This window comes from Bos indicus x Bos taurus, chromosome 2, assembly GCF_003369695.1.
Source record: "Bos indicus x Bos taurus breed Angus x Brahman F1 hybrid chromosome 2, Bos_hybrid_MaternalHap_v2.0, whole genome shotgun sequence".
Taxonomy (NCBI): Eukaryota; Metazoa; Chordata; class Mammalia; order Artiodactyla; family Bovidae; genus Bos; species Bos indicus x Bos taurus.
The window spans coordinates 38869397-39013575 of NC_040077.1; the positions used below are offsets into that span (position 1 = coordinate 38869397).

Below are 144179 nucleotides of genomic sequence, written 5' to 3' on the forward strand. Positions count from 1 at the left end.
TCATATTTCATTAAATATTTCAGAATGGTTACATTTATATGACATCCTTTACTAAGAATAAGTAAAGAAAAAAATACTCCAGTAAATTCTCTTTTAAAAAGTCATGTTTACATATGTTTTCCAGAGTCTCCCTTCTAAGGAAAAAAATACAAATGCAAAAGATAATTTGACCATATTTTTAAACTCAAAATAGGTGATTTTGCACTATGAAGTATACAGAATTGCTTTAGGCTTTGTTCTGACTAACATACTGGAAAAGTATATTTTATACATCTTTTTGGAAAAACCATATAGACTTATTTTTGAAAAGCATTATGGAAAAAAGTGTACGTGGAAAAATCTAACAAATACTTGAAACAAAAATATACTTTTCTGATTATTAGATCAGCTGTCAAATTGGTATACTGATGTTAATTGAGGCTTGACATGTCATACTATATTCTGACTGAAGTGAATTTATTTTTCTTCACTAGTTTGTAGTTATAATCTGTTCAGCTGTGGCCTAGACCAAGCAGATTTTACGTATTACAATATATGCACAAACTAATAAAGCAATGTTGGATATACTAGGCTTAAAGGGGAAAGAGAGGTAAGTCAGTTAAAATACTTGGAAATGACACTAATAAAAACATTTGACTTTTCAAAAAAATTAAAAAGTTATGTTTCATGCAGTGAAGATTATGTAATAGTATTTGAATTGAGAATCCTTAATGCAAATTCTAACACACTTTAAAAATCATAGGTTGTTACAAACAGTGGTGACAGCATGCGTCTTGTATAAAATACTCTATATTTTATTTGGTAGTTAGATTTATCTTGGAGCTAAATGTTTCTTCTGTTGCCATCTTCTTGTAGGAAAACTTACATGTTACCAAACACTTTAGCTTCTGTTTTATAGAGGTGAACACACTGGTTAGCTGAGGCTGATAGAACTCTAGATCTTTTTTTTATATTTATAAATCTAAAATAATTCTAATGCCAGAAGAATTAAACACAAGGTTTAGAAAATACATAATCCTTGGCCCCTAAATTTTAATCCCCATAAAAACTAAGCTATAAGTTGCAAGTTGTTACAAGATCATTGAAGTCTAAGAGTAAGAGAGAGAGAGACCAAAATCTGCTGTGTCCCTGAACTAAAGTGCTTAGCAGTCTAGAACTGACAGACGTTGGAGATAGGACTTTATGGCTAATGTGAGCAATTCTTTATTTCTGTGTTTACTGCTGGGAATTCGGTTGAATTAGTACTGCCCTTCAGGATCTCACAATCTAATATGAACCCGAATATTCCTAGCATTGGTCTTAATCTCTGCATCCCCTCATCTGATTCCTCTAGTATTTTCTTCTTGCCCTAGATCCTGGACTGTTCTAAATTAGTGAGGGTGGACAAACCTGGTCCTGAAGCTCTGGACTCTGATTCTTGAATTAAGAGAATAGCTCTGTCATACCTGGTGGGAGAAAACTCCCTGATCCTCCCAACCCTATCCTTAGCTCCTGGGTGTTTGTCTCAGGAAGATCTTGATACTATTTCAGGTTGTCTGTTGCCCTTTCCAGGCTAGAGCTGCTTCTGCAGCCTTGGCAGTTAATTCATCAGGTTGGTGGAGCTCAGTGGTGGAGCCCTTAGTGGGCCCAAGGAAACATCAGCACCCAGACCAGGGATGGTTCTCAGCTTCATCTAAGTTCCAAACTCTCAACAGTAGGTTTACTTGAGCTGTGTGATCTTGAGCAAGTTTCTTAATCTCTCTGTGCTGAATTTTTCTATTCTGCATAATGAGGCTAATAATAGCACCTTCCTTACAGAGCTGTTTTGAAGATCAAATGTGTTTTTATTTTTGAAGCAGTTGAACAGTGCCCGACATATAATAAATGCTATGTGAAAGTTTGTAAATAAAAATATTAAAAACAAACAAATGAAGAACATTAGAATATGCCATCCCCAAATATGTCTCTTTGACATAAGGATTATTTTGAGCTAATTATTTTTAGGAAGTAGCAGACACTGGAGAAGCTCAGAAAATAAGAATGTTATCTTTTGTAAGGGAAATTGACACTTATAAAGAGGATCTCCCTTTGTAAAGGTGTCTCTATACCAGGAAGAGAAGAATGGCTCTAAATCACAACAGACTCTTTGTCAATGGAGACGGCAGCCACTTAAATCTGCACAACAAACCATATCCCTTTTTACTGTGCCTTTCCTGGAAACCTCAAACTGGGCTCCCTGTTCCACCCCCGGCACACACCTTTCTCTCTTTTGATTTCAGCTGGAGATGGCAATTAAGGAGTGATTTATGTCATCTTAGGGAGTTACTCGGTTTCCCTGGGTCTCCCATGTGTGCTCAGTCATGTCTGACTCTTTGTGACTCCATGGACTCCAGAGGAACCCACCAGGCTTCTCTGTCCATGGGATTCTCCAGGCAAGAATACTGGAGTGGGTTGCCATTTCCTCCTCCAGGAGATCTTCCCAAACCAAGGATCAAACCCATGTCTCCTGTGTCTCTGCATTGGCAGGCAGATTCTTTACCACTGAAGCACCTAGGAAGCCCATATGAGGCATTATTGTTAAAAGGCTTCCCAGGTGGCACAGTGGTAAAGAATCCACAGCCAATGTAGGAGATGCAAGAGACACCAGGTCCTTCCCTGGGTTGGGAAGATGCCCTGGAGTAGGAACTGGTAATCCACTGCAGTATTCTTGCCTGGGAAATCCTCTGGACAGAGGAACCTGGTGAGCTACACACGCAGCACATACATTGTTCAAGTAATTAAACAAGGTGGCCCTTGGCCTAATGTGGGTCTAGTTTCTGGTGGCCTACATAAGCAAACCAAAGGAAAAGCATGTAAATGCTTCAAGCTTACAAGATCAAAATGTTAAGGACAACCAGTCACAAATAGCCAAATAGATTTGAAGCTATGAAAGTGTGAAGGTGTTAGTTGCTCAGTTGTGTCCAACTCTGCGACCCCATGGAATGTAGCCTGCCAGTCTTCTCTGTCCGTGGAATTGCTATATGGCTCAGGAAACTCAAGCAGGGGCTCTGTATCAACCTAGAGGGGTGGAATGGGGAGGGAGTTGGGAGGGAGTTTCAAAAAGAAGGGGATATATGTATACCTATGGCTGATTCATGTTGAGGTTTGGCAGAAAACAGCAAAATTCTGTAAAGCAATTATCCTTCAATTAAAAAAAAAAAAAATACTAGAGTGGATAACCATTCTTTCTCCAAAGGATTGTCCCAAGCCGGGTATTGAACCCAGGTCTCCTGCATTGCAGGCAGATAATTTACTATCTGAGCCACCAATCAGTAATTTCCTTACTTCCCTTCTGCCTTTTCTCTGTAAAAGTCTCAACATGTCCTGCCCTGTGGAGTGCTCCTAGCCACTTCTAGTTCAGCGTTACTCAATTAGAATTGATTTTTGCTCAGAAAAACCTCTTAAAATTTTTTAAATGCCTCAATTTACTTTTTAACAAGATATTTAAACCTCTATTCACTTTTCTTATGAATCTATCTTTTATTACAGATAGATTAATTTGATAAATTACTTGATCTCAGACAAGATTTCAGAAGCAGGTAGAGGGAAATTTATTTTCCACCTGTACAGAAACAAATAATCAGTGTGTTAAACAGAGAGCAGCTGGAAATGTCAAAGGAGAGAATTCTAGAATCTCAGAGATGTCTGCCAAGTATATGGGAGAAAGGGATGAGACCAGAGTGCCTTGTACTTGTCATCACTGATGTAGACCCTAATGGGCTTAGCCCTAGACACAGTTTTAAAGGTGATATATGCACAATTACCCTCTAACCTCTGTTCCTCTTCCCTTTAGAAAAGATCCAAAATGTATCCTCTAGGGAGTAACATTTATTCATTTCCTCAATGGTAATTTTTTTTCTTTGTTGAATACCTACTTATTTCAAGGAAGATGCTACATGTTGGGGACACATGTAAAGAAGTTAACCATGGTCCCTGTCCAGATAAAGCTAGGATTCTACTTGGTGAAAGAGACATTAAGCAGATAATTGTGCAATTACTTATTTAATCACAACTGTGAAGAGCATTCTGAAGGACAAGATAACGTGTAACAGGAGTCCCATTCTAATCCTGTGGGTCAGGAAAAGTGACTTTAAAGAAATAGTATTTCAACTGAGAGTTGAGCACTTAGAATTAGGCTAGAGGTTTGGCCTTGAGGAAGAGAAGGGTATTCCAAGCTGAGGGAGCAGCATGAACAAAGGCTCTGGAATTATTTTGCACTAGATGAAATTCAACAAAGAAGAATTAACATAAAAATGGTGCAAATGAACTTATTTATGAAACAGAAATAGAGTTACAGACGTAGAAAACAAATTTATGGTTACCAGGAGGGAAAGCAGGAAGGGAAAAATTGGGAGATTGGGATTCACATATACACACTGCCATATATAAAATAGGCAACTCTGTTGGCTCAGAAGGTAAAGAATCTGCCTGCAATGCAGGAGATCCAGGTTCGATCCCTGGGTTGGGAAGATCTCTTGGAGGAGGGCATGGCAACCCATTCCAGTATTCTTGCCTGAAGAACTCCATGGACAGAGGAGACTGGCCTGTTATAGTCCCTAAGGTTGCAAAGAGTTGGACAAGACTGAGCAACTGGCTTTTCACATATAAAATAGATAACTAATAAGGACCTACTGTATAGCACCGGAAATTCTATTCAACATCCTGTAATGGCCTATATGGGGAAAGAATCTAAAAAAAGAGTGGATATACTTCTATTGGTTCACTTTGCAGTACAGCAGAAACTAACACAACATTGTAAATCAACTACTCTCCAGTAAAAATTAAAAGATAAAGCACCATGGTGGAATTAAAACAATAATAAAAATAAGAACAGATGATTGTCTACAAGAAATCCACATACAAATAAAGAATTAATATCTTACTTTAAGAAGGAAGGAGTGGTAGGTGACAGATGTTTTATATAATCACCTGTTTCCCCCAAGGGTAGACAGTGTTGGTATCTTATCATTTTACAAGCATCATGCAACATCAGTAGGGGATATTGAAAGTAATTCTGATTGGGGAAAGGGAAAATTTCATGGAGGCAATTATTCTAGGGTTTTACAGGATGAATTGAGCTATTATAGAAGTGAATAAACTAAAATAAGAAGCTATAGACCAAATAAATTACTCTGAAATGTAAAATTTTTGATATTAGCAAAATGGCAGAATTTGTGTTTGTTTTTTCTTAGGTCTATTTCTGTGGGTTCTGAAAGCATACTATCGAATCTGCAGCCAGAGCGATGTACAATAAAGTTGCCTTGTTTACAGGTTTTTGATAAGCTGTTTTTATTCTTTAATAAATAAGAAATGATGCCATTGTCCTTTACAAAATAGCTGAGGTTTTACTTGAGCAAAATCTGTTTGGAAATGTTAAGCTGGTTACACAGAACTAATATGCCTCAAGGTGGTCATTCTCTCTGGATTAAAGCTGTGGAACAATTGTGGCTCCTGTTACAAGGAAAATGACAAAGGACCATTATGAAAAGGGACAAAAATCTCTGTTCCCAGAGGGGGACTGACAAGCTGAAAGTCCCCCTCTACATGCCAACACAAAAGCCTGATTGCCTCGGATTGTTTGCTTATGTAAATCAAAAGACTGCCATTAATTCTGCAAGTGGAACTGCTGAGCAACAAACAAGGTGGTGATTGGCTGGATTCTTGCTCATGGATTGGTGCAAATCTGACAAGTTCTATTACTTTTGTTCTACTCTCTATCTGGATACCTTTAGGAAAAGAAGCTTGTTATTATGCACTAAAGTAAATAATTTGTGTTTTTAGAGTAGGAGTTGGATTTGAAGGCAAGAGAACTTATCAAGGGTCCAGGATCTTCCCCAAAGCTCTCTCCAAGTGGGACTCGACTGTACATTATGACAGACGTACCAGTGACATTCAGTCAGGTGGAGTGTAATGGGGATACACCCCATGAAAACGGTCAACAGAAGATTACTAAAATCACAGAAGGAGCCAGTGACGTGGATGGCACCCCACCACACTGCAGGGTAGAACCTAGACTGGATGTACCCACAGAAAGAAATCAGGAGAAAAGTGAAAAATTGCAAGAGGACATACTGCTCAGCTCGTCCATGGATGAGAAGATTCTGAAAGGTAAAGCATTTTCCTTCTCTCTAATTTGCTTTGATTTGATTTGTGAACTCACTCAGGAGGCTTTGGATAAGCTGTTATGAAGGAGTAAATGGCACATCCTTCCACTCTTGTCCTTGCCCAAATGTGGCCCCTTATCCTGTTGGGGCTTCAGAGCATAAGGACTAAACCTCTGCCTTGGGTCAAATCCAAGCTCATTTATTTGAGAGTTCTGTCATCCTGGACGACTTTCCTGGCTTCCTGAAGCCTTAGTTGTCTCCTTAGAAGAGGTAGATAATAGTACTGATATTTGTAGAGTTATTGTGAAAATTATTGTTTGTTAAATGATAGCTTCTGTTATTTATCATTATATGGGCAGCTCCATTATTATTTGGTTAAAGGGAATTCGTAAATTCAATTTTTCTTTCTAAATCTACCTGAAAGTATCAGAATTCATGGTACTATACCTTATATAGACATTAAAGAAAAGATTAGCATTATGTTTACAAGTAAAGAACTCAGTGAAGAAATGAGTTGGAAGAGTGAAATAGTTATTTTAGTGACCACACAAAAAAATCTACCTCATTAGAGTCTAAATTGGTAATTTATTTATCTTAAACTACTTAAATGTTAAAACATTTATCTTATGGGTTTTTCCCTCCAGAAAAACCAGAAGAGAAGCTCTATGTGGTTCATAAGGCTCTCACAGATCTTTCTCTCCAAGAAGCAGCTGTTGATAAAATGGCATTGAGAGAAGGTAAGAAGAACTTCCATTTTGTACACAGAAATTGTTTGACTGGATATGGAGGACAGTTTTTGCATGGGATGTTGTGTGAGTGTGGTATTAAAAAAGGAATCCAGAAGTCATTTTGAAGTCATGCTGTTTTAGGCAGATAAGGCAGTCTGGACTTATCTGTGGGTTCTACCTTAGAAAGCATTATAGACTCTTTAAGACTGAAACTGCATGGATCTGTATAATTGCTTGGCACACTTTGACTTGATGATATGACATCTGTGTCTTAATAAGTTAGTCAACAGTATCAACCTTTCCTTTTGATTTAGTGTCTTCAAGTCTGTGTCAGCCACCTTGCAAATTGTAGATGTTTCAAAAATGGATTTATCCTAAAAGTTTATCATTGCATACAGTTTAAAATAATCTTATAAATTTATTTGATCTATAGGAAAATTCTAGGCCTCTGATATAAGTACAAAATTGTTACCTAATTCTTGTCAAAGAAATCTTCCGAGTGATGAAGTTAATTCTAATTGTGTCCTTTCAGAAAATGCCTGAGTAAAAAGAACATGGATTTTTAAATGATTATATTATTTTACAAATAAGCTCAAGAGTCTAAGAGACACAAAGCGTTTCAGACTTCTAAGGAAACACATTCAAATAATTTCCAAATAAAGTGCAAGATAAAAATCTATTAATTAATTATTCATATCATCTCTTGCAGGCATAAACATCTTATCTCAAAATTGAAACCAGCTTGGTAGACCTAAGTGACTTAGTTTATTTAGGACCTTAGCAAGCAAAACACTGAAGAATTATTGATTGAAATATTAGAACATCATATAAAATAGTAGATGCCAAGGTTGTTGGCAGTTTCCTGAGTTTGTCCACCTTGTCTGGACACCTCTCAGACTGTCTGCTGACTGCATACAGTGGTCCACTGTATAGTCCCTCAAGGAATAATGTCATAAGCAGCAGTCATTGTCAAGTTCTTACACTATCACAGTTCATTTATTAAGACCTAAACTCTATGAGATGAACTAAATAATCTCTTGCCCTAACCCTTCTGCTGCCAATGAGCAAGCAAACTCTCAAAGACAGAGATCTCAACTTTTATCTAGAGTCCCTTTCAAATTTTTGACCATAAGGTCAGCTGGAGACAATAGTTCTCTAAGATCTTTCATTTTCTTTAAATAAAGAATAAAAGCAGTCTTGATTTTTAAAAGTGGATAGTCTCAGGGTGAATTTTTCCCCGCATGAATCCTTTTGTGTTTGGTGGAACATATGTTTCTGCTGTAGGGTTAGAAGGACACATTTTGGTATCTTTTATTTTCACAGTGGCAAACAGCTAAAAAGTCTCTGGAGCGAATACTCTTGGGTTGAAAAATAGGAAAATGTTAAAAATACTGAGAAAAATACTATACTTTAAAGACATAAGTAATTTCATGCATGACAACTCTATGCCCGAGTCATGAATAAGAGACAAAAGATCAGTTTCTTTGGTTCTTGCGAAAAAAAAGAAAACCAAACAAGATTATAGTAAACATTATAATGTGTATTTATAATGTAAAGAATACTGACTGGATACCAGCGGCCTATAGGAGCTGTGCACAAGGAATGAGGAGTGATGATCCATCTTCACTTCTATCTGTTTGTGTAACTTTACAATTATAGTTGGGAAAATAAAATGAAAAGAGAATGAAAAATCTTTGATGGAAATGGACTTGTTAACATCTTTCAGTGAAAATAGGAAGCTGTGGAGGAGAAAGGCAAAGAGAAACAGTGCCTCTCATTTTATTTAAAGACTCTAGTATTTTGTCTGGGAAATCCCATGGACAGAGGAGCCTGGCAGGCTACAGTCCATGGGGTTGTAAAGGAATCGGACATGACTTAGCAAATAAGCAACAATGGTGTTGAAAGAGAGTAGTGAACACAACCCTGAGTCAGGCACACTGCAGGCTGAAGCTTCTCACTAAAGTCCTTTAGGGGTGAAAGCTCTGAAAACAGTCTCTACTCTCTCCTTATTAATTGGTTTTTGCATGCTCAATAAATGTTATTGAGGATATGCTGATAGGATCTGTTTGAAAAGTGAAATTTGCAGTGAATTAAATGAGCCTTTTTAAAGTCACTACATGGTACCAAACCACTTGAGTTAATTAGTTGTCCACTAAGGACGTGTCTAAAATAGTAGGCTAATCTAGCATTAGCTAGATATGACCTCAATGAGATTTTTAAATCTTGACTCGCTAGCAATCAGTGGCAGATCCTAGACTGCACTGTGTGTCCTTTGGTGGACTTGGTGCCTTGATTAGCTCAGCACCTGTCTCTTGGCCATCTGTGGTTGCCTGTTCCTTCTCTACACCTGCTATTTTAGGACAACTCTGAGAAGCATGGTGGCAAATACTGAATTTGCTACTCTGAGTGAGACCAGTCATTGGCAGTCATTATTTCATTATTTTTACTGTTGGAAGGAAGTCTTTTTTCACTGGGAGATGTTTTTCTAATTTTCTTTGAGGACTATCCATGTGTGTTTAGGAAATAGGTCCTGTGTTGTTTTTTTTTTTTTAACATGTTCATATACCCAGTCATGATAAGCTAGACAGGATTTTTAAAAGTGTGTCTTATGGAATACCAGTCTCACTAGATACAGTTGTTCAGTTGCTAGCTGTTGTTCAGTTGCTAAGTTGTGTCTGACACACCAGGCTCCTCTGTCCTCCATTATCTTCCCGAGTTTGCTCGAATTCATGTCCACTGAGCCAATAATGCTATCTAACCATCTCATCCTCTGCCACTCCATTCTCCTTTTGCCTTCAATCTTTCCCAGCACCGGGGTCTTTTCCAATGAGTTGGTTCTTAGGATCAGGTAGCCAAAGGACTAGAGCTTCAGCTTTAGCAACAGTCCTTCCAAAGAATATACAGGGTTGATTTCCTTTAGGACTGACTGGTTTGACTACCTTGCAACAGTCGTCCATAACAAAAATTTCCATAGTAAAATGAGGTTGGGTTGCTGGATCCTAATATTCATTAGCATTTTAAAGGTTCAGATAAATTCTGAGGAAGCTTATTTGTGTTTAATGCAGTGTTTTCTGAGATAATTTGATAGGGTAGCCTGTTCCATTGTGTAAAACATAATAATAACCCACAGAACAATATCTCATAAAATATATGCTGGAAAATGGTTGTACAGTAATATAATCAGGAGAATATGTGGGTATTTTGAAATCTCTACACATATCAACTACCAATTGATTTTGCTACAGGGCATCAGTGGGAGAAGATTCCTTTGAGCAGCAGCAACCAAGAAATAAGCAGACAAAAGGAAAGGATTTCTGAACAACCTCTAGAGGAGAGAGAAGATGAGGAGCTGGAGAACACAGCTCTTCAGGCAACTGAAATTGAATGGTTAGGATTTCAGAAATCGAGCCAGGTTGACCTGTCACATTCTAAGCAGGATGAGGAGCAAGAGGTTTGGGATGAAGAAATTAATAATGATGATGATGATGATTGCAAAGATGATGAAGATGAAGTTCGCGTGATAGAATTTAAGAAAAAAAATGAAGAGGATACTCAATTAAAAGAGGAAGGTGATGCAAGTGAGGACTCCCCACTGAGCAGCCCCAGTTCCCAACCTGTCACACCTGATGAGCAGCCGACCTTTGGGAAGAAGGGTGATTTCTCCAGAAATGCTTATTCAAGATACAATACGATATCCTACCGGAAAATCAGGAAGGGGAACACCAAGCAAAGAATCGATGAATTCGAGTCTATGATAAACTAACTGGAATTGAGACGTTCTCATGCCCACTAAAGCAAAAACTAATTCGGTTTTCCTGATGTGTATCTTTGTTGCCTTATTTGAGTTGTTGCCTTTGAAGAAGTGGAAGCTGAATCTCTGTTTCACTGTAGAGTAATGTGGAAATAACCCTAGTAAAAATTCAGTGTTGTAATCTCAAATCAAAAAGCTTTAGGCTCGTTCTTGGACATTTGTTTTTTAAAGCTTCACTAATATAGCCTTATGTGCTAAGCACTACTCAGCGAGCACCACTGGGAAATCCAACATTTAAAAGTTTGGCTTTAAAAGTAGCAATGCTGGGAAATGTAGTCATCAAAGGAAAGATACTATTTGAAATGAAATGTAGTTCTTTTTGTGTCTTTCTTCCTGTACCTTGAGGGGAATAGAAAGTCTGGTATCAAATCGCTCTTTATTTAAAATGTGATTTTATAGACTCTGGCAATAAACTTTGCAAAATACTTTGCCTTTCTTATTGCCTTCAGATTTTAAGTTGTTTTGCTTGGCATCTATGGCGTGAAATTCTGTATAGGTCGCCTTCCTAGGTGTTACCATTCACTAAATTTTCTCACTAGAGGGGCTGAGCAATTGTCAGTCAGGAAAATTCTGTTTACTAAATGTTGGCTTTATGCTCTCAAGATGAATTAAACCCATTGTGAGATTGCTAGAAGGAGGGGTTGGAAGATTTGTGGGCAATTGACTAAAGAGTTATATCAGATAGTTTATTTCTGAAACTGAAAACAAAATCTTGTCTAGCACAGTTAAAGTCATTAAACATGAAAATGACAGCTTTAGCACAATTTTAAGAAAATACCCCTCTCTATTACTACACTTTCTCTTATTAACAGAATCTCAGAATAATTTTCTTTCCTTAGAAACCTGAGACAACTCTAGTCATAACTGTACTAGTTACTATGAAAATGGAAATAATTATCTTAGAATATTTTCAAAGTAGAGTGTGAGTGTGTATTTTTAGTGAGAAAGCTTTGATGGTTGTTGGGAATATATAATTTACTGGACCTCAGCCCAAATCAAGATGCTTAAAACTGTGCTCGTGAAGCTTCACTCAAACCAATGTGTCAAATAATGTACTGAATATTTATGAAAAGGGAGAATCTATATTTATATTCTTAGATCCATAATTTTTCATTTCATGCTTCTATATATATTACCCTCAACTTTCTGTCACCACAGATAAAGACATTTTTTTGGCCCTGGGAATAAAAAGACAATTCCTTATTGTCTGACTGTAATACAGTCTTCATTGTACTATTCAACCCTTTGTTTACTTATTTTCATTTTGTGAAAAGCCCTGGGTTAGCCCTTCTCAGATTTTTGCTTCTTTATGTGTAACAAATCCCACACATTCTAAAGGCACTTTCTTTAATTCTCTGTTGCCATATAATATGTTTCCATAGTATCATACACTATTATTAAGTGTTTATGAGACTCAATTTTGAATTTTTCCTTTTGTTTTTTTCAAGCAGATACTTTATAGCCTGACCATATCAAAGTCTGTCATGCTTAGTCTATAGAATCTATACATTTTATTCTTGACAATGTAAGTTTTCAGAATAAAGTCAGGAAGATCAGGTCTTTATTGATAAATTTAAGTAGAAGATTGATGCACTAGGACAGTCATCTGTTAATTTAGTGCCTTTAAATCTTTTTACCTGGACAACCTATTTTCTTTTTTGGATTACTGGTGACCCCTATAATTTTCTACTTAACTTCAAAGCACAGTATTGTATTATCCATCATAGGACAGGACCCATTGTTAACCTACAATCAACAGAGCCTGTATTTTGAATTATTTCAGCAGAGGTGGCAACTTCCAGTGGAACTTGAGTGAGGTGTGTGGTCTGTGATCATTTGATGTGGCCAATCAACTATCTCTGATTGGGCTCCAAAATATAGTAACCCTGGCCCTTTTAGCTTTGTGATATCTTATCAGATGATTAACCAACTATGAAAGATTTCGTCAACAAGACTATTGCAGGGTATGTTCAATGAGTAAATGCTTAATGCTCACAGAGGAGGCAGCATAGTTGCAGAGCATTGAAACTATCATTTGGCATCAGTGCTCATTGCCCTGTGCTGCCATGTTCTGTATCGCCCAGAATGAAGGAACCAGAAGTGCAAAACAGTGATAGGTGGCTCTGTGATTCTTTCTAACTTAGGAAAAGACACAGGTCTGGTTCCAACTGTAGTGGGTGGGTCTTCAACATTTGAAAAGCATATGGGACACATTAAGAATACAAACTGGGAGCTCCATGTGAAGGCTGACTGCCTTTGGGATTCAAGGTTCAGGGATGGAAAAAGGACTCTGGTAGCTGTTAGCAGGGAGAACCGATTTATTATGAAAATGCTGATATTTCTTGCCTGACTTTTTATCTTCCTTAGATGCTGGGTGAACAGGAAGTAATAACAGCTCTATTTCTCAGTCAATATAAAACTTACCCTTCATATAATGCTACCTTTAAAGACACAGCATGTACATCAGACTCTATCGATCTACCTATTAACAGTTTAAACAAAGAATTTTGTGTTTGCTTGTTCTCAATAAAAGTTTGTATCCTTGTTTTTTTTGGTGTCTAGATTTTACTTTCTCTAGTTGCCTTTTAAAATTTAGAAGAACCCTCGCACATCAGCAGCTACTAAGACCATCAGTAAATGCTTTTTCAAAAATCAAGAGAACACCTTATTTTAACTCACTTGCATTATTTATTTCAAAAAGGTCTTAAAATACTTGTATATGAAATTGCAAAAAGAATTTCTGATGGGTAAACATGTAATGCTCATGAAACATTTCTATTATTTTTACAGGAACTGAACTATTGTTTGAGATGCATCTTAATTCCAACAACTCGGAACATATATATATATATATATATATATATATATATATATATATATATCTTTGTAGTCTCTAAGGTAAAACATTGCTGTAAACTATGCTGACGTTTTTATAGTAATCGTTTTATGTATTTACATGGTGTAGTACTTTTGGAACATTTTCAAATGGAGAATGGGCATTTAAGTTTTTCAAAATGATAAGAAAACATTTAAAATAAGTAATAATAGAGAATTATAGAAAAAGAAGAAACATCAGCATATCATAAAGAAGAAATATGTCTGACCATATGAGAAAGGCACTACTTCTTTTAAAGCCTAAACTTTCACTGCTCCATAAAAGTAAGAGGGCTATAAAAAGTAATGTCAAAAGTATAGCAAACATTTGCTAATATTATAAAATATCACACAGTAACATAATAAATATGAATACCAAAATGTGTGAAGAACACAAGGTAAGTAGAACATGCAATCAACATAAACACATGGGTAGTAATGAGTAGTGGAAATCACCCAAGTTTATGCGAAACTATAAAATCAAAGAGCTTTGTAATTAATTACCAATTTGAAAGAGTTTTAGATATGAATTTGAAAGGTAATTGAACATTTACTTAGAAACTTAGGTAATCAATAACAAAATTCACTAATTTAACCTTTGTCTTCTTTTTTTTTTATGCCCACCTCTTATAGCTAATATGTATAAAACTAGGAACATTCCATACAGTAGTCATGTACGGATGTGAGAGTTGGACTATAAAGAAAGCTGAGCACCAAAGAATTGATGCTTTTGAACTGTGGTATTGGAGAAGACTCTTGAGAGTCCCTTGGAATTCAAGGAGATCCAACCTGTCCATCCTAAAGGAAATCAGTCCTGAATATTCATTGGAAGGACTGATGCTGAAATTCTAATACTCTGGCCTCCTGATATGATGAACTGACTTGTAGGAAAAGACCCTGACGCTGGGAAATATTGAATGCAGGAGGAGAAGGGGACACCAGAGGTTGAGAAGGTTAGATGGCATCACTGAATCAATGGACTTGAGCTTGAGCAACTCCGGGAGTTGGTGATGGGCAGAGAAGTTTGGCATGCTGTAGTCCATGGGGTTGCAAAGAGTCACACAGGAATGAGCCACTGAACTGAGCAACATTCAGGCAGTTGTTTGAAGAAGAATTAAGACATATGTATAAACCTAAACTGAATAACAAGGATCCCGATAATTTAGTTTGGTTACTCCTCACATCTGGAAAATAATAGCCAGAGTAAAAGTCCACATGAGAATTTTTTGTACAGAAGGCCAGATGCAGACAAAGCTGTGTACTTAAAAGAGACTTAAAAATATCCCAAACATTTCAAAATTTTTATTTATTTGTAGAAACTCTTGGTTTTACTTTCTGTCAATTGAAAGTATAAAATATAGAAGCATCAGTTCAGTTCAGTTCAGTCACTCCGTCATGTCTGACTCTGCGACCCCGTGAATTGCAGCATGCCAGGCTTCCCTGTCCATCACCAACTCCTGGAGTTACCCAAACTCATGTCCATCGAGTCAGTGATGCCATCCAGCCATCTCATCCTCTGTCGTCCCCTTCTCCTCCTGCCCTCAATCCCTCCCAGCATCAGGATCTTTTCCAATGAATCAACTATTTGCATGAGGTGGCCAAAATATTGGAGTTTCAGCTTCAGCATCAGTCCTTCCAATGAACACCCAGGACTGATCTCCTTTAGGATGGACTGGTTGTATCTCCTTGCAGTCCAAGGGACTCTCAAGAGTCTTCTCCAACACCACAGTTCAAAAGCATCAATTCTTCAGTGTTCAGCTTTCTTCACAGTCCAAATCACACATCCATACATGACCACTGGAAAAACCATAGACATGACTAGATGGACCTTTGTTAGCAAAGTAATGTCTCTGCTTTTTAATATGCTGTCTAGGTTGCTCATAACTTTCCATCCAAGGAGTAAGCGTCTTTTAATTTCATGGCTGCAGTCACCATCTGCAGTGATTTTGGAGCCTCCCAAAAATAAAGTCTGACACTGTTTCCCCATCTATTTCCCATGAAGTGATGGGACCAGATGCCATGATCTTAGTTTTCTGAATGTTGAGCTTTAAGCCAACTTTTTCTCTCTCCTCTTTCACTTTCATCAAGAAGCTTTTTAGTTCCTCTTTCTCTTTCTGCCATAAGGGTGGTGTCATCTGCATATCTGAGGTTATTGATATTTCTCCTGGCAGTCTTGATTCCAGCTTGGGCTTCTTACAGCCCAGCGAATCTCATGATGTACTCTGCATATAAGTTAAATAAGCAGGGTGACAATGTACAGCCTTAATGTACTCCTTTTCCTGTTTGGAACCAGTCTGTTCCATGTCCAGGTCTAACTGTTGCTTCCTGACCTGCGTATAGGTTTCTCAAGAGGCAGATCAGGTGGTCTGGTATTCCCATCTCTTTCAGAATTTTCCACAGTTTATTGTGATCCACACAGTCAAAGGCTTTGGCATAGTCAATAAAGCAGAAGTAGTTGTTTTTCTGGAACTCTTGCTTTTTCAATGATCCAGCAGATGTTGGCAATTTGATCTCTGGTTCCTCTGCCTTTTCTAAAACCAGCTTGAACATCTGAAAGTTCACAGTTCACATATTGCTGAAGCCTGGCTTGGAAAGTTTTGAGTTACTTCACTAGCATGTGAGATGAGTGCAATTGTGTGGTAGTTCGAGCATTCTTTGACATTGCCTTTCTTTGGTATTGGAATGAAAACTGACATTTTCCAGTCCTGTGGTCACTGCTGAGTTTTCCAAATTTGCTGGCATATTGAGTGCAGCACTTTCACAGCATCATCTTTCAGGATTTGAAATAGCTCAACTGTAATTCCATCACCTCCACTAGCTTTGTTCATAGCGATGCTTCCTAAGGCCCACTTGACTTCACATTCCAGGATGTCTGGCTCTAGGTGAGTGATCACACCATCGTGATTATCTGGGTCGTGAAGATCTTTTTTGTATATTTCTTCTGTGTATTCGTGAAGCCATTTATATATGTTTTAGTTTCAATATCTAATATAAAGACTTTATATAGATATTTAGGACCAACATCCTTGACTGGGAAAAATCCATCCATCAATAACAAAATAGGAAAGCCTCGTTTTCAAAGAAATTATTTGTTACTACTTATTCAATGGCAAACGTCATTAGAAACTTAGTGTATTAGAAGTTGCTCTATTTGTTGGAAAATAAGAATTTTGTGTTTTTGGAAAGCAAAGACTCACATAAACTTTCAAAGAGACCCCAATCATAGTGATAGCTACCGGTTGACTCTTTAGGTTGAAAGCAGGGGCATTAAATCTTAGTGTGATGGTATTTTTTCCCCTTTATTTTAGACACAAATACCAGAAACACTTGAAATTCCATCCATTAAACTTCACCAGGACTAGATAATATTTTTGATGTTGTTCAGTTGTTAAGTCATGTTCGATTCTTTAAGACCCCTTGGACTGCAGCATGTCAGGCTCCCCTGTCCTTCACTATCTCCGTAAGTTTACTCAGATTCATGTCCATTGAGTTGATGATGCTATCTAACCATCTCATCCTCTGTCATCCCCTTCTCCTTTTGCCTTCAATCTTTCCTTGCTTCAGGGTCTTTTCCAATGAGTTGACTCTTTGCATCAGGTGGCCAAAGGATTGGAGATACTCTTTTACATGACTTGTTCAAAGCTGTTTTTGGAATGACTATTTGTCCAAAATAAATAAATAAATAAATAAATAAATGTATATATATATATATATATATATAAGCTGTGGTTAGTGTTCCTTTTCTCATGTCAAGGTATCTTGGTTTCTAGCAATTGTTGAATACACTCATGCAAAGGTTTTTGTAAAAGCACTTTGGTGACAATCTACACAGTGAAGTGAAAGTTACAAGACTTGGTTTTTGGACTCTGATTTTCCACTTCCCACCTGCATTCAAATTAAGCAATCTGTCAGCTTTGATTAATGGTTAAGGGAACAAAGAGTTGGTAATATCATTCACAGAGAAGCAATCTCTCTATGTCCACTTCTCTCATACTTCTTCTAGGAAATGGAAAGGAATAAGTTCTGCATGAAGTCAGGAGATAAGACCACTGTGAAGTGTGTGAGTATAATTATCCTTAAGCCTACACTTCAGTTGTTTAACAGTAAGGAGTGAAGCCTCTATTTCCTGTTGGTTCAACATCCAAAAAGATTTGGCCAAAAGGTCACATCAAATCACCAAAAATCACATCTCATCACTAAAAAGATGTGACTCTGTACCAAAGGATTTTAACTGAGCCCACCTGAGTTGCCTGCCCTACTTATAAAAGAAGAAATAGAAAAAAAAGGAGAAGAAAAATAAAAAGGAGAAGAGGTAGAGGAAAAGGAAGAAGAGGAAAAGGAAGAAGAGGAAAAAAAATCATAGAAGCATCATTTAGTGAAAGAGGCTCACTTTTTAATTTTTTTTTTAGCCTAATAGAATGGAATCTGGATTTTAACTCTTTCTAGTGTGATGCCTTTAGACAATCCCTCTCAATCATCTTCGTCTGCATAATGAGGAGAAGGAGACTCACCTCATTGAGTTGTGCACAGACTGAGATGAGGCACAAACAATGCCTAGCACATAGTAGGTACTCAAGGTAATTAGTCCCATCTCCTTTCTCTTTATTTCTTGTAATTTCCTTGTTTTTATTGAAGATCGTGGACTTTCTTTTGAGATGGAATTTGTTTTCTATGTTTGAATGTGAAAGATAAAGATATTAAAACAAAAACGGTACCATCTGGTGTACCTCAACTCCCTTCTCTTGCATGACAGCCTCTTGAAAATCATTCTAAGCCATCCATAAAATCAAGATTGACTGGGAAAATTGAATTCCTACACTATAACTGGTATATTTTCCCCTTTACAATCTTGAAGGTGATTCTAAAGGAAAGATGCTTTAATATTGAAGAAAGTATTACCAAATTAGTTGAAAGCTAATGTGACTGCAGCCATGAAATTAAAAGACGCTTACTCCTTGGAAGAAAAGTTATAACCAACCTAGATAGCATATTGAAAAGCAGAGACATTACTCTGCCAACAAAGGTCTGTTTAGTCAAGGCTATGGTTTTTCCAGTGGTCATGTACGGATGCAAGAGTTGGACTGTGAAGAAAACTGAACGCAGAAGAATTGATGCTTTTGAACTGTGGTGTTGGAGAAGACTCTTGAGAGTCCCTTGGACTGCAAGGAGATCCAACCAGTCCATTCTGAAGGAGATCAGCCCTCGGTGTTCTTTGGAAGGACTGATGCTAAAGCTGAAACTCCAGTACTTTGACCACCTCATGCGATGAGTTGACTCATTGGAAAAGACCCTGATGCTGGGAGGGATTGGGGGCAGGAGGAGAAGGGGACGACAGAGGATGAGATGGCTGGATGGCATCACCGACTCGATGGATGTGAGTCTGAGTGAACTCCGGGAGATGGTGATGGACAGGGAGGCCTGGCGTGCTGTGATTCATGGGGTCGCAAAGAGTCGGACGCAACTGAGCGACTGAACTGACCTGAATGATATATTATGATCATGGTGCATGGTAGTTTTCGCCCTTGTGAAAGACAGTTGATTGAATATCATCAAGCAGAACTGAGCAAATTTGATGCTGGTGATAAAACACAGTTGTACTAACAACAGCTGTGTCATCCTTCAGGAGAGTAGTGGTTGAAAATGAGAAAAGAATTGTGCAAACTGGAAGGCTCAGAAGTACTCAAATGGTTTGGTAAATTAGTTTTTGAGCCAATAAGACCTGTAAAATATTATCAACTATGCTTGTGTTCAAGGTAATAAGATGCAAATATATTTTTCTAGGAAAGGTAATAAATAGCTTAAGCTAATCCAGAGAAAACTCTATAAAGGCCCTAAGAACAGAACCCCTTATTGAAGAACTCAGGGCTGATTAAGACCCTAATGTGTCTCATCCAAGGGTTTATCATTAGAAGTACCAGAATATCTAGAGGCATTTATACCTTTATTACAGTCTTCAGAAAACAAAAATTTAGAGCACATTGCTTAAAAGAATGTTGGTAGTAGATTTCACAATTAGTCCATACTCCTTTAAGGCCCATATGATTTCTAACTACTGATTATTGCCTTGCTTCTTAGAGTAAGCGGGAAAAACACTGTAAAACCTGTTTTAAAAATTCTACCCAAGAACAAACATGTGATGTATGAAAATACTTCTTTGCTATACTGACAATATGGATTCAAATATAGCTTCACATAATAAGTGTGTCAAGGTAAAGCCAGGAGGAGAATACACCGAACAGGTCACAGAGGGTTCTTTTGAGCAAAAACACTTGAATTTCTTCAGCTGGTATGCCCAAAGATAAACCTATCCAAAACATAACTCATCTTTTTCTGAATAGAGTTGACAATTATGGTGGAAACTGTTTTTGAATAAAAAGAGATTCATTAGACTGGCAGAAAACCTTTCAACATTTTTTCACTCACACAAAGAATTGCATAGGGCATCCAGCGCATTGAGTTTGGTCAGCAACTCAATTAGTCCTTTGGCAACTAACTTATGTTTTATCCCCCACATGGCGCTGTTTTGAAAAGAATGGTCTCATTTGCTAGTCATTTTCTCATCTCATCTGCAATATCAATTATTTACATAAATATCTTAAATATGATACAAATGTTCAAAACTGTTTCCCCTTCCAATTCTTAGTTATTGCTGTTTTTGTGTAATTAATTGGGAATTAAAATTTAAGTTTTAATAGGAAATCAGACTAAGGATACCAAGTTTCACCATCAACTCAATTGCACAGGTTTCTTTCTTTCTTTTTTTTACAAATATTAACAAGCATGTAGCATGATTATTCTCCAGACACCCAACCTCAACCAAAAAATTTATGCTTTTTTTTTTTTTAAGAATGTCATGGAGCAATTTTGGTTAGGCTGGTGGCCCCATTTTTGGAGATCCTGATTCCAGATATCTAATTTAATCTAATTCTGATTCTAATTCTAATCCTGATTCTCTTACTAACTGGCCTGGGATTTTTAGATAGGTAATGTGTCTGCTAGACATCAAATTTCTACCAAATGAATGCAAAGGTTATCAGAATTTCTAAGATATCTTTCAGTATGACTAAGTTTAGGCATACCTATGGAGAGGGAAATGGCAACCCACTCCAGTGTTATTGCCTGGAGAATCCCAGGGGCAGGGGAGCCTGGTGGGCTTCCGTCTATGGGGTCACACAGAGTCTGACACGACTGAAGCGACTTAGCAGCAGCAGCAGGCATACCTAAGATTAGGTACTCAATTTGGATCAAAGTAATATTGGGATTTTCTCTAAACTTATCAGTGTTATCTTTAGGTCTGCATCTAGGCATTTATTCTTTTCTCCCCCACAGAGGTGCAAGATCCCCTTCCTTATTTTGGCTAAATCTAGGACAGTTTTCTCTTAACTCTCTTCTTCACTGTGGTTATCATTCTCTTCCCCTTTCTTTACATCTCCTTCACTTTATTTCTACCTTGAAAACTTGTAAAGCCTATTTTAGCATACTTCATCTGTGTGAATGCTACTGAATATAAAGTAGGATTTTCACATAAGAGAACTTTCTTATTTTTAGTGCTCTATTTCTGCTTTATTCATTTTAACTCCTCTTATTTGGTTCTATATTAGAGTAGGTTCAATGATGAAATTTATTTTCAGTTACTACTGTGTGAAGTGATGCAGTCTGTATTTCTTTCCATTTTTTTTCTTGTTTAATATCCACATAAATCTAGAAGCTACTTGTATGGCCATTTTTTAAAGTGCAGTTTAAAAGCACAAAATGAATGGAAACATCCATGTCTAGAATTGAATAAGCATTTGACTTCCTCACTTAGAAATTTTCCACTGACTCAGAGTAAGAAAAACATTATACAGTCATCTAGATCAAAACCCTGCCATCAAGGAGTATTATATTAATATTATTTCTAACATTAGGTGAACATGCATGTGGTAGGGAGAGATTTCATCAAGGTGAAAGCTGTGTGTTTCTGAGTTCTTTTAGTCTAGGAACTCAAGTAATTTTCTTTCCTTCTTCTTTTCTTTCTTTCCTTCTACCTCTTTTATTTTTGATGAAAAACTGGCAAATAAAGGACCAGCTTCTCATTAATTATACCTACTTGTGGGTCAAAAATGCTGGTTATGATCAGCCATCATTGAATATCATTGTACTTTTCCAAGTACTTCTGTCTTCATTTCTGGTTACCTGTTAGATGGAATGGGACAGCTAGCAGGCTTTGTTCCAGCAGAGAGTAGAAAGCAGGCAATTTAAAAGGCCACCTAGTGCTGAAGAAGGACTCCAATCCAATGTTGGATTTTTCTCCCTGAGTTAAATTTTGGTATCTCAAATATTGTGATTTTTAAAAAAATCTTCCATTTAAATGTTATTAATTTTGAAAATTTTAAACTAGCATGGGGAAATATGGTCACCAAATTCACTGTCGAATTCACAGTGTCTAGTGGGTTTCCTAGATCAAAATATCACTTCCTCTTCAGTCTTCATAATAGTTTTCAAATTTCCACTTTTGATCTGGCTTTGCTGGGTCACAAGGTGCAACTTTCAGGGTCTTCTGAGTAAAATCTCCTTCCAAGCATAACAACTGATGATAGTTTCCAAAAACAATGTGGTTCACCTGGAGAGAAAGGGGATCTGATAATGAGCCATAGGCTGAATTTAACAATTGTGATGTAAAGAAATTAAAACCAATTACCAATTTTTAAAAAAGGTGATTTCATTTTGTATTTTTTAGGAATTCCCCTGAAATAGATGAATAACATAAACCAGACTTTAGACAGTATTAAATTTGTCTTTATCTTAAACTAAATTCTCACACTCTCCAAGCTACAACTTTCAGTTCTTCATGAAGTAAAAGATGAATTTTCTGATGATATGGCTGATAACTGTATTATTTAAAGGAAATATCTCCAGATGGTGTTTACTGTATATGGTGACTGGCTCCCTCACGGATGGTAGTAAAGAAAAAAAAAAAAAAACACCATCACAAAAAATGACTTAGTTAATTTCTTAAGTTCATGCCTTAAAATGAAAATTTAGAATAAAATGTGTTAGAAATGATGTATTTTATTTACGAGTTCCTTACCATGTTCTCTGATAGAACATAATGCCCAATGTCCAGAAAGTCCAGATATAACTAGAAGAAGTCACAGGTATTTCAGAGGGTTCTATTATTGATGAATACTTATTATACATCCTAGAAACTGTCAATAACCTACTTACAACTTGCTCATGAGTTTATAATTTTTTCACCTATCAATCCTCTCAAATATCCATAACTGTGACAAAGGTCATTTTAATCCTTCTTGCCTGGAGAATTCTATAGATAGAGGAGCCTGGTAGGCCACAGTCCATGGGGTTGCAAAGAATTGAACATAGCTGAACCACTAACAAACACACAAGTTTTGAAATGCTCTAAAATTTTATCAAATAGAGGTGACTTTATAATAATTTATTTTAAAGATACTCTTACAAAAACATTGTCACCCTTGGGCTCCCCTGGTGGTCCAGAGGCTGAGAATCTGCCTGCCATTGCAAGAGACACAGGTTCCATCCATGATCTGGGAAGATTCCACATTGCCATGGGGCAAATAGGCCCAGGTGCCACTACTGCTGAAGTCTGTATTCCCTCGAGCCTGTGCTCCACAGCGAGAGAAGCCACCTCAATGAGAAGCCCATGCACAGCAACTAGAGAGTGATCCCTGCTTGCTGCAACTAGAGAAAGCCCCTGTAGCAGAGAAGACCCAGCACAGCCAAAAAAAAAATACAAAACAGAATATTGTCACTCTTTTAGAATTTTAGAAATATGATACTTGAATAACCTCAAGGATTTGTAAAAAAGATGACACTGAGAAGATCTGGATTAGCTATAATAATCTGCTGGTGAGTTGTAAAGAGATCCATCAAATATAATAAGGATGAGGTATGGAAAGGAAGATTGGAGAGTGTGATGCTTAGGTCCTAATTTTATCCTGAGCAGGAAAAAAAAAAAAATGTCATGAAGAAAGCAATCACTGGCCGTGACATCAGAAAGAATGGAGACACCCCAAGGAAAAAAGTGTGCATACTTTGGGGTCATCCCTGAGCAAAATGATGGTCTCCACATACTCACTACTCATTCAGTGGGTTTGGTGGCTACCCGCTAGTGAAACAGAAGAAAATTTGAGAAGGCAGGCCTGAAATTATTCCTGCCACTCAAAAATCCTACAGAAAACTTATGACTTTGTATCTTACTAAAATATGATTGGGGAAAGCAGAGTACTTGAACAGCAAATAGGATAGGGCATGGTTGTTCTGGTTAATATCTACAACTTGACCTCTGGAAAACCATCCCTTGATTTCTAGCATGGGGTTTTGTAAATACTCCTGTCATGGTTGGTTTCGAATCACCAATGTGACATCACTGAGTGTGAAGTTGGCAAGAGCTGCACATGGTCAGCACCTGCAAGCTGGTTGGAACTGACTCCAGCACCCAGAGACTCCAGCACCCTTAGACTCTCCAGAGCCTAAGTCTTGAGGAACCAGAGGACATGAGAAAATCTCTCTAAGGAAAGGAGGCAGGAAGTGGAGACAGATTCATACTAAGCACAGGGCTTGGGGAAGCACACTGCTTCTTGCTTTCCCCATCTACTCTCCCTATTAACTTTTCTGGTAATCAATGAGAACCAGTTCTAAGCCATAAGCCTGACTTTTGGCATTGCTAACTGACTTTCAGAAGCAAATGACTTTCAGAAACAAAGATGATGACAGAAATATAACCAAAAGAACTGATTTGAAGTAAATTTTGTTAAAAGAATAAAAAAGGACTCAACAATTTATATATTAAAAAAATCTGTTTATCTCTGCGTAAGAACTTTTACACCGCCTCTGTTGTCCCTTACACATTTAAAGCCTCTGATTGAGGAAGCTGACAAGGAGGGTTTATGTAGCATTTAATGGAAAGTTGGATTTGTGGTAAGGAAGAGGTACAAATATTTTGCTTACCAGTTCTGGACGGAAGACTGATGTTGATTTATGCAGCCATCTTAGCCCTTTGTTTCTGTTATCACAAAGGTGCAGCCTCAGGGCCCCGTTATCAGGCACAGGAGCTAAGCACCATGCTCCGTGTTTAATAAGCCTTAACCAGGTGTAATTAAATTGTTGAAGCTGTGGGGAAAATGTATAAGGAGAAGGTGACTTTCGGCAGCAAACTCTTTGCTAAACATTTTTATTAGTAATGCTTAAGAATATAGGCACTCTAGTCAGATGTTTCATGTTCAAAATCTTGGTATGGCCACTTTCAATTCTGATAGTATGGCTGTATTATTTACCCTGTCTAATCTCATTTTTCTAATTTTTAAGTTGGATAGCAATAGTGAGCACACAGTAAGACATCAATAAGTGTTAGCTGCAATAATAAAACAATATTTAGTACAATTAGTACATGTCTGTGAATGGGTGCCCTTTTAAGTGTTCTGAGTGCCAGGCTAACCTGGTATTTGAAGTAATGGAGCATTCAAACCACCACACGATTCAGGCCCCTAGCCACTGGGGCTACAGGGAGAGCCAAGTCCCAGTCCTAAATGACTTCGATGGGAATTACTATGCTTGTTTTTTTTAATACTAGAAAATTGGACTCCTAGAGGCTGTGTTCTATTATAGGAAAGGTTAAAAATCTTTCTTCACTGATAGCACAAAGATTCACCAGTTTGCACTGTGTTAATATCTCCCAGTTCACAGCAACTCCTCTTGGAGAAGTCCAGTTTGGGGGAGTTGCCAATGTCTAAAATAAATAGTGTTTTAGGTAATGGGACTGTCTTTTTAATTTTTATAAATTTTTTTAAAACTTCGTTCTATCTGCCCAGTCAATATACTCTAAAGCACTGGGTCTGTAGGAAATTTGTTGTTTTCAGTTCAGTTCAGTTCAGTCGCTCAGTTATGTCTGACTCTTTGCGACCCCATGAACTGCAGAACATCAGGCCTCCCTGTCCATCACCAACTTCCGGAGTTTACCCAAACTCATGTCCATTGAGTCGGTGATGCCATCCAATCATCTCATCCTCTGTTGTCCCCTTCTCCTCCTGCCTTCAATCTTTCCCAGCATCAGGGTCTTTTCAAATGAGTCAGCTCTCTGCATGAGGTGGCCAAAGTATTGGAGTTTCAGCTTCAACATCTGTCCTTCCAATGAACACCAAGGACTGATCTCCTTTAGGATGGACTAGTTGGATCTCCTTGCAGTTCAAGGGACTCTCAAGGGTCTTCTCCAACACCACAGTTCAAAAGCATCAATTCTTCTGTGCTCAGCTTTCTTTACAGTCCAACTCTCACATCCATATATGACCACTGGAAAAACCATAGCCTTGACTAGATGGACCTTTGTTGGCAAAGTAATGTCTCTGCTTTTGAATATGTTCTCTAGGTTGCTCATAACTTTACTTCCAAGGAGTAAGCATCTTTTAATTTCATGGCTGCAATCACCATCTGCAGTGATTTTGGAGCCCCCCAAAATAAAGTCAGCCACTGTTTCCACTCTTTCCCCATCTATTTGCCATGAAGTAACGGAACTGGATGCCATGACCTTAGTGTTCTGAATGTTGAGCTTTAAGCCAACTTTTTCACTCTCCTCTTTCACTTTCATCAAGAGGCTCTTTAGTTCTTCACTTTCTGCCTTATGGGTGGTGTCATCTGCATATCTGAGGTTGTTTTAAACCAATGTAAATATAATTAGAAAAATATTATATTATATTCTGTTGCTAAAATCTACCTAATACTTTCATCTAATGCATCATTTGTAATGTGATTGGAATTTAATTTAGATTATCAAGTATGTTATTGTGGTAGAACTTTCCATTCAAACAGTAGTCCCTGGACTAACATTAGCATCTCCTGGGAGCTAGTTAGAAACGCTGAATTTCAGTCCCCACAATGGACCTACTGAATTAGAATCTGCATTGTAAGAAACTTCCCAGATGACCTGAATGCACATTGAATTAGAGAAGCATGGATGTGTGTCATAATACAAGGATTTATTGAAAAGGGACATTTTAACTGACTGAAAACTTAGTAACTAAGGAGACATCTTAAGTAAGATGAAGCTAGGGCTTGATGGTTCAGTCCTAGGGTTTTATTCCTTTTGAACTTTTATGGAGGAATCCTACAGTCAACGGCTTCATATACAGTTCAGTTCAGTCACTCAGTCGTGTCTGACTCTTTGTGACTTCATGAATCGTAGTAAGCCAGACCTCCTTGTCCATCACCAACTCCTGGGGTTTACCCAAACTCATGTCCATCGAGTTGGTGATGCCATCCAGCCATCTCATCCTCTGTTGTTCCCTGCTCCTCCGGCCCCCAATCCCTCCCAGCATCAGGGTCTTTTCCAATGAGTCAACTCTTCGCATGAGGTGGCCAAAGTATTGGAGTTTCAGCTTCAGCATCAGTCCTTCCAATGAACACCAAGGACTGATCTCCTTTAGGATGGACTAGTTGGATCTCCTTGCAGTCCAAGGGACTCTCAAGGGTCTTCTCCAACACCACAGTTCAAAAGCATCAATTCTTTTGTGCTCCGCTTTCTTTACACTCCAACTCTCACATCCATACATGACCACTGGAAAAACCATAGCCTTGACTAGACAGACCTTGTTGGCAAAGTAATGCCTCCGCTTTTCAATATGCTATCTAGGTTGGTCATAACTTTCCTTCCAAGGAGTAAGCGTCTTTTAATGTCATGGCTGCAGTCACCATCTGCAGTGATTTTGGAGCCCCCCCAAAATAAAGTCTGACACTGTTTCCACTGTTTCCCCATCTATTTCCCACGAAGTGATGGGACCAGATGCCATGATCTTAGTTTCCTGAATGTTGAGCCTTAAGCCAACTTTTTCACTCTCCTCTTTCACTTTCATCAAGAGGCTTTTTAGTTCCTCTTCACTTTCTGCCATAAAGGTGGTGTCATCTGCATATCTGAGGTTATTGATATTTCTCCCGGCAATCTTGATTCCAGCTTGTGCTTCTTACAGCCCAGCGTTTCTCATGATGTACTCTGCATATAAGTTAAATAAGCAGGGTGACAATATACAGCCTTGACATACTCCTTTTCCTATTTGGAACCAGTCTGTTGTTCCATGTCCAGTTCTAACTGTTGCTTCCTGACCTGCATATAGGTTTCTCAAGAGGCAGGTCAGGTCGTCTGGTAGTCCCATCTCTTTCAAAATTTTCCACAGTTTATTGTGATCTACACAGTCAAAGCCTCGTTAATTCTGCCAAAAATAAGTTAACTTCCTCCATGCTCCTTTACGTTTAATTATTCAAACCAACCCAATGAAGCAGAATTTAAAAATGAGTGACAAGACAAAAAAAGAAGATGGACGTTTGTGGAAAGCAGGGCAGGGGCTACATGATTTATACTTTTTATCTCCTAGCAGCCCGTTGAGAGACTCAGTGGTTATTGAGAACTTGGGTTTTCAGGTAAAATACTGATTAATCGGACAAAAAGTCACTATAATGATCAGTCTTGAAGGATACATATTATTTAATAGTTTGCTTTCACATAATTTGGACTATTTATGGTTTTGTCTTATACTTTTTGACTTGATTTTCTTTTTGAATTCTTAATGCATGAAAATTATTTCTTTCAATTAATTTTTGACACTTTTCTCTTCCCTTCTGTCTCCTCTTTCTTAATTAAGAAAGAATTCCATTAACTCAAGTTTACAATCCATGGCTGAATTATATCAACAGAGATGACAAAAATATCTTTTTATTTTCCTAGCAGCAGCTTTGAATTAAGAGGTAAACATGGGATATAGTGGAAAATAAAGTAATATCTCTAACACAAAGCAAAGCAAGCCTCGATTCCCATCACAAAATAATTTCTCTGGCAAAGAGTTATCTGCAGTTTTAGGGGGCTGAGTTCGACTCCTGAATCCATGTTCCTGTGAGTCTAATATAGCAGCCAAGTTGATAACTGTCCGAACAGAATGAGAGTGGGCAGGAGCATATGTTGGAGAGGGAGGTGTCATTGCTCAGAGCTCTACAGAGTCAGGGCTCTGTTTTCCCAGGCCCTACTCCCTCCCCTAAATACTGTGCTCAGATTTGTTGAAGTTCGGCCATGGAGTTTTCCACCATGGATCATGAATTGTGCTATTTGCATTACTCCCTTAGGAGTGCCTGGGTAGGGGAGGGGGAAGGACGGGTGACGGGTGCTCCCTTAGATTCATTATTTAAGAATTTGTATGACTTTATTTTTATCATTTTGTCTTTATATGTGATGTGTTACTTTTCTCATTTTTGTCTTTATTACTATAGCAGTGAATATTTATAGAGCACCAAATGTTCGATATTATTTTATAGGCTTCCTGTGTAGTATCTAATTCCATCCTCACAACAGCTTTGGGGCCAGCACTATCATCATTGCCATTCACCTAAGGGTTAAGGAATTTGCAGTTAATGCATTTTTACAAATGGTGGAACCAGAACTGGGTCCATGGCGGGTTGACTACAGTATCCACCTTTATTCCCTTTGTCACTGTCTTTTACATAGAGGTGGACCCTAAATGTCACCAACCTTATGATGATACAAAAATGTGAAAATTAGTTATTGTTTCCATAGGCAAAAAGGACATCTCAAGTGAGTGATACAGGTGTCATACCCTTCACCTATCAACCGCACTAGCACTCACAGCTATACCGACTCTGAGAGAGAAAACCCCAGCTCAGTGTACCTGGCTGCTCCCATCACAGTCTTCCAGAATGGCTGTGGTGTTTCTGATGGAAATGCATTTACCCAAGGCCACATTAATAAGCTAGGAAGCAAAACATAAAATATGCATTAAGAACAAAATATTTTAAAGTAGAACAAGACATTCAGAAAACACAGAATATAAAACAATAATAAGGTTAAAGGTAGTTAAGTTAATAGCTTAGCATTACTTAGCACTATACGATTTTATTGGTTGCTATCTCTAACAGGGACATAATGTAATCTTGCTGAAGTACAGCTTCAATCTGTCAATTTAGGCCTGTGATTCAGCCACAGAGCCAACACACAGAAGCTTTTAATTAACCCTTTCCTGGAATGCTGAACAGGAAAAGAGCAAAAGGTGGCATGAAAAGCAGTTATTTTCTTGTCTTAAGTTTGTCTGATGCATATATTAAAAGTCAGTGCACATACGTGCAATTTAATCAAAGCAGTGGTTATGGGCTCTGTTCCCTGGCTGACCCCTCTAAGCTATCTGACTGCTTAGGCACTGAATCATAGATAAATTGAGTCTTTCAAAAACAGCAGATTCCAGCTGACCCCCGGTAAGAATCTTCCTAATGACTCAGGCAAGCTACAATTCATTAGAGGGAAGTCACGAACGCTAGTATGGAGCCAAGCTTAAAGACACTTTCTGGCAAGCCCCCAGGTTTTTAATGGATTTGCAGGGTCCAACATGGAGGCAGCTGTCTGTAAGTCCCCATTTAATGCAGAGAAATGTTGATTCCCTTGCTCCCTCTGACATTCTGGGCAGGTCTAAAGAGAAGGTGGGTTAACAGTATAACACAATTTGAACTTTTCAGACTTCTGAAGAGCTGTGTAGAGCTCCGTCTACACTCAGGGAAGCGTCCTGTGCTGGCAAGTGGGGTGGTTTCTGTGGCCAGGGGCACCATTTGTGTCCCCTCCTGTTCCAGGGTAACTAAGCAAGAGCTCTAACTAGGAGCATTGTAGGACGCAAGTTGGGGTGCTCACAGAGTTGTCAGATTTCATAATACGGTGCTCAGTGGCTTGGTTTGCACTTTTACATGCTTAATTTTTCCTACAAGAAAGTAGGGGGCACTTCCATAAAGTGAAGAACAAAACCTAAAAACGAGAGGTAAAATGGCAAATACTGATAAGCAGGGGACTGATACTGAATATGAAAAAACCTAGAGTTGAGGTCTTCCACACATGATGGAGAGCTAAAACGTTAGGCCCTGGGTGGAATGGTGTACAGGGAAAAACAACTTATTCATTAGCACTGGAAGACAAAGAGGAAGCTTCTCCCAAGGGAATCTGAAACCGTACATCAACCTTCATTTGAGTTTGAGATGCGCACACCACTTGCATTGACTAGGAACCCTGACAGAACCCTCAAAGCACTGAAAAAAACAAACATACAAACATTAAAATCTACCAGTTTTGTTGTTTCTGGGGTGACCCGCATGCAAAACAATTCTAGAAGAACAGACTCTCCAACAGAAATCCTCAAAGGAAGCTCTATTCACAATTTAAAGTGCCAGATTTGGGAGGAGACAATTGGCTTCCCAGGTGGCACCGTGGTAAAGAATCAGCCTGCCAATGCAGGAGGCACAAGAGATGCAAGTTCAGTCCCTGGGTTGGGAAGATCCCCTGGAGAAGGAAATGGCAATGCACCCTAGTATGCTTGCCTGGAAAAGTACAGGGACAGAGGAGCCTGGTGGGCTACAGTCCATGGGGTTGCAAAGGATCAGACATGAGTGAGTGACTGAGCACATGCACAAATGCACACACACACACACACACACACTCCATCATTAGTGGGAGCAGTCAGAACCCACAGGAGGAATCCACCACCATAACCTTCAGGGAAGAGAGTTAACAGTCGTGTATGGAGGTAGAATAAGCCTGGAGTTGAAAGAAAGGAAATGGTGTCCCAGTTGATCTTAATACAAAACAAACAAAAACTCCTGTACCTGTAGATCATGCAGAAAATATCTTCAAGTGAGTTTGGAAAACTCTGGCTTCAGGACAGCTGACCAGGCTGCCCTACTCAAGAACCTCTCAAAACCTCCGGTCCTGAGTGCAGAGGGAATGCGGTACAAGAGTTTGCCAAATACATGTGACCACAGAATCCTCTTTGACAGCACAACTTTGCCCAGAACAGTGTTTGGGAACCCCTGGTTAATTGATTGCTTTGTATTTATTTCTCACAATCCCTTCTTCCAAGAACTAAATGGCACGAGAAGGAGAGAAATATTTTCTATTCCTTGCCTTCCTCTCCCCCACTTCATTTGAAGATATGTTTCTCTTCCCTCCTTTTGGAAATTATTGGGGAAACTGCTTTCCTTCATGGGAGAAGGCAATGGCACCCCACTCCAGTACTCTTGCCTGGAAAATCCATGGACAGAGGAGCCTGGTAGGCTGTAGTCCATGGGGTCGCTAAGAGTCGGGAACGACTGAGCGACTTCACTTTCCCTTTTCACTTTCATTCATTGGAGAAGGAAATGGCAACCCACTCCAGTGTTCTTGCCTGGAGAATCCCAGGGACAGAGGAGCCTGGTGGGCTGCTGTCTCTGGGGTCGCACAGAGTCGGACACTACTGAAGCGACTTAGCATGCATGCATGCATTGGAGAAGGAAATGGCAACCCACTCCATTATTCTTGCCTGGAGAATCCCATGGACAGAGGAGCCTGGTGGTCTGCCGTCTATGGGGTCATACAGAGTCGGACACGACTGAAGCGACTTAGCAGCAGCAGCAGCTTTCCTTCATTCATATAGAAATGGTCTATGAAGTGCTAAGGAATTGACATTCTTTCTCTCATTAGGAATAGTTTTGAAAACTGGGCTCTCACTTAACACATCTATGCTTTTATTGTAAACCATATCAATCTTATTTTAAAATCAGGAAGTATGTATAAATTTTACATAATCCATTTTGAATTATTTCATTTTCCAATTTAGGAAGTTGGAGTTTTCTACCGTTTATCCCAGAATTGGTAAACACTAGACTAGAAGCTGTTTGCTGAGTTAAATCCAATATAAGTTCAAATTATTGCTGAGGTTCTTTTATTATTTTAAAATATTTTTGGTTCAGTGAGAAAAGATTTATTCCAATTTTTAAAAAGTCAAACTTTCCTAGGTGTGTAGGTTGAAAGAAGGAATGATATGGAGCAAGTAACAAAAAGTTCTGGATTTCAGTTTCTTGGAACTTTACAAGATTATCTATCCAAAACAATGATTTAGTTAACCTTCCTCTGAATTTCCTGGAGAAAGGTCCTTTTTTTAATGGTAATAATGCTCCCTACTTCTTGTTTCGGAGGGAACCAATGTCATTTTTATTAAAATTTGTCTAAGGAAGGCAACAAATAAGGAGGAAAACAGAAAGAAAGAATTTATTAAAATCATTTCTGCATTTTGTTGTACTGTAGCTCAGGCATCAAGAGAAAGCACTTCATTAGAAGAGTTCTTCAAAATTTGAATGGAAACTATTAGACAAGCTAACCTCAAAGAGGAGGCAAAAGACAGTTTTTTAGTTCCCTCTGGTGGTTAAAGTCCAGTAATGCTCTTACTGAGATTCTGTGTTTTTAGGACAGGAAAAAATTACTATGATGAGAATGTCTTTTTCTTTTATCCTGCTTAAGAAATTGGAGAAGGAAATGGCAACCCACTCCAGTGTTCTTGCCTGAAGAATCCCAGGGGTGGGAGAGCCTGGTGGGCTGAATAGAGTTTAAAAAAATGTAAATTTATCTTACAGGCATGTTACTTGAACAGTATATAAACTCAGGGTATTCTTCCTAAAGAATTATCTAAGATAAAATAATCAAGTTGAACCTCTGAAGTAGCAGTTATTGCATTTTGACCTACAAAAATGGGCAATTATGTTATATATAAACCGGTTACATATACTTATGCATCAGTTGAATTTTATGAAAGCAGAACAAATTCTTAGACTGGTTTTCTCTCTTTCCCACTTTTCCAGAATCTCCCTTATACCATCAAGGGAAATGGCCTAAGTGTCTTTTTATCAGGAAATTTGGTAGGCAGAGAAAGATTGGTTTGTACAATTCACTTGCTAGGGAGAACTGAAAAAAAAAAAAATGGTGTAAAAAGAGCAGGCTTACTGAGGGCCAAGTCTGAACATTTTGCAAGAAGAAAAAGAAAACAGCACTGGGAATGTTTATAAGTAAAAATCACATGAGAAATAAAATAGTAAAAGAGATTAAAATTTTGCATGATCAGGGAAGACCTCTAGGTCAAGGCTTGACTAATCATCTCTAAACTTATTATATGAGAAAAATCCTCATCTCTTGCCATCCTCTTCAAATTAAGTCTCACTCTTAAAATGGGTTTGAAATGGCTTTTTTAAAAGAGTTTTTCTCCTTCCTTAATTTTTTCTTAGCTTTGTACTCTATCAAACCTATCAAGTTTGACTTCTTTCTTTTTAGTATGTTATTTTGTGCCGTGGAATTTTCTCTGCTGTTGTCTGACAATTTCTGTTATTTTCAATCCCTCTTTGAAATCTATAAAACTCTAAATAAACCATGTCATCCCATTGCTTAACCCTACTCAGTAACTTCCAATTGCATTCTGAAAAAAGGAAGAGACAGAAAAAGATGAGAGAGAGAAAACCCTTACTCTGCCCACAAGGACCTGTGGGATCCAACTCCTTCTCCCTCTTGACCTTCATCTGGTGCCATTCCTCCTGCCTCCTCAAACCTTGATAACAACATCCTTCTTTCTAGTTCCTGAATGCCTCAAACTGCCACATGTCAGAATTTTTGCATAAGTGACATCCTTTGCCTGGGGCTCTCTTTCTTTACAGCATGGTGGACTCTTGGTCTTTCAGACCTGACCTTCAATGTCTTCACAGATTTGAGTACTCTTAAGAAAAATTCATCACTTGTGGCCACTTCCCTGATTAAAAGCTACTATATTTTTTAATTTACGCTTTATTTGCTTATTTCTTTATTATCTTTCTATCCTACTCAGCTTTAAGTTCCACAGAGAAGGGATCAATCTACTTTATTCATTACCCTGTAGTCCAGTTCTTAAATAATGCTTGGTTTCATGACAGTTTGTGGGTGTTTGCTGAATTAATCAATAAACATGCCTTCCTGGAAGCCTTCCTCAACTTTACCTAATATGGGCAGTCAAGACAAACCACACTTTGTCTCCTCTGCACTCATACTTGGTACTTATTTATAAAGTAATAATTCATTCTTTCCCACACATTTTCAAAAAGGTTTTTACCTTGTATTTTCACAAAGTCAGATTTGAAGTTGCTGCTTGAACTTACCACACCACTCGCCCTCACAATGGGAGCCTTCAAGTCTGGAAAAACATTCTCCAAGTACCACTTGAAGCTTTTGCATTTTAGCTTCTTTCGAAGTTCCCGCTGCTGGGTAAGGTTTCCGACGTCTAACCCTTGATCTATGAGGTGATCCCCGTGGCCGTAGAAGAGCTCCTTGTACTCATCGAGCCAGACCTCAGCCACCCGCCCCAAGTTCCGCTCCACCGTCTTCATCCGGTCTTTGGGGAAGGAGTAGGGATTGTCATTTCGGAATATGTGTCCCACTCGGGAACAGGGAACTATCTCAATTTCACCGCCACACATCCACACCTGGAACAGTACCAGTTATCAAATGATTGTCCACAAATCATGGGCAATGAACAATAACGAAAAAACCATCTTGGCGACTTTTTCCCCCTGTTGAGTAATACTCTTCTAATATCCTTTTCAACAGAAAATTAAACTCAACAGGTTTATTTAATTTTATTCTATTGCTGTGAACCATTTTAGGATTATTAAATTATATATATTTCTCTTTTCCTCTCCTGAATTGTAAATCTTCCCCCCCCACCCCGCTAAAGAAATCCTCACAGAATCCCTATGTATAAAATGTGTAACACAAGTTCCTGCTTTAGTAGAATCAAGGAAAAGAGTGTATGTTTCCATTTTCTCAGTATCCCCTTCTCACATTTGGGATGATCTACCTGACTTGTGGAACACAACTTAAAGACCATCCTTCTTGATCAAGGGCTCAAAGTCACACCCGTATTACTATATACACCCAACTCCATAGGAAAGCAGGTGATATGGATACTCTGCACTATGGCTGCCGCCACTGATTTCTCAGCTATTAATCAATGGTTATATAAATACCCAGCATTATCTGAGCTTCCCTAAGTTGCTGTAGTATGGCCTTTTGGTGGCCTGCTGTAGTGGCTCTTTTTATTCTTCTGTCTGTGCGCTCCAAGATGGCCTATTACTAAATAATTTCATTACTTCTAATACATTAGAAAAATATATGAGTTATTTGCATCAAATATTCATCCTACAGCCTTTTCACTAAATGGCAGACAATTATTTCCCTCACATTCAGATGCAGAAACTGTGTTGTGAAATATGAGGGAATGGTAATAAATTTCATGAGGGTTATTGATTCTTCCAAATTCAATCCGGGATATGAAGACATTAATCCAGAGGCCCTAATATTTCTGTGAAGTTTCCTCCCAGAGGCAGTCGTATATCTGATTGTATTAGTAAAATGAAACCATTTAAAAGTGCTAGACTCTTAATTGTAAAGATAATTTGAGAAACACTCAGCGATACCTTGAAAGAGAGCTCCATATTTTCTCCACCCCAAACATCGAGCCCAGGATCATATGTTCCAAGTTCAAAAAAGTAATTTTTATCAATAGAAAATAATCCACCTGCCATGACGGGACATCTACAAAAAGAAAAGTTGGCTTTTAAATCTTGCATGTCAGGGGAGCTCAACTTTTAGGGAGTGTTCCCTAACAAGAGGCATTTTAGAATAATTACCACATGCAGGGAGGTCTTGGATAAAGTCACAAAGAACACCTAAGTGACAAGTTCCCTGGTTCTTGTGGCAGAACTTGATTAGAGGCAGCAAAGACAGGGTCTAGAACTAGGATTCTTCCTTGGCTTTGACACTTCAACACAAATTCTCCAAAGATGTTATTTTTAATCAGTTATTTAGTGCTATTTAGGAAAGATGAGTCAGGCACTGTTTTAAGTGTTATAGATGTATTAACTCAGGCCTCACAAAAATCCTTTGCGTATGTACCCTTAAGAAACTACAGCCCCAAAAGGCAAGAAAATTTCCCAAGTTTACAGACCCACCGGTCTGTGGGATGTACATCTGGGGTTCAAATTTAGGGGATCTGGCTTGACTCTAAGATCTCTTCTCCACTCTACTGCATCAACAATATAGAAACGTTATAACAGCTTGTTATGTGGCAAACACTTATATATATATATATATATATTTTTTTTTTTTTTTCCCCTTCTTGGCTGGGCTGCAGGGCTGTGGCTCTTTGTTCCCTGACCAGGGATGGAACCCTGCACTGGGAGCTCAGAGGCTTAACCACTGGACCATCAGGGAAGTTCTTGGCAAATACTTTTTAAAACACTTTATATATACTATTATCTGATTTAATTCTCAAAACAATCCAAGAGGTAGCTACTTCTGTTAGTGTTAATATAAAAATGAAGAAACAGAAACAGAAAGAGGTTAAGTAACTTTTTAAAGCTCACACCACTAGTACATAGTAGAGTTGAGATTTAAACCCAAGGAGTCTGACTCTGGAGTCTTCACTGCTGTTATTGATCATGGGGAAGAGAAACTACAGTTGAGTCAGCAGTTAGAAAAGGCAGTAATCATGTCCCATGGTGGTTGCCATGGAGTCAGCTGAAAGAGGTTTGTATGGAAGCTCTGTAGCAATCTCAATGGTAATGTAAACCTCACCCCACACCTAGCTCTCTTCCCCCATGATTTATGTGTTTTTTTTTTTTTTTTTTTCTGAATCCCAACTGTCCTTTCCAGACTATCCAGAATGCATTCTCTAACATTACGTTGAATAAATTTGAACTCAATCACTACATTGACTCTCAGAATTGGAGTCTGAAAAAGGCAAAGAGGTTCTTTAGGTGTAGGATCAGAGCAAGTATATTATATCCAGGCAGATTCAGATTTGAATCCCAATTTCTTCTTTTGCAAGCTGTATATCCCTTGGACTGCAGGGAGATCAAACCAGTCAATCCTAAAGGAAATCAACCCTGCATGTTCACTGGAAGGACTGATGCTGAAGCTGAAGCTCCAATACTTTGGCCACCTGATGTGAAGAGCCAACTCATTGGAAAAGGCCCCAGTGCTGGGAAAGATTGAAGGCAAAAGGAGAAGATGGTGGCAGAGGATGAGATGGTTGGATGGCATCACCAACTCAATGGACATGAGTTTGAGCAAACTCTGGGAGACAGTGATGAATAGGGAAGCCTGGTGTACTGCAGTCCATGGGGTTGCAAAGAGTTGGACATAACTTGGCGACTGAACAACAGCAACAAATATCCCCAGGAAAATTACTTAACTCTCTTAGGTCTCTATTTCCTTATCTCTATAATGGAAAAACCACAATCTCCCTCCTAGAGTTATAGAGAGGTTGCACAGTGCTTAATAAATGGTCGTACTCTTCCTTCACTTGTTAGGAGTGTCAACTGTGAAACATCACATTTGGAAGAATATAAGGCACTGTTTGGAGGGGTGAGTTCAGGGAAAGGATGCTGCAACGTACAGGCTGGGCTCGGACTTTCTTTTGGGACTTTCTGGCTTAAGTCTGCTCAAGTTCTTTCTCCAATAAGGAAAGCTCCAGGGTTCCTGCTGCTCTGCCTGAGGCTGACAGAGTGCTTGTCCTACATGTCTAGACTTTGGGGGAGGGGTTAGGAAGCCCCCACTTTAGCTTCAGGTCTAAAATCTGTTCTTAAATCCAGTTTCTCCAGCAATAAAGCCCCAACTTCAATTTGCATCTAGCGTCTGTGTCTGTTTCTCACTTTATTCACAGAATTTGGCACTCCTCCCAATGACAGTATAGGACTAGACTCAAAAAGAATTAGAATGATATTTCTATTACTATTATTTATTCTTAATTTTCACTCATGTTTACTTCAGTGTTATATGTGTTTATATAGAATTTATGCAGCACGTTTAAGTGGCTTATGTTTCATAGTTTGCAAATCCCAGAGAACAGAAATAGTATCAGTGAATTTCTCAAGTTGAGGGCTGAATAAGATATAATTACCCACTTAAAAGGTGAGTTTTGGCTGTGGAGGAGTAATTTCCCAGGAAAGGTTTTTGCTTTTGGTCAATCTGTCGGCTAGAACTGTAATTCTTGGTGTTCTGTAAATGACAGCTTATGCCTGTTTTGTGGAATTGCTTCCTGTGCCTTTGTAAGAAGATACAAGACTCCCTCCTCGTCTTAAGTTTCACACACTTACCTTATTATATCAGTCTCTTTAATTTTGTTTTTTGCAACAACGTCTGGAGGAATTGTTCTCCAACCAAAGTTCATTGGCCACACAAATATGCCTCTTTGAAAGTTGTCCACTGTCATGTAACTAGTCAAGGGAAAAAAATGCTACCTGAGGTCATTCACATTATCAGCCTGACACCACGTGTTGTGCACGTGGACGAAACAAGCACTTGCGAAGATGATTTTAGATCACCACAAAGCTTTTAATAACATTTCAATGAGAGATATGGATATAATTAGCATTAGTGCTGGATTGCTTGCTTTTAACATACTTTTCTTTTAATAATATTCTGGCCATTTTGAGGGGGAAAAGACTCTACTTAAGAATATACATGTGTATATATATATGTATATATATGTGTGTATGTATATATGTATATATACACACCACAAAAAGAAGAACTAATCTTAAGAAAAATAAATATTTGGGTGTTCAGCTGTATAGAAAGAGGAGAGTCCTGGACACTGAGTATTAGTATTTATTGACATTTAGGGTTAAGAATTTGTGATGATCAAATAAACAATTGGATAGACCTGCTTTGATCTCATGATATATCAATTATTTCAATTTATTTAAACAGATAAACCATGTATTACTTAGATTTGCAAAGTTGTACATTTTAGGAGTATGACCACTACCTTCTGCTACTGGTTAAAAAGTCACTTAGAAGTATCCTGTGGAATATGACAATATTACCTCATATCCTTATCATTGATGACTTCAATTACTGGACAGGCTACTTTCTTTCTGCTTAAGTAAACTCTTTCCAGGAGAGGTTCCAACCAGCCAATGTTACATTCCACGTGAGAATCTAAGAATGTCAACACATCACCTAAAGAGCCAGAAAAAAACAATTTGAAAATGCAATATACTTAGTGTGTGTATTTAGTGTTCATAAGTTCTGGAGATTGTTCCAGAAATGTGGTTGTAAGCATAGTGGTCTTTTCTTCTTACTGAATTTCTTCTTTGTCCCTCTAATTTCATTCTGTAGTGAAATGAAAAAAAGTTGGTTTCTAGTAGTCTTTTGGGGCAAGTATCATTTAAGGTTGAAAAAAAAATTGATAAGCCACTTAGAATGAGGAGTCAAGGCTCTGAAGGGAATATTTAGTATTAAAGGTAGTTGCTTTTATCCTTTCTAAGGAGGGTAAATCCCATTAACTCTTGGTGGTGGAGGACTGCAACTTTGTTTTGTGGAAGACAAGGAAGAATCTGAGATTCCAACTTTAGCCTTAGAAATGATGAAGAGGAAAAATCATTCCACATTATTACAGTGAAAAGAAATTAAAGTGGGGGAACTAGTAAGACTAGGAGGTAGTTTAAAAAGTGTTACAGAGGGGGAACAAGGAATTGTTTAATGGGTATAGAGTTTAGTTTCACAAGAGAAATGCTGGAGATCGGTTGCTCAACAATGTGAAAGTACTTTACAGTGAAATGTACACTTGAAAAATGGCTCAGATAGTACATTTTATATATGTATTTTACCATAATTTAAAAAAAAAGAGTTACAGGAGAAGAGAAAAGAAACTTGGAGGACAGGAATAATTATGAATTCTTTTTGCTCTATTAGTTGTGTGAAGTAACACTCTTTATTTCCAATGAAAATTTTAGCAATGGTCTACATTGTTCCAAATTATTCTGTACAAGTGGATTGAGTGTGTGTGTGTGTGTGTGAATAATAACCAGAGGAATCTGGGTCTTGGCCAGAATCCTATGTATAATCTCAGACCCAGTCGTGCATGTATGCATGCTAAATTGCTTCAGTTGTGTCCAGCTCTGTGCAATCCTATGGACTGTAGCCCACCAGGCTCCTCTGTCCATGGATTCTTCAGGCAAGAATACTGGAGTGGGTTGCTATGCCCTTCTCCATGGAATCTTCCTGACCCAGGGACCAAACTCACGTCTCTTATTGTCTCCTGCATTGGCAGGCAGGTTCTTTACCACTAGTGCCACCTGGGAAGCCGAGGCCCAAAGCTATTACAAAAGCTTTACCTGGCAGGCCTCTTGAGGGGAAGCTGCCATCTCCACACAGAATTGGTTCACAGTTTGTGCCCCAGAGTCTCTGAAGGAAGATATAGTCAAGGACTCAGGTCCCCCAGCCCCTTAGCTGGACATGCACTTATAAAGAACTGCATTCCTGACCCAGGTTCACCCAGCTGGAGACTGTCTCAGGCCAAGACTTCTTTCTCACCTTGTGGGTGATGGGTAGATCTTCAGGACATTTTTTTCTTACTACTAGCCCTTCTCCCTTTCTTTAATCCTGGCCCCCTGGCTCCAAAACAGGAGGAACCTTATTTCAGGCTCTTTGGTCAGTAATATGATCTACACATCTGCTCCGATCCACCAGCCCATTCTTCCATGGGAAAATACGGAGCACTGAGGGAGTCAGTGCTGTCTTCTGTCTGGCTTCCTACCTATACTTTTTACTTATGTGATTGCAGGAAGTGCTTGAAGACTTGACTGTTACCTTTACTTTGGTTTATTGTTTTAATTGACCACTCTGACTCTTAGCTACACCCCTCAGCATCTGAAAAACCTACAATAACATCACTGATTTTTGATTTGATGCTTACTCTGTGCCAGATACTGTTCTGAACATTCTGAATGATTGTCTTATTGTCTTATTTAAGGTTTATCCTTGTGACAAACCTTAAGTATAGGTCTAAGTTTTATCCGCATTTATGAGGAATGAAACACTTAGGCAACTTTGCCAAGTTTGCAAAGCTAAGTGGCAGCCTGATACTAGAAAATATCTGCATACACCCTCTTGCCTCTCCCCTCCCACCCCCTGCAAATGAGAAAGAGACAGAGATATGAGTATGGGAAAGCTTAAAGTAAAAGCAGAAGACAGCAGCAGGCAAAGAAAAAGGTGCAAATAAATACCTGAATAATAGATTATTATCCACTGAAATCTCTAAACTACTTCTTAATGAATAGATCTTACTAATTACCTGATTAACAATGGAATTTTTGCATAAAGGTGAAGGGACTAACCTTAGACAAAGTCTTGATGGGAAATGGTCTTGAGATGTCTCTTTAGATAGGAACAGGCTGTGCTAGCCAGAAGCCCCCTCCCTACCTCATCTACTACTCTTGGAGGTGCAGTTACATCTCCTGATCATGCTGGGATTGGGGGAGGGGGTTCCTATTTTCCAGGAGTTATGGACTACTTGATAATGGAAGCTATTGTTTTCTAAGGGTGCCCTCTTGCATAGACTTCTCCTTATCCTGGGAAGGCTTTTAGGGTTCATCTAGGTGTATAAGGTATACAAGTATGTTTGCTTAGTCCTATTGGGCTTCCTTGGTGGCTCAGATAGTAAAGAATCTGCCTGCAATGCAGGAGACCTGGGTTTGATCCCTGGGTTGAGAAGATCCCCTGGAGGAGCACATGGCAACCCACCCTTGTATTCTTGCCTGGAGAATCCCCATGGACAGAGGAGCCTGGCAGGGGCTACAGTCCGTGGGGTCTCAAAGAGTCAAACATGATTGAGCAACTAAACACAAATGGTCTAGCTGTATAGAATGTATAAAAGATGGTCTTCTTTCTCACCACTCCTATCCTGGTCCATTCAGTCGAGGCGTTTAAAGAGTCTAGTCTCTACTAGATTGCCTTTCCCTAGTGGCAGCAAGATGGATCCTCAAACGTGCATTTATTTCCCCACTTGTGGGCATGGTGAAATGGCATAGGATTGAATTTCCCCAGAACTGTCTTCATCGTAGCTCTACTTTTCTTGGCCACATTGGATAAATTACTTAATCTCTTTGAGCTTTACATTATGGAGATATTTCAAAGTATACCTAATAACCTCGATTCCTAATAGATAGCTATTACGATGACTGGTTTTCAACCATTGTTCAGGCTAGAGCTCAAAATAACTAACTCCATATTGATAACTACCTGGAAGGTTGTTCTGAGAGTAGATTCCAGACATACTGGATTGTTTGCAGATGGGTTTGGTTGTAACTTACTTAGTTTTCAATTTTTTGTGCCAACTCAGACATGCTCAATGTGCCAAATAGCTTTGGCTCCTTGTTGAGCATCGACCCCCCTTAGATTTAGCTGACCAGCTTAGGATACTGCTGCTAGCACTGGTTGGTGATAGTGTTGTGTTTAGAGTTCCTTGATGAATGTGGACCTGCTGCTCACTTAATTTTAAAGAATGATTTATAAGTGATGCTAAGGAAGCTACCTGTTTGACCTGCAGAAGAAACAAGTTGTAGAAATTTATAAAAGGACTATTGCTCTTCAGGGAATGTCAGCATTGGCATTGGAAGTTAGATGTCACTTGTTGCCCACATATTTAAAATTAGCCAACTGACTCTTTGGAATGCTCACAGCATTACAGCTATTTTGCTAACTGCCGTGTTATATAGGAAATGAGAATCTGATCTCTACTCTGACCCTCCAGAATCAGAGCACTATCAAACCTGCCCACCTGCAGGCTGCTCTTGTCAGGGTTATAACTGGCTTGGTGTGTTCAACACTATCATGATATCTGGCTTGTTTTTTGTATCCAAATTACCCCTTTTCTTTTTATTTCTGTTGCCTTTATGTAAAAGACTTTCCCTTGAGACCCACTGACCAAGGCCTGTCTTTTAATTTTTGAAATCCTGCTTGACCTAATTCCTCATTCTCAGTAAACAATTGATGACTGAATGAGATGGAGAGAAAGAATCTATCATGCCCTGGAGCCTGAATGTGGAGGGAAATTGCTTGAAATTAAAGAGTTACAGATTTGCCCTTATTTCTTTGTGGAAGACTCTAAAAGACTCTCTGAGACCAAAACGAGGCCAACTCGACTTCAGCTTCTGCATGTTCTTGACTGCTGCTACTGCTACTGCTACTGCTACTGCTGCTAAGTCACTTCAGTCATGTCTGACTCTGTGCCATCCTATAGACGGCAGCCCACCAGGCTCCCCTGTCCCTGGGATTCTCCAGGCAAGAACACTGGAGTGGGTTGCCATTTCCTTCACCAATGCATGAAAGTAAAAAGTGAAAGTGAAGTCAGTCAGTTGTGTCCAGCTCTTTGCGACCCCATGGACTACAGCCTACCAGGCTCGTCCACCCATGGGATTTTCCAGGCAAGAGTACTGGAGTGGGGTGCCATTGCCTTCTCCATGTCCTCGACTAGCTAATCTCAACTTTGCCTGTGGTTCCTCTTCTTTTTTCCCTGAATCCTAAAGGATAAATGAGTAGATCAAGGCCTATGAGATTCTGGATTCAGATTCTTATCTTTGATCTTTTTGTTTGGTTATGCATTCTAGAAAAGATTCTGCAGTGGCATCAATGTAGATCTCTGATTACAGAGACTCTTCAGACCCAGAGCCATCTGCTGCCTGTACTCTACCTGTGAGGGCTGGGGAGTGCTCCGGGGGAGTTTGGGAGGACTCACTAGGCTGGTCAGCCCTGCTCAATGAGGGCCCTGAACAGTCCCTGAATTACAGTCTTGGCTAACATTGCACGAGAGATAGGGATGAAGACCATCCCCAAGAAAAAGAAATGCAAAAAGGCAAAATGGTTGTCTGAGGAGGCCTTAAAAATAGTTGAGAAAAGAAGAGAAGCAAAAAGGAAAGGAGAAAAGGAAAGATATACCAATTTGAATGCAGAGTTCCAAGGAATAGCCAGGAGAGATAAGAAAGCCTTCCTCAGCTATCAATGCAAAGAAATAGAGGAAAACAATAGAATGGGAAAGACTAGAGAACTCTTCAAGAAAATTAGAGATACCAAGGGAACATTTCTTGCAAAGATGGGCTCAATAAAGGACAGAAATGGTATGGACCTAACAGAAGCAGACGATATTAAGAAGAGGTGGCAAGAATACACAGAAGAACTGTACAAAAAAGATCTTCATGACCCAGATAACCACGATGGTGTGATCACTCACCTAGAGCCAGACATCCTGGAATGTGAAGTTAAGTGGGCCTTAGGAAGCATCACTACGAACAAAGCTAGTGGAGGTAATGGAATTCCAGTTGAGCTATTGCAGATCCTAAAAGATGATGCTGTGAAAGTGCTGCACTCAATATGTCAGCAAATTTGGAAAACTCAGCAGTGGCCACAGGACTGGAAATGGTCAGTTTTCATTCCAATCCCAAAGAAAGGCAATGCCAAAGAATACTCAAACTACCACACAATTGTACTCATCTCAGATGCTAGTAAAGTAATGCTCAAAATTCTCCAAGCCAGGCTTCAGCAATACATAAACCACGAACTTCCAGATGTTCAAGCTGGTTTTAGAAAAGGCAGAGGAACCAGAGATCAAATTGCCAACATCTGTTGGATCATCGATAAAGCAAGAGAGTTCCAGAAAAATGTATATTTCTGCTTTATTGACTATGCCAAAGCCTTTGACTGTGTGGATCACAATAAACTGTGGAAAATTCTGAAAGAGATGGGAATACTATCTGCCTGCCTCTTGAGAAACCTGTATGCAGGTCAGGAAACAACAGTTAGAACTGGACATGGAACAACAAACTGGTTCCAAATAGGAAAAGGAGTACGTCAAGGCTGTATATTGTCACCCTTCTTATTTAACTTATATGCAGAGTACATCATGAGAAATGCTGGGCTGGAAGAAGCACAAGCTGGAATCAAGATTGCCGGGAGAAATATCAATAACCTCAGATATGCAGATAACACCACCCTTATGGCAGAAAGTGAAGAGGAACTAAAGAGCCTCTTGATGAAAGTGAAAGAGGAGAGTGAAAAAGTTGGCTTAAAGCTCAACTTTCAGAAAAGGAAGATCATGGCATCTGATCCCATCACTTCATGGCAAATAGATGGGGAAATAATGGAAACAGTGGCTAACTTTATTTTTGGGGGCTCCAAAATGACTGCATGCAGATGGTGATTGCAGCCATGAAATTAAAAGACGCTTACTGCTTGGAAGGAAAGTTATGACCAGCCTAGACAGCATATTAAAAAGCAGAGACATTACTTTGTCAGCAAAGGTCTGTCTAGACAAGGCTATGGTTTTTCCAGTAGTCATGTATGGATGTAAGAGTTGGACTATAAAGAAAGCTGAGTGCTGAAGAATTGATGCTTTTGAACTGTGGTATTGGAGAAGACTCTTGAGAGTCCCTTGGACTGCAAGGAGATCCAACCAGTCCATCCTAAAGGAGATCAGTCCTGAGTGCTCATTGGAAGGACAGATGTTGAAGCTGAAACTCCAATACTTTGGCCACCTGATACGAAGAGCTGACTCATTTGCAAAGCCCCTGGTGCTGGGAAAGATTGAGGGCAGGAGGAGAAGGGGACGAGAGAGGGTAAGATGGTTGGATGGCATCACCGACTCGATGGACATGAGTTTAATTGAACTCTGGGAGTTGGTGATGGACAGGGAGGCCTGGCGTGCTGTAGTTCATGGGGTCGCAAAGAGTTGGACACAACTGAGCAACTGAACTGAACTGAACTAAAGCTGGTGCAGGACCCTGAATTTCCTTAAACTCCCCACAGGGTCAGGTACACTTTAAGGCCACTGAATTTATCCTTAGATGAGTCTATTTCTAACTCCATTCAAATAGATCTTTCTGCTTCTTTCCAAACTCAGAAATCAGCCCTCCATTATTGCTGCTCTAAGTGTGGGTCATAGACACTGCCACCCATAGGGAGACAGGGACAGAAATTGAGAACACATGTTTTGAAACTTCACAGCAGCTTGCCAGAGTAATTGTTAATTTGTTGTCTAGTTCATATATATGAGTGTTCAAATAGACACATACCCACATATATGTAATTATGTATATATCTAGATATATGTATATATAATTGTGTATATAGTTATATATTTTTCCCATTTTGTTTTTAGGTAATTGATTTTTATTATCATTCATAAAGGGGTCCACAACAATGTTAATTAGGAAAAAGAATGTCCTTCTGTGATGGTTTGGGAATATACCCTCTACTGAATAGTGGCAAGTAATTAAAATGTACCTAGCTGGAGTTTTTCAGAGTTGTGACCCCTCAGTGTGTCATTGAAACAGTTTAGTGGGATTCATATTGCAAAAAGTTAGAAACTGGTGGAATGAAATGATGGACATAGGAGTGCTCATTGTACTATTATTTCAAATTTGATATGTATTTGGAAAAGATTAAACTAAAATAAAGATGTAGCAAAAACAAAAAATTAGCAGCTTCTTACCTGTTGCCTTTTGTGCCCCTGCCAGCCTGGCTCTTATTAAGCCATGTCTCTCTTTGAGGCGAAGAATCCGAACTTTTGGAAACTGAGACATGTATTTATCCAAGTTATCTTTTAGGTAGTCTATATCAGGGAGAAATTAGACAAGGAAATACTTTAAAAATAAGATCTGGATCAAATAAGATCAGATCAAATACCCAAAACTATGATATTTACCATAGTCACTATATTTTATCCTTTGAGCCATGATGTCATTTTCTTAAATGGATTTTTGGGTTCAATACTCTAAGTTTCTGTTTTCCTAAAACTCAAATCCACCTTTCAGTGTAGGTGAGTTACCAAGAGAAGGGCTCGCTTTTTCTGAGCATTTGTCAGGACAGGTACAAATTTACCTTGAAATAAATGAAGCTCGGTTTCTGCACAAACTTTTCCCCTTGTAAAGGCCTCTTCTAAGACCTAGGAGAGAGGCCATGCATTGTATGCAAATTGAAAAATTTGCAAAAGAAAGATATTGCAACTGCAATTGGCTAAGACCATTGCCACTTCCTACTATGACACTCTCCATCACACCTCTGCTTTCTTGCTCTTTGTGGGGGGGTGGTATATTTATGTAGCTTACAGTTACTTCTATGTATGATTAAGGTATTGACATATCCCAGGTAGGAATGGCTTCTGTGAATACTTCTGCTGCTCGCTTTCCTACCAATTGTGTCATCTTTCTCTTAAAGAGGACTTCATAGATCCTTCACTCACTCCAGAGTTCTTGCCTGGAGAATCCCAGGGACAGGGGAGCCTGGTGGGCTGCCGTCTATCGGATCGCACAGAGTCGGACACGACTGAAGAGACTTAGCAGCAATAGCAGCAGCATAGATCCTTCAGGGCCACAAAATCTGAATAGGCCATTCCTAAAGGGACTGTTATCTGCTTGGTAACTAGATTCTATTTCTGTTGATGCTTTCAAGACTGCTTCTCAACGTTTTCAACCAGTTTTCCTTATATATCTCCCTGCTCCTGGAGCTCAGTGTGACCCTGGTAGGCACTCTAAGAGAGAGAAGTGAGAACTGGCTCATGTCCTTGTTGTCATGACCAAGGCTAAAGTGTTCTATTAAGGTTGCTGTCTCTTTGCTACTTTTTAAGTTTTTCTGAAGTGGGTTGCATTTGGGGATTTTTGTAATGTGGTCTAGGACCTTTGGCAGTCATGGGACCACTTACATACCCAGTTTTTTACAGTCCAAAGAGAGAGATTCTTCACTGTAATAAACAAAAAAGTAAAGACAGTGGTGAATTCTGCCTTTGAACTCTGTTATAACCTCATTTTTCTGGTCCCATTGGCAACTTGTCTTCTCAACTCTTAGCTGAACATATAATAAAGCAGAAGTCGTAGGGCTTACATTTCATTGTCTTCTATAACTAACTCTGTTAATTGTGGCATCTTTGCTTGTTAGATTTCATAAAAAGGCATTTATGCAATTGTAGAGAACATCTTCTGGTCTCCAGGACCTCAAAGCACCCATCTCCAAAGACCTGTAATTAGAAAATCACTCCTACACAACAGAGAAGTCACAGCTGAAGGAGAGTCTGCGGTGACTAGCTGGACAAGGCCATGGGTGGTTGAGATGACTTTCTGTAATTCACAGATGCTTGGACTTATGCCTCTAAGCCACAGTATCAAACAATGATTGGGCATTTATAAATCATTCATTCTTTATCAAATTATCCTGTAATTTTTGTATCCGAATTGTTATTGCCTCGCATCAAACTTTGATTTTCCAGAGAGTAGTTTTCTTACCTTTGGTGCTGAAGTCATCCACCAGTAGAATCTCCTTGATGAGGTGGGGAGGAGAGCGGTTGAGGACGCTATGTACAGACCTCAGGAGAGTGGACCACACCTCATCCACAAAGCACATGATGATACTGGTGGTTGGGAGGTTATTGTGAACAAGTTGCTCTGCACACCTGGGCCAGAATATAAGCAGAGCACAAAAAGTGTGCCAACAAGATCCACAAGGTGTAAGAGGAAGAGACAGCAGAAATGGAGTTCTCTCTCTCTCTCTCTCTCTGAGGACACAGAGAGAGATGACTGTCTATAAGTTGAGGAAAGAGGCCTCACAGAAACCCAACCTGCTGGTGCCATTCCAGACTCTAGAACTATGAGAAAATTCTTGTTGTAAGTCCTCTAAGAAAAACCCACAAGGTGCAATTGTGTGTAAATACACATACACTCAAGTTATTTATCAATCATCTATTTACTTACCTATCTATCCATCAATCCGTCTATCATCTATTTCTTTGTTTATCTATCATCTATCTTGGAGAAGGGCATGACAACCCACTCCAGTATTCTTGCCTGGAGAATTCCACAGACAGAGGAGCATGGCTGGCCTGTGCCCATAGGGTTGCAAAAAGTCCGACATGACTGAAGTGACTTAGCATGCACACGTCGTCTGTCTATCCATCCATCTATCTATATGATGATTTTCTTGTGCACTTTTGTTGGAGAGAGTTATAAATAAAATAAAGAGCAGAGGAAGGATATTTGTTTTTGTTTAGTTGCCAAGTTATTTCTGTCTTTTTGGCAACCCCATGGACTGTAGCCCACAGGCTCCTATGTCCATGGGATTTCTCAGGCAAGAATACTGAAGTAGGTAGCCATTTGCTCTTCCAGGGGATCTTCTCGACTGAGGGATCTAACCTGTTGCTTCCTGCATGTTGACAGACCCAGTGACAATTGTTGCTAAGAGGCCTAACCATGCAAGACATGAGAACTTCCTGTGAAGACATCACCCTGTAGTGGAAAGGACACTGGCTTTATAGGTGGTTAAGACACTATTTTGAAGCTCACCACCAAAAATTTTTCAAATTGTCGTCTAGATTCTTTACTTAATCCTTCTGTGCCTCAGTTTCCTCATATGTAAAATGAGGTAACATGCCTTATTGAAAAGAGATTTACAGCTTAGTGAGAATGCATGTAAATAAAATATCTAGCACAGTTTCTGGGCTGAGGAATTCACCAAATGGTAGCTACTGCTTTCCCAATTAGGTTATAGACCACAAGAGAACATTCCTATTCTCTTACTTAATGTTACTTAATTAACATTAATTCACTTAATGCTACAAAGCCGTTTATGATTGCCTTCTCAACTGGCCTTCTGCCAAGTGCCAAAGAAAATATTCTTTCCCACTGCATGTGAATGTATTTATGGATATATATGATATGTATTATACACTACTTAAACTCTTAAATAGATAGCTTCCGTATCTATTTAAGGGGTCCTTGCTGAGACTCTTTGTGCTCCAGGGTAGCCACAGTTGAAATCATTTTGCTGGCATGGAAATGAGAACATGACTATAGTGGGAGTTGGTATTCAGGTGGGTTGTAATTGGTCTTGGGTTTTCTCCATACCCTGAAGTGCATCAAGCCTCACTGCTGGCAGTCTTCCATCTCCTGCCTGGGTAACTCTTCACATGATGGTACCCAGTGGACACTCACAAAGAGTATTTGCCATTTTTCTAACTCAGACACTCTCTGTAATGTAATAATTAAATTATGATGATCATAAATAAATATTATCAGCCTTCTGCATTATTTCATTTTAAACCTCAAACCAACAGCATCTCTTCTTCCCTCTTTATAGAAGAATAATTGAAATCATGGGGAGACTATGCCATGATTATACTGCTAGTCAATGGTGGAGTTGGGACTCAAGCTCTGGTCCAGTTTGGTTCCTGTAATAGCTATTCAGGAAGTTGTAAGTCCACAAGAATAAAAGCAGCTGGCAGTAGATGTGGCATTTTGTGGAAGCAGGCATTTCTGTGAGACAGCATAATGGCACTGTGCTTAGTCCACAAATAAAACAATATATGAGTAAAAACCATAGAAAAAACACATTTGCATGGCACTTTACTGCATGGTAAAGTACCATTTGCATGGTAAAATACTATTATGTACATAAATTCAATCTTTTTAACAACTGCTTAAAATGCATACTATTATGTTGTTCTTCAAATAGAGCAGACTGAAGCTTGAGAAGTTAAATGACCTACCCAGCACCATTCATTAGGAAGGCTGTGTATGGAAATGTGAACAGATGGTTTAATCCAGATCTGGGGATCATCAGAGAAAATGAGGTAGAAACAAAAGCGGTGGAAGATTTTGAAGGTACTAGTGTAGTCTGGTTAAATAGCCCACCTTAGGCTCTAAGCTGGGTAAGAGAAAGTAAAGCGAAGAGGAGTTGATTAGCCTGAATGAAAGAAGAGTATAGAAAACATCAATGACCTTCTGTGACTCCCTCATCTCTAATTTTATAGTGTAAATGAATGGGAAATACTCATTTCACACCTAAATATTCTTCACAACATTTGCCCCTGAAAAAAATAAATCAGTTCTAAAAAGGAAGGGTCAGCTGCATAAATTCTGCCTGAGCTATGTGAATCAACAAGCCTTAGTTGTGAAGTCCCAAAGTTGTCTTATCATTAAAATGCGGTTGACTTCAGAAACATCTAGTTACAAATGAAAATACATTGGGGAGAATTAGGCAAGCAGGCTAAAGTCGATGGATCTTTTCATAGTATAATTCAATAGAGTTTTGGTCTCTTCCAGAAGAAAGTTCTAGGAGGTAATGTGAGCCACTCTGAAATTAGAGGTTGACAGAACCCTCAGAAATTTGAGAGGTTTGGGAAAGGCAGCACTCTTCACCAAATAATCTGTCCCTCCTCACCTCTCAACCTTACTTACGTGATGCTTTAATTTCCCCATCAGGACTGATCATGAAGAATTTCACTAGATGAATATGTAGATTTCTATCCCAGGAGATGGCACCTCTGCCAGTTATGAACAAATATATATTTTAGACGCATTTGGGGAATTACATTGAGGGTGATCCTGTGGAAGATTATGTTTACAGGTCATACGGTGCCTGGAAAAGAGGGTGACATTAAAGATGGGAAGAGGGACACAGAAGGCGATGTGGGGGGTTTCAAATACAAAGCTTTGTAGTGTGTCTTGGTTCGGGTGGCTGAGATGCTTGGCCACTCTACATATAAAGCTACCTGGTTTTCTGCATCACTAAACAGGTTAAACATGTTTCCAGGTGTCTAGAAAACCCAGCATGCTTGTTTTGTTGAAAGGCACAGTGTGTCAAACTGGAAAGTCTTTTGGTCTTATTAACTCTTACAAAATTCTTACCCACTGACTGTCATCGACTTCCCGTAGGTGGTGAAACTATTTAAATGTTATCCGACACTGACCCAACTGAAGCAAATTTCCTTTCCTCCAATTTGCCCATTGGAAACCTTTCTGCTATATTGGAAGGAAGAGTTGCAGCTCAGGTAAAGTCTAAGTTAATACAAGATACTTCTGAGTTTAAAAGCTTTTTTGAGGTTAAGAAATCATATTTGTATCCTATATGCCCATGCATGGCACAAGTGAGGTATTTAGAGTCTACAGACCTTGTGCTATACTTACAAACTAACCCAAAGATTACTATAGTCAATTCAAGTACTAAAAACAAATGGAGACTAATGTGGGGACTCTACTGTCCTGCCCATGTGGATACACTACTCTGGTGAGACAGACACACCTGAACTTGAGGAGGATGACAAGGAACTCAAGATTTAGACCTTTCTGATCCTGACTGCATGACTATGGGCAAGTCAGAACTTTTCAGAATCTCAGTTTCCTCATTTTCAGGATGAAATCACAGTGCCTTCATCACAGACTGTCTGTAAAAATTTGATGAGACAATAGAGATAAAAATACTTTGTAAACTCCATGGTAAAAAGAAAAAACAAAAACGGCAAGGTCATATGATTATCCACAAAACACATGCACACATTTTGACTGGGTGCACTGCCCTTTTCCCAGGCAGTCCTTTAATCCAAATCCATCGAGGACTCGTCATTTACCAAGAGACTCAGAAAGTGATGTGTTTTGCCTTCTTGCCTTGTGTGTGCTGACGGCTCAGCCACTAAACTGCTTTGAATGTATCCTATCGAATAAAGAAGGTTTCGAATCAGATGATTGAGAGGATGATAATATTCCCTCATGTCTATGAATTTTTCATTTTTATTCCAAAACAGTCAAAATGGACTATGTGGGTCAAGTCTCAGTGTTCGCAGGTTTGAACAGAAGGTTGAGGAGAATATTCTCTCAGCTTCTATTTGCAATTCAACTACTGCCTCAGTGTGAGCGTTCTGGGGCCTTCCCTCCCCAAGCTCTGGTATCTTTGGGAGGATCACAGAGAGAATAGAGCATCTATCTGAGGAGCTCTGTCCAGAATTATATTCTTTTCTGTAAGACCTTGGAATTATTCGGCTTCTTCTATTCTTCTCACTGATAAGGGGGTATAGTTGTTCTATAAAACTTTTACTTTTAGGTTTTGTTCTTTCAAGAGTAGACTGTGCTGTGCTTAGTCACTTAGTTGTGTCCAACTCTTTGTGACCCCCTGACCCCACCAGGCTCCTCTGTCTATGGGTTTCTCTAAGCAAGAATATTGGAGTGCTTTGCCATGCCCTCTTCCAGGGGATCTTCACAACCCAGGGATAGAACCCAGGTCTCCCACATTGCGGGCAGTTTCTTTACCATCTGAGCCACCAGGGAAGCCCAGCCCTGACATTTAATCAGAATCACCCGTGATCACTGAGAAGATTTTAGTCACACTCCAAAGGCTGAATCTGTAGTCCTGAGGCAACCGTCTACCTGTCAAAGCTACTGGACTCAAGCTTAGAAATAGAAGCCACCAGCCACAGCATTCACCACTTTGACAATAGTCTATTGAGCAGGCAGCTGTCAGAGTGGGGATGGATGGGAGGGGGGAAAGCAAGATGTGGCGTGATGTGACAGAAATAGTTCTAGGTTGAGGTTAGAGCACTGTGAAGGTAGTTCTGTCTCTCCTGGAGGGTCCTGGGACCTTGGGCAAGTCATTCCCTCCTCAGCCTTCTCTGTAATGTAAGGGGTGGGATTAGAGATCTTTTGAAGGAAGTTTTATCTAATGTTAATATTCTGTAATGCTCTATGCAATTTTAGCCTCATTCACCCATTAGTGCTTCCCTCTGGGTCAGAAGACATCTGAGAAAAGGTAAATTAAATTGCTGTTTTGGGTTTTAAGTCTTTGGGTATTTTCCCATTGGTCCTTGAAGCATTTTAACAAGGTCCTACTTGGTCTGGACTCATGCTTATTTCTATGGTCTCATATCCACCCTCTCTGCTCTCCCCCATCTCAGGTCAGATTTCCCTGTTTCTCAATGGATCACTCTTTTTACCCCCTCCCCCTATGTCTTTAACTCCCTTCAGTTTGCAGCTCAAACACTTGTGCCCTCTCTCAGGCCAGGCTCAGCCTTTCTCATCCTTGCCTGAGTAGTTCACTCTATTTCCAAGGAACATTTTGTTCTATTTGCCTTGAAGGCAGGATCTATGCTCAGATGTGAGATGGCAGAGTAGAAAGGAGCTCAGAGATATTTGTTCACTGCTAAGCTGTGGTTGTTGGGCAGTTTTAAAGAATCATCTTTGCTTAATGCTGAATAGAAGATGATTTCCTATAAATTTTCTCCCTGACAAGATAACTGATGTGCAAAACTAATTCTCCTCAAATACCTCTGACTCTATTCCCCACTCCCTCCCGAGTATAAGGAAGACAGCTGTTTTAATTTCTGCTCAAGTCATATGATTATAGGGAAACAAAGGAGAGAGGAGCTGTATCCAATGGAAAGAGTATTAGAATTGGACAGAAAACTTTCTTTTGAACTGCGAATCTGCTCTTAGTTTGCTGGGACAGCAGATTTATCATTTATTCTTTCAGAGTCTCACTTTTCTGACCTGTAAATCACATACGAAAGTATGTCTTTCATAGTGTGACTGTGAGGATTGGTTAGAATAAACACACACATATAAAACACACAAATGCATACACACACAATCACTACATGGAGCATAATAGGCACCATTTTGGTGAGGCTCAGCAAAGGAGAGATCCCTTATTGAGAGAGACCTGGACAATCTCGGGAGAGGTGGAGATAGGATGGTTGCCATGAGGGCAGAGCAGGTGTCTATGTGAGAGCCAGCCTGGGGTATAGAATTACTGCTGAGTGAGGAAGACTAAGGGTTGGATCCCAACCTTGCCATGCATGAGCTGTGAGTCCCTGGGCAAGTTACCTTTCTATGTGCTTTGTTTGCTCATCTGTATCACTTTATCAATCTGGTATGGCTGTTTTAAGGATCAGGTAAGATGATGTACATGGAAGATAAAAGGTCCCAGCTGCCCAGGTTATGACAAGCAGTGAGCAAACAGATGTGGAATAGAATGAACTGTGCCAACCACCTTACCAACTGCCATCTGAGACCTCAGCCTCCTCTCTAAGTCTCAGCTTCTCTTTCGGTGAAGCTGGGATGGTGACAGTACCTGTCTTGAGGGATGGGTTTAAGGAACAAATGAGAAGGCAAGTAGTAAAGCCCTTTGTGAATACTCTGCTTCTCTCTCTATAGCTCCTTCTCACACATATCCATACACAAATGTTTTAGAAGTGGGGCCGATTTAGAAAGTATTTTAGTGTAGAAAAATATAGATTGTTTTTTTTTTTTAAACATAGAGGAGATTCTAAAATGCTCCCTTCCTTCTGAAAGCAAACAACAAAACAGAGCTTCTAAATATTGCTACTTTTCCCCAATTTTCTGAGCCTTGACCTAAAACTGTTCTCTTCTTAGGAAACTCTGCTCTGAATGGTTCACCCAGAACAGCCCAAAAGAAAGCTATTTTATGGGACAAGAGTACTCACTGCAATATCACTGTAAGAATTTGATGAATTATTTTACGATGGTTAAACTGGGCCTTGGATGAGGTCTGTACCAAGAAGTGTACGCAGGTTCAAATTTCTACATTTACCAATTCCTTTCTCCCATAAATATTTCTAGGTCTTTGGCTATATTTAGGAGACAAAGTCATTGATTTGTTTTACCATTTCTCAGTTTTACATTAATTAGTCATTTCTTACCTGTTTTTTTCTCTTCAAGTCAGTAGCGGAAGTGTGTTTTATACCTTCTGATCATTTCTCTCCTTATCACCCCAATTGTGAGGAGAGTGTGATAACTAAAAACATCAAAAACTCTATAGTCATCTTTTGGCCACATTTACCCTTTGTTTTGTTATGGTCTATCTTGCACCTTTTAAACAAATTCTGCTGTGTATTTCCAGCTTTCAGATACAGCTTTTTAGTGAAATGGCACACTGCCCTCTAACACACACAAACACACAAATGTGCATGAATGTGTACACACACACACAATTCAGAAGCAACACGCAACATTGCTTTGTGTACAGTTATAGAAGAAAAAGCAGGAAACAACCTATTAAAATCCATCTTCTGAGATTTTCTCCCCCTCTGCCCTTGTTTGGTTTCTTAGGGAGATGTCATAGCTTTTCCAGTCACTGAAATCACAAAAGCTATCTCATTTCACCAACTGAAATATTAATCCAATGTAAAACTAAGAGATTGAGCTTCATCTCACTGTTCAGTTTCTTTTTCTTTCAGCCTGATACACACATCTAGAAGCCTGAAGTATGGAGAGCTCTGGAATCAGTCTATTTTCTCTCTTCGAGCTCCTCCTCCAGCAGTTCATTAGTTGTGGTTTTGGACCTTACTAGGATTGGAAGAACAGGGCAGATAGAAACTAAGGATCTAGAAAGGTTCTTCTTTTCCCTCAGTGAATTAGACTGGTTTGTGGCAAATGCATGGTGCTATCTTTTGCTTTTCATATGTGCCAAAAGAAAACTCTCTTTAGCTGTGTAGGAAGGAATCAAATTATTGGTTGACAGTCCCAGCTCTAGGCTAAGAGAATAGACCCATTTTAATTGCTTTATAGAGGGGCTTGCCAGAATACTGTAGGAAAAGCAAAGCATTAAATTAAACAATGAACTAACATCATGACGACGCAGCAGCGCTGGAGGAGCACGCTGTAATTCTTACTGTCCTCTAAAAAACTAAATGCTGGCAGCAAACGTGTCCTTGAGTCATTTTTCTCTAAATGCAGATTCAGGAAGTGCACTCTTAAAATAGGTTCCTTTTTGGAGTTTCATCTTCCCTCTAGCTGCAGGCCACAGGACAGACCTCTCTAAGGAGAACTGGCTTGCATTTCCAGTAGGCAAGACTCTATCTTAGTAAATCTTGTGTGGGTGTATTGATTATTGCTGGCTAAACCAAGCTTCAATACGACTAGGAACTGCAAGGATTATCTTTTTATAAAGAAAGGGTTAAATATGGAAATGTGGAATGACTGTCAAAAAAGTATTTTATTTGAAGCATATTTTATAGGCAAAAATTCTAGGCAAAAATGAAATTGCATTTTACTTATGGGCAGAAAACTTTCTTATGAATGAAGCAAGGAGATTTTCATCTATTGAAAATCAAAACATTAAAATGCATGACAAACAACAACAGAAATATGAATTAGTGAATAAACATGACTTAATGAATAGATCATAGTGTTAGAAGAGGACATATTTACCTTAAACAAGACACTAACATATTCTATATATCCAAAATGAAAATTTAGGAAGTTACTATTAAGTCATTATTACTAATTTGTAAAGTGACTTCTCACAACCTAATTTGAATAGGTATCTGTCATTCATTTTTTTAAAAAAATAGTGTCAATTTTCAAAAATCATTTAAGAGAAACTTGTCTTTAAAACCATATTGCATAAACGTGAATCTTTTGAGTGCCCTGCCCTGTGCTCAGTTCTGTTGTTTAGTCACTCAGTCATGTCTGACTCTTTTGAGATCCCATGGATGGAGCCCTCCAGGTTCCTTCTGTCCATGGGATTTCCCAGGCAAGAACACTGGAGTGCATTTCCATTTCCTCCTCCAGGGGATCTTCCCAACGTACGGATCAAACCCCCATCTCCTGCAATGGCAGGTGGATTCTTCACCACTGGTGCTCTGTGCTAAGGGGATACAAAATGAAGTAAATGACAGAGTTTCTTCCTGAAGCTTTGAATTTCACTGACAAGGTGAAACAGATTCTCAAGGCTCTGGTTAGTGAACAGCACATAGTAAGGAGTGTTTTAGTAACAACAAGAGCATTAAGGGTCACTGAAGTACAGAGGTTAAGTCAAATCATGGTACAGGTGGAAGTGAGATACAGTTAGATGGTAAGCAATGTCAGGTTAAGATGTTTGGGGGTGAAGACTACAAGGTGAGGATAGTAGGAAGCTGTGGGAAGGGACCAGTTAAGAAAAACATCAGTGGGTAGTAATGAACTTGATGTGTAGAAAAAGATCATGAGACTAACTATCCTTATGCTAAAGGCCCACATTGGAGAGACCGGCACACACCATAAGTGATAGCCACAGGGCAAGGGGTAGAAATCTGGGTGGCACTAAAAAGGACAGTAAAATAACGCTGATGACAGAAAGGGGTTTGTGCTTTTGAAAAAGGCCACTACTGCATCTCAACACCTTAGAATGGTTCTTTGGGACTCAGGAGAAAAGGAGGGAAGAGCAGGTTTTAAAGAGTCTGGTTTTAGAACAAGAGCAGGAGACGTTGTCCTAGAAATCCTGCTTCTCTCTTCTTCTCCATGTTACCCTCATCCTAGCATATCAGTTAAATCATCATTCTCAAGAACTAGTAACTACTTATTATCTTTACCAGGGGGGAACTAAATCGAAACAAACATACTAGCAAACCTATGATTTTTAATCCTTGTTTTGATTCAATGTATATTCAATAGCCAGTTATGACACAGATTTGGAGGAAATGAAAGAAGCAGTAAGGGAGATAGTCCCCAGATCTCTTAAACTTTAAAGGGTTCAGTGGATTGTTACTACAACTAATTTTAAGCCCAGTTCTTCTGCATTCTTAGAGATTTCTTTCTTTTTTTTTAATTTAATTTTATTTTTTAACTTTACAATATTGTATTGGTTTTGCCATATATCAAAATGAATCCGCCACAGGTATACATGTGTTCCCCATCCTGAACCCTCCTCCCTCCTCCCTCCCCATACCATCCCTATGGGTCGTCTCAGTGCACCAGCCCCAAGCATCCAGTATCGTGCATCGAACCTGGACTGGCGACTTGTTTCATATATGATATTATACATATTTCAATGCAATTCTCCCAAATCATCCCACCCTCTCCCTCTACCACAGAGTCCAAAAGACTGTTCTATACATCAGTGTCTCTTTTGCTGTCTCGTATACAGGGCTATTGTTACCATCTTTCTAAATTCCATATATATGCATTAGTATGCTGTATTGGTGTTTTTCTTTCTGGCTTCTTTCTTTTCTCTTCTCCCCCCTCTCTTTCACATACATATACATATATTCTTACTATATTATATAGCATTTCCCCCATGCAGACTTTTAAAAATTATTATCTCAAAAAATCTTGTAAGTGTGTACTTATAAGCATCTCATATACCTTTTGAGCAAAGCTGGAAAAAAAATAAAATCAACATAAGACAACTTTAAATCATGCCAAGCTGAAGAATCAAATGTTTTTCACCAACCTTTTCACCAACACCAAATGTATTTCCTTCCAACCTTTATCCATTTGAATACATAATTTTCACATACTTGTAGTCAGTGTTTGGATAAAAGAAAAGAAAAATAATCTATTCTCTTTCCTGTAAGAATGGCACAAAAGGGGCTCTGTACATAGCATCCCTGTTGGTTAAACTGTCACCTCCGTCCTGTTGGGAGAGTAGAGCATCAGATAGGCAGCTTGCTAGGGGCACCTATATTTAGCCAAGGTAGGTTGTGTGATAAGAGGGAGGGGCCCTGGCCACACGCTGTCTGACTCATGCTCTCAAGCACACGTGTCACTTTCTCCTACAGTTGGGACAGCCTCCTTCAGAAAAGACAGCCTGACCGTGACTTTCCTGGGCAGCAACCCTTAGCTTCCAGAGATCAAATTTTAGAAAATAACGAGCACTGGAAGCCATTGAGCTTCCAATAAATCACATGGACGATAACATCATTATTGCTTGCTTTGGCTCTCATACAATTGCCCTTTCTCTGGTTTGTAACTGAAGCCTGGACTTCTGTGCAGTGTCTGATTTTTTTCCCCCAAGCTCCATAGCAGTCTGCCAGACCACAGAAGGGATATTAAAATAAAGCTACTTTACTCCTGGCATTTTGTATTGAAAGTTGCCATGGGTAGTATATGGCCATATAGTATATGCTACATAGGGTATGTATAGTAATATGCCATTCATAGTGGCATATATAGCATATGCTGTATACTGGCATATTTGAATATGCCATATAAAATGTATATATGTAGTAATTTAGTGATATGTGTGTGTATTCAGTTGCTCAGTTGTGTCCGACTCTTTGGGGCCCCATGGACTGTAGCCCACCAGGCTCTTCTGTCCATGAGATTTCCCAGGCAGGAATCCTGGAGTGGGTAGCCATTTCCTACTCCAGGGAACTTCCTGACCTAGGGATCAAACCTGTCTTTTCTGTGTCTCCTGCATTGGCAGGCAGATTCTTTATCACTGTGCCACACGTGAAGCCCCAGTATAGTGATATAGTGTATCATAAATATATGTGATATATTTGACATGTGATATACAGGATTTCAGATCAGAGCTGGTCCAACATAATTTGGGGGATTTTTTGTTGTAGTAATTAGCAAGAGATGGGCGATTAATAGCACAACATAATTTTGAGCATGTATTTTAATCATTTCTCTATAATTACTAGCTCTATGAACACAATACAGCCTCCCAGGGCCTCAGTTTCTTTATTTTTATTTTGGGATGTTAGGTTTATTTGTGTTCTCCTCAAGGTTGTGAGTTTCACCAGGGAGAGGAACATGAATGGCAGAGTGCTTATTCTAAACAGGTGATTAATGCATGGCCGATAGATGTCTGTCAATGGCTAAGAGCTGAAAATGATTAACATCACAATGACGAGGCCCTTCTTACCAGTATGAATACAGGCACATCTCTAACTGCCTTCTTCCTGCTGCTGCTGCTGCTGCTAAGTCGCTTCAGTCATGTCCAACTCTGTGCGACCCCATGGATTGCAGCCTACCAGGCTTCTCCATCCATGGGATTCTCCAGGCAAGAACACTGGAGTGGGTTGCCATTTCCTTCTCCAGCCTTCTTCCTAGTAAGACTGATATCCAGATCACAAAGAAGAGTTGTTTACTTTTACATAGGCCAAACAAGGGCATTATTTACATACTACATATTGTAAGTCTGAATCTTGACACTCCCTAATTTCAACTTCTTGGCAAACCTTGTTTGGCTCAGGAATCGAATATCAAGGCATGTATGAAGCTGTATTAACAATTAATGGGAACTAAACATGTGGCTACAACATATGGCTCATACCTTCATTTATGAGTGAGCCGAAAAGAGCCAGGAACCAACTATGTTTGAATCAGATCAGGTTCTGTGATCTACCTTTTAGTTATAGGAATTTAATTCTTTAAAACCTGGTTCATGAAGACTCATTGGGCAGCGGTAGAGCTCAGTTACCTTGGGAAAGCGACATAGTTCCTGAGTGTTCTCATTTGCTCATTTGAACCCATAATATGTGCCACCTCCTTTGTAGGGCTCTTATGAAGTTCATGTGATTTGTATGCAGTTGCTTCATAAATAGTGAAGCTCTAGAAATATAAAATATATTCTTGTGTGTCTTGCAGGTGTTTGCTACTTATTAACTGATTGACTTTTTCCAACATTATTATTCCTGCATCACTGAGCTCCTGAGCTATCTACCATCCTCATCTCTAAAGGCTATTAAATTCTAGGGAGTAGAGTCACTTCTTCACTTGCTATTATGATAATCATTACTCACAATTAGGCAGAATTCTGCTGCTTAAAATATGATTCCAGAGAGGCCTAGAAGCCTCCTTCCCCATGCTCCTTTTCCAAATAGACTCCTGACAAACTTGCTGGTAATAAAAAGTTCCAAAATTGAGAATTCACTTCATTGTCACTGTTTTAATGAAATTACATTTTAAGCTCTACTGTTCATATACATCTTATTAGGAATTGAGCTCATCTCATCATTTTAGTAGGTTTTCAATACCTATTAAAGGAAAGGGAAGAGAACCATGAGCTAACGGGGATGAGGGCCAAAGTCTCAGAGAAGTAAAGGAATAAAGAGAGTTCATTGGGTCTGCTGATGGCAGAACTTTTCTTTGGGAGGATGGTAGACTATCTGAACTCTGCCTAGTGATTACAATTTCTCTAATTCTCTAGGCAACCAAAAATCACACAGAAGTATCTAGAAATAAATCTTTTCTGTATAAGACCCAAAATACCTGGGGCTGAGGAAAGAGAAGAGAAATGGATCTTACCCAGCAGGTCTTGTGTCTTCAATGGCTCTGTCCACTGGGATCAAATCACTGAGGTAGACATTGAAATTTCCTTCTTTCCATCTTCTTTCCACCTCCTTCTCCTTTCCGTGCGGAACAACTACTGGACGTCCAAACTGACCTGGAGCTTTGGGGTCCCTTGGAGAAAGTGTCGCATCAATTCTTAACACACGGTGCATTCTGCCATCTTCAGGTGAAGGGGCTTTTGTCTGACTTTGGTTGAGTTGTGCAGGCCGGGTCTTGGCAGTTAAGTTGATCTTTCCTAACTCCTGTCCCTCAGTTAAGGCTTGATTGGTTTGAGACACTGCTGCTCTCTGTAGAGCAAGTGAAGAGAAAGATGCCTCACTGTTCTTCATGCCAATGCGTTTCTCTTGGCTTTTGCCCAATACTATAGTAGATGTAGTTTTGGTGTTGGAATTGGGGACCTCTCTGGTGTCTGTCTTTAGCTCCTCCTCCTTGGTTATAATTACTACATGGCTTTCAGACAAATTGAGTTTCTTCCCACCAGCCACCTTGGCTCTGTCATCCTTCAGCAAGCCTCCCCACTGTATCTCATTAATAGACGGCTTCTTTAAGCGATCTGAATTGGCAATGAACTTGGAAAAGGTAAGGTTCTTATTGGCTTTGTGTCTATTTGCATTCAGTTCTTTGCTCGGAGTCTCAGTTTTATTTAAGGCTATGGCTTCCCTGGGTCTTGGCACTGGTGGGCTGGCAGGATAGTTTCTTTCATTTACTCCTGCCTGGTACCTCTGCTTTAATCTGTCATTACTAAGACTGGTAGTCACAGTGGGGTACCTCTCAGCTGCTTGCTTTGATATGTCACTGTTGAGACCATGGCTCTTCGGGCCCTGCTTGTTTATACCGACAGGTCCTGTGTGCACAGATATTTTGGCCAGTGGAGTTCCCCTTGCTGCAATGAATGGAGTTTTCTCAAGCCCCTGAGCTGTCATTTGCTTTGGTGTCATGGGGTGAGAGGAAACTGCAGGTCGGATGTCTCGCCCCTCTGTCTTCCACTTGGTAAAAGTCACTGGGTGAGTCTGCCTATATGCAGGATGCCACAAAGGCGCAACCTTGCCTCTTCCTGGGGCGTTCTGTACTTTTCTTTCCTTCTGGGTTTGGTCCAAATCATCCTCGACCTTGAGCTTACTCTCCTCAGTCTTCCTAAAGTTCTCTTTGCCCCACACGCCCTTCCCGTGTCCCTTCCATGGGGGCTTCATCTCTGTCCTGCTGCTGTCAAGGCTCTTCACCTGGTCTGACTGAACTCTGAACCCTACCCGCTCCCTCCGAACAATGTCTTCCTTCAGGATCTGAGTGTTGATCTCACTGAATGAGAGGCGGAGAGCTGCCATGTCAAAGAGCAGCCAGATGACAGAAGCTGCAAATATAAATGCCAGGACTCGCCCACTTCCTCGGAAAAACTTTCGGATCTTGTTCATGGTACAAAGGCTTCCCTTGCAGCCTGCCCTCCCTCTGAGCCTGCTTACCTTGAGTGGAGAGGGAGCTGAAGTAGTAGCAGTAGCAGTAGCTGCAGCAGCCAAGTTGCCAGAAAGCGCCCCCCTCCCGTGAACACAGCAGGAAGCAGCCGTCCAAGGGGAGAGCTCAGCTCCTACGGCTTGTCAGTCTCTGCCTGCGTGGCATTTCACAGCAGAGCATCCGTGCCTGCTCAGCTGGCCCCTGGTGAAGCCCTGCTCGATACTGCCCTTTGGTCACTCTGGGAGCAGTCGATTCCAGCCACCAGACAGTTCAACAGATCACTCATCTCATCTCCATGAGCCCATGTCCACCTTCCTACAAGCCCCAGGAAAGGTGGGGGCCCGGCTGGGGCTGCGGCTTCTCTCCTCCCAGTTCTCGGTCTGCACACTGTAACTCAACACCACTTCTCATAAGGAAAACATTTCAAGCCATTACCCAGAAAACTTCATTCAGCTCTCACCTTCCGTGTTATGTGAGAGTGTGTTTGTTTTCAGAGCAATTAAAGAAAGCTATCTAACTTGGAGGGCATGTGTTCCTGGTTTGTAACCCCACCTACCACAGTCCTGTTTATTAACCCTGTTGTACCCAGGTCTCCAAGTAATTTGCCCCAGCAATTATTGGCCTCCATGTTTCAGCTTTGAGAGGTAACAGCTTAGAGAAGGGTCCGGGCAATCCTCCATACCAGAGATGGGTGTTTATTCAGAATGCCTCTTTGAGGCAGGGTAATCAAAATGTTTCTTTGGAAGTCAGCTTTTTGTTTTAAACGAATTCATCTATTTTATTGCTAGATTCAGTAGACGTAAACTTAATTTGTCACGTTGCTGTAGAAGTTTCTAAACTCTTACTCTGTTTGGGTACTTATCTTGTCGCAGATGCAACAGTTTGCAGACTGAATCAGAAATTTGGATCAGCCCCTTGAGTGGTGCTGGTGGACTGGTAGGTAGAACCCTGGTTCTCACAGCTTTGTAACGGAATCTCACGGAAGAAATCTTCCCAAATTCTGATCAATTGATGCGGGGGGAGTAAAGATGACCACTGGTCTCCACTGTGTTTTTAGAAGCTTCCCGCATCTTTCTAATGTACAGCCAAAGTTGAGAAACACTGTGCTGTGCTGTGCTTAGCCATTCAGTCATGTCTGACTCTTTGCGACTCCAGGGACTGTAGCCTGATAGGTTCCTCTGTTTATGGGAATTCTCCAGGCAAAAATACTGGAGTTGGTTGCCCTAGAATAAAATGCCTCACTGTGATTTTTTGGGTTTTTGAACACTGCCCACAATTTTTTGTGAAATTTTCTCCCAGAGTAAAACCTAATAAAAACTATACATTCCCAGAACCATTCAACCAGAATCTGCCTTTTTATGAGTTTAATTTATATTTTATATTAGAATATAAGTGATTTATATTGGAGTATAGGCGATTTACAATGCTGTGTTAGTTTCAGGTATACAGCAAAGTGATTCTGTTCTACATATACATATATCTGTTCTTTTTCAAGAGTCTGCATTTTAACCTCACCTAAAGTTTGAGAGGCACTGCCTAGGAGCACTGTTCTCTCAGGGCCTCTGGATGATCTACAGATAGTGATGCCACGTATTACTGCAGTGTTAGGAGCAGTATAGTGTCCCTGCTTTGAGATAAACTTAGGCTCCCATAGACTTGATATTATAGGAAGGATTCTGAATTTTTTTATACTTACACATTGTCTTTCATAGACAAAATAGGTTTGTATTTTACCCCATGGGAAGGAACCCAGATAAATGCAGGCATGGTAATGTGTTTCTTGAATCTCCAATTTTTCTTTTCACTCAATGCCTACCCTCCAGTTTGGAATGCACCCATGGCAGCGTTGGTGGCTGAGTCATTTCCTCCATGCATCCATGCCTCCATTTACCCATCCTTCCAACATTTTGTTGAGTCTGTTCCATCACTCAGGCCTTGTTTTGGGTGTTGAGAGATATTGAGTAAGAATGACCTAGTTCTTATTTTTGAGCTCTCACAGTCTAGTGGGGGACATAGATAGGTAATAAGTACCATAAAACACAGAGTAAATAGTATGAGAGAACTATATCCTGGATTCTTTGGGGATGATTTTTGGTGAAATTATCCTTAGACTTGAAGGATAAACAAGAACATAATTATCTTTGTTCATACTGTGTTCCAGAAAAAGAAATACTAGCTGGATGGTGAAAAACAGATAAATTAGCAAAAACATAGAAGTGAAGAGAGATTACTTATGATCATAGTACTTATGGGAAGCATGCATTTCTAAGAACCAGCATGATTGGGCTTCCCTGGTGGTTTAGTGGTAAAGAATCTGCCTGTAATGCAGGAGACTTGGGTTTGATCCCTAGGTAGGGAAGATCCCCTGAAGAAGGGAATGGCAACCCACTCTAGTATTCCTGCCAGGATAGTCCCATGGACAGAGGAGCCTGGCGGGCTACAGTCCACAGGGTCACAAAGAGTTGGGCATGTCTTAGCAACTAAACAACAACAACAACATGATCGGAAAGTCAGGATTATGTGTATGCGTGTACCCCATATGCCCCAGACTCTTTGCTAAACTCTTTCCATTGAGTATCTTATTCAATCTTCACAACAATCCAATGGGAATGATATGATTCTAGTCATCACTTTGTAGCAAAAAGAAATAACTTAGGTGAAAAAACGATGCAGTAGTTGGATTTGGAATGAGTGAGTATATGATGCTATAATCCATGTGCTTAAATACTATACAGTACTGCTTCTCTAGCTGCACGACCTTGCAAGGTAGCTCATTTTATGTGTTTACTTAGCTATACAAAAGGAAATTATTTCTGTTTTGTAGATGAATGCAAAGACTAGAGAAAATTAAGTTCTTGTCATTTGAATGTACTCTCTAAATGATAGTCACTGCCATTAATAATATTGCTGATACTTTGTTGTGATAGGAATGTGGGGTGCATGTGGGAGAAAGCATACCTGTTCTTCACAAACACTGAATAGAAGACTGATGACTAAACATGACTTTGGCAATAGGACAAGAAGTACATCTGAGCATTTTGTTTTTTTTTTTCTTGCTGTTCTTATGTTCCTTTTATTATGGATTGAATCAATAAACAATTGTTCACTAAGAACTCCCTACATGCTCAAAGCATGAAGCAGATGATATTGTTTCTGCCCCCAATGACCTTAAAACTACCATGAATAGAACCTTTGCAGCATAACACAACTATTTAGGATCCACCTTCCCAAATAAAGTAGGAAAATTTTTTTCAGTGTCATGGATAAGTGGCTTGCATTACATATTTTGAGACTATGAATATAGAATGCTTTGAAAATACTTTCCAATATTTAAGTCTTATCTTATCATATCCCCACCCCAAATGGCAGCTGTAATTGCTCAAACTCCTATTTGAAAAGTCAACACTTGTTACATCCTTACTATGTCTGACAGCTTTAAAACACTGCTTGAAAAATATCCTATGTCTTCTGTATTTACTTGATCTAAGAACAATGATTTATTCCTTTTTCTTTCTCTAATCTGTCCATATTAATTGAAACATAAATTACTTGCAATAGGAGAGAAAATGTGAAGAAAATTAAAGGAAAATCTTGGCTTATCTACCCTAAGTAAAGCTACTAATTAACTGTGCCTTAGTCTTCCTCTCCCCCTGACATAGAATTCAGGATAAGACATAAAGAGTATACGAGAGGAAAGAAACACTGCTGAAATTCCTAGAAAAGAAGGAGTGGAATGATGGACCTGTCTCAAGCACTGATTTGACCATTAATACATATGACCACCGATATGTCACACTTGAAAGAGCTTCTCTCAAGGTTTCTTCCCAGTATTTTCCACATCTTTTGTCCAGCGAGTCTGTGAGAATCGTAAGGATGACAGAAGTTGATTATAAGCCCCTCTATAGACTCAATACCAAGTATCTTCAGAAACTCAGTAAAAAATCTCTACTGGTGGTCCCCACCACCTATAAATTTCTCCTCTTTTTCTTCCCCTTTTAGCTGGACTCCCATAATGTTCACAGCAATGACAAAGTAGGAATAAAAAAGAATGGAAAACAAAGAAATTAACAACTTTTACCTTTAAGAGTTGTCAAAATACACTTTATCCAACAGATGAACTTTCATATAAATAAAAGATTCTCTTGTTTGGCTTAGCTGTATTCATTTCCATATTACCAGAAGAGAACTAATTATATAAGTGGGTTAGGTACTCCTGGTTGTCATCCCCAGTGGTAGACTTACCTGGTCAAATTTCACAAGGGTGTGTGCATACTTAGTTCAAGTGGGTATCATTCTAAAACCCTAGGGCTATGAAGTGGTCCTTAGGAGGCTTTTGAAGGTGGTTCCCTAATTCTAATTTTGAGTCCACCTATGTAGTAAAAACAGAGAAGGCAATGGCACCCCACTCCAGTATTCTTGCCTGGAAAATCCCATGGACGGAGGAGCCTGGAAGGCTGCAGTCCATGGGGTCGCTGAGGGTCTGACATGACTGAATGACTTCACTTTCACTCTTCACTTTCATGCATTAGAGAAGGAAATGGCAACTCACTCCAGTGTTCTTGCCTGCAGAGTCCCAGGGACGGGGGAGCCTGGTGGGCTGCTGTCTATGGGATCGCACAGAGTCAGACACGACTAACGTGACTTAGCAGCAGCATGTAGTAAAAAATTAAAAAAATATATTTTAGTTTCTTCTTCTGTAAAATGAGTATATCAGTAGAAGAATCTGTCCTTAAACTTTATCTGTTTGCTATAGGAATTATTATGTTGATAGCTATCATTTATTGAGAATTTACTGAGTGCCTGACACTGGATTCTCCTAGGCCAAATCATAAACTGTTTAGCAGGACAGTTCTACACATAGTAGAATCTATGTACCTTTCTTCTGCTTCCATAGTGAGTATCTCTGAATCATTCTTATTGATAATCAGTAGGAGTTCAATAAACATTTTTTAAAATTTCTCTTCTCAAATTTCCCCCATCAGAATGTGGAATATTAGAAGTGCTGGTTTCAGTTCCCTGGATTTGTATCTAAAATAACTCTCTCAGAATATTTGAATGTTTTTTGACTATGTAAAGTATATTCTGAATAACCAATAGCTATTGACTTTTATAATATTTACTCAATTGCTTACCTTTAATTATAAAAGATATACAAGGACAATACCTTTAAATGTATATTCTTTACAGAATAATGAGAATCTACAGATGCATCACTAAATTTGAATTTAGATTTAACTTTGGAGATTCCAGTTAAAGACATGGGATGAAGAAATTATTCACTTGTGAAATTTGAATGGGAAACCTAAGTAAATATTAAATATCATTTTGCTTTTGCATTTTAATATGACCGTTTTTTTCTTTCAGAATTCTTTTTTTTTTGGTAAAAAGAGAAATTGTATTCAAGAAAATAAGATGGTCTTGTGAACAAATTTTATGAAAAAAAGAAAGTTGAAAACAATAATTCAAAAGCTGAAGTTTTTATAAAATCCATGGGTGGCATAAATATAAAAATGATAATTTTATTACAATTAAACTGATTCTTCCAGTAAAGATGGATGACTACAATTGCAGCCATAGAAGCACTGGTGCATGTATACTTTTTTATAAGATTTGGAAGCTGGTTAACAAACAGCCTCATTGTCTAAAGCCCAGAGAATGAAGACTGCTATGATCCTCCCTGCAACATATGCCCTTGAAAAATTTTCCCATGTTAGTGGTGGTAAATCATAATCCATTTAGCCCGAGTTTGAAGAAAGCAAGCCCTCTACCATTGAAAGATAATACACTGTGCTTTAGACCTCAAGTTTCATTAATATTTGAAGAGTGGAGTCTAGCCAACATTTGTGCTTCATAGGTCCCTCACCAACTTAAATTTTTTAATATTTTATTTTGATTAAGAAAAACTTAATAAATTAAAAATAAGACATCTATTGAGTATCCACCTTGGATAAAGAACTGTACTAGTTATCAGAAGGGGAAAAAAATTGCCCTAAGAAACAGGTTGTGAATGAACTCAAGACTTTTAACTCAGATACTAAGTTAACAGAGCCATTGGTATTGGTTAACTATAAATTTGGAGGAAAAAGGAAAATAGCTCAGGATGACTTTGATAAAGGCTGTACTAATACAGACAGAAAAAGTATGAAGAATAATGATAGTTTGGGAAAAAAAGAAGTTCAGATAGTAACATGCTGGGATTGAAATACATGTGGAATATGTAACCACGTATATAGTGAGCATATTTTTATTGAGTACCAACTGTGCACTGCTAAGCTGCTACTAAGTCCCTTCAGTCGTGTCCGACTCTGTGCGACCCCATAGATGGCAGCCCACCAGGCTCCTCTGTCCCTGGGATTCTCCAGGCAAGAACACTGGAGTGGGTTACCATTTCCTTCTCCAACTGTGCACTAGGCTCTAGGAAAACTAAGAAGCTAAAACTCACAGTTTAATGTAGTTATTTTCAAATTTTTTCACATCAAAAAATCTCATGGGCAGGGATACAGATTCTCATCTTCTACTCTCAACAATTGTGAGGTTGGATATAAGGCACAGGAATCTAAATTCTTAACTAGAGTATCAAATGAGTTTGATATGAATGGATCAAAACCTACACTTGATTTAGTGGCAAAGGAAAACATTTATATTAAAATGGGAAAGGTAAAACAAGAAACGATTAATAATTTATCAGGGTGGTTGGGAAGGCTTCCTGGTGGTAATGATTGAGTGTGAATTCACCTTACAGATAGGGAAGGGGAAACTTAGGAAGAATATTCCAGCAGAGGAAAGACCAGCCTCAAAGCACTGAGGGAGAAAGACTTGAGAATGACATGGATGAATAACTGCTTGAAATAACTGGATTCTATAGTGGATTGCCAAGCAATGAGGCACAGATTGTTGGCTGCACCTGGGTTGAGATATGCTCTTAGGTCAAGTTGGGATTTAGAAATTTTCTCTTTCAGGGAATAGAAGCATTTGGAGCTTTTTTAAAGTTGGAGTGTGATACACTCATGTTTTTAAATAGAAAACTAGTGGCTATATGGAGAATTGGTAGTAGGTAAGCTGTGGGCCCCATCACTTCATGGGAAATAGATGGGGAAACAGTGGAAACAGTATCAGACTTTATTTTTTGGGCTTCAAAATCACTGCAGATGGTGACTGCAGCCATGAAATTAAAAGACGCTTACTCCTTGGAAGGAAAGTTATGACCAACCTAGATAGCATATTCAAAAGCAAAGACATTACTCTGCCAACAAAGGTCCATCTAGTCAAGGCTATGTTCTTTCCAGTAGTCATGTATGGGTGTGAGAGTTGGACTGTGAAGAAAGCTGAGCGCCGAAGAATTGATGCTTTTGAACTGTGGTGTTGGAGAAGACTCTTGAGAGTCCCTTGGACTGCAAGGAGATCCAACCAGTCCATTCTGAAGGAGATCAGCCCTGGGATTTCTTTGGAAGGAATGATGCTAAAGCTGAAACTCCAGTACTTTGGCCACCTCATGTGAAGAGTTGACTCATTGGAAAAGACTCTGATGCTGGGAGGGATTGGGGGCACGAGGAGAAAGGGACGACAGAGGATGAGATGGCTGGATGGGATCACTGACTCGATGGACGTGAGTCTGAGTGAACTCCAGGAGTTGGTGAATGACAGGGATGCCTGGCGTGCTGAGATTCATGGGGTCACAAAGAGTCGGACACGACTGAGCGACTGAACTGAACTGAACTGAAGCTGTGGGCTGGGACACCAGTTAGAATGAACGCTCCCTATTCACTTTCACTGCCCTTCTTGCCAACAGTCTAATCAGACATGGATTAAAATCTAAACTTTAATTGTAGGTGTTTAGACTGTTTAATCAGAGAAGGCAATGGCAACCCACTCCAGTACTCTTGCCTGGAAAATCCCATGGATGGAGAAGCCTGGTAGGCTGCAGTCCATGGGGTCATGAAGAGTTGGACACGACTGAGCGACTTCACTTTCACTTTTCACTTTCATGCATTGGAGAAGGAAATGGCAACCCACTCCATTGTTCTTGCCTGGAGAATCCCAGGGACGGGGGAGCCTGGTGGGCTGTCGTCTATGAGGTCGCACAGAGTCAGACATGACTGAAGTGACTTAGCAGCAGCAGCAGCAGACTGTTTAAAAGATATTTTTCTAGATATACAGAATCATTTCCTACTAAAAGAATGGGCTTTATTAAATACACAAACTCTTAGAATACAGATAAAGCACACTATAAATGCCTCTGCATGTGCGTGTAATCTCAGTCACTCAGTTGCTCAGTTGTGTGTTGTTCAGTTGTGTCCAATTCTTTGTGACCCCGTGGACTGTAGCCCACTAGGCTACTCTGCCCATGGAATTTTCCAGGTAAGAATACTGGAGTGGGTTGCTATTTCCTACTGGATCTACCTGATCCAGGGATCAAATCTGTGTCACCTGTGTCTTCCTGCATTTACAGGTGGATTCTTTACCACTGAGCCAACTAAATGCCTCTACCCCATCTTTAAAAGCCTAGGGTATGTTTAACTTTTAAGAAACTGCCAAAGTATTTTCCAAAAAATTTATATTAACAGAGTTTTATATTTCCACCAATACTGTATGAGAGTTCCAGTTGCTCCAAATTCAACAACATTTGGCTTCTTAATGTTTGTCTTTCTTTTAGGTATGCAGTTACATCAATTTGTGGTTTTTAATTTATGTTTTCCTAGCCACTAAACAACAATAACAATAACAATAACTAATGATATCGAGCAAATTTTCATGTGCTTGTTGGTCATCTGCGTAAATTCCTTGATAAAGGACCTATTCATACATTTTGTCCATTTTTAATGAATTAATTTTGCTATCTATTAGGGACACAAAGGCACTTTTAAGTATGATAGATTATTGTGATCCTGGTGATAGTTTCCTGTGTAACACAACATCAAAATTTATCAAGTCATACACCTTAAAACATGCATTTCACTGAATGTCTATTATACCTCTATAAAGCATTAAGAAATGAAAAATAAAAATAATTCTTAACAAGAAGACAAACATTTTAGTTTAATAACACTTCAGATAGGACAAAAATGGGACTAGCCATTAGTATAGCCTGAAGTTTTACAAGAAATCAGGTCCTAGGTCTCTGTCCTAAGAAGGATCTGCGGTCCTGTCAGAGGGGATCATCTGGGCCATGCAGAATCTATGACTTGTACTGTGTTGCTTCGGACTATCTGGGAAAGCAGGCTCTTGTGTAATTGTGGTTATTTCTTAAGCATTAATGTATATTTTCTTGTTTAATGTCTGACCCCTCACTAGATTTTAGGTTCCATGAAAGCAAAGACTGAATTTCTTTTACTTACCACGGTATCTTTAGAGTCTACTACTCAATCAATAATCCTTTTCACAGTGTTCTGGGCACCAAGAATGCAATAGTGACTAAACCAGAGAAGTTCCATCATCTTGCAGTTCACACACAACAAAATAAACAGACAAAAATGTGTAATTTTAGGTACTCACGCATGCTAGAAAGAAAGTTAAAGGAAATAGGGAAAGAAAAGAGAATATAAATCAGGGAAACCTCTTTTAAGAGGTAACATCTGAGCAGTAACCTGAATAAAGTAAGAGAGTGAGTGAGCCATGAGAAAATCTGGGGGAAGAGATTCCAGATGGTAAAAACAGAAAAATCAAGATCTGAAATTGGATGCAAGCCTGGCATTTTGGGGACTGATAAGAATGTGAGTGTAGCTAGAGTAGAATGAGTGAGGAGATGAAAAGGTAGGCAGGGTCCAGATTTCCTAGCCAATTTATTGTGTATATGACTCAATTGGTTGAAAGAGTGGACTAACATTTATAGCAGTACCTATATTACCTCATGCAGTCTTTACTTAAAATCAGCTTTATGATTTAGGTACTGATATCTCCACTTTATAGGTAAGAAAACTGAGACACAGTGAGATAAAGTAACCTGTCAAAGGTCACACAGCCAGCCAAGTAGTAGTGGGTTCAGGATGTGGACTTAGGATGTGATCTGGATCCTCTACATCAGTGTTTCTCCATCTCTTTCTCATTATCAGAGCCCACTCCTTGGGAGAAAAATTAATTTAAAACTCTCCCTGAAGAGAGAGAATTTAAATGCTAAGAAATACTACTTTGTATTTCTAACACTAGCCCTAACCCTAACCCTAAGCTTTGGAGGGCCAGAACCCATTGCAATATTGTAGAATGTTTTTGAGGCATCCCCCAAAAACTAATTTTTGGCCTCTTGAAGGTGATAACACCTCACTGAGAAAACTGCATACACTGCACTGTAATATCTCTTCTAAACACATAATTTTTGTAACAAAATTTTTTATAAATAAGAGAATACTTTTTAATAAATAAATTATATCTCTTTTATAAATGCATTTATATTATAATTTTTTAATAAATAGGGAAATAAAAGGGGTTTAATCAGTGGCTTGATGAACTGTTTTTTATTTTCAGATGAGCTAGACTTGAATGTTTTTGAAGACTAAGGCATAGGGGTGGGGAGGTTGAAGACAAAGAGTAGGTAAAGCCTTATCAGATTAAAGTGAGGTCCCAGAGGAGACAGGAAATAAGGTTAAGAACACAGGTGGATTATTTAACTCAATTTAGAAATGACTAGGGGCATGTTTCATTTTGAAATTGTACCTGTTCCAGGGCAGATAAAAATGAGAGGAGTTGAAGGAAATAAAGTTCAGGGAATTTGTACACGATGGGCTTCCAATGATTTTACATAAGCACGAGATAGACAGTGGAGTTGGGAGTTGGTAGGCAGGGGACAAGACACTTGGTGAATGTTGGAATCAGTTGTTATGAAGAGAGAGAAGTGCAGCTAACTCACCACAGGAGCAAAGACAGTCAGAGAGCTTGGAGCATCCCACTGACTTTTAAACCGATGCCTCTAATCCAGGGGAAACACACTGAGTGACAGCAGAACAGAGTGGGGTGTAGACAGTCCATAGTGTCCGTGAATGGAATGACACAGGGTGATAGAGAAGCAGGTATGGACTGATGGTTTCTAACCAGTGTGGTGGAGAGGAGGATGTCGTGGGATGCTTCCTATAGGAAGCAGAAGGGTTGGCTCTTGAGGCATTAGTAGTTTCTACAGATACTAGGGTTTTGTTGGGTGTTTCTTTGTTTGCTTGGTGGAAGGAAATATTCTCTAATAACCACAGGCGTGTTAGGGACTTTATCCTTCACAAACCTGTCACTAATGATCTAAAAATTTCCCCTCTGTCTCTTTTGGCAGAAATTGGATTCATCTTCAGTTACTCTCCAATATCACCCACTTAAGTTTCAACGACTCATAGGCAAGGCTTGAGTTAAAGAAACAAAGACCTGAGTGAGTCTCTGTAGGGGTTGGCCAGAGCAAAACCGTCAGGTGAAGTGAAATGAGTGCTTGGCTCCCTCCCTCTGCCCCGAGCCCCGAGGAGCCCTCTGTGCTCAGCTGGGACCACCTCTGCCCAATTCCAGGTGCTGTACCAAAGATGCCCTCAGGACATGTCCTGATTTTGTCTTCTTCTTATTGTCCCACCCTGGAACCATTCTGTTCTCTCTGTAGCCTTCATTTTAACAAAGAGTAGAGAAGGAAGAGTGGAGAAGGAGTAGAGATAGAAATCTTGTGGGAGGGGAAGAAGGCAGGCACTATGGAGGGCACTTGAAGGCACTTTTGTGTGCTGTGAAGAAGGAGGATGAAATGAAATACTTGAAAAAGAGCTAGAGGCTGCTTCATATCTCTCCCCACCACCTCCAACTCAATTTCTGCCCCCAGGAGCAAGATCAAAATAACTTTCTGTGGGATGAAAGGATGACAATGACTTTGGATCCAATTACATTATCATAACCTGGAAACAACCCTTGCATTGGAGGTTTGCTGAAGTACTGAACTGTAAAACTCAAATTACAATACGAGAAATGAAAGCGATTTGAACTCATGGCCCTTTGGACATTTTCCTTGATATCAAAGGAGGAGGATTTCATTTTTCTGCTTTCTGAAAATAGGATAGGAAACGGACAAGTGATGAACTAACCAGAAATGATGGGAAGAGATATTTGACTGGAAATAAAACTAAGAGAGGAAAAGACAAGTGGGTTTAGATTAATGTCAGGCTTGCAGTTATCACAGGACCTGAATTTTGTTTACATGATGACATCTTCAGAGTTACTCAGCTCCTCTGATATAGAATTCTAAGTGTTTTTCTTCCCCTTGGAAGCTGAAGATTAGCTAGCTACTCAAGGCTGGGCATGTAGGAGATAGGAACATGCAAGCATCTGCTCATGGTTGAACTAAGGAATGTAAATATAACCCTAAAGTCCCCACCTTATTTCCAGGGGAATGAAATAAGCCTGGAAATAGATGAACTCTCTCCATGAACTTGGACTGGATGGGAGCCATGCAAAGAAGAAATACTCGAGAGAAAAGGAGAGATGAGCAATGTGTATGTTTTACATGTGTGCACACATATGTGTCTATATATTTATGTGCAAACATACAAACTCCATGTGTGGTTTATGCTTGTGTGTACATATTCATATTTATACACATATGTATGTACAGAGTTCACAGAGCACTCCCAAACAAATACACACCAGATGTGCTGATTCTGAGTGCTCCAAAAAAGATTATTATTGAGAAGGAAATGAAACAGGGTTTTTGAGGACACTGGTCATACTACCAGGTATACTGATTTTTGAGGGGCAGATGCTATGCTGTGCACATGTTTATTTTGGGTAAAAGGAGACACAGGGCAACATAATAACTGCTTCAAAATTTTGGGGAGATATCATGTAAGAAGGATTTAACTCATTCCATATGGTTCCAGAGGCTAGAAATGAGGCCGAGGCGTAGCAGATTTCTGTTCTAAATGAGAACGACTTTCTAACAATTAGTACTACACAAAAGAGACATGTATTCCTTCTAAAAGGAGATAATGATCTGCCTACTCTTGGAAATGACATGTGGCAGAGGCTGCGTGGCCATCTGCTACAGAAGTTGCAGGGGGCATTTTTCCATTTGGTGAGGGGTTTGCACTGTAGCTATTGCTGGGCCATCTCCATTCTGAAATTCAATGGTTCTAAAATATTCATACCTTTCTGGGTATGAACAAACACCTTTTAAGGGGAGTTGAGTCTGATAATGGTTTTGGTTTTCTGACTGCTTTTATTTTATTCAGTGACTTATGAGCAGTGAATCCTATCTCAATAGGTACTAAACATACAATTTCTTCTGTCTTCTATTTGATTTCTGTTTTCACCTACTTCTTTTTCTTGCTTTTAGGTTTTTTTTTTTTCTGTTCTATTTTCCTTACCTTTCCTTCATCCTACCTGTACCCTCTAAATATTAGAGATGGAGGGAAGGCAGTCTTCATTGAGACAATAACATGAGGAAGAAAGCGTTTAACTTGGTTAACATTTTTTTTTTGCCTGAAGGGAAGATCCTAGCTGTGTATCAGTATGTGAATATGTGTGTGTATACTGGAGTGTGCGTGTGCACACGCATGTGTGTGTGTGTGTGTGTGTGTGTGCGCGTGCAGACCCTCAGTGAGCTGTCACGTTGCCTGGAGAATAAGGCTTATTGTATTTTTAACCTAGAGGAGTCCTCTTCCAAGTGGATGCCTGTAAGAGCTGGGGATTGGGAACCACTTTTGATTGTCACAACGACTGGGGACTGTTGCTGGCATTGGATGGGAGGAGGGAAGGAAAGCTGAATGTCCTGCATTGTATGGAACACTCTCATCTGATCCAGAATTATGCCATCCCAAATATATCTACCCAACTGAGGTAGATGAGGCGGAGATTTTGGAGACAGACAATCTGGGTTTGAATTCTGGTTCTACCCTCTTTAGCTCTGTGATCTGGGACAGGCATTTTAACCTCTCTGGATTTTTGTTTCCTCATCTGTATTATGAAGGGTAATAAGAGGACCTCCCCACAGTGCTGCTGTGAAGATTAAATGAATTAACAGTTCGAGTGCTTAGAGGTGCATAGGCAATAAAACACATTCAACAAGTGTCAGCTATGATTTTGATTTTTCTGAAATGGCTGGGAATGGGCTATTTGGATTCATCGTACAGGTTGAATGTGTGAGAGTTTCCATATACTTTAACTAGCTCTTTGGAAACTAGAACATTATGAACCAATACTTACAAAAGTGTGACCTATAGACACTTGGAAGTTGTGAAGCTGCTATGGTATTACCATGGATATATGTGCAGTGAGCACTGACATGACAACACCAGTTTGCCTTTCTTTCTCCTCTTCATACGTATGTAAATACATACTCAACCATTTCCCTAATACAGCATTGTAATTAACAAAATAAAAATTCATTTAAAGTCATAGGAATTTTGTTCCTATGCATTTGCTCAATAAATGGATACAAAAATATGTTTACAATGTATGAGAGGACTATGACATTTTGAAAAAAATTTTCTTCAGTTTCTTATGCTTGGAAATGTTGTGATTCATACAACGAGCATTCTTAATCCTGCACTGATAAAAATTATTTTATCTTTTTAAGACTAACTCAGAAGGTGTTTCAAGATTTGACTAATCCCAAGGTTATAATAATGGATTTTCATGATAATTTTGTTAAAAGTCAATTTAAGAAGGCACACTTGATTAAGCAGAATCTATTAAAACATTGTAGTGCCAAAAAATTGCTTAAAAAAATCCCAGACATTAATTTGATTACTTTTCATTTTTAATCTGTATTATGAAGACAGAGTCAATCAAATTCTTCATAACAGTATGTACTTTGGGAATGATAAACAATATTTTTAATTGATTGTCTCCTATTTGTTTACAATGATTTTGTCCCATGTCTTTTCTACTTTGACTGACTCTTTGAAGGGAAATACAAGTACATATGATAATATGTGGAATGAATCCTATTATTCCCTCATGATATGACTACTGTATTTTTCTAAGAATATATATTGAGACGTGTTCAACTTTTTCTTGCCTTTCATGTATGCATTTGGCACATGAAACTTCCATGTGCTAGGTGCCACAAATTCCATGGAGAGGATGGAGATATCTTCAGTTCAGTTCAGTTCAGTTGCTCAGTCATGTCCAACTCTTTGTGACCCCATGGATTGCAGCACACCAGGCCTCCCTGTCCATCACCCACTCCTGGAGCTTACTCAAAGTCATGTCCATTGACTCAGTGATGCCATCCAACTATCTCATCCTCTGTTGTTCCCTTCTCCTCCTGCCTTCAATCTTTCCCAGCATCAGGGTCTTTTCAAATGAGTCAGTTCTTCACATCAGGTGGCCAAAGTATTGGAGTTTCAGCCTCAGCATCAGTCCTTCCAATGAACGTTCAGGACTAATTTCCTTTAGGATGAACTGGTTAGATCTCCTTGCAGTCCAAAGGACACTCAAGAGTCTTCTCCAACACCACAGTTCAAAAGCATCAATTCTTCGGCGCTCAGCTTTCTTTATAGTCCACCTCTCACATCCATACATGACTACTGGAAAAACCATAGCCTTGACTAGATGGACCTTTGTTGGCAAAGTAATATCTCTACCTTTTAACATGCTGTCTAGGTTGGTCATAATTTTTCTTCCAAGGAGCAAGTGTCTTAATTTCATGGCTGCAGTCACCATCTGCAGTGATTTTGGAGCCCCCAAAATAGAGTCTGTCACTGTTTCCACTATTTCCCCATCAATTTGCCATGAAGTGATGGGACCAGATGCCATGAACTTAGTTTTCTGAATGTTGAGTTTTAAGCCAACGTTTTCACTCTCCTCTTTCACTTTCATCAAGAGGAGATATCTTAAAATTTATTAAGTTAAGAGAACACCGTGTACCACGCTGATGCAAGATCTTGATAGTGGGGGAAGCTGTGCATGTGTGGGACAGTGAATATGTGGGAACTCTCTGTACTTCCTCTTATTTTTTTTTCATGGAAATAAAATTTCCCTAAAAAGTAAAGTCTATTAAATGCTGCTGTGTGTGTTTGTGTGTTAATTGCTCAGTCATGTCTGACTTCTTGCATTGCCATGGTCTGTAGCCAGCCAGGCTTCTCCGTCCATGGAATCCTCCCGGCAAGAATACTGGAGTGGGTAGCCATTCCCTTCTCCAGGGGATCTTCCAGACCCAGGTATCAAACCTAGGACCCTACATTGCAGGCAGATTCTTTACCATGTGAGCCACCAGTGAAGAACATTAAGTGCTTACAACATATTTTGGGGATTAAGATTGGGTTCTAAAGGAGATCAGTCCTGGGTGTTCATTGGAAGGACTGATGTTGAAGCTGAAACTCCAATACTTTGGGTACATGATGCAAAGAGCTGACTCATTTGAAAAGATCCTGATGCTGGATTGAGGGCAGGAGGAGAAGGGGATGACAGAGGATGAGAGGGCTGGATGGCATCACTGACTCAAAGGACATAGGTTTGGGTGAACTATGGGAGTTGGGGATGGACAGGGAGGCCTGGTGTGCTGCGGTTCATGGGGTCACAAAGAGTCGGACACGACTAAGCGACTAGACTGAACTTAACTGAATTCAGGGTCCATGAGCTATTCCAAATCCTGAAAGATGATGCCGTGAAAGTGCTGTACTCAATATGCCAGCAAATTTGGAAAACTCAGCAGTGGCCACAGGACTGGAAAAGGTCAGTTTTCATTCCAATCCCAAAGAAAGGCAATGTCAAAGAATGCTCAAACGACCGCACAATTGCACTCATCTCACACGCTAATAAAGTAATGCTCAAAATTCTCCAAGCCAGGCTTCAGCAATATGTGAACCGTGAACTTCCTGATGTTCAAGCTGGTTTTATAAAAGGCAGAGGAACCAGAGATCAAACGGCCAACATACGCTGGATCATTGAAAAAGCAAGAGAGTTCCAGAAAAGCATCTATTTCTGCTTTATTGACTATGCCAAAGCCTTTGACTGTGTGGATCACAATAAACTCTGGAAAATTCTGAAAGAGATGGGAATACCAGACCACCTGATCTGCCTCTTGAGAAACCTATATGCAGGTCAGGAAGCAACAGTTAGAACTGGACATGGAACAACAGACTGGTTCCAAATAGGAAAAGGTGTTCGTCAAGGCTGTATATTGTCACCCAGTTTATTTAACTTATATGCAGAGTACATCATGAGAAACGCTGGACTGGAAGAAGCACAAGCTGGAATCAAGACTTCCAGGAGAAATATCAATAACCTCAGATATGCAGATGACACCACCCTTATGGCAGAAAGTGAAGAGGAACTCAAAAGCCTCTTGATGAAAGTGAAAGATGAGAGTGAAAAAGTTGGCTTAAAGCTCAACATTCAGAAAACGAAGATCATGGCATCTGGTCCCATCACTTCATGGGAAATAGATGGGGAAACAGTGGAAACAGTGTCAGATTTTATTTTTCTGGGCTCCAAAATCACTGCAGATGGTGACTGCAGCCATGAAATTAAAAGATGCTTACTCCTTGGAAGGAAAGTTATGACCAACCTAGATAGCATATTCAAAAGCAAAGACATTACTTTGCCAACAAAGGTCCGTCTAGACAAGGCTATGGTTTTTCCAGTGGTCATGTATGGATGTGAGAGTTGGACTGTGAAGAAAGCTGAGTGCCGAAGAATTGATGCTTTTGAACTGTGGTGTTGGAGAAGACTCTTGAGAGTCCCTTGGACTGCAAGGAGATCCAACCAGTCCATTCTGAAGGAGATCAGCCCTGGGATTTCTTTGGAAGGAATGATGCTAAAGCTGAAACTCCAGTACTTTGGCCACCTCATGCAAAGAGTTGACTCATTGGAAAAGACTCTGATGCTGGGAGGAATTGGGGGCAGGAGGAGAAGGGGACGACAGAGGATGAGATGGCTGGATGGCATCACTGACTCGATGGACGTGAGTCTGAGTGAACTCCAGGAGTTGGTGATGGACAGGGAGGCCTGGTGTGCTGCAATTCATGGGGTCGCAAAGAGTTGGACATGCCTGAGCGACTGATCGGATCTGATCTGAAAACCAAAATTTTAAATTATTTCTTTTCTTTCCTTTTTTTTTAAGGAAATAATTCTTTTTTATTTTATTTTTTTTTAAACTTTACAATATTGTATTAGTTTTGCCAAATATCGAAATGAATCCGCCACACAGCAAAAGAGACACTGACGTATAGATCAGTCTTATGGACTCTGTGGGAGAGGGAGAGGGTGGGGAGATTTGGGAGAATGGCATTGAAACATGTATAATATCATGTATTTTTTTCTTTCATGTGTATCTCAACTTCCAGCTCCAATGGGGTGGTAACACTTACTAGAATTTGATTTTATGAGGAATTTCATTCACTAAATTGTATCTTTCTGTCTCTGAAGGAGCCCAGCCTGGAAAGAAAAGTCAACAAGCAGTCATCTTCATTGTTGTGTGACTGGGACACTCAGGGTGCTGCCGCGTACCTTTGCTTCCAAAGGCCCTTTAACATTAAAACCAAACATAGTTTACCTGGGAGGAATGGCATATAGTGGCTGACCTTGGTGACATTTTGTGTACAAGGCCTTTGGCCTCTCCTTAAATCATTCAGCCCACTGAGGTCACTGATTTAGTTACATCAAGGAATTTCCTCACTCAAATTTAATGCTTCTCACTCTTCAATTTCAGAGCTTGCTATAAATTTTTGTGCTTTACTTAAAAGAACTACAAGAGCCACAGCTGCACTGGAGAATCAGCAGCCCCTATTGCAGTCTTCCTATGTTCTAACATATCTACAGCAGCAACTGTAATTACTAAACTCTTGACTTTGTCACCATTCACTCTTTGTCCTGTCAGATGGAGCATTTACTGTCTCGACCATGATTCCATGTATCCTCACCGGCGAAGTCCGTAGGGGAAATGAATTGCATGATTATGGAGTCATCAGTAATTTGTTCTTTGAGAATGGTGCCCTTGGAGCTGTGTAATACTGCAACTTTGCACTGTATATAAGTACAATATTTATCCACTTTTGGCTTGACTATTACTCCATCTCCTTAACCTGTGCTTTTCACTATCTTCTTATACACCTTGTTCAACTCAGAGTTCTCTCTGACAAACCACAATAATCTTCTCCATATTAATTAGAATAAAATGAGATCTTCTTGTTCTTGACCTAAGGCCAGTCTCAACACTGGCTTCCAGGAGGTTGAGTTAGGTGGGTGGAGAGTGCTGTGACTATTTCTTCTTTGATGATATTGTTCTGGTCACATGTTTCCACTCTGTGGCAAAAGTACATTTTACATTTTGAATAGAAGTTACCTGTGTTACTTTTAAAGTCTTTTGAAGACCCTCTTTGCAGTCAGACAAGTTGTACACAGACACTTGTAGTGTATTAACATAACCACCAAAGACCACAAGACTATCAAACAGAGAAACTTGATCTCTCTTTCCTTGTTCTCTTTAGGTTCCCTAAAATATTGGGATACATTTTGATTTCTTCTCAATCATTAGCTGGAGAAACTCCTTAGTCACAGAGAATGATTTGTCTTATTCTGCTATTGTTAACACTTTGAAGCACCTCTCAATGCAAATCAAAAACTCCTTACTTATGAGTTTGAAAATATAGCCCTTCATGCTATTTTAAATTTGGAGTCGTATGGACTTAACTAATCAGTTAATCTACATAGCGGTGACTATTTTCTCAAGGAAGGACATGCTGTTCAAAAAGACAGGAACATGTGTGTATTTATTCAGAAATTCAGTCTACAGTACTTACTATGGGAATGTTTAGTCATGTTAACAGAAATAATTTTCAGGGTTCAGGCCAAGAACTGAAAATTTAAAAGTATAGTGTTGTCTTTGGGACTCCTTGTTAGAAAATATGAATGACCAGCTATCTAACTGAGCTTTGTCAAACAAACTTCATTTAAAAAAATTACCTTCCTCCACGTTTTTCAAAATGTTAATTTTTTAATTAAAAAAGTGACATATTAACTAATTGTTATTGAAAGTTTAACATAGAGATCTGTTTATAACTGGAAGAAATAGGCATTTTTTTTCTTTTCTCTTCTTTTTAAAAAGAGTTTCTCATTTCATTTTAACATAGAATTATCTACTTTATTTTCATTCCAATCCCAATGAAGGGCAATGCCAAAGAATGTTCAAACTACTGTACAATTCCACTCATTTCACATGTTAGCAAGGTTATACTCAAAATCCTTCAAGCTATGCTCAGCAGTAAATGAACTGAGAACTTTCAGATGTTCAATCTGGGTTTTAAAGAGACAGAGGAACCAGAGATCATATTGTCAACATTGGAATTCTAGAAAAACACCTACTTCTGCTCCATTGACTACTCGAAAGTCTTTGTGTCAATCACAATAAACTGTGGAAAATTCTTAAAGAAATGGGAGTAGCAGACCACCTTACCTGTCTCCTGAGAAACCTGTATGTTAGTCAAGAAGCAACAGTTAGAACCAGACATGAAACAAAATACTGCTTCAAAATTGGGAAAGGTCCCTGGTGGCTCAAAGGTAAAGAATCCACCAGCAAGGCAGGAGCCACAGGCATGTGGGTTTGATCCCTGGGTCAAGAAGATCCCCTGGAGGGGAGCATGGCAAACCACTCCAGTATTCTTGCCCAGAGAATTCCATGGACAGAGAAGCCCGGTGGGCTACAGTCCATAGGGCTGCACAGAGTCAGACACAACTGAAATGACTTAGAATGCACACAGCACATATATACAATATACAAGGCTATATATTGTTACTCTGGTTATTTAGCTTCTATGAAGAGTACATTATTTGAAATGCCAGGATGGATGAATTACAAGCTGGAATCTAGATTGCAGGGAAAAATATCAACAACCTCAGATATCGAGATGATACTACTCTAATGACAGAAAGTGAAGAGGAACTAAAGAGCCTCTTGATGAGGGTGAAAGAAGAGAGTGAAAGAGCTGGCTTAAAACTCAACATTCCAAAAACTAAGATCATAGCATCTGGTCCCATCACTTCAAGATGGCAAATAGAAGGGGAAAAAGTGGAAGCAGTGACAGTTTTATTTTCTTGAGTGCCAAAATCATTGTGGATGGTGATTGCGGCCATGAAATTAAAAGATGCTTTCTCCTTGGAAGGAAAGCTATGACAAACTTAGAAACAGTGTTAGAAAGCAGAGACATCATTTTGCCAACCAAGGTCCATATAGTCAAAGCTATAGTTTTTTCAGTAGTCATGTATGAATGTGAAATTTGGACCATAAAGAGAGATGAGCACTAAATAATTGATGCTTTTGAATTGTGGTGCTGGAGAAGACTCTTGAGAGTCCCGTGGACACCAAGGAGACCAAACCAGTTAATCCTAAAGGAAATCAACCCCGAATATTCATTTGAAGGGCTGATGCTGAAGCAGAAGCTCTAATACTTTGGCTACCTGATGTTAAGAGCTGACTCACTGGAAAAGACCCTGATGCTGGGAAAGATAGAAGGCAGGAGAAGAAGGGTATGACAGAGGATGAGATGGTAGGATAGCATCACTTACTCAATGGACACGAATTTGAGCAAATTCCTGGTGATAGTGGAGGACAGAGGAGCCTGGAATGCTACAGTCCCATAGGATTGCAAAGAGTCAGACACGACTTAACAACTGAACACCAACAGCAGCTACTTTACTTGCTGTCAGGATATTCCAGATGTTGTACTGCACACAGTTTAAAGCCTCTAGTCCAAGTGTATTGCATCACTCAAGAAGAAAAGAATTTCATAGCAGGAGAACATTTTATGATCCTCAAGTATCTGGAGAAATGGCCTTCCTTTTCCCTCTTTTTGCATTTATTCATCCACAGTATCCATCTTCATGGTATCGTGCTAAATGCTTGCAATATCAAAATGGAATAAGTTTTTGTCCCAACTATCTGGAAGTTCTCTGAAAGAGGGGTGGTTTCCATTATTCTATCTTCCAGGATGCTTATGTGTTCTTCTGAATCACCTATTAATAATTTGCTGTTGATTCCCTCTAGTGTATTTTTCATTTGAGTTATTGTATTCTTCAGTTCTGATTCATTCTTTTTTATATTTTCTAACTCTACTGAAGTTCTTATTGTATTTCTATGTTCTTCTGCCAAGTTTGGTGAGCATTCTTGTGATTATTGCTTTAAATTCTTTTTTAGGTAAATGACTTCTCATTAGAGTTTTCCTCTGGAGTTATATTTTGTTCTTTCATTTGGAATGAACTCCTTTGTCTTCTCATTTTGTTTGACTTTCTGTTAACTTCTGTGAATTAGAACAGTTATCTTTGTGCATCTTAGGAGCATGGCCTTGTGTAGACTGCACTCTATGCAGACTGTGTATGCTTGGTAGATTTGGCAGTAGGGCTAAAATTGCCATGGGCACAGACCAAGGCTTTTCTTGGAGTGTCCCGGGGCCCAGGGACAGCTGTGATTTTTTGTGTGTGTTGAGGGCTGCAGTCTTGCTGGGATAGCTGAAGCTGGAGTTGGGTAATGGCCAGAGTCATGCCGGGGCAGTCTTGGCAGGTCAGCTAGAATATCAGGTGCTTTTTCAATCTGCTACATAGAGGTTTTCTTCCCCCAACTTACTAGAGCAATTTATAACACTCATCAGGCTGCAACTAATTATTTAATACAATTTAAGAGGTATTCTTGCAGTTGTGTGTGTGTGCTGGTCACTTAGTCATGTCCAACTCTTTGTGAACCCATAGACTGTAGCCCACCAGGCTTGTCTGTCTATGGGATTCTCCAGGCAAGAATACTGGACTGGATTGCCATTTCCTTCTCCAGGGGATCTTCCTGACCCAGGGATTGAAGACAGGTTTCCTGCATTGAAAATCTGGAAAATAGCTTATTTCAACAGCAATACTTGGGCTTCCCTGGTGGCTTGACAGGCGAGAATCTGCCTGCAATGCAGAAAACCTGGGTGCATAGGGTTACAAAGAGTCAGACAGGATTGAGCAACTGACACACACACACACACACACACACACACACACACACAGCAACTCTGTAATGGGTTTACCGAGTGACCCAGTTTGATTTTTGATTGGCTCATTTATTAGTAATGGTCTCGGCCCAAGCCAATATGACCAGTATGAGGAGAGTATGGCCCCACAATCAGCTTTTCTGGAAGCCTGCAGACATGAGGCTACTGCGGGCCAAGCCCTACGTGGGAGGACCTAGTGTTGCTTACTGTGAGAGGGCACCAGTCATTCCTCATTGCTAGTCTCCTTTTCCATAAATCCTCCAGGCGATGAATCAGCTGACTGTCCCCATACTGCTATAAAGTCTGCGGACCCCTTCACCAATAATAAGGCAAATACCACCCTCAGCTTGGCGACTGATGGAAAGTTTGAACAATGATTTAACAAATCTCTGCTGTCTTCACCTCTCTCTTTCAGGGATTGACGATGGGTCTGGCCAATAGCAGATGCTGAGCTGGCTTTTAGATGAATCCAGCCCTCTGTAATGGCTGATCATTGTGGCTGCCGGTAGACTGTGAGCGAGTCAACACAGGGGAGGTCAGGTAAGGGCTGCTGATCCAGAGTCAGTGAGCTTGTTTTGTTTTTAATTGGAAAATAATTCCTTTACAGTACTGTATTGGTTTCTGCCATACAATGTGAATCTGCCATAAGTATGCATATATCACCCTCTCTTTCCCCTGTGTGTCCACAAGTCTATTCTTTGTCTGTGTTCCGATTCCTATCCTGCAAATATATTCATCGGTACCATTTTTCGAGATTCCATATATGTGTGTTAATACATATTTGTTTTTCTCTTTCTGAGAGTCAGTGAATTTTTGCATGAGTCTTTTAAGAGCAGAGTCTTGGCTACCTACAAACTTCTGCCTCTCTGGGTGGTAAGTTTTGCTGATTCTCAAAGCCAGTTATTGGGGCTCATCTTTCTGGTGCCAAACCCCAGCCCTGGGGAGTGCTTAGTATGGGGCTTGAATCGCTTGCTCCTTAGGGAGTACTGGGAGTTTGAGATATCCCTTTTGCTTGTGAGTCCTCTGTGGGGGTTGTGAATACTGAGTAGGTTGCATCTCTGCCCCTCCTCCCCATCTCAATGTGTTTTTTCCTTAATATTCTTAATTGTGGAAGGGCTGTTCTGCTGGTCTTCATGTTGCCCTCAGAGAATTATCCTGAGCGTAGTGGTAGTTTTGCCCTGTCTGCGGGAGATAGTGAGTTCAAGATGTTTTCATTCTGCCATCTTCACCCCACCCCTTCACAAGAGACACATTATTTTAGACTGCAAATCAAGTCTCAAATATTTTAAATGAATGAAAACAGAGTATCTTATCAGACTACAATGCAGTTGAGCTAGAAACTAGTCAGCATGATTACCATAAAATTCTCACGTATTTGGAATTAAAGGAGTGTACTTCCAAGTAACCAATGAGTCAAAGGAAAAATCAAAGTAAAAAATGGAAAATGTATAAATGATTGCAAAAACACTACACATCCAAACTTGTGAGAGATATATATATATATATATATATATATATATGTATGAAAAGTGAAAGAACATGTTAGTCATTCAGTCGTGTCTGACTCTGTGACCCCATGGACTGTAACCCTCCAGACTCCTCTGTCCATGGGATTTACCAGGCAAGAATACTAGAAGGGGTAGCCGTTCCCTTCTCTAGGGTATCTTGCCCACCCAGGGATTGAACCCAGATCTCCTGCATTATAGGCAGATTTTTAACCATCTGAGCCACCAAGGAAGCTGATATATGTTTGTATGTCTATATGTTAAAAAAGAATGACTGAACATCAACAAAGCAAGTTTAACAACTTAGTTAAACAAAGCAAGTTAAATCCACTGAAAGTTAATAATAAAGCATAAAATAATATAATAAAAATCAATCATACTATAGGGATAAACAAAGCCAAAATTTGTTTTTTTTGCAAAGACTAAGACAGATAAACATTTGGTAAGAATGAAGAAAAAAAAGTTAAAAGGCACAGATAATCAATATAAAAATGGAAGAAATTACATTATAGATCTTTCAGCAATTAAAAATATTAAAAGAGGATATTATGAACTACATATTAATAAATTTAAATATGGATAAGATCCCAAAATATAAAACTGACCAAAAGTAACACAAAAAGAACAATAATTTGACTATTAAAGACACTGAATCCTGAATTTAAAAGATAAATAAACTTAAACCAACAGAAAAAAATCCAATTCTGCCACAAAAAAATATTCCCAAGCCACTTGTCATCTTTGATGAATTTTATCCGTTTAAAAGAACTGCATCAATTTAGATCAATGCTGCCAGAGAATAAAGAAGGAACATTCATCAACTTGTTTTATGTGGCAAATATAACCTTGACACTAAAACCTCAGGAGGGCATTATACAAAAGAAAATGTACAGACCAATCTTACTCATGAAAATAGATATAAAAACCCTAAACAAAGATTCAGCAATCCCAATATAGCAATATCCAAAAAGGATACATCATGATTAAACTGGGTTTATTCAAGGAATGCAAAATTGGTTTTCCATTAAAAAAATCAGTGCATTTATAAATTAACAAAGAATAATCATGTGGTTATCTCAATAGATGGAGAAAAAGCTTATGATAGAATAAATTTCTTATTCATGATCAAAAGTCTTAGCAAACTGTGACTAGAAAGGGATTGACTCTCCATTTGATAAAGAATATCTAGAAAAAAAAAAATCCAGAAATACCATCCTGAACCAGGAATGCTGAAAGATTTACTTTTGATTTAAGGAATTGAAAAATCTAACTGAATATTCATTGTTTTTCAACATTTTCTTGAAGGGCTCTGCCAGTGTGGTGAGTCAAGAAAATGGAGCTATGAGAATTTGGAAGAAAGAAATAGAATTGTCATTGTATTTATATCAGGTGATAGGATTGCTTACATAAAAAATTATGTAGCATCTATAACTAAATCATTAGAATTTCGAAGTCGATTTAGCAACATTGCTGTGTAAGAGGTCAATAGAAAAAATATTGATTGCTTTCAGATATACTACACACTATATACACTTTAAAAGCTAAAATAAACTTCAAAAATAAGTGATCACTAACTCACCTAGCCAAACACAAAGTTTTAGACAGACTCAGAAGTGGAATTAGGTTCACTTATATTGAAATATAGTTGATTTACATTATGTTAATTTCAGGTGTACAGCAAAGTAATTCAATTATATACATACATATGTGTATATATATATTTTTAGATTGTTTTCCATTATAGGTTATTATAAGAAAAGTGAGCAGAACAGGGCTAGGGGATAAGCAAATTCTCAGTAGGTTGGAGGATAAGAGGAATTAGTTTTAATCCAATTGAATATCTGGGAAGATTTTATCACAAATGTCTTTAAAATTCTCTGATATTTGGTTTTTATAGTCTTTTTTTGCAGCATAATTCTACAGGTATATTTATTTGGAAAAAACTTAATCTAAAAGAAGGTATTTGAAGAACGAACTTTTTTTTTTTTTTAAGTTGAGCATATCAATATCTGTGTAACTTCTTCCAAGAAGATCAGCATACTCTCATGCTGGAGAAGTCATCTTGAGTAGCTAAATGGGATTTTGTTATGCTGCATTTCCTCCCTGCTTTCCTCCCAAGTGTCAGTATCTCCTCATGAGCAGCCTGTCTCTTTCCAAGCCCTCCCTGCGGTGAACCCAAATGTTGTTTATCAGATGGGTGTAATTCAACCCACTAAAATACGTCTTTGCCAATGGGATTCATGCTATGAACTCCAGCCCCCTCTGCTAGTGAAATACACATGTTGTTCTTGGTCTGCGTCATGAAGATACGTAGGCAGATGTAGGTGGTACCTAACAGATGCAAACTTTTTATTTTTTTGAGTTTTTTTCTTTGTCATTTGGACATGATGGTAGAAAAACAGTCATTCCTTAGTTACAAAGGATTCAGCGAGAGAATTCACTTATTCCCAACCCTGTCTCGCCCGGTGTGTCCTGCCCGGTCTCAGGAGAGGAAAGATACCAGAGGAGCCTTAAATTCTGAAGCTCAAGTTAGTCTACACATGTCCTGATGTGTTTCTACAGCTGAGCCACATTTATCTACCATACATATACTAAAAACAGCAAAAAGGGCAGAGGGCACAAAAGATGCCCGACTGAAATCTTGAGCTATTAACACAGCATGTTCTTCCTCTCTTCTGTGCGCGTGTGCTCAGTTGCTTCAGTCATGTCTGACTCTTTCTGACTCTATGGACTGTAGCCTGCCAGCTCCTCTGTCCACGGGATTCTTCAGGAAAGAATACTGGAGTAGGTTACCATTTTCTACTCCAAGGGATTTTCCCAATCCAGGGATTGAACCTGCATCTCTTTACTGCTGAGTCACTGGGGAAGTCTGATTTCCCTCTTATATTAATTTAAAATGTGTTTGGCGTTATTTACCTCTAAAATTGAAATATTTTGAAACTTCTAGGACTCAGAAAGACATAAGGATATCTTAATTACCTAGCAATCATCTATGTATTTAATAAACTGAAAAATGTAAGAATATGAGAATGATTATAAAAGGTTCCTTTAAAAAAAAAACAAACTCTACCAGGAAGAAGAGCAAAATACTCCCCACATTTGGTGTTTGGAAGCCCCTGAGTTGAGTTAAACCTTGAGTTAAACAAAATCAAAAACTCCAAGTTATTCCCTCTTAATTTTTCCAAATTGTTAAACCTAAGGTGAATTTCAAATTTAGAGATTTTTTTCCTTTTGGATATTCCAGGTATTGTTTTCAAAAGGTCATTTCTAGTAGTTTGATAAACTTAAAAGACTTTGAAAACAATAGGATGTGACTTGGCATATCAAAACAAAATCATTTTAGAAATCAAAATTGTGACATTTGAGGAGGATCTAAAATTGGCAGAATTGTGTCTAGAAAAGTAGCAATGGGTTTTTAAAGTATAGAAGGTGTGTGGTTCACAGTGAAAGATTTCACCTCATGATCAAATCACTTATTTAAATCCAAAATCTTCCCCCTCTCTTAAACAATACACATTTTCATCTCTTACTGTTTTTAGATTTGGAACTGAATAATACTTTAGTTTCAGAAGTATTACCTTTAATTTTTGTTTAAAAGTGTCAGATTTGGACTGTCATTTCGTTCATTCATTAAGTTCACTGTAGTCAATCAAGGCGGAGAAGGCCATGGAACCCCACTCCAGTACTCTTGCTTGGAAAATTCCATGGACGGAGGAGCCTGTTAGGCTGCAGTCCATGGGGTCACTAAGAGTTGGACACAACTGAGTGACTTGACTTTCACTTTTCACTTTCATGCATTGGAGAAGGAAATGGCAGCCCACTCCAGTGTTCTTGCCTGGAGAATCCCAGGGACGGGGGAGCCTGGTGGACTGCCATCTGTGGGGTCCCACAGTCGGACACGACTGAAGTGACTTAGCATAGCATAGTCAATCAAGGGGGCTATTTTTAGAAAGGAGGGTAAAAATCACATTTAGTATTGTGATTGACCCTGACATAAATCCCAGGGTTTTCCCTGCCTGTCAGTGGATGAATGAGCATAGCCACTTGGGCTGGGTCCTTGCCTTTTAGTTGTGCTAATCTACCACTTTGGGAGTATTGTCATACTATTTTTTAGAAGTCCTCCTCAACATTTGTTTACAAAAGTCCAAGTCATTACTTGAAATATCCCTCAGTTCAGTTTAGTTCAGTCACTCAGTAGTTTCTGACTCTTTGTGACCCCATAAATCGCAGCATGCCAGGCCTCCCTGTCCATCACCAACTCCTGGAGTTCACTCAAACTCACATCCATCGAGTCGGTGATGCCATCCAGCCATCTCATCCTCTGTCGTCCCCTTCTCCTCCTGTCCCCAATCCCTCCCAGCATCAGAGTCTTTTCCAATGAGTCAACTCTTTGCATGAGGTGGCCAAAGTACTGGAGTTTCAGCCTTAGCATCAGTCCTTCCAAAGAATACCCAGGACTGATCTAGTTTAGAATGAACTGGTTGGATCTCCTTGCAGTCCAAGGGACTCTCAAGAGTCTTCTCCAACACCACAGTTCAAAAGCATCAATTCTTCGGCGCTCAGCTTTCTTCACAGTCCAACTCTCACATCCATACATGACCACTGGAAAAACCATAGCCTTGACTAGACAGACCTTTGTTGGCAAAGTAATGTCTCTGCTTTTGAGTATGCTATCTAGGTTGGTCATAACTTTCCTTCCAAGGAGTAAGCATCTTTTAATTTCATGGCTGCAGTCACCATCTGCAGTGATTTTGGAGCCCAAAAGAATAAAGTCAGCCACTGTTTCCCCATCTATTTCCCATGAAGTGATGGGACCAGATGCCATGATCTTAGTTTTCTGAATGTTGAGCTTTAAGCCAACTTTTTCACTCTCATCTTTCACTTTCATCAAGAGGCTTTTTAGTTCCTTTTCACTTTCTGCCATAAGGGTAAAATATCCCTATTTAATGTTAAATCAACATCTTATTTCATTGAGTTAACAACCACTTCAGGCTTTTGTTCTCATAGTTCTGTCTTTCACTACATAGCCTTTAGAGCCACATCAGGTGTAGAATATTGATAGTGCAAGATGTGGTAGAATGCTCTAATGTGATTTTTGGTGCTATTTTAAGCACAGATCTGTTTGTGCAGCCTAGTCCATCATAGATTTTTTTCAGAACATATTTTAGAATTGGTCACAATCTATCATCTGAAATTGATACTAATATTTGGAATTTTAAAACTCCTTTGGCAAATGCTGACTAGTCCCTTGTCCAAAACACATGATGATTTTGCCGGGAGATTAGGTTCATAGTATAACAAACTCCTAGTTTGTTCGGAACCTGCTCCCATTCCCTGACATAGCAGTGAATTCTGTGTGACATTCTTCCTGACTCTGGTGGAACACCCCACTCTATTAGAGATCCTTAATCCAGAAGGCGGCCATCTTGGATAAGATCCCATTGACTTGCCTTGAGTCCAGCTACTGTAAGTGGGTGACCATCCAGCCTGAGGAGGCTTACGTTTTCTTAAGAACATCATCTGCTTAAAAGACTGGTTTATCTTGCAGCTGAATTGTCTCCTCTGACAATCCCTCCAGGTCCTTTGCCTTCAACATTTTCTAAGCAGGCAGCAGTTGTCAATCTCTTCATTCAACTGTGTTGCTGGTCTCCATGAGCACTTTGCAAACTCTCCAATCACATCATTATCTCATTTACTTCTGGTTCTGCAAGATTTCCTTAGCTTAGCAAATATTTCACTGGGAAGTTAAATGCCTGTTTGAATTGAAGGCACTTCAGACTTTCTTCACTTGTGATTGGGAAGTAATTTCTTTCTCTTCTTTAAAGGTTGGGAAAGGAAATGAATGACACAAGACTATTTGATGAACTATTTCAACAACCCTTTCCAGTTTATTTTCTACTCTATAGAGGTAGGAAGTGGATCATTGTAATTGATAGAATCATTAGATTGTTTCTGCCATCTTTTAGTCAGGTCTAGTCTTGAGAGTCCCTTGGACTGCCAGGAGATCCAACCAGTCCATTCTAAAGGAGATCAGTCCTGGGTGTTCTTTGGAAGGACTGATGCTAAAGCTGAAACTCCAATACATTGGCCATCTTATGCGAAGAGTTGACTCACTGGAAAAGACTCTGATGCTGGGAGGGATTGGGGGCAGGAGGAGAAGGGGACGACAGAGGATGAGATGGCTGGATGGCATCACCGACTTGAAGGATGTGAGTTTGAGTGAACTCTGGGAGTTGGTGATGGACAGGGAGGCCTGGCGTGCTGCAGTTCATGGGGTCGCAAAGCGTCAGACACGACTGAGTGACTGAACTGAACTGAGCACAGAGTGTGTAGTATATTTTTCAGAAGATAAATGTACTTCTTGCCTACCATTTTCATATTGGAGCTTCAACAGAATTTCTAAGACAATAGGAAAAGTCCCCTCGAAATCCTTACAGAATAGTCAGCAAGTTATTAAAAATTGTGGCTGGCAATTTTCATGTTTTTGAAGAGTTAAATATTCTTGTTCCATAATCACTATTTTTCACATGCTTCTGATTAAGTTTGCGCACACTTAATTCTGTGAAGTGGTTAAATGCATATGATGAAGAAAAAAGTCATGAAATAATTTTCCCATTCTCCTATTCCATGTGTCTTGTAACTTGTAACTTGCTTCCTATTGTACAAAATATCAGCTGGAGTTGAACTTGCTCTAATTAACAGTGACTTTGAAATTGGAAGTCTAAATACTCTCTCTATATAAAGTGTAAAGGGTGAATGTCTGAGCTCCTGTGACTAGATATCTATTTGCTGCTTCTTTCTCCCTCCTTCCCTTTCTTTCCCTCTCTCTCTCCCTTTCTTCCTCCCTCCCTCTCCCTTCCTTCCTTCCTTTCCTGGAGCTATTATAGCAAGAGATTTCTACCAGAGGTAATTCATAGTCAAAAGCCAGAAGGACATCCAAGTCAGGTTCACTGAAAAAACCTGGAACGCAGACACCAGAAGAAGAAATAAAGTTAAGGGTCACAGATTCAGAAGACTGGGGTTCAGTAAAGTTGAAATGAAGGACTATATTAGGAATAACTAAGAGGAAACTCATGAAGAAAGCTATAAACTTTGGTGCATATTTAAGATTTGCTTTAAGGTTTTATGTATATATTTGAGTCGGCCTGATTTAAATAACCAGAGCTAGTCATGAAGAAAATAGGTATATTTTTCTTATTTAAGTGACATTTTTGGGTGGAAACCCAAGACGCCTATGAGAATGAAACTTCAAGGTTCCCTGAATTTCTCTAAAGCTATTAGGCCATATATTAAACTCTTGGCAAGTTCTTATGTCTTGTTTATGGTAACAGAAGACAATCTAGTTTAAACATATCATGCTCTCTGGGAAAACAACAATAACATATACAATATGGCGAACCTGAATGGCTCCAAAAGGCAGATTTTAGCCCATGATTTGAAATCAAATTGTGAACCAGGGAGTAAGTGAAACAGTCCTCTAAATGATAAACGACAGTCCAGAGTTTACTCCAGAGGAGAGGTTGGCACACTTTCAAAACCTTACCCAGACAATCATATAGAGAGTAAGGGAGCAGATGAAAAGTGGTAGCATATTGACAGTCATGAGAAATAATAGCAGGTTTCAAACGAAGGACACAAGACTCTTCATGCAAAAGAACAGTGACTAGGGATCATTTATGCAGCTCTACCTGCCTTCCTAGGGTATTATTTCACTATACCCAATTCAGTAACTAATAATCAAAATGATAACCCTGAAATTGTCATTACAGGTTAAATGCTGTTCTTAAAAAGATAGTTTTCAAAAGTGTCATTGTTAAAAGTTTGTTTTACTTATGCGGTAAAAAAAAAAAAAAAAAAAGGCTAAACAGTTGCTTTTCCTGACATTGCTAGACATATTAGATTTTGCTCATTATAGAAAATGATTGGCGTATTATTAATGAACAAAGCCACTAATTTGGAACTCCTCTGTCTCACCCTCACAATGAAATATGGCTGCTCAGTGGCTGTGTTCGGAGTTGTGGTCAAGGGAAGGGGTGGTCTAAGTGCTTACTCCTTCAAAGCCTGCAGAGTTAGATCCCTGATCTAGGAAACTTTTAGGACCAGATTTCCCGCTGCCAGCCAATGAGCCGCACTTGTCCAGTTTTGTGGTGTGTGTCTCCGTCTTTATCCACCGCATAGGTTATGGAGGTCAAGATTAAGAGGTTATTTTAGGAAAGGGGAATGGAGCCAGAATGAGAATACCAGCGGAGTCTCTGCCTAGAAGACTAGCTGTTTCAGGGGCCCTCTGCTGTGGCTGCTGGTGCTGCTTATATCCTGCTTCTCACCATGTGCTAAGTGCTCAGTCCCTTCAGTCACGTTTGACTCTTTGCGACTCTATGGATTTTAGCCTGCCAGGCTCCTCTGTCCATGGGATTCTCCAAGCAAGAACACTAGAGTAGGTTGCCAAGCCCTCCTCCACGGGATCTTCCCCACCCAGGGACTGAACCTGTGTCTCTTATGTCTCCTGCTTTGGCAGGAGGGTTCTTTACCAGTAGGGACAGGAAGCTCCATTCTTAGGACTCTAAATAGCTAGGGGACTAGACACCAACATTTTAATCTTCTTTTGCCCTTGGCTTCAGTTTAAATTGGTTTAAAGATTAAATTTGGTGCTTAAATATTGCAGCTACATTTTACCACATTTTAAAAATTATAACTATTTCAGGTTCTGCCAAATGGTTTATTTTTTCTTTATTATGGTCTTAATGAATGAGTTCTTTGTCTTCTGATATGTATCTTCTATAGTAAAATTGATAAAAAATTAACTTGAACCACTCCTTAGGCTTCTTGGAATAGAAAGGAAAAAGGTAAGAAAATTATAAAATAAAAAGGAAAGGGGTAGAATATTTCAGACAATGTAAAAATTGTGATTGTAAACAGTGTTAGAAAATGACAAGTCAAACTTAGAAGCTCTCATATGTGCTTAATAAACATCAAAAGGCACTCAAGTTGTACCCATTAAAACACAAATTTCCCTGGGCCATGACAGTCAGTCATGCCTTATCTATGGTGACAGTGCCCTGAACTGGGCACACTTGTTTTTTCACTCATTCATCATTGACTTGGTCCTTAGTGAAATACAGATTTATTGGGTTTTATGACTTTGGGTGTGATATTTACATACTATGTAATCATGACACAATTTTTTTTTCTTTCCTCCCTCCCTTCTTTTCCTTTTTTCTTTTGATGTAAGGAAGAGAAGTTTTCTTTTTCATGGCCCATGCACAACTTCTATTTTCATTGGGGCATGGTATAACATTTTAGTTCTGTCACTGAGTTACTGAGAAACTGTAGAATTATGATTAGTGTGCTCTCAAAATTGTGGACACTAGATTTGAGAGTGAATGTTGCTTAGGATGAAATACAAAATATAAACAGTGGCTTTAATCTTTTTAAGTGGTGAAACTGATACAGACATAACTGATGAAGTAATTTGTTGATGAGCAATTTCAGTGAATCCTAGATTGGGGTGGAATTATTCTCCCTACTATTCTCACACCAGGGCTTCCCAGGTGGTTCAGATGGCAAAGAAATCTGCCTGCAAGGCAGAGACCCAGGTTTGATCCCTGGGTTGGGAAGATCCCCTGGAGAAGTGAATGGTTACGCACTCCAGTATTCTTGTTTGGAGAATTCCATGAACAGAAGAGCCTGGTGGGCTATAGACCATGGGGTCCCAAAGATTCAGACACAACTGAGAGATTAACAGTTTTATTCTTGCCCTATTTGAAGAAAACAGTGTTTCTCAGTTCTATTGCCTCTGTTTCAAGGGATTTTCAACCTGATTATTTTAATTAAGCCATGGAGAATCCATTGTAAAATGAAAGCTACTTACATCATAAAAAGTGGCATATTTAAAGGAGGCCAGATTATGTTATCAATTTGAGTTTAATCTTTCTAACATGGCTCCCAATTCCTTCTAAGGATGTAGTTCTTATGTTTTGAATTCTTTTTATTTTTATTCTGTTATTTAAATTATGTCTATATACCAATGGTAAAATGACATTAGTTTAAATTAGAATTGCTAAATTATACAAAAACATGTAAAACACAGGAGAACCAAGACTGCTTAGTATCATACTATATTTCTTCAATCCTCACTCTAAATGCAACTGTATCAATATACTGTATTTTTGCTTATGTCCACAAATTATAATATCAAGCAAAATCTGAGAAGTAAGCTTTTCGTGAGAAGTACATATAGGTGTTCCCAATAGTTTGGTATTAAATTTTTTAGGCAGGGAAGGACAAATATAATCTGCCAATTGATTGAGGAACAGAGAATGATTGATGGATAATTAGTGATCTGGATACAGATTAATGCTAGTTATGTTTCTAGGCAAGTTGCTGTAAATTTAATGGTTATATTTTGAGTTTTATGATGTTGACCAAAATTCTTTAAACTTCAATCTCCTCATGGGTTAAAGGAGATTAAAAACACATGTTTATGGAACTAAGCTAGCAATACCCTGAATGGAGGATTTTCTCATTTGCTTGGCCTCACCAATGCTGAGTTTCTGAACTTGAACCAAATTGGTGCCTTTTTCTCTCCTCCTTTAGAATGAGTTGCTGCAATATCCTTTTTAAACAGATTTTTGTAAGTTTGCTTAATCAGTCCTTCAGTTGTGTCCAGTCTTCATATACCTGAGTCATAGGATGAATGCTGCTTGGTGGAAGATGGGAATAATTCTATGAATGTATCCATTTTATGATTCATTGAGACCCCAACTTGCATTTTCAAGTCATTTGGAAACTTATTGTATATTTTCATTGTTATATTATGATCTCAGATATATTTTCTTATTCATATCATTCACTGTAAATCGATAAAATAATTTAAAAATTTCCTAACTTAGGTCTATGTTATCCAAACAAGTTATTGGAAGAAGAATGTGTAGGATCATCTATACATACATATACACATCTATAAACAAAGTTTGCACCTTTGTAAAGATGTTTTGGATATTTCACAATATCCAGTTTTATTCCCCTCTATAACAATATTTTGATTGTGGATATGGAAATAGAAGGTGGTGGTCATCAGAGAGAAGGGAGTAGTTTTCAGTATGGGTGAGGGCATGCACAAAAACAACCCAGGAGGTTAGGGGTGCAACCTACTGCAGTGGGATCTGCATATAATTCATAGCTTCATATTGATGGTTCCTCCTTCATATTGATGGTTCCTCCATATTCATTGTTCCTCTGCATCTGTAGAGTCAACCAACAATGGATTGTGTAGTATTGTAGTATCAACTATTGAAAAAAATCCTGGTGTAAGTGGACCCAAGTAGCTCAAATTCCTGTTGTTCAAGGATCAACTGTATAGGCATGTATATTTGGGCAAGAGTAGTAGCTAAAACCAGAGGGAGACAATATTGATGAGGTGAACTTTTAGCACTGACCATGTATTTCATGCAAGCATATTAAAGAGGTGTTAATATTTATTTGTTTAAATTGCCATGAAAATAAAGCCCCAATACTTAGTAAAGTCTAATGATATTTTATATTTTTCATTTGTATGAATGTTACTGAATGTATCAAGCTATTGCAGTAAGCTAAAGTAGTTCAATTGGACTCACGTTTCAAGGTCTTTATAAGTTAATCTAATTTAAAAATACTAAAATCATGATGTAAGTGTATGTTTGTGCATAGACCATTCTCTGAATATAGCATAGAAACTGGATAGTGGCATAGCTTGCCTCCTGATGCATTCCACAATAATTGAAAGTAAATGTTATGAAAATGCTCAGTGAATTAAAACAAAATCAAGGCTCAGAATTTGCACAGAGGTTGTGTTTCATTAATATGTGTCTTATATAAGCAGTTAGCATGTAAAAAGGGGTGGTAAATATGACCATGAGTTTAAAATTATGAATTATGTATAAAATGTGTGTTAATTAGACGATTAATTGAGAAGTATGAGTTAAGAAGAAAACTAGTTGCTGTTGTACAACATTTGATTATCAGAGTCATTTTTCTACATTTGTTAAATTTGCCTCATAATGTAATCCTTTGGTAAATTGTTGCAACATCATATCATATATGTAGCTTATTAACAATTTCATTAATTGCTATTAGAGGAAAGAAGCTATGAAAGCTAGTGCACATAGGAACAAATGTTGAAGCAGATGGTTGAAATTAGTGAAACGTGATCGGTTGCTAAACTAGTTTACTTAATTAGCTTTCTGCATCAGAATAGTTGAAATAAATTTATCATATTGTCTTCAGGAAACTGAAATTCAGGGGACAGTTGTCATATATCATATTTTAAAAACAACAAGACAAACAGAAAAGAGCTGTTGGCACTGACCCCTGGCCCTTAGTTTGTTTTGTAGTGAGTGGGCTAAACTGTTAGAGTGAGTGAACATTTTCTATTAAGGATTCCAACTGCACTGACATCTTCCCATGGCCTGTAACAGGGAAAATGGGGAGAAAAGCAAGTGGAAGTCGGCTGCTGCCTACAAAATTTCCTTGACGCTATTACTTTTTAGTGAACATTTCTGGGATAATTCTCAAAGGAGCTAAAACAATTTTCAAATAACAATTTCATAAAACAGTTAATTGCTTTTTTTTTTTTTTTACTGAGCTCTTAATAATATATTTATTGTGAGAATTGGGTCTATTTTCTGTGACCTAGGTTCTTAGCGTAAGGAATATTATTATTAAATTATTTTCACTAAACTATTAATATTGGTGTTATTTGTTGTTACACCACCCATCATTCTCAGGCACTATGTTAGTGATGCATTGAGTAGAGACATCATATTATTACATTATTATTTATCTTTCCAGTTGTAAAAAACAAAACTTGACAGGTGTTCAGTGAACATGTCTTGATTCAGGAGCTTTTTTACTTTGAATGTTAGGAGTATGCAGGAATACTGTTTCTATTTTTGAATATAGATTGCTCCTACTCTAACTATGAAAGCATGGGATAATTTACAAAGTCATAATTTGTTTGTACTTATCAGAGACTCAAGACAATTAGTGTCACTGAATTTCAAAAGATGACAAGCCCCTCCAAGGAGGTATTTTTGTTTAGTCACTAAGTTGTGTCCAACTTTTTTGTGACTCCATGGACTACAGCCAGCCAGGCTTCTCTGTCTATGGGATTTTCCAGGCAAGAATACTGGAGTGGGTTGCCATTTCCTCCTCCAGGGGATCTTCCCAACCCAGAGATCGAACCTGTGTCTCCTGCTTGGTAGGCAGATTTTTTACCGCTGAGCCTCCTGGAAAGCCCCCAAGGAGATAAGGGCCACGCAAAAATTGCCTTTGATAGAATACAGTAAAAAACAGGAGTCAGCCATAAAATCAGGTAAGAAGAAAACCAATGTGTGTATATTCATTTTTTGTGTCAACTTGACTGGGCCATAGGATGCCCAAATATTTGATTAAACATTGTTTATTATTATTATATTTTATTAACATTGTTATTGGATGTGTCTGTGAGGATGTTTCTGAATGAGATTAATATTTGAATTGGTAAACTGAGTAAAGTAGGTCACCTTTCCTGATGTGGGTGGGCCTCTTCCAATCTGGGAAGACCTGCATAGAATAAAAGGCCGAGTACAAATGTATTCTTTTTCTCTGCCTGACTTGGAGCTCAGATATTGGTCTTTTCCAGCCTTCAGATTTGGACTGGAACTTGCATCATTTCTTGCTTCTCAGGTCTTCAGACCCAAGCTAGAAGTATACCATCAGCTCCTTTGGGTCTGGACTGTTTAGCTTCTAATTATATAAGCCGATTCCTTACAATAAAATTCTTTACACACACACACATATGCGTTCATGCACATACACATCTTGTTTGGTCTGTTTCTCTGGAGACCCGTGACTAATACAAACTAAAATTTTAGCAAACTCTTGAAGGTCAAATTTGACTGAGCATAACAATTTAGATTTCTTGAAAACCCCACACAAAAGAGAGCTTGCCAGTGCTCACCAATGCTTGTCCAGGAGCCCTACCTGTGTGCTCATGAATAGGATTGGAGGCAAGCAAGGAAACCTGAAGGGAACTCTTTAGTGGTACAGGATGTGGATGGTGACTGCCTGCTATCGATGGAAAGGTGCAATGTCTGGTGCTTTTCCGAATCTTTTTCTTACATGAATGAAAGATGTCTGCCACTGGGGAGGGGTAGGTAACTCTCCATATGCCCTGACTGATGGCAAGCAAAGTTTGGTTCCCACTGGGTTAGGAGTAGAAGGAAAAAGCTGTCTGCCACTAGTGAATGGAAAAACTTGGTTGAACTCATCTGCCAGTACAGGAGACCTAAGAGACCTGAGTTCAATCCCTGAGTCAGGAAGATCTTCTGGAGGAGGAAATGGCAACCCACTCCAGTGTTCTTGCCTGGAAAATCCCAAGGACAGAGAAGCCTGGTGGGCTATAGTCCATGGGGTCGCAAAGAGTCAGTCACAACTGAAGCAACTTAGCACAAAGGTAGTTAGAGCAACAACAAAAACCGAGTTCCACTGTTGCATAGATTGACTCATCCTCCACACTCATGGACTGGCAGATAAAGAAATGTGTCCATTTGCTGTTTTAAATTGACCTCACTATTTCTCAATTTATTTTTCTTTTTAAAATTACAGATTTATTGAGATATAGTTCACATATCATAAAATTCACCCATTTTAAAGTGTACAATTCAATGATTTCCTTGCCTGGGATTGTAATACATTTCTTTTTCAGTTATACATACACATATATCTATTCTTTTTCAAATTATTTTCCCATTTAGGTTGTTACATAATACTGAGCAGTTATCTCACTATTTTTCTTTTATATACAATGCCTGCATTTGATTAAATATTACAAAATGAGTAAAAAAGTGGCAGCAACAACAACAATAACCCATTAGCAAGAGACAAACAATCAACAGAATCAAATCAGAACGTGACCCTGATTATGGAACATTAGATGAAGTACTTTGAAATAACTATGTTAAATATGTTAAAGAGTGTAGTGGAAAAGAGAAACACATGCATGAACAGATGGGAAATTTCAGCAGGCATATGGAGATAAAAAAAGAATCCAATAAGAATGCTGGAAATGAAAAACATGCTAACAGAGAAGAAAATTTCAATTGATGGGCTTATCAGCAGTCTGGATATAACAGTGGGAAGAATTGGTTAACTTAAAATTAGATCAATAGAAAGCATTCAAACTGAAACAAAAGAGAAAAAGAAGAAACATATAACCTAAAGGTCCTATATTTATTAAAGATATTACATTTGTAGTATTTGTAGTTAGAAATCTTTCAACAAAGAAAGTTCCAATTCCACTATCTTCACTGGTAAATTCTATTGAATGTTTAAGGAAGAAATGATGTACATTACCAACTTTTTACAAATTCTTCCCAGAAAAACAAGAGAGGACAGACTTCTAAACTCATCAAGTCTGTATTACCCTGATACTTGGTAGAAAAACTAGACAAAGATATTACAAGATAAGAAACGAGAAACCAGTGTTTCTCATAAAGACATAAAAACGATTAACAAAAAAATTAATAAATTAAATCTATCAATACAGAAAAATAATAGTACATAATTACCAACCTGGATTTATCCCAGGAATGCAAGGTTGGTTGATTATTTAAGTAGCAGTTACTGTAATGTTCTATTTTAAAAGACTAAATAAGGAAATGGTCATAACATTATATTAATGGATATGGAAAAGCATATAAAAGTCAACATATAAGAATCAATTATATTTCCATATATAGAAACAAACTGGAAATTGAAGTTAAAAATGCCATTTATAATAGCATAAAATTCCACCAAATACTTAGTAAAAATTTTTTTTAATGTATGTATAAACATATATATGCAAGACCATTATACTGGAAACAATGAAATATTATTGACAGAAAACAAAGAAGGCAAATAACTGGGAGCAATATGTTTTTATGGATCAGAATACTCAATAATGATAAAATGCTAATTCTCATCAAAATTACAGTGGGTTTTTTTTAAATAGAAACTGAAATCCAAGGGACCTATACTACCCAAAATAATTTAAAATATTCAAAAACAGAGGGGACTCACACTGCCTGATTTCAAAACTTTTTTATAAAGTCACCCTAAATAAAATAATGTAGTATTGATTTAAGGATAGATACATTGAACAATGGAACAGAATAAGTCAGAAACAGACCTACACATATACAGTCAATTAATTTTTGATAAAGGTGCCAAGGTAATTTAATGGAGAATGAATAATATTTTTTTTCATTATTTTTTTATTGAAAATATGAGATTGAAAAATTTGGATCTAGATGCAAAGTAGTGAAATTCAACACCCATATCAGACTCAAAATGGACTATAGGCCTAAATGTAAGAGTAAGAGCTAAAACTAAAATAATTTCCATAATGAAACATAGGGAAAAATCTTTCTGCTACATGTTTGGAGGAGATTTCTCAGAAGGACACACATATACGCATAAAAATGTGAATTATGAAATTGATAATACTGGGTATATGACTTTGAAAAAAATACTTGCTTAATATAGCATTCATTTTTCTTACCTATAAACAGAGATAATAATCCCACATTCATGTTTGTGGTGAAGATTAAATATTTAAAGCACACAGTATGTGTGCAAATTATGGTATCTTTGTAATTATTACTTTTATTAGCAGTTATATGAACAGTGACATCTAATACAAGATGATTCTCTTCAAGGATTTTCTCGCTTGTAAAGCCTTATCTTTTTAACAGGGAATATTTATAAATATCTAAGCTTTCCTCACAAAGATCAAAGAGAAAATTTATCTTAGAACTTAGTATTAAACTTGTTATTCCTTTTTATCTATAGTCATTTGTGGGGGGATGCCACTGGAAAATGAGTCAAAGGAAATTTTACTTCTTTCCATGTTTTTCCTTCCCTCTCCCAGATTTTCTCAAATCTGTCAAATGGATGGATTTATATTGCTTTGATGCCTTGTAATTGGTCAATAAGGACTGATTTTTATTGAGTGGATACTGAGTTTCACAGGCAGAGTTATGGGAATACTAATTTAAATGTGTGTTTTTTTTCCCTCACTAGAAGTCATTCTCTTGTTATGAGAAAGTCTTGAACAACAGTGTATAGGTTTATCTTTGACATGGACATTGAAATGTATAACCATATAGCATGGTATTAAATATTGACTTTTAGAGAAGAAATATTTTAGTTTTTTGTCATGTGACCCATCTTAAACCAATGGTTAACTCTTTGCTAGCTCAGTGACTCATTCTTCTCAATCTTTCTTTTTTTCAGTGATTAAAGAATCTAATGGGCTAACAACATTTTTATTTTGGCTTCTTGTTGATTATGACTCTAACAAGTGAACAGAAGGGCTTATTTGTTAGAAATTCTGGTGAACAGCTTGCTGTAGGTTTAATCAAAACAAGTTTTAATTCAGACTAAGCTTGTCATTCTTGGTACACGAGATGGCAATAGATAGAGGTCTTCATGGCGTCTTGAGGCTAGGCCAGACTGAAAGAAGGGGGTATTTACTTCTAGGGCTCCTATAAGGTCCTTGTTTGAAGACTGCGTGTTTGTTTATTTTTTACGGAAAACTGATTAATTTTTGTGATCTTCAAACTATCCACTGAAAATATGTCAAAATATAGCATAAAAACGTTATGATTTGCTATTTAAACTGATGATTTGAAAGATTTTAAATTTTATTTTTAAAGATTATGTTCAACGTGTGGAGAGAGAATATGTTTGAACATACTTACTCTGCATCCCTAGATGGGGAAGATCTCTCAGAGGAGGAAATGACAACCCACTCAGTTACTCTTGCTTGGAAAATCCCATAGACAGAGGAACCTGGTGGGCTGCAGTTCATGGGGCCACGAAGAATGAGACACGGCTTAGCAACAGAGCATGCGCGTTCTCTGCATAGTCAGTATCACTACCGCCATAACAAACTGCTAATAGTAGAACAATAGTGAAACTAAATATGAGTATAAAGGTTCAAAATAATTTAGTGCCTGGCCTTTTATTACTTGTCTTTCCATACAATTGAAAGCCAGGGTGAGTTTGAAAGAAAAACCACAAAGACAGTTCTGGTCAAAAAAAGCCTGTCATACTTAAAGCAGGAAAAGTTTAAAGTATGAGGGCAATTTTTCTAGGAAAAGGTCAAGATGATTTTATCTTTTACATTTTGAAGGTCACTATTACTCTACAGCCGGGAGTGATTTAGCTCTCCTCCCCTCACCTAAGGACATTTGACAACGTCCGGAGGACTTTTTGGTTGTCACAAATGTGTAGGGAGGTTTGCTACTGGCATCTAGTGGGTAGAAAAAAGGCATGAGAGTGAAAGTGTTAGTCGCTCAGTCGTGTCCAACTCTTTGGAACCCCATGGACTATAGCCCACCAGGCTCTTCTGTCCATGGAATTCTCCAGGCAAGAATACTGAAGTGGGCCTCCAGGGGATCTTCCTGACCCAGGAATTGAACCCAGGTCTCCTGCATTGCAGACAGATTCTTTACCATCTGAAGTTGTTGAATAAACATCCTACAGTATACTAAGGGCTTCACAGGTGACACTGGTAGTAAAGAAACTGCCTGCCAGTGCAGGAGACATAAGGGACATGGGTTAGATCCCTGGGTGGGGAAGATCCCCTGGAGGAGGGCATGGCAATCAACTCCAGTATTCTTGCCTGGAGAATCCCCATAGACAGTGGAACCTGGCGGGCTAAGGTGCATAGCATCCCAAAAGAGTCAGACATGAGAGAAGTGAGCTTTGCACACATGCACAACGTACGAGTGAAGTCCTCTCCCCAGGCAAAGACCTATCAAGCTCATAGCACTCATTATGTCAAGGCTGAAAACCCTTTATGAGTGGTCTCTGATAATCTTCCTGTCTTTAAAACCCAAGTATGGTCTGCTGCTGCTGCTGCTGCTAAGTCGCTTCAGTCGTGTCCGACTCTGTGCGACCCCATAGACAGCAGCCCACTAGGCTCCTCTGTCCCTGGGATTCTCCAGGCAAGAATACTGGAGTGGGTTGCCATTTCCTTCTCCAAAGCATGAAAGTGAAAAGTGAAAGTGAAATCGCTCAGTCGTGCCCGACTCTTAGCGACCCCATGGACTGCAACCTACCAGGCTCCTCCGTATGGTCTAGGTCTATTTAATAATAATAATAGAATATTCCCAACCAATTAAGAACTATCTAACTTGACAAAGGCTATCAAAAATGTTATTTAGACATCCTGACTTTCTGTAAACATTAGATAGATGCTTTCCTATTTAGGTTGTTCCACAAGTTGTCTTTTAAGAGGCAGGGAAAATAAAGTAGATTGTCCTATGACTTTTTATTTCATAAGTGGAAGTCTTTTTTGATAATCCTTTTTTTTTTTTTTTGGTCAAGCACCAACATTTCAGATACATTATGTCTACTCTTCCTGCTGCTGCTGCTGCTGCTAAGTCGCTTCAGTTGTGTCCGACTCTGCAACCCCACAGACGGCAGCCCACCAGGCTTCCCAGTCCCTGGGATTCTCCAGGCAAGAACACTGGAGTGCATTGCCATTTCCTTCTCCAACGCATGAAAGTAAAAAGTGAAAGTAAAGTCACTCAGTCGTGTCCAACTCTTAATGACCCCATGGACTGCAGCCTACCAGGCTCCTCCATCCATGGATTTTCCAGGCAAGAGTACTGGCATGGGGTGCCATTGCCTTCTTCATAAAGCTTAGGTATTATCATGCCTATTTACATGTGGGGAAGGTAAAGTGAAGATAGGTTAAGGTACAGTCTCAAGGTTGCCTGACCAGGTGGTGTCACTAAGCATTTTTAATACAGGTATATTAATGGACATGAATTTGAGCAAACTTCAGGAGGTAATGGAGGACAGAGGAGCCCAGTACGCTGCAGTCCATTGGGACACAAAGAATCAGACACAACTTAGCAACTGAATAACAACAAATATACATAATTCTTCTAAAGATATAATAATGAAAGATAAGTGTGACTTTGAAAAAGTTTTATGTGCCTGTTTGCAAATAAAGACGTGGGCTATATACATTATATATTTATTCTGCTATCATACAAGTTATTTCATTTAAGTATTTAAAAATCTATGAACCTTTGAAAAATGCAAGAGAATATCTCATCATTCTAATAAGTAACAGGAAATAGCTTGTTTATCTTGACTTTTTGTATGAATTGTATCTCAGGGTAACTGAATAGTTGATAAAGGGAGGTTTTTCATTTTCTGTATATGTGTTTTTTAAAAAAATAAAAACATTTTTAGAGCAGTTTTAGACTCACAACAAAATTGAGCAGGAAGTACAGCATTCCCATTACACTCCACTCTGTCTCTCCCTCCCAAACCTCCCCCCATCAGTATCCTGGACCACAGGGTACATTTACTTCAATTGATGAACCTACATTGACACATCATCACCCAAAGTTCACAGTTTACATTTGAGTTCACTCTTGGTATGGTACTGTCTATGAGTTTTGACAAATGTGTAATGACATATAACCAGCATTGTAGTATTACACAGAATAATTTTCATTGCCCTAAAAAATCCTCTGTTCTTTGCCCATTTATCCTTGTTCCTCCTTTAGCTCCTGGCAATCACTGATCTTTTACTGTCTCCATAGTTTTGCATTTTCCAAAATGTCACATAGTTGGAATCATACAGTATGGTCTTTTCAGATTGGCTTCTTTCAGTTAGTAATATGCATTTAAATTTCCTCCATGTCTCTTCATTGCTTAAGAGTCTATTTCCTTATAGTACTTAATAATATTCCATTGTTTATTAATTATACCATAGTTTATTTATCTACCCAAAGACATCTTGGCTGCTTCAAGTTTGCCAGTTATGAATGAAATTGCTATAAAAATTTGTAGGCAGGTTTTTGTGTGTGCGCAGGTTTTTAACTACTTTGTGTAGATGTGAAGAAGTAAGATTGATGGATCATTTGGTAAGAGTATGTTTAGTTTTCTAAGAAAACCATCAAACCATCTTCAAAGTGGCTGTATCATTTTATATTCCCTACAGCAAGAAGTGAGAGTTCCTGTTGCTCCATATCCTTTTTGCATTTTGGCCATTCTAATAGTGTGTTATGGTGTCTCACTGTCATTTTAATTTTCAATTGCCTAATATGTGGTATTAAATATATTTCCATGGACTTACTTGACATCTCAGGTTGAGGTATCTGTTCAGGTTTCTTGTCCGTTTTTATTTGAGTTGTTCATTCTCTTACTGTTGAGTTTTAAGAGTTCTTTGTATAAACGTCCTTCATCAGATATGTGTTTTATAAGTATTTCCTTCCAGTCTGTAGTTTGTTTCCTCATTCTCTTGATTTTTTTTTTATGGAGGAGAATTGTTTCTCTAAAATAATTTGCTCTAGTGTCTTATATTTTTAAGGCAAGATACAGTAAAAGGATGAACTACTTGATCTTTATGAAAATCTCTTAAGCCAGAAAAGTCTAAAAGCGGGTTAGCAGATTAAACAAAACATGTGAGCAGAATCCTTCCTTAAAGAAAAACATTCCAAATTCTGTTTTCTGGTTCAGCTTGAAAGAGCTTAGAAGTCACCACTCCATCCTATAACAAAATCAAAATATCATCATTTTGCTTTCCTTAATAAAACAACGTATTTGGAGAATGATTATTGAAGTTTGTTAAAACAGGTGAAAGCTTATGCTGATGGGAATTTTTAGGTGGATGAACCAAGCTGACACCCTTATCAATCTTAACAGCCAAAACACTCAAAACACTGTGTGTAGGAGGTAAGGTGTACACGTCATCACCTGTGAGGCAGTCTTGCCAAACATTGAACATTATTCTTATCAAGCCTCAAGATTTTACTACCAACTCATATAAGAGGAGACGGAGAAACTTGCTAGTTGACACCACAGGGATACCATTAGCAAAAGCCAGAGTATGAAAAATACTACTAGCAAAAACTCTGCTTCTTCAGTAAGTACACTGGGGGAAAAGGCAATAAAGAAAAGCTAGATTAAAATAAATAAATTTAAATTAAAAAAAAAAAGAAAAGCTAGAGGGGGAAAATACATAGATTCAAAAGGACTTAATAGCTATTGCAGTCTGTGGTCTTTGACTGAATTTCAATTTGAAAAAATAAACTATAAACAAATTATGAGACAATAGGGAAAATTTATATATTAACTGGATATTTGACAATGTTGAGAACTTTTTTGTGATAATCACATTGTGATTAGAGGTAAAAAAAAAAAAAGGCTTTGTTTTTTAGAAACATATGCTGAAGTATTTACGAAGAAAGTGAAATTATGCGTGGGATTTGCTTATGATATTCCAGAAGGGCAGGAGAGAATAGTATGCATCTCAGGTGCATTTAATCTAAAATCTTTTTTCTATTGGGACAAACCTAGGCTTACGAGCTTATCTCTTGAGATCAAGTGTAGCCGATCATTAAGCTGAAACTGAAATTAATTACTGATTCCCATTCTACTACTTGAAAAGACAGATGGAATGTTTTACCTATTTCTTTATAAACACAATGACTTTGATTTGTTTAAAAAAACAAAAATTAAGAAAAATAAAACAACTTCTCAGTCCAGTTCAGTTCAGTCGCTCAGTCGTGTCCGACTCTTTGCAACCCCATGAATCACAGCACGCCAGGCCTCCCTGTCCATCACCAACTCCCGGAGTTCACTCAGACTCACGTCCATCGAGTCAGCGATGCCATCCAACCATCTCATCCTCTGTCGTCCCCTTCTCCTCCGGCCCCCAATCCCTCCCAGCATCAGAGTCTTTTCCAATGAGTCAACTCTTCGCATGAGGTGGCCAAAGTACTGGAGTTTCAGTTTTAGCATAATTCCTTCCAAGGAAATCCCAGGGCTGATCTTCTTTTAGTGAAATAATAAAATCTTAATCAGTTGGCTTATGAATTAATGAATTTTACTTAAGTTGAATAAAATATAAAGTATAAAAGACCTAAAATTTTATTTCCTCTTGTTTCTTCCAAGGGAAACAAAATTTCTACCAACTTATGTATTTTAGCAATTTAACACTGTTTCAGTGTTGCCCTTTTTTCTATTTGGACCCTTTATTATGGTTCCAGGGGTAGCAGAACCATCTCCCCTCACTGTGGCCTTTCATAGGTGATGGAAAATTTCTATATGTTTAACTTTATAGACATCCATTTTCTTTACTCCAGTTACTTCACAACTTGATTTTCCTGAGTAGTTTCTTCAGAGTGACTAGTAATATGACAGTATAATTTCTGTGGAGATGTTAGTGGGTGGTAACAACTTGGTTTGCATGCCTTGTCTTTTTGAAATATCTGAAAGAGCAATATGGGAATTTAGGCAGCCATGGTAGACCAGTGATGACTAGGGCTATTTTAAACAGTGGCTGGGAAAACTCTTAGTGTTCCTCACATAATATTACATACAGACTAATCTTCTAATATTTAGGGTCATTTTTCATGTCAACGCTTAGCCATTATTATTTTTAATTTTAAGGGTAAGACATAATCAAATTACAATTCAAATAATTAATGTGGTTATATTGCTGTGCAATTATTTAGTTCCTTTTGTTATTCATCAAAAATTGATGAGGATAATTTTGGGTTAGTTTCCTTCAAAGTAGCTGACAAACTATTGATTTTTAATTTTCAAATTCAAATTTACAACATGTTTACCAAGGTAACTTTCCTCAGTGAGATAAAAGTGCAGACAAAATTTTACACTTAACATTACATTCAGAAAGTTTCTATTTTCCATTTCAAGTGAGAAAGGAAGAAACAAAGTTATGTAAGCAAAGTTTAAATGCTCCTTTATTGAAAAATTTACTAGATTTAAAATTTACATGGACTTTAGAAACATTTAAGTTAAGTTCTCAATAGAGAAAAAATTGAATTTTATTTTATATCAATTTCTTAAAAAACTCATCTTTCTTACTATCTTATTTACCTCTCCTGTTGCCGGTGTGAATTTCATAATGATAGGACCTTTTTTTTTTTTTATAAGTGACTTCTGTCGTAGATTCCTTAACTGTCCTGATCTTTAAGAAAAGCAGTTAATACATAACTCAAAAAAAGAAATCTGGAAATAAAATGGTTCCTAAAAGAAAATAGTATTCTGTATTAGACCTAATGCTAACTTTAAGTTAACTTCTAAAGGCTATCTTGAAATTTGACAACAGGTAGCTTTAAATTAATTTATAGTTGAATTTTTTCAAGTAACAAAATTTTGAGAGTTTACTAACAGTAAAAATATATCAGATTTTTATGGGAGATTTTAGAAGGAAAAGGACACAAAATTCAAATTACAGGAATAAAACTTCACACATAAAAATGTTTGAAAAATATTTTAAAGCAATATATAAGCAAGAGCTGACTAATGTTATACAGGTGGACCGTGTAGGTAGATAGTACAGAGACTGGGCAAAAGTACCAACTGGAAATGAAGAGATCCGAGTTTTTAATCATGATCTGTGTATTATATTCTTTAAGACATAGGATAGATCACACTTGGATTACCTATTTTTCTCATCTATAAAGTGTGAATAGTTAGAAGTACGGTAGAATCTATTCTCATTGGCTTGCAAGAGCCGATTGCTTAATTTTCAGGAATTTGGAAATCTGATTATTAAACATTGTCATTATTAAAAATTAAATTATATAAAATTTCAATTAAATAAATTATGTTAAAATCAAAGGTAACATATACTAAAAATTTCATGACCTCCTAATTATTTTGTAGCACCTTAGCATTACATGTTTTTGAAGTTCATTATGTCAATGTTATTCATAGGGTGAAAATAACATACAATATTATATACTGTACACAAATTGCTGACCATATAAATTAGGGATTATCCTTTGGCTGATTTCTATATTCAAGGAAATGATGATGAATATTATATTAAAGGATTAAATATAGAAGTGTCATGGTTTTAATTGTCACATTGTCAATAGCACAGAAACTGAGGACATAGTCTTCTAGTATTTGAAGCAGTTATTCAATTCAACAAAATAGTCACGCAATCATTGATGAATGAATGAAGTCCAACACATGTCTTCTTTTTTTTCACTTTTATTTAATAACCTAAATAGAATTATCAATTTATATTTAGGCGCTACGGTTGTTTCTCACATGCAACCATAGGTTGGCTATAGATAAAGAGATGGACAAAAGTCAACAGAAGTATTCTATGAGAATCAGTTGGCTATATGGAATTTGCAATAAAGATTATTGTATATTTTATCATTATTTAAAAGTGATAAACTAAAACATCCAGCATAATATCTTCTATATAGGTAGCAGTTGTTGATGTTATTTTTAAGCATGTCTATGTAACAAAGGAGTAATTGACAAAAGGAGTTCAACTCATCTGGAAAAACTTTTAAAGTAGGTGTGATTTTTGGTAGATTTTGAAAGTGGCATTATGAATTGCGATACTCTGAGACAACTAAAATGAAGAGAATTCACTGATGTTCAATTTTTTGCTCAATATTTATCTTGCCTGTTATTTTTAGCTTTTTCTCACTAGAATTACAGGGAATTTTTCAGACTCAGACTTCAGGTTCTTATCGACGAAATCAAAATTTCCAAGAATTGGAAAAACATTCCTGATGATTTGGGGGCAGCCATCCCAGCCATAGCTGAGGAACAGGGTTTGGGAACTAGAAAAATGAGGACGGGGGTCCTGAGGTACTGATTCAAATTCTGCTCCTGCTTTTTCCCGGCACTATGAACTTGGGCAGTTTACTCGGTGTCTCTGTACTTTGGTTATCCCAGTTCTAAAGTGAGAGCAGTGGTAAAATAGTAATGAAATTGCAATGTATAAGATATTCAGTATTGCTAGAAGACAAAAATATCCTCTGGTTTTGTACCTCTTATTATGTCAAATTGTGTCAGAATATCTATTGCCATTTCAGTCTTTCTTATCTCATCATTTTTCTTCTCCCTATGAAAGAAATTCACCATATACAAATGCTAACATTTAAAAAAAATTTATTTGTAATAATTCTGGGAGAGCAATTCTACTTCCTGCTGGACAAACAACTGACTATACTTCTAAGTTAAAATGATCAATTAAGAGTTTCATTAATAAAACACAAAGACTAAATTTTCTTTTTATTAAAGCTAAATTCTATTTTTGTTTCAATTTGACTAAGGAATTTCAACCTCATATGGTTATCACATACTGGGATTTGTTATCTTGAATCATATCCATATACAAATGTATTAAAGATACATTCGTTTCTAAATTGTATTAAGTCAGTTAGCCATCTGTTTTAGAAAAAAGTTACCAAGCGCTTAAAATTAAACTTGACAAATATTTCATAAAAAGTATGTGTGAAAAAAAAATGTGATTCATTGGCTTGTGTTGAAGTACTTTTCCTTTTTAGCCACAAGATGGTGCTTTTGTATTCTGTAAGTCTATTGAGAACACAAATAACTAAAATTGTTGACAAAAGACTTTAATTTTATAAGAATCATTAAAGTTCAAAGCACTTGTTATCATTTCCAAAGCACACTACTTCCTATACCCTTGGGTAAGAAATATTAATATGAGGGTGAAAATGAAAAGCATTTTTTTTAATCCACAGGGACAATCCATTTTATCTGTTTTTAAGCAGGGTTTGTAACTCAGTGTTTGTTACTTCTGTTCACAACTGGGGAGAGTCCCTTCCCGTAACCAACATCTGTATATTATATAATCCCTGACATATCATAGACCTATTTATTAAGATGCTGAAACAAGAGTTTGTGAAATGCTAGTTTTATTAAGCGGTTCTCTTAGTGTGTTTGGGTTTGAAAGCAAGAAGGTAAAAAGAAACCTCTAAATATAAACTTGCTATGTTTTATATCCACGATGTCTTACTTTTTTTTTTTTTTTGGCATGGATGCCATTGTTCCATTCTTCATTGGCTTTTTTTATTCTAAAAGGATTTCTTGGCTTGTACCAAGTTGAGTTTATTCCTTTCCCATGACAGTCATGTCCATCTTAAGATTTGGAAGTTGAAGAGCCTGTAAATATCCTTCATTCAGTCTCTTAGCTGTAAAAAAGCATTCTTTGTATACTGTCTCTTGATTTTCCAACTGTTGTTCTGTTAACAAAAACCTTTCTGCAAAGACTTTTTTTCCTTCTTGTGAAATGCTTTGCTCACTTTTTTCATTTTAATCTGCTAGCCTTCTTTTAGATTTCCTGCCTTAAGAGATTTTCATAAAGATCAAGTATTTCATAGTTTTACTATATCTTGCCATTTAAAATGTAAGGCACTGGAGCAAATTATTTTGGAACAAAGAATCATCGTCTACCAGCCTGGCAGGGTTTTTGGGGATACTGCAACCCAATTTTTTTCAGGAAGCGTTCAGGAAACAAGTTACCATTATAAAAAGAATCCAGAGTTTTATCCAGAGCCATAGTTGCAACTTGACTTCAAATTTCAACCTCAAAACATTTAAAATGTTCCGGTTCCACCTGACTACCTTTTTGCCTGATCCCAGTGGCAGAACAGAAAAATGAATGCCAACTCTGTGAAGCATAGTCCTTTTTTTTTTAAATCAACAATTATTATTTTATGTTTTTAAACAAAATTTCACTAAATTGATAACCTCTTGCTTACCTCAATTTATGTCAAGGCTTTGTGTGTGAGTGGGGTTTGGGTTGAAGCAGAGGGCGGGCAAATGAGGGGGATGTGGGGTTACCTAACATACATGGAGGCAGCAAGGAGACCCCTGCATAGAGGACTCACCTTTGCAAGTGGCTCCCTGTCTTAAGCAGCTACTTAAAGTCTCCCAAAGTCTCCAGAACAATTTTGTTTGACCTTTTGTTAAAGACCGCCTCTACTGAGCAACTGATTTACCTGTTCCCCAGGGTGGAGGGTTGAGACAGGTTTTTCTGTTGCTATATATTAAGATTGTATTGAGGCATGTGGGTCCTGTGTAAGAGTAAAAAGTCCTTAGTCATCTAAAAGTGGAGGAGAGAAGACATAGTTTCAACTCCTGACTCAGGGATTACTTTCTTCTGATGACTGGGTGACTATTACCGTCTTGAGTATATTATTTCCTGAATTCTTTACTTCTAAGAAAGATTTGAGCAATCAGCACACTCCTGTCAGTGAAAAAGGGATGTTTTGTAGGGAAGTTAGTCAAGGAAACTTGACTTTTTATCTGCCTCCATCTCAGGTCAGTAATACCTGAAGTGCATGAAATACTCAGGTTAACACATCAGTGACAGGGACCTTCCACGCCTAGTTACTTGAGGGAACAAAAAGATTCTTCGGCACACATTGCTGAGGCAAAAATAACCGATGATTTTCTTCTTCCCAGTCGTCCACAGTCACTGTCCTGTCAAAATTGAGAAAGGAAGATCTGCATACTGTCAGATTTCAACGGATGCCACGCTGCAGTCTTCTCCTCAAGTGCATGTGAGGGCAAGAGAGTGATCCTGAGTACAGTACCACCTACAGCTCATCTGCTACGGTTCTCAGTTCCATGATGCTCTGGTGTGACTCTGAGCTATGAGAGCACCTGAACTTACTGTGTTTTTAATGATTTTCTCTCAAATCAAAGTCTGTCCTAACTATACTTGGCTTTTACTTTTCTCCCTTAAGTTACTTCAAGTAGCTCAGTTCCTGGTTTGTAAGACTTATGGATGCCTACTATCGGGGAAGGTGTTGAAATGCATTTCTTATTCTACTTTAAAGCCTGGAAGAATAAATAAGTCCAGAGTCAGACATGACTGAAGTGACTTAGCAGCAGCAGAAGCAGTCCCTCCCACAGACTCCACCTCAGGTAGATTAACCAGTTATCAGTCATCTAGTTCTCAAGCATTCAGTTCAGTTCAGTTCAGTTCAGCTGCTCAGTCGTGTCCGACTCTCTGTGACCCCATGGACTGCAGCACCCCAGGCCTCCCTGTCCATCACCAACTCCCGGAGTTTATTTAAACTCATGTCCATTGAGTCAGTGATGCCATCCAACCATATTATCCTCTGTCGTCCCCTTCTCCTCCCACCTTCAATCTTTCCCAGCATCAGGATCTTTTCCAATGAGTCAGCTCTATGCATCAGGTGGCCAAAGTATTGGAGTTTCAGCTTTAGCATCAGTCCTTCCAAAGAACATTCAGGACTGATTTCCTTTAGGATGGACTGGTTGGATCTCCTTACAGTCCAGGGGACTCTCAAGAGTCTTCTCCAACACCACAGTTCAAAAGCATCAATTCTTGGGTGCTCAGCTTTCTTTATAGTCCAACTCTCACATCCATACAAGACTACTGGAAAAACCATAGCCTTGACTAGACAGACCTTTGTTGGCAAAGTAATGTTTCTGCTTTTTAATATGCTGTCTCAAACATTATCACTTGACAAAGCATTATCACTTGACCAATGCCTAGTCCTTAGGTGTTCACAAGCAACATCTATGAAATCTCTTCCAGAGTCAGGACTGGGGACAGATGATAAGGAACAGTCCTTGCATTTGAAGTTGAAGACAGGATTAAAATCACACTGAAAAGGGGGATCAGTATGTTGAATCAATCCAACACTTGGGCACATAACTGTGGTACCAGGATTAAGGTCAAAGAAAAGAAAAAGCTACCCCAAGAATTGGGATAAGATGAAGAAGTCGGGATGACTCGGGTTGCCTACAGGCAGGAGTTCAGTTCAGTTCAGTTGCTCAGTCATGTCTGACTCTTAGCAACCCCATGGACTGCAGCATGACAGACTTCCCTGTCCATCACCAACTCCCAGAGCTTACTCAAACTCATGTCCATTGAGTCAGTGATGACATCTAATCATCTCATCCTCTGTTGCTCCCTTTTCCTTCCACCTTCAATGTTTCCCAGAATCAGGGTCTGTTCCAATGACTCAGTTCTTTTCATCAGGTGGCCAAAGTATTGGAGTTTCAGCTTCAGCATCAGTCCTTATAATGAATATTCAGGACTGATTTCCTTTAGGATGGACTGGTGGATCTCCTTGCAGTCCAAGGGACTCTCAAGAGTTTTCTCCACAGTTCAAAAGCATCAATTCTTGGGCGCTCAGCTTTATAGTCCAGCTCTCACATCCATACATGACTACTGGAAAAACCATAGCTTTGACTACATGGACTTTTGTTGGCAAAGTAATGTCTCTGCTTTTTAATATGCTGTCTAGGTTGGTCATAACTTTCCTTCCAAGGAGCAAGCATCTTTTAATTTCATGGCTGCAGTCACCATCTGCAGTGATTTTGGAGCCCCCCAAAATAAAGTCTCTCACTTTTTCCATTATTTCCCCATCTATTTGCCATGAAGTGATGGAACTGGATGCCATGATCTTAGTTTTCTGAATGTTGAGTTTTAAGCCAACTTTTTCAGTCTCCTCTTTCACCTTCATCAAGAGGCTTTTTAGTTCTTCTTCGCTTTCTGCCGTAAGGGTGGTGTCATGTGCATATCTGAGGTTATTGATATTTCTCCTGGCAATCTTGATTCTAGCTTGTGTTTCATCCAGACAGCATTTCGCATGATGCACTCTGCATAAAAGTTAAATAAGCAGAGTGACAATATACAGCCTTGATGTACTCCTTTCCCTATTTGGAACCAGTCTGTTGTTCCATGTCCAGTTTTAACTGTTGCTTCTGACCTGCATACAGATTTCTCAGGAGGCAGGTCAGGTGGTCTGGTATTTCCATCTCTTTCAGATTTTCCATAGTTTGTTGTGATCCACACAGTCAAAGGCTTTGGTATAGTCAATAAAGCAGAAGTGGTTGTTTTTCTGGAACTCTCTTGCTTTTTCGATGATCCTGTGGATGTTGGCAATTTGATTTCTGGTTCCTCTGCCTTTTCTAAATCCAGCTTGAACATCTGAAAGTTTACAGTTCACATACTGTTGAAGCCTGGCTTGGAGAAATTTGAGCATTACTTTACTACTGTGTGAGATGAGTGCAATTGTGTGGTAGTTTGAGCATTCTTTGGCATTGCCTTTCTTAGAGATTGGAATGAAAACTGACCATTTCCAGTCCTGTGGCCACTGCTGAGTTTTCCGAATTTGCTGGTATATTGAGTGCAGCACATTCACAGCATCATCTTTTAGGATTTGAAATAGTTCAACTGGAATTCCATCACCTCCACTAGCTTTGTTCGTAGTGATGCTTCCTAAGGCCCACTTGACTTCACATTCCAGGATGTCTGGCTCTAGGTGAGTGATCACACCATTTTGGTTATCTGGGTCATGACAATCCTTTTTGTATAGTTCTTCTGTATATTCTTGCCACATCTTCTTAATGTCATTTGCTTCTGTTAGGTTCATACCATTTCTGTCCTTTTTTGTGTCCATCTTTGCATGAAATGTTCCCTGGTATCTCTAATTTTCTTGAAGAGATCTCTAGTCTTTCCCATTCTACAGTTTCCCTCAATTTCTTTGCAGTTTCCCTACAATTTCTTTGCAGTTATCACTGAGGAAGGCTTTCTTATTTCTCCTTGCTATTCTATGGAACTCTGCATTCAAAATGGGTATATCTTTCCTTTTCTCCTTTGCCTTTAGCTTTCTTTTTTCAGCTATTTTTAAGGCCTTGTCAGACAACCATTTTGCCTTTTTGCATTTCTTTTTCTTGGGGATGGTCTTGATCATTGCCTCCTATACAAGATCATGAACCTCTGTCCATAGTTCTTTAGGCACTCTGTTTATCAGATCTAATCCCTTGAATCTATTTGTCACTTCCACTGTATAATCTTAAGGGATTTGATTAAGGTCATACTTGAATGATCTACTAGCTTTCCCTACTTTCTTCAATTTAAGTCTAAATTTGGCAGTAAAGAGTTCATGATCTGAGCCACAGTCAGCTCCCGGTCTTGTTTTTGCTGACTGTATAGAGCTTCTCCATCTTTGGCTGCAAAGAATATAATCAATGATTTCAGTGTTGACCATCTGGTGAATGTCCATGTGTAGAGTCTTCTCTTATGTTGTTGGAAGAGGGTGTTTGTTATGACCAGTGCGTTTCTATTAGCCATTGCCCTGCTTCATTCCATACTCCAAGGCCAAATTTTCCTGTTACTCCAGGGGTTTCTTGACTTCCTACTTTTGCATTCCAGTCCCCTATAATGAAAAAGACATCTTTTTTGGGTATTAGTTCTAGAAGGTCTTGTAGGTCTTCATAGAACTGTTCAACTTCAGCTTCTTCAGCATTACTGGTTGGGCATAGACTGGGATTACTGTAATATTGAATGGTTTGCCTTGGAAATGAACAGAGATCATTCTGTCATTTTTGAGATTGCATCCAAGTACTGCATTTCTGACTCTTTTGTTGACTATGATGGCTACTCCATTTCTTCTAAGGGATTCTTGCCCACAGTAGTAGCTGTAAGGGTCATCTGAGTTAAATTCACCCATTCCAGTCCATTTTAGTTTGCTGATTCCTAAAATGTTGATGTTCACTCTTGCCATCTCCTGTTTGATCATTTCCGATTCACCTGGATTCATGGACTGAACATTCCAGGTTTCCATGCAATATTGCTCTTTACAGCATCAGACTGTACTTCCATCACCAGTCACATCCACACCTGGGTGTTGTTTTTGCTTTGGCTCCATCTCTTCATTCTTTCTGGAGTTATTTCTCCTCTTATCTCCATAGCATAATGGCCACCTACCGACCTGGGGAATTCATCTTTCAGTGGTCTATCTTTTTGCCTTTTCTTACTGTTCATGGGGTTCTCAAGGCAAAAATACTGAAGTGGTTTGCCATTCCCTTTTCTAGCAGACCACATTTTGTCAGAACTCTCCACCATGATCTGCTCATCTTGGGTGGCCCTACATGGCATGGTTCATAGTTTCATTGAGTTTGACAAGACTATGGTCCATGCAATCAGTTTGATTAGTTTTCTGTGACAGGCAGGAGAACATGACATTAATGTTCACCACCCACTGGGGCATTGTTCAAGTCCTATGTAAAAGTGTAGTCACTGGTAGCTTTTACATAATGAATTGCAACCAGTGATATCAATTCAAATGGCATTTTCTTCTAAAATCTGATGAAGTTTGTTAGAGGATAATTACTGACCAATCTGATAAGGCCAGGAGGCCCACTAATTCATTCTTCAATGGGATGCCTGCCATACTTGTTGTTCCTTGCATGCTGAGGGTTGTGTATTCCTGGGATTGGCACACTGCCAGCCATAATGATTATACACATTGAATGCTCAGTGCCAAGTGCTGTTTAATGCAGTTTCCCTGAGGTCATGGAGTGAGGGCTTCCATTGTGCCATGTATTTACAATTTTTAGGAAAAGAGTAGGTGGAAATGTGGTTTCACATTAAGCAATTTTAAAATTTTCTAGCCCAGTGAGTACTGGAAAATAATTAGGACTAGGACAAATGAATGCACATCTGTAAGTTAGCATTGAAGTGAAGTGAAAGTTGCTCAGTCATATCCAACTCTTTGCCACCCCATGGACTATATAGTCCATGGAATTCTCCAGGCCAGAATACTGGAGCGAGTAGCCATTCCCTTCTCCATCAGATCTTCCTGTCCCAGGAATCAAACTGGGGTCTTCTGCATTGCAGGCAGATTCTTTACCAGCTTAAGTGGGCATTAAATGCATTGACTGGGCTGAGAATTTGGTAAGACATTAACATTTCATCAGTAAATATAATCACAACAATTGAGATATTATCTGTGATTCTAGGCAAGGACACAGGGACAAAGCAAAGAAGAAGAAGCCTTCACCTAGTGCTTCACCTTACTAATAATGAAAATAAATGAGAAATCAAGTTAACAAATTTTAAACAAGTTTTTCTTGAAAGATGGGGCTGGAAATGATATGACTCAGATTTCCCTATTAGCACAGGACTAATTAAAATCTGTTTAATTGATAAAGATTGTTGATTGGTTATGTTTTCATGTAATCTCTGCTATAAAATTCAGACCTGGATGTGTATTCGTAAGTTTCATTTCCTATACACTGCTTTTTTTTAAAATTTCCAACTTATGTATAGAACAGTCTTTTGGACTCTGTGGGAGAGGGAGAGGGTGGGATGATTTGGGATAATGGCACTGAAACATGTATAATATCATATATGAAACGAGTCGCCAGTCCAGGTTCGATGCACGATACTGGATGCTTGGGGCTGGTGCACTGGGACGACCCAGAGGGATGGTATGGGGAGGGAGGAGGGAGGAGGGTTCAGGATGGGGAACACATGTATACCTGTGGCGGATTCATTTTGATATATGGCAAAACCAATACAATATTGTAAAATTAAAAAATAAAATAAAAATTAAAAAAAATTAAAATTTCCAACTTAAATTATTTTAGATTAAACTTCATGGGGGGGATGCAAGTTATGAGCAATATTTCACGTAGGACAGACACCCAGTTAAGTTGACCTTGTCATTAAGAGAATCATGTGTTTCACTGCTGAATTTAAAGCTTTGATAATCATTTTAATGGTGCTTCAAAATGACCAGAAATCTCTAGCAATAGGGATTACAAATTCTCACATTTCCCCAGGCAAATAATGGACAAGACAGGCCACCTACGTGTTCCAAAAGGCTTTTTCCCTTCTTTATAAGATAGGTATTTATGGCAGACAAGCTACCTCTAGGCTTTATCGATGATGATGATAAACTAAGAAGGAATGACAGCTGAAGGAGAGAGGAAAAACACGAAGGCAAGCAGGAAACGTCTCCTGGGGTGTCAGGTGTCACCGTGCATCAGAGAGCACCATAGAGCATCTGAAGGGACACGGGGGTGGGGAGACAAGGAGCAGTGTGCAGACTGACTCACCAACACACAGATTTTTAAAAATTCCATTAAGTTGAAGACAGCTAAAGAACTCTTAATTTCCACATCTGATATCATCTAAAAATTGAGCCACATTTATGTTTCAGATCGTTCTTGGGCCTGATTATGCCTGTCCCCTTTTGGAATGCTGTGGTTTTGGAACATTAGTGCAATAACAGGAACATGGGTCAGGGAGTACCAGGATTCAAGCAGTGCCTGTCTGCCGTGGAACACCAGGTCCTTTGTAGATGCTGTCTTTCTCTGCTATGTTCTATTCCAATCTTGGGTGAATCAATCATTAGATTGATTCTTAGATGTGCACACAAGACGGTTTACCTTCTGCAACTAAAATTTGTTGAATCTAACCACCTAGTCCTCTGAGACAGAACCTAGAATTTTCATTGTATTTCAACTCAAGAATAACTTACATATTTGTAGTTTCATCAGCATAATTTTTTGTTTGTATTTTAGTCATTCCTCTAATTTGTTTTCTGAGATGGGAACAAAGTGCAGTGGCTTTCAAGTCTCCATTGTCAAGGTCAGTGTGTGGCAAGTCCTGTCCTGGAGATCTCACTAATGTGCCAGTCCTTTTTTTTTTTTCTTTTCATGTTGCCTTCTCATTCTAGAACTAGAGGCACTGTGCTGAATTTCATGTATAGTCTCTTCATGCTTGCTTCCCAGTCCCAATTTCAATCCATTTTACCTTGCTCACTGGAAACTTGCGGCTCTTAATTATAGTCTTCCCAGAGATGCAGGCCAACAAGGCACGGGGAGATGTGTACACATCTCTGCTGTTCAGACACGTTCTCAACCAGACACGTTCAAGTGTTCCATGCTCTTTTCAAAGAAACATCTTTCCCCCATATGCTTCCCCCAGCATAATCCTCTGTGTTAACCACCCTGCAATATGCTTTGTTAAAATTCCACTTCACAGGTGTCAACAGTGATGGCAACAACCGTTATCCTCACCCACTGTGCTTCTCCACATTTAGATTTTTTTTATATATATTTAGATTTTTGCTTGTGTTTTGAATGAATCCTTAAGCATCACATTACAGCACCAGTGGTCTCCAAACTGATTTCAATCATTTACTCCATCAGTAATAAATTCATGCTATTGAACATGCATTTACACACTATGCATATTTATATATTTCATAGATAATTTATATGTGTATAGAACTATACTATAAATTTGATATTATCATTAAAATACCTCTTTTGTGAGACAGCAAAAGAGACACAGATGTATAGAACAGTCTTTTGGACTCTGTAGGAGAAGGGGGGGATGATTTGGGAGAATGGCATTGAAACATGTATAATATCATATAAGAAATGAATTGCCAGTCCAGGTTCGATGCAGGATACAGGAAGCTTGGAGCTGGTGCACTGGGATGACCCAGAGGGATGGTGTGGGGAGGGAGGTGGGAGGGGGGGCTCAGGATTGGGAACATGTGTACACCCGTGGCAGATTCACATTGATGTATGGCAAAACCAATACAATATTGTAAAGTAAAAAAAAAGAAAGAAACTCTAAAAAAAAAAATAATAAAAAAATTGGAAAATGTAAAATATAGTGTATGTTTTATTAATAACAAACCTGAAAATTCACTGAAAGGACTTGCTGAAGCTGAAGCTCCAATATATCGGCCACCTGATTCAAAGAGCTGACTCAGAGGGAAAGACCCTGATGTGGGGATAAATTGAAGGCAAAAGGAGAAGAGGGGTGGCAGAAGATGTGATGGTTAGATAGCACCACTGACTTTGAATTTCAATTTGAATTCGAGAAACTCCTGGAGATAGTAGAGGACAGAGGAGCCTGCCATGCTACAGTTCATGGGGTTGCAAAGAGTCAGATACAACTTAGTCACTGAACCACAAAAACAACAATAATGTAGTAATGGTAACATTAGCACAATATATTAAAAACTAGTACTAATACTAATTAGTGTCTACTACATTATAAAATGTTGTAGTTCACCTTATATTCTATTATGTACACAAAATATAGGAAACAAAGAGCATGATAAGAAAGAAAATGTAAGTATAAATACAAGGCTGATTTTCCTTCCAAATCTAACAGACTGTATTAAACAACACCCTGGGGTTCGTGCATCACCTTTGTTGAACATTGCCTTATTCTAGAAGACAACATTAATGAGATTGTCACTAAAACAAAATATAATTTTAAATTATTTTATATCTATCTATGGACTTCCCTGGTGGCTCAGACAGTAAAGCATCTGCCTACAATGTGGAAAACCCAGGTTCAATCCCTAGGTTGGGAAGATCTCCTGGAGAAGGAAATGGCAACCCACTCCAGTTTTCTTGCCTGGAAAATCCCATGGACAGAGGAGACTGATAGGCTACAGTCCATGGGGTCTCAAAGTCGGATACGACTGAGTGTCTTCACTTTTATAGGACATATATTGTGTGACTTGCTGATTAATTCTTTGAATTCACTTAGCAGTCCTTAAGACAATATTGAAAATAATTTGTATCTCTTGATGGGGTATACACTTGTCAGGCAGTTAATAGAATATCTTGAGTAGTAATAGAAACCCAGCTTGAGATTAAAAATTTGCTCTGAATAGACTTGAGTAAATAATTTACAAGAGGTTATAGGGAGAAAATGGAGGTCAAAGGACTAAGACATCTTCCTGAGATTCAGTGAAGTGAGCCTAAGACAAAAGTAGAAAAAGAAAATATGAGCAGCTTCCCAAGCTCCCATGTTCTGAAACAACTGCTTTCGAGCTTTTAATATTTATAATTGCCACAACTGGAGGATACACTTACATCTTGTGTATGTATTCAAGAGTTCTAAAAATAATATAATAAGCCATTAGTTGTAGCTTCCATGTAAATTACATATGTCCAAAATTCTTCTCCTTTAGATAACTTTTCACAAAGAACTATACCGTCAAGAATGTACACACTGCTATATTTAAAATAGATTAGCAACAAGGACCTACTTTATAGCACAGAGAACTCTGCTTCATATTCTGTAATAACCAAGATGGGAAAAGACTTTGAGAAAGAATAGATACATACATATGTGTGACTGAATCACTTTTCTGTACACCTGAAACTAACACAACATTGTTAATCAACTATGCTCCAATATAAAATCAAAAAGAGATATTAGATTAGTCGAGAATGACTGAACTCCTAGTGTGGGATAAATATTGTATAATTTACTAACAAATACTTATATACAAATCAAATAATATATTAGTATAAATTGATCATAAACCAATAAATAATTTCTCAAAAAAAAAAGAATGGGAATGTATCTTTGTTCCTCTAATGGGCATTTTTAGATATTTTAATGAGAGATCACTGACTAAAATGTAAATTAGTATTGAATAATGATCTCTGTTTTTGAAAATTGAAGTATAGCTTCTGTACAATATTCTATAAGTTATAAAATTGTGATTAACAATTCTTAAGGGCTGTACTCTACTGTTCATTCTCAGTCGCTAAGTTGTGTCTGACTCTGTGACCCCACAGACTGTAACCCACCAGGCTCCTCTGCCCATGGGACTTTTCAAGCAAGAATCTGGAGTGGGTTGCAGTTTTCTCCTCCAAGGGATCTTCCTGACCCAGGGATTAAACCTTCATCTCCTGCATCTCTTACATTGCTAGGCAGATTTGTTACTACTGAGCCATCTGGGAAGCCCTATATTCCATTTATAGTTATCCTAAAATATTGTCTATATCCTCCATGTTGTACACAATCTCTTTTGTAACATTGCCTATAACTTGGGCACGTACACACTGCCTTCCACCCCCAAATATCATTTCATAGGTCTGTTATTTTTGACATGTGGAAATTTTTTTTTTAATTCTTAATATTAAAAAAATACATGACTGATACTCTTGAGAATTTTATGAAAACTATAGGCTCTCTGTCCTGGAAAATACAACTATTTATCAAATAATACTAAGTTAAGATCTTTCTTCTAGTATGATTATAGTATAAAAACTTCTTTTACACCCCTTCATAGGAAAATTACTATTATTATTTTTGGCCACACCACATCTTAATTGAGGCAGGTGGGATTTAGTTTTCTGACCAGGGATCAAACCTGGGCCTGTTGCACTGGGAACACAGAGTAAGTCCCAGGGAAATTATTCTTAATAAACTTATATATAAAGTGAAGCTTACTTTTCCCCCATAACTTGAAATTATAGATGTGTGTCTGAGACAGCTTAAAAGAACATAATTAAGAAAACAGTAACACTAAGCCAAATGTGTGGCAATTTTCTCCTATTATGATTGACTGTTTCAACCTTTGTGGGTGCCTGAGTCAGTGCCAATGGCAAGAGAATTCTGTAAACCATAGGGTGGATTTCAGAATTTGATGTTTGGAACCTTGGTTGCAAGTCTTATGCATTTCTGAAGATCCGTTGAGAACATTTTCATGGTAGTAAATATATAGGTGGGCCACAAGATTTGAGGGGATTGAGGTCAGAAATGGGAAAGTGGAAGGAAAGTCCTATACAGATCTGGAACTAGGAAAAGCTCATGACCTGGAAAGGGTCCTATTGGCCAAACCATGCTGAAGACTGGTTCAGAGGTAGGTCTGTCTGAGAAGAAAACTAAGACTTTCCTATTTAGTCTGATTGAGGTTAAAGGAATTCTCCCCACTATGAATAAATGTATCAGCCATGAGAGAGATTGTTGCTTTACCCAGGCAACACAGAATTTAGATTTGACTGAATAGGTAAATAGAAAATGCTTAGTAATTGTTTTACCTTAAATGTGATCAAAGAATTTCTTGAGACTTTATTAGAAATTATGCCAATATTTTTCTTGTTTGAGTCTCTTTTAGATCAAATCATTGTACATGGTGACTCAGTGGTAAAAAATCTGCCTGTAGTGCAGGAGCTGCGGGAGCCGAGGGTTCAATTGCTGGGTCGGGAAGATCCCCTGGAGAAGGAAATGGCAAGCCTCTCCAGTATTCTTGCCTGGGAAATCCCATGGAGAGAGGAGCCTGGTGGGCATAAGTCCATAGGGTTGCGGAGTCGGACAATGACAGAAACGACTGATCACATATTTTAGGAATGATTTACAGACATTAAGTGCTTATAAAGTTTCCTGCCCCGGGGCCTTTGCACATGTGCTTTCCTCTACTCTTTGCTTTTCTCTAATATTCTTATGACCCCATCCTTCATCTCCTTGAGTTTTTACCTAAATGACATACTCTCTGTGAGTCACTTCTAATCATCGTATTTAAATTACAACCTTTCTCTAAATTCCTTAGCCCATTGCTTGTTTTGTTTTTCTCACTATTTATTGTAATGCAACATCAACATCTTCCTATTTCTCATATATATTTTCTGTCTTCTTCTAATATAATATAACCTCTAGGGTGGAAGAGTGTGCTTCTTGTTTGCTGCTGTCTTTAGTATCTGGAGTGGCACACAGAGAAGGCATTTGATAAATATTTATTGATTGAATAAATGACTAATGGAAAAATAGGTAATTTCCTTTGTTCATCTAATGATATTTAGGCAGTATTTTCTATGTGCAAGTCGTCATAATGGTCACCTGGGATATGATAGTGAAAAATGACATGAATTCTGCTCTAAAGGAGTTTGCAGTATATTCAAGAAGACAGGTCCATCAATAAATATAGCGTAAGTATATAAATATAGCATATAAGTAAAAACAGCATAATGATATGTGTGCATGCTCAGTTGCATCTGACTTTTTGTGATTCCATGGACTATAGCCTGCCAGGCTCCTCTGTCCATAGGATTTTCCAGGCAAGAATACTGGAGTGGGTTGCCATTTCCTCCTCCAGGAGATCTTCCTGACCCAGGGATCGCATCTATTGTGTCTCCTGCACTGGCAGGCAGATGCTTTATCACAGCACAACCTGGGGAGCCCTAACATGCTATTGCCATAAATGAAATGGCATAAAATACGGACAGCCTGCAGAATACGGAGCTGTTAACTCTTCTGAGGGTAGACAGCAGTTACTGAGGGGCTGGCTTTTGAGCTACATTCTTAAGGATGAGTAGAAATTTACTAGGGGGAAAAAAGCCTGCAAAAGGAGAACAAGTTTCATTTAGTTGCAGGGATATGTGGTTACAGTCAAAGAGGCTGATCTTGGGGCAGTATTTTCGGGCATGTGAATGCCAATGGAAAGAAAGAATGACCATCAGCTTTTTGGCATTGAGCGCCTCCAAAGATTACCCTTGACTGGCAGGATGGATGGCTCAGTACAATATTTCTATCTGTGTGGTCTTCTTTGCATCTTAGCCAGTACTATGCTTTTGCTCAAAAAGAGCCACCTCATTCTCTGATTGTTTTATGCCAAGTTGGTGTGTTGCCTGTGATTGTTTCCCAGCATCCCACAGCTTGAGGTTTGCTTCAGTGTATCCTTATGGTGTTTCTTATGCCTGCCCTGCTTGCGGGCTGCATATGTTGTACCATTTTACACTTGGAGACCTTCCAAAGTGTTCGAGAGAAAATGAGACCAAAGTGGTTGCCTTTAACCAGAAACGGGTAGACAGGCAAAGAATCCTGGATTCCCAGAATCAGTTGAAACAGACTTGAGAAGTCAACTAGTCAATTTTCTGGACTCTTGGCAGGATTGCAGAAAAGCCTGTCCAGGAATACCACTAACATTTACTCACACATGACTGAGTCAACTTTTAGATTGATTCTAAGCAACAATTGGCTATTAAAAGTTGAACGTTGAATATACAATCTTAACTGCTTAGAATAATGCAAGTTTTCATTTTTGGTGATGTATTTATTCATGCAAATGACAGGCACTATAATATTAAAAGATGAAATAAGTTTAATAATGGTCTTCCATTTCCCAGCATAAGTTACTGAACTCTTAAGAAATTAAAGCAACTTTTCAGCTTCTGCAAAACATAACGTTTGGGAGGAATTCATCTTTGAGAGATCTTTTAGTGTTATGGAATTCTTTTATCTTCACGTGGGTACTGACCTTTCACAGTGATGCAAATGGTACTGGTTAGCAGGCAACCTTTTGTAAGGTAATCACATCCAACTCTGTAATCGGACCTTACACTGTCTGCAGTCTTAAGAGTCACTCACAAGGAGTACAGAATATAGTAATGGCAAAAGAAAAAAAGAATTATTGGAGACTGATCAAAAAATGGGGGTCACTTAAGCGATATGGTAGGTGTTATAACATACCATCAAGATACAAGACATGAGTCATCTCCTCGAAGAGTGGCTGTACTAATTGGGGAGATTGCACATATACACCTAAAAACAGTATGTGGTATGTGATAAATATTCTGAGCAAGCCTTGTGATGACATTGTGGCTAAGCATTCTGAATACGTGGTCCATTGGCCAGTAACCCAGACGGTTAGTGGTTGGAGAAATTGCTGTGGGCTGAAGAGACAGGGGAGGTACTCAGAGAGGAAGTGAACCTAAATGGGTTTGAAAGGTAGGCTTTGTATGGATAGAGAGAAATAGCAAGGACATCTTGGATTAAGGAACAAAACAAATCACATGAGTAAATGTGTAAAATGGTCAAGAATAAAGCACATATAGCCAAATTGGAAAATTCACTGTGGAGGGTTTGATAGAGGCCAGGGTATATTTGAAGTCCTGTGAATGCCAAGGTGCCAATCTGGATTTTATTTTGCGGGGAATGCAGAGCCATAGGAGACCCTGATCGGAGAAGCGAGATGAAAACAGTACCTTAAAGAAAGGAAACATTTGCCTTAGACCTTAAAATATTAACAAGGTGCAAAACTAAAGAATGGTCAGAGATACATGTTAGTATCACCAATACAGTTAGAGCAGTGGTTAAGAATGATAATTCCAGAGTAATACTAACTGAATTTGAAATCTGGCATCACCACTTATTATCTGTAACCTTGGGAAAATCAGTTAACTTCTTACTGCTGTCTTTTCCTCATCTATAAATTATGAATATTGACAGGGATTACTTCATAACTTTGTAGATGAGCTGATATGCAGAAGGTTTCTAGAACAGTGCACAGTAAGACTTTAATGAATGTTGGCTATTTTTATTATTAGAGAACAGTGCCAAACAGCTTCCATGTAGGAAATACTGATCAGATTTATATACATCTCTAAAATGGAAAAAATGACTCCTACCCTGCAGAGATGTGGACATGGTCAGATGAAATCATTCCTGTAAAGGTACCTGACATTAGAGTAGTCATTAAAGATTATTAATTGGCTAATCCATGGCCACCAACTCCAGGCTACAATTTAAATCGGGTATCTTTAAGTCCGGATGGACTTGTTTGGTAAAAGTTCTTGTGGTCTCTGGCCTCAGAAGTCCGACTCAGATCAAATACCTTATTTGGGTTTCCTGTAGAATGACGAAGGCACATGAAGGAAAAGCCTTTGTTTGGGGAAACTTGATACTTTTCTGTTATTGCCAAGACAAACTCATTTGGACAAATAAAAATTGATTTGGAAATTTTAAAACAAAAATTGCTAACCAAACAGGATGTAGTCTGGTTCAGGAGGAAATGATTCACTGGATTAACGTAATTAGATAGGCTCTATTTGTGCAAGACTTAAACAATCGCCCAGTTCTTTCTTTAATACTTAGTGCTGCTATTGCTGCCCAGCTCTGTTCTATTCTAGGTGGGAAATGAAAAGCAGCGGGGAGGAAAGCACACACATTTCCTCTGTGTGTGTGTGTGTGTGTGTGTGTGTGAGCCTGCATGCATGCACACACATCTACTTAGAGCCTTTGCTGGCTATCAAGTTTTCTTACAACTTTGTGCTTCCAAATGATTTTGAAATTTTAGCATGTTTTTGGCAGAGGAGAGATTCCTCACTTTGAATAAAAGGTAGTGAGATCAAAGGCAGTAAGCAGAAATTGTCTGAAAGAGGTTACTACTGTTCAAGGTCCCTTTCCTTTTCTCTTTACCGTGAAAGAGAGGTTAGAGGGTGGCATGTGGCTAGAGCAGTTGCAGCTACATGATGGAGGACGGGAGAGCTGTCACCTGCTTTGCTGCACAGGGTGCCCAGCTTAACCCATCTTTCTTTGGCAACTGTGCCCCAGTGAGAAAAGCTAGCAGTCCATATGTTGAGTAGGCACCATGCCATTTTGACAGGCGTGAGTGTCGGCAAGAAAGGGACCATGTATGAGCATCAAATGTGTTTGTTGTGGGAAGGATTCTAGGCCAGGAATATTAAAATAACTGTCTGTCCTTAGCTCTAGCACATATGGTTAAGGAGATATGCTATGATGACTCACATTAACGTTGGAAAAAATATATATAGAATATACAACCATGCTAAGTAAGTTTCTGCTGTTGATAAATTGAGCCTGGAATTTTCACAAAGGAAGGTTGTAGAGAGACATACATAGTGATAATAGACTCTTTTCTATGTACCAAATAGAACTGACTTACGACCAAATTCCCATACAATTACAGTTCCACTGAACTGATGAACAGATTGAAGGATCCTGTTAGATTTTTGCTGAGAGGTCCTCAGGTATTTTCTGACATTGTTTGAAAAGTAAATAGGATCGAATGGGTTCATTTAATATTTCAATTCCAAAGAAATTAAATTAATTTTAGCAATGTTAGTTTAGCTATTTTCCTGCTATGGGGACCATTTGTTTTAAAATCATTAAAGGGCTTTAAATAACATTGTCCTGACATTGGGTCTGATTAATTTAATGGAATTAGTGTAAAGTCAATTTATTTCTCTTTAACTTTCTAAATGAATTTTGCATCTTTTTTTTTTTTGTAGAAAAAGGAATTATTGAGCTATTTTATACTTACAAATGTGTGTGTGTGTTTGTTAACTGCATAAATGTTTAGGCATGCAACTGGTTCAGCTCATAATTGTCCCTTCAAAGATTCCACAAGGCTTGCTTCATTCCTTGGAAAGGCAGCATTGTATAGTGCAAAGGGTGTGGGATTTGTAATCTGAAGAGATATAGATAAGATTTGATAGTTCTCCACGAGGTGTTCAAGCTTACACTTATAGCCCCCACACACATGCCTGCCTCCCAAACCACACACACTTGGTATTTGTCATTTGAAGCCTGGGGAAACACATTTTGTTTGCTTCTAGTTCTAGTAATTTTGTCTCCTGGGGAAATGCCCTAGTAATGATCTAAGTATATATATGAGGAGATGGGGTGTCTCACTGAGGAATGTGTTACTTGCTCAGATTATGTTTCTCAAAGATGAGAAATATCTTTCAACATACCATGCAATATCTGATATTTTATATTTATTGTTTATTGCCTAGTTTCCCTGATTAAAATATAATCCATAAGGAAGGACTTTTAGTAATTATTTTATTAATTATGTTTATCATTATATCCCAATAATTTACCTAGAACAATACCTGGCACATTCAGTAAATATTTTGTTGAATGAGTGAATTAGTAAACAAGACTCTTCCATGGTGATGACTAGAAAGGCAGACATCTGGGCTCCACTCAAATGCCTGGGCTCCATTCATTGTTAGTACCTAGGGCTGTAGCTGCCTTGATTTCCATCAGCTTCCTCCATTCATAAATAAAATATATTTTTAATATGTCCAATTTAATCGTTCTTATGTAAAGTGTGACTAGAAGTTTATTTAGGAAACTTTAATATCGATAGTGCTCTGTAACATACACACTAAGTTAAAAAGAGAGTGCTTGCTTTGCAAACATAGCCTCGTGGCAAAGCTCCCAGCTTCCTCTTCCAACCAGATGGCCTCCCCTAAGCCCTACACTTCATAGAATCCTGGAGATAGAGCTGGCCCTACCCCAGATCCAAATCAGGAGAGCTGGAGTGGAATCAGGAATCAGCATTTTTCACAAGTTACCCAGGTGAGTCTTATGCAACTCTAAGGTCTGAGAACATTGAACCCTGGATTTCTTATTATTACATAGATTTTTTTTTAATGCCTATTTTTATCCATGGCTCTTATAGCATTCACCAACTCTTCAGTGGTAGCTGCAAATCCAGTTTTATGGCTGTGAAAAGTTGGGTAAAGGCTAATTTCATTATCCTTAATGACTGAGCGACTAACACTTTCACTTTCAATGTGAAATGTAGTGAATGAAGGAGCAATTACATCAGAAGCTTGGACTGGGCAATATATAAGGAACTGGATGTTTCTTTGTGAATTTCAGTTCTCCACAAGCTATAGAACTGTCCCTGGAAGACAAAAGAAAACAAAATTTAACCTTAAAAAGCACCAGCCTTCCCCTACTCTCGGACTATGTACATAGTCTGAGTCTCTACAGGCAGATACAGTGTTCTAACACAAATCAGAAGAAGGCGCTTCCCTCTGGCAAACAAACTGTTTAAAAGGTGTCCCTCTGTAGGCATATCAGTTACCAAAAGGTATTTGTGTCTTAGTTTGAGTCAAAGTTAGCTAAGAGGGGCCTGGGCTAGATTTCCTACTGATACGGTGCCCTCTTGGGTAATGATGCCTTATGTAGCGTGAAACAGTCCTACTGTGCAAATGTATGGTAAGGAATTCCTGATAATTGGGGTCAGAAAACAGGCCTTTGGTGATGACGTAGTGACAGAAAAGAACAAGTGCTTAGGGAGATCACCAGTGATCTACTGGGTTCAGAGATGAACTCTTTTATCTTTGCTATACAGGAATCATTGTGTGGTAACAAGAGACCTTTTATGAAAAGTCTGGGCTCCAAAATCACTGCAGATGGTGATTGCAGCCATGAAATTAAAAGATACTTACTCCTTGGAAGGAAAGTTAAGAGCAACCTAGACAGAATATTAAAAAGCAGAGACATTACTTTGCCAACAAAGGTCCATCTAGTCAAAGCTATTGTTTTTCCAGTAGTCATGTGTGGTTGTGAGAGTTGGACTATAAAGAAAGCTGAGCACCGAAGAATTGATGCTTTTGAACTGTGGTATTGGGGAAGACTCTTGTGAGTCCCTCGGACTGCAAGGAAATCCAACCAGTCCACCCTAAAGGAGATCAGTTCTGAGTGTTCACTGGAAGAACTGATGTTGAAGCTGAAACTCCAATACTTTGGCTACCTGATGCGAAGAGCTGACTCATTTGAAAAGACCCTGATGGAAAGATTGAGGGCAGGAGGAGAAGGGGACAACAGAGGATGAGATGGTTGGATGGTATCACCGACTCAATGGACATGAGTTTGGGTAGGCTTTGGGAGTTGGTGATGGACAGGGAGGTCTGGTGTACTGCAGTTCATGGGGTCACAAAGAGTCTGACACGACTGAGCGGCTGAACTGAACTGAGGAGAGGGCAAACTCTAAGTGGGAACAGAATGAATCCTTGGCTTCTGGGCAAAAGATTAGAGAAATACTTTTGAGTCAGTAGCCATTACGAAGCAGGAATTTGTAGGTCTCTAACTCTGATACCCATTGGCTACATGGTTTGAGACAAGTCATGTCACCAATGTTCTAAAACTAGCATCTACTTCTTGGGTGTTGTGAAATGGTTTACACAGTGCTTTATAAGTTGAAAAGTGTCAATATTAATGCTTATTTTGGAAGAGTCAATTTTGTCATGGTAAGGACTTTGACCAATTTTTAATGCTTTTTGAAAGTCTATACTCATACATTTTGAAGAGACAAATGTAAATCTTTAGGATCTGAATATTTGTGTGTCTTTTCAAAATGACTGCCTTCCTAGGTACTAATCTAAAAATACGTGTGTAGTGTTCTCATACTGTAGTAAATACAGTTAAATACAGAGGATATCACTAAGAGGTTATCTGAATTCCCGTCAAGCTATCAGCAAAGATTATGGGAAGTTTAAAACATTTCCCCCTAATCAAGTGTAAGAATCTCAATGGGTCAAAAGGAGTTATGTTTAAAAAAGAGAAAGATTTCAACAATTTCTTGAATAGTGAATCTGACTGGATGCCATTATTTTTGATTCCCAAGCTTGGAGTTCATTAGTGTTTGTTAGAATCATGTGGTTTCATTTGAAATGTCTTTATTAGGCTCCCTCCTCGGAGATTCTGATGCAGTAGATCGGGGATGGGACTTTGGAATCTGCATTTTAATAAGCACCTGCTGTAGGTAGGCTGGTCTTCCCAGGTGACTCTAAAAATGGAAATGCAGGAGACATGGGTTCAATTCCTGGATCAGGAAGATCCCCTGGCAACCCACTCCAGTATTCTTGCCTGGAGTGTCCTAAAGACAGAGGAATCTGGCAGGCCACAGTCCATAGGGTCACAAATAGTTGGATGTGACTGTAGCAACTTTAGCACAGGTGGGCTGAAGATCACACTTTGGAAAATACTGGAAGAAGTGATTTGGAAAGTCAACCTGCACTTTAACTTCCTTGAGTCATTTGTTTATATTGAAAGTGTTTTTCTGAATTTTTTTCAGGAATGTGAGCAAAGCATTTCTTTTATGACTCACATAGTTATATACAAGAAAATCTTCATGAAATCTGCTCTGGATTTCTTCTATGTTTTCAAAATAGAAAAAAGAAAGCTTTAATGCTTAAATAATACAATAATATCTCAGATGCTATAACTAATTGTTTGAAAATAATGTGGTTATACCAAGAATTATTTGAGACTTTTGAAAAATATATAATGTGGAAATGTATTGTACTTACCTGGAGACACTGATGAAATTTCATCTGAAGAAGAAATAGTGATATAGCTTGGACACTTCTACTTAGATAATTTAAACTACTGCATTATAACCTGAGCTTCTGTTAAAATCACCTAGAAACATTAATCCAATCCTTATATCTAAGTCCTGTCTCAGACCAACAAAAAATAAATTTCTGGGGATGGAAGGAAGGCATAGATATTCTTTAAAAGCTCCAGAGATAATTTTACTGTTCTACTAAAGCTGAGAACCATGGATTAAACTAAGACATAATTATTAATAAATTTCTTATTTGATATCTCTTTATTTTGCATGAGACTAAGAAAATTTTATTTCTAATTTGAACAGGAAAGAGAAAACATTAATTGCATTTGACATATATTTACAAATGTGATTTCTGACCTCATGGAACTTACTAATTAAGAGAAATAAATATTTTTGCTTCAAAGGAAATTAGATATCAGCTATAATTGTGGGCACATCAGTTTGAAAGGAGAGAAATTTCCCAGCACTGGCTAAAGGTTGAAAGTTAGTAACATAACTTTGCAGAGGCTGTTTAAGTTCCTTTTAGATTCTGTGACTACATCTGACCATGAGAAAGATGGTTGTTACTGAACCATAGACACAGAATCTTAATTCTTTGGTTTTCCATATGGCAGAGTTAATATATTGAATCAAATATATTGAATTATTTAAAATATTCATTAATCATATATTATGTGAAAGCTATGGTTTATCAGATAGAATGATTTTCACTATAAGTAACAAAAAACCTCTGATAATAATAAGCTTATATATTATCAGGGCTTGCTAGATGGTGCTAGTGGTAAAGAACCTGCCTGCCAGTGCAGGAGACAGGAGAGGTGGGTTCAGTCCCTGGGTCGGAAGGTCCCCTGGAGAAGGGCATGGCAACCCACTCCACTCCAGTAATCTGGCCTGGAGAGTCCCACGGGCAGAGGAGCCTGGTGGGCTATAGTCCATGGGGTCACAGAGAATCGGACATAACTGAAACAACTCAGCACACATGCATTATCACACAAAATTTAACAGTGAACTCTAATGAATGAATAATTTCATGAAAAACTTCAGATCTTTCTGAACTTCTCTTCTATCTTAAGCACGAGGCCTCTTTTGAGTCTGGTTCTCTCTGGTAGCAAGGGGAAGATGATTCCCTGTGTCAGTTACGTATATGAGTCTTGCTCCCCGCAAGCGGAGCCAGAGGCCACTCTTTACATCTAGCATGGAATGCAAGTCTCTGCTTTTAGTCTGACTTGGCCCACTCAGGTCATGTGCTTGTGTCTAAATCTGTAGGAAACTCTAGAAGAAATCCATTTCTGGATTAACCAGGATCCCTTTCCGGAGCTGGGAAAGAACTCATCTTCCCTTTCATGATAGGAAGGAGTGAGAAGCTGAACAAAATTGAATTTCTGACAGAAAAAAGAAGAAATGGAAGATGGTTGGATTTTGAATACCTGAAGTTTTTCAAAATGATAAATGATGTGGACTTAAGTGAAAGAGACTTTTTTTTCTGCCTTTAGTAAATATATAATGTATACTTTTTGCAGGCCCCTGTGCTTTTTCTAAATAAAACTAATTATGCATAACTATTATCAAAGAATTCTATTAACTAATTACAACTTCCTCATATATAAAGAATGATTCAATTTACATCAAGACAAGAGATTTAGAGTCATATACATGCATACGAAGGAGAGATATTTATCTTACTTCCCCAGGTTATTATGCACAGTTCAGAGTAAATTTGGATTTTTCTTCCAAGTTTAAAAGAGAAACATTTACACTGAATTGCTTGGGGTGGTCTTTTGTAGTCAGAAGGAGCCTTATTTACTCTTTCTTGAAATGCCTTTCCAAATTCCAAGACCTTTATAGCTTGGAACAATTTCAAAGATTAATTTGAATATAGTGTACTTTAAAATTTAGTGTAATGGGGAAGACTATGGATGCTGGAGGCAGGCATCTTTGTTTAAATTCTGCTCAGCCTCCAACTTTCACTTTATTATTTGTGAAATCTCGGGTATATTAACCGGGCTTCCCAGTGTCTCAGTGGATAAAGAATTCACCTGCTGATGCAAGAGACACAGGTTTGATCCCTGGGTCAGGAAGATCTCCTGGAGGAGGGCTTGGCAACCCACTTCAGTATTCTTGTCTGGAGAATCCCATGGACAGAGGAGCCTGGCAGGCTATAGTCCTCGGGTTCACAGAGTAGGACACAACTGAAGTGATTGAACACAAACACAAGAGTATGTTAATCAGTCAAACTGGACCTGTTTCCTTATGTATGCTGCTGCTAAGTCACTTCAGTCGTGTTCGACTCTGTGCGACCCCATAGACGGCAGCCCACCAGGCTTCCCCATCCCTGGGATTCTCCAGGCAAGAACACGGGAGTGGGTTGCCATTTCCTTCTCAAATGCATGCAAGTGAAAAGTGAAAGTGAAGTGGCTCAGTCGTGTCCAACTCTTAGCGACCCCATGGACTGCAGCCTACCAGGCTCCTCCATCCATGGGATTTTCTAGGCAAGAGTAGTGGAGTGGGGTGCCATTCCTTATGTATAAAGTATAGTTAAAAATAGAATTTACTTTGTAGGATTGCTTTAACGATTAAAAGTATTAGAATTAGAATTTTGCCTGTTATTTGGTAAGGACTCAACAAATATTAGCTAATATAATTAGTTTCCTAAATAACCTATATAGGTTTATTATCAAAATGATCATGAAAATTGTGCTAATAAGAATGTGTGCATGCCTAGTTGTGTCTGACTCTTTGCCACCCTATGGACTGTAGCCCACCAGGCTTCTCTGTCTATGGGATTCTCCAGGCAAGAATACTGGACTGGGTTGCTATTTCCTCCTCTAGGGTATCTTTTTGACCCAAGGATCGAACCTTTGTCTCCTTCATTGGCAGGTGGATTCTTTACTGCTGAGTCACCCGAGAAGCCCACTAACAAGAATGTAGGTAGCACTTATTAAGTTCCTGCTGTGTCTTAGGAACTCTATGACTGTGAGATTCATGTAAACAATGCATTCTTCTTACAACAATTGCGTGAAGTAAATATTATTATCAGTTCAGTTCAATTCAGTTGCTCAGTCGTGTCTGACTCTTTGCGACCCCATGAATTGCAGCACGCCAGGCCTTCCTGTCCATCACCAACTCCCGGAGTTCACTCAAACTCACATCCATCGAGTCAGTGATGCCATCCAGCCATCTCATCCTCTGTCGTCCCCTTCTCCTCCTGCCCCCAGTCCCTCCCAGCATCAGAGCCTTTTCCAATGAGTCAACTCTTCGCATGAGGTGGCCAAAGTATTGGAGTTTCAGCTTTAGCGTCAGTCCTTCCAAAGAACACCCAGGACTGATCTCCTTTAGAATGGACTGGTTGGCTCTCCTTACAGTCAGTCCAAGGGACTCGCAAGAGTCTTCTCCAACATCACAGTTCAAAAGCATTAATTCTTCGGTGCTTAGCTTTCTTTATAGTCCAACTCTTACTTTCATACATGAGCACTGGAAAAACCGTAGCCTTGACTAGATGGACCTTTGTTAGCAAAGTAATATCTCTGCTTTTGAATATGCTATCTAGGTTGGTCATAACTTTCCTTCCAAGGAGTAAGCGTCTTTTAATTTCATGGCTGCAATCACCATCTGCAGTGATTTTGGAGCCCCCCAAAATAAATTCTAACACTGTTTCCCCATTTATTTCCCATGAAGTGATGGGACTAGATGCCATGATCTTAGTTTTCTGAATGTTGAGCTTTAAGCCAACTTTTTCACTCTCCTCTTTCACTTTCATCATTATCACCATTTCTCAAACTGAAGTTTAGAGAGTTTAGATCACATTCTCTTGTTGCCTCAGCCAGCAGATGATGAAGACAAGACATTAACTCACAGGAGGCCTGTACTCTCTCCTTGTTCCACAAAGTAAATATTTTCTTTTCTCACTATTTTATAGTCTTGCAACAGAGTTTTACTGATGATTTAAAGAATCTGGGCTCTGTTTAATTTTTTCTCTATAATGTTTAAGGTTTTCCCTGGTGGTTCAACAGTCAAGAATCCACCTGCAATTTAGGAGATGCGGAATTGATCCCTCGGTCTGGAAGATCCCGTGGAGAAGAAAATGGCAACCCATTCTAGTATTCTTGCCTGGAGAATCCCATGGACAGAGGAGTCTTGGAGACTACAGTCTGTGGGGTTGCAAAAGGGTCAGACACAATTTAGCGACTAAACAACAATGCAACATTTAAAACACCTTTAAATGAAATAACAGAAAGTAAGCTATAGGTCGAAGGCTGCTTGGCAGAACAGGTCAAATATGCCCTACAAATGTGTATGTTTGGCTTATACAGTCTTCACCAGACTTTGGCTTATACTGAAGTGATTTGCTATTTCCTCCTCCAGGGGATCTCCCCGACCCAGGGATTGAACCTGGGTCTTCTGCATTGCAGACAGATTCTTCATCATTGAGCCACCAGGGAAGCCCATATAGTCTTCATTTGCCTCAATTAATAGCCAAAATTTAAACTTGAGAGATTTCAAGTAAGAATAAAGATTACTAGCTTCTATTCAAGTTCTGGAAGTTCTGGGATCTCTAGTTCCATGTGTCCAGAGAAAAATCATTGACCTGCTACTAAATAAGGCAGCCTCCTTTTACTGGACATACCCTCTAGTTGGATCATTCTTACTTGTCTACTCTTTTTAGTTATCAACTCTCCCTAGATGTGTTTTAATTTGTAATTTTGCTATACATGGTAAAAGTGATTTTTCAGTATGGCTTATTTTTCTTGGAGAAAAATAATTGAATTAATTTACCACTTACTTTTCCTAGCATAAACATAAACATATTGTGGTCAACAAAAGCCCACTGACCCACTTTGATATCAGAGTTGACGTCCTCATCAGAAATGTGAATCTCAGGGAAAAAAATCCATGCCTTCTGCTTGCCTAATACAGGAATTTCTGGTTCTGGATGGAACGAGGATCAACAACCAATTTTAGAAGCATGGACCTAAAACACATTTCCTTGACGTCAGATCAGGTTTTCAAGCTATTAGGTTCATGGTTCGGCTAGTATTTAAGATTTTAACACATGAATCATTCATAGAGTGAAGGAAAGAGCCTGCGGAATGTCTTCCTCTGGGGCAGGCAGATGGATGAGATGTGGGATTGGAGGGTGTCCAAGACTCAGATTTCCAGAGAGCTTGGCAAGAATAGGGAGAGAGGGATTAAGAAGTAGGAGGTTCTTTTAAAGCATCTGCGCCAGTGGGACAAAAACATCATTACTTTCATATTTTCAGCTCCAAAACTAGGAAAGTTTTGTCGTTGTTTATTCTAGAAATATAGGTGTGCCTCTTTTCAGGAAAATCAAAATGCAAAAATCTACATTTACGGAGAGAGATTGGGATTTGTGTTACAAAATACTGTCTTTTACTGAATGATTTTCTACAAACTTTTTCTTTCTTTCCTTCGTTCTCTCTCTCTCCCTCTCTTCTTCCATCTCTCCTTTTCTTCTTTCCTGCCTTCTTTTTTTCAGTAAGTAAGCTTCCTTGAGACATTTATGTCGCAATTATGGTTATAAAAATTATAGGCAGATGAGAAAACTAGGACTTAGAGAAGTTGCTAAATTTCATAGCAATCTTGGTGACACCCAGGTTGAACTGGTCCTCATTTCCTGGGTTTAGCTGCTCTGACAGTACAAACTAAACACTGTGGGGATTAAATCCCCCTAAATGTCAATGCATCATGTTTTCACAAAATAGGGTCACCAAAACTAAGGATTTGTAGTTAAGAATCCTGGTCCACATGAAACTAAGTAATTTTCGATGTGTTTGAAGACCTTTTATTCAAATCAAAGAAAGAAGATTCTTGAGAATTACTAGTAGCAACATTTTGGCACCTTTATTCACTGAATTGTTGGGAAGTCACTCAAATGAACAGCAGATGTGGAGAGGAATAAACAATAAGGCTTCTGTAAATGGAAAAATCCACGCTGTCTTTTAAACATTTTCCAGAAGACTGATCTTTGTACACACTTTGTTGTTTTAAAATGTGATCATTTGTTTGGATACTTGTTTATAATGAGACAAGTGATATTCATGCCAATGTATGAGTGTTCTTTTGAATGGAGGAAAATAAAGCAAAAGGGAAATTTCACACGAAATAATCTTTTGGTTTCTATCTATTACTGTGAATCTTCTTTGAAGAACCACTTTGAAGGTGAGAAAAAAGACCTTTAGTAGATTTTGCCTACTTTTTGTAATATAACCTGTTCAATTACTTCAGAAGTTTGAGGAGGTATTGGTTTGCATGAACACTTAAAAATTATGGTTTAGTAGATAACAAAAGTTACTTGGATTGTTTATTCTTAAATTTTTTAAAAATTATTTTTTTTAAGTATTTGGTAAAGGGGGAGGGGCTTATGACTACTAATTATTTCGGATATGGTCAGTTAATGGTGATCAGTCTTATTTCTGAGTTTGCTGTTCAGTAGCTAAAGTGTTGATTCTTTGCGACTCCATAGACTGCAGCACACCAGGCTTCCCTGTCTTTCACTAGCTCCTGGAGTTTGCTCAAAACCAGGTCCACTGAATCTGTGATGCCATCCAATCATCTCATCCTCTGTTGCCCTCTTGTACTCCTGGCCTCAATCTTTCCTAGCATTAGGAACTTTTCCAATGAGTCAGCTCTTCACATAAGGTGGCCAAAGTATTGGAGCTTCAGCTTCAACAGCTATCCTTCCAATATTCCTGAGGAGTAGAAGATAAAGAACAGAGAGTACGAGCTGATGATGAATAATTCTCTGTGTCATCAGCCGTAACCATTTCCACAGCCATATTTAAATTGTTGCATTGTGTTTGCCAAAGATCCAACCATGAACAGTGGACAATTTGATATGCTTAAAATTTTCATTTTGACTCATGGAAATAAACAGTCAGCATCTTGATTCAAGAATAGAAGCTCTTCAGCAAAATCAACAGCACACCAACAAGGTGTTTAAATTTTTATTTATTCATTGAGCTGAAAGGAAAAGACTTTTACAATAAAGAAGTAGAGTAAATGTAGATAACTAAGCTAATTAGCAAATGATAAATATGAAATATTTTAAGGTTTCTGTCAAGGAAAATATTGTAAATAGATGGCATCTAAGTTTTTAATTTAAACATTTAGCACAGATAAAGGGATACATCTACCCCTTTGGTTGTAGACATTGGTTATTACACATACCAATAGATTGGTTAGTACACAGATTGCATAAACTGTGTACTTAAGAACATGTTCTTGATTTGTTTTATGTGGAATCAATGGCCCCAATTTACCCAGCTATGCTGTACCCACACAAATTACTTATACCCTCAACAGTGACTCTGAAATTGGCTATGTGACTTCCTTGACCAGTGGGTTGGTGGCCGTCTTGAGACGAGGGAGTCTTGGAAAAACATGTGCAAGTTTCCATTTTTTTTTTCTTCTCTGCTTGCAGCTTTAGAATATGCTCAAACTAGCTTCCTGAATGATGAAAGATAAATAACCTAGTCACTACTGTCACTTTAGCCAGCTATCCACCAGATGTGTGAGTAAGCCCAACCAAGACCAGCCCAGCAGTTTAACTTGATCTGCTGATGTGAAGGCTTGCAAGCTAAGTAAAAGCTTATTATCCTAAGCCATTGGTGTTGAGGTGGTTTTATCATGCAGCATTGTTAATACTATATATAGAAATACTGTATTTTTATTTATGGATTGGCTCAAAGCAAAAAGACATTTATAATAAAGATAGCAAGAAAAATAGATATAAGTGCTATGTTTACTGCAGTTGATACACAAGAATTTCTTTTTTGTTTTAGCATGGAAAATATCGTGATTAGATGCCATTTAATTTCTAGTTATTGTTAAAGAAAATATGTAAGGGAATTCCCTGACCGTCCAGTGGTTAGGACTCCATGGACTCCATGACTAACCATGGAGTCTTAACCACTGGACTGCCATGAGGGGGACACTGTGACACATTGC

General features: G+C 38.6%; 2 protein-coding genes across 3 annotated transcripts; one reads left to right on the forward strand and one right to left on the reverse strand.

Annotated features, from left to right (window-relative positions):
• Window positions 1-5560: 5560 nt before the first annotated feature.
• ERMN (ermin) lies at window positions 5561-13208 on the forward strand. The gene is made up of 3 exons (XM_027560291.1): window positions 5561-6126; window positions 6767-6859; window positions 10096-13208. Exons 1-3 carry the CDS (start codon window positions 5889-5891, stop codon window positions 10611-10613), a joined length of 849 nt encoding a protein of 282 aa, XP_027416092.1. The 5' UTR covers window positions 5561-5888; the 3' UTR covers window positions 10614-13208.
• Window positions 13209-19459: 6251 nt separating this feature from the next.
• Window positions 19460-64000, reverse strand: GALNT5 (polypeptide N-acetylgalactosaminyltransferase 5). 2 transcript variants are annotated; one of them, XM_027560304.1, is made up of 10 exons: window positions 61983-64000; window positions 48468-48634; window positions 46682-46801; window positions 39240-39375; window positions 38508-38627; window positions 35826-35943; window positions 34509-34832; window positions 29216-29296; window positions 24504-24665; window positions 19460-22137 (listed from the first exon to the last, which is right to left on the reverse strand). In XM_027560304.1, exons 1-10 carry the CDS (start codon window positions 63434-63436, stop codon window positions 21997-21999), a joined length of 2823 nt encoding a protein of 940 aa, XP_027416105.1. In that variant the 5' UTR covers window positions 63437-64000; the 3' UTR covers window positions 19460-21996. The 2 variants fall into 2 exon arrangements, with proteins under 2 accessions (XP_027416105.1, XP_027416113.1); XM_027560312.1 differs by lacking the exon at window positions 38508-38627.
• Between the last annotated feature and the right edge of the window lie 80179 nt (window positions 64001-144179).

What these genes read in the sequence shown, in the direction of transcription:
- ERMN (XM_027560291.1), top strand. Translation starts at nt 5,889, where the DNA reads ATGACAGACGTACCAGTGACATTCAGTCAGGTGGAGTGTAATGGGGAT. An exon ending in GGATGAGAAGATTCTGAAAG is followed by an intron (nt 6,127 to 6,766) that starts GTAAAGCATTTT and finishes TTTTCCCTCCAG; the next exon opens with AAAAACCAGAAGAGAAGCTC. An exon ending in TAAAATGGCATTGAGAGAAG is followed by an intron (nt 6,860 to 10,095) that starts GTAAGAAGAACT and finishes ATTTTGCTACAG; the next exon opens with GGCATCAGTGGGAGAAGATT.
- GALNT5 (XM_027560304.1), bottom strand. Translation starts at nt 63,436, where the DNA reads ATGAACAAGATCCGAAAGTTTTTCCGAGGAAGTGGGCGAGTCCTGGCA. An exon ending in ACTGTGATGGGAGCAGCCAG is followed by an intron (nt 24,666 to 29,215) that starts GTACACTGAGCT and finishes TTTTCCCCACAG; the next exon opens with CTTCAACAATTTAATTACAC. An exon ending in CAGTCTTCCGTCCAGAACTG is followed by an intron (nt 22,138 to 24,503) that starts GTAAGCAAAATA and finishes CTTTCTCTCCAG; the next exon opens with GTGAACCACATTGTTTTTGG.